The 129,951-nt window shown below is 37.3% G+C and overlaps 9 protein-coding genes, 2 long non-coding RNA genes and 1 pseudogene across 13 annotated transcripts; 6 read left to right on the top strand and 6 right to left on the bottom strand.

Annotated features, from left to right (window-relative positions):
- The first annotated feature begins 23,538 nt into the window (after positions 1 to 23,538).
- LOC126631612 (uncharacterized) lies at positions 23,539 to 26,082 on the top strand. The gene is made up of 4 exons (XR_007626409.1): positions 23,539 to 23,895; positions 24,173 to 24,260; positions 24,956 to 25,454; positions 25,622 to 26,082. It is a non-coding gene; the product is annotated as an uncharacterized LOC126631612 (long non-coding RNA).
- A 5,019-nt stretch (positions 26,083 to 31,101) lies between these two features.
- Positions 31,102 to 31,563, bottom strand: LOC126631325 (uncharacterized mitochondrial protein AtMg00240-like). The gene has a single exon (XM_050301490.1). The coding sequence runs from the start codon at positions 31,561 to 31,563 to the stop codon at positions 31,102 to 31,104; it is 462 nt and encodes a 153-aa protein (XP_050157447.1).
- A 14,241-nt stretch (positions 31,564 to 45,804) lies between these two features.
- On the top strand, positions 45,805 to 49,832 carry LOC126631606 (uncharacterized). 3 transcript variants are annotated; one of them, XM_050301727.1, is made up of 12 exons: positions 45,805 to 46,173; positions 46,424 to 46,503; positions 46,940 to 47,041; positions 47,149 to 47,265; positions 47,505 to 47,748; positions 47,836 to 47,996; positions 48,085 to 48,407; positions 48,520 to 48,619; positions 48,780 to 48,839; positions 48,944 to 49,027; positions 49,091 to 49,207; positions 49,303 to 49,832. In XM_050301727.1, exons 2-12 carry the CDS (start codon positions 46,444 to 46,446, stop codon positions 49,600 to 49,602), a joined length of 1,668 nt encoding a protein of 555 aa, XP_050157684.1. In that variant the 5' UTR covers positions 45,805 to 46,173; positions 46,424 to 46,443; the 3' UTR covers positions 49,603 to 49,832. The 3 variants fall into 3 exon arrangements, with proteins under 3 accessions (XP_050157684.1, XP_050157685.1, XP_050157683.1); XM_050301728.1 differs by having other exon boundaries at positions 47,842 to 47,996; XM_050301726.1 differs by having other exon boundaries at positions 45,808 to 46,173; positions 47,830 to 47,996.
- Positions 49,833 to 64,494: 14,662 nt separating this feature from the next.
- LOC126632469 (uncharacterized) lies at positions 64,495 to 65,890 on the top strand. The gene has a single exon (XM_050302895.1). It carries the CDS (start codon positions 64,569 to 64,571, stop codon positions 65,607 to 65,609), a length of 1,041 nt encoding a protein of 346 aa, XP_050158852.1. The 5' UTR covers positions 64,495 to 64,568; the 3' UTR covers positions 65,610 to 65,890.
- Positions 65,891 to 73,316: 7,426 nt separating this feature from the next.
- LOC126632467 (uncharacterized) lies at positions 73,317 to 78,071 on the bottom strand (annotated as a pseudogene).
- A 925-nt stretch (positions 78,072 to 78,996) lies between these two features.
- LOC126632468 (uncharacterized) lies at positions 78,997 to 84,593 on the bottom strand. The gene is made up of 18 exons (XM_050302894.1): positions 84,257 to 84,593; positions 83,979 to 84,166; positions 83,733 to 83,837; positions 83,560 to 83,631; positions 83,288 to 83,435; positions 82,966 to 83,048; positions 82,681 to 82,736; positions 82,005 to 82,141; positions 81,816 to 81,906; positions 81,644 to 81,709; positions 81,299 to 81,521; positions 80,847 to 80,948; positions 80,535 to 80,620; positions 80,324 to 80,446; positions 79,980 to 80,049; positions 79,797 to 79,888; positions 79,535 to 79,639; positions 78,997 to 79,444 (listed from the first exon to the last, which is right to left on the bottom strand). Exons 1-18 carry the CDS (start codon positions 84,433 to 84,435, stop codon positions 79,331 to 79,333), a joined length of 2,040 nt encoding a protein of 679 aa, XP_050158851.1. The 5' UTR covers positions 84,436 to 84,593; the 3' UTR covers positions 78,997 to 79,330.
- Positions 84,594 to 91,335: 6,742 nt separating this feature from the next.
- On the top strand, positions 91,336 to 92,522 carry LOC126631247 (protein MIZU-KUSSEI 1-like). The gene has a single exon (XM_050301420.1). It carries the CDS (start codon positions 91,705 to 91,707, stop codon positions 92,407 to 92,409), a length of 705 nt encoding a protein of 234 aa, XP_050157377.1. The 5' UTR covers positions 91,336 to 91,704; the 3' UTR covers positions 92,410 to 92,522.
- Positions 92,523 to 101,706: 9,184 nt separating this feature from the next.
- On the top strand, positions 101,707 to 102,859 carry LOC126633249 (transcription factor MYB73-like). The gene has a single exon (XM_050303819.1). The coding sequence runs from the start codon at positions 101,896 to 101,898 to the stop codon at positions 102,622 to 102,624; it is 729 nt and encodes a 242-aa protein (XP_050159776.1). The 5' UTR covers positions 101,707 to 101,895; the 3' UTR covers positions 102,625 to 102,859.
- Positions 102,860 to 105,126: 2,267 nt separating this feature from the next.
- LOC126633250 (early nodulin-55-2-like) lies at positions 105,127 to 106,146 on the bottom strand. The gene is made up of 2 exons (XM_050303820.1): positions 105,899 to 106,146; positions 105,127 to 105,632 (listed from the first exon to the last, which is right to left on the bottom strand). Exons 1-2 carry the CDS (start codon positions 106,071 to 106,073, stop codon positions 105,373 to 105,375), a joined length of 435 nt encoding a protein of 144 aa, XP_050159777.1. The 5' UTR covers positions 106,074 to 106,146; the 3' UTR covers positions 105,127 to 105,372.
- A 1,816-nt stretch (positions 106,147 to 107,962) lies between these two features.
- Positions 107,963 to 108,910, bottom strand: LOC126633251 (uncharacterized). The gene has a single exon (XM_050303821.1). It carries the CDS (start codon positions 108,535 to 108,537, stop codon positions 108,175 to 108,177), a length of 363 nt encoding a protein of 120 aa, XP_050159778.1. The 5' UTR covers positions 108,538 to 108,910; the 3' UTR covers positions 107,963 to 108,174.
- A 10,377-nt stretch (positions 108,911 to 119,287) lies between these two features.
- LOC126631326 (cell wall protein RBR3-like) lies at positions 119,288 to 120,229 on the top strand. The gene has a single exon (XM_050301491.1). It carries the CDS (start codon positions 119,288 to 119,290, stop codon positions 120,227 to 120,229), a length of 942 nt encoding a protein of 313 aa, XP_050157448.1.
- Positions 120,230 to 126,157: 5,928 nt separating this feature from the next.
- LOC126631270 (uncharacterized) lies at positions 126,158 to 127,001 on the bottom strand. The gene is made up of 2 exons (XR_007626349.1): positions 126,471 to 127,001; positions 126,158 to 126,252 (listed from the first exon to the last, which is right to left on the bottom strand). It is a non-coding gene; the product is annotated as an uncharacterized LOC126631270 (long non-coding RNA).
- Positions 127,002 to 129,951: the final 2,950 nt, after the last annotated feature.

A 129,951-nucleotide genomic window follows, 5' to 3' on the forward strand; every position in this document is an offset into this window, starting at 1 on the left:
CGGTACTACGCACCCTCTCACCTCCAAAATCACTCGCTAGTTAGATTCTTATTTGTTTGTGCTAAATGAGAACACAGTTGTTCATTCATTTTTAATTCATATTAATTAATGGGAATTGTTATTGGCACTCTAAAAATCTCATTTCACACTCCACACTTTCTATAATTAGAAAGAAAATAACACGAAGTGTATAATGAGATTTTTGGAGTGCTAATAATAGTTCCCTAATTAATATGCCACATCTAAAGATTCTAAGCTACGATTTTCGTGTCCAATTATTAAAATTTCCTAGAACAAGGGTACTTGTGCTTTGAATGCCGCAGATTCCAGTCCCTTGATTGGATAAGTTTGGATGTTTCTATTAATTAAAACTGACAATATAAGGATAAATTTTTACTGTGACTGTTACATGGTCATTTGGTCTATTATCTTATGTGTTGTAATATAGATGAGCGACAAGGTTTATATGTCATCGTTCTAAGATTATAATATTAATGTTGAGGCTAAAAAATGATACATGCAAGTCCAATCAAGTCTTAGAGCCCAATTGTTATACAAGCCTCAAGTCGAGCCCAAATACATGCAAAAGTGCAGAATCGAGAAGGAGTTATGTTCATAATTATGCCATGCTACGTTAATCAGGCCACACATTTGTGTAAATCAAGCCACGCTTGTGCAAACTCATGCATATTCGTCACACCAAGCTTTATCATGTTAATCATGATAAACATGCCCGGGTCATGATAAACATGCTCGGGTCATGATAAACATGCTCGGGGCTTGTCAAGTGAATTGTGGTTTGCATGGTTATGGAAGTTCATTGGGCAGTCAAGATTGTGGAAGATTTTGGGTTGTTTGGGAGCCTAAAAATCCAAGCCAATAACCCTTTTATTCCGCGTAGGTAAGTTTGAGAGAGAACCAACGTAGTTTCCTCATTTCCCTAGCAAGCTAACCAACTTAGCTTGGAATGAACCAAATCCTAAGCCTTAAAGTCACGTGAAAGCCCAGCAAGGCATGCATTTAATGAAGAAAGATGCGGACTTCCTTTCCTAGCTCACGCAGAAGATCAAAGCCTGAAAGCCAGAAGACGCGTTACTTATAATAACGCCTATGGAAGACTAACCCGGGAATGCCGCACCTTGGGAAGAATGAGTGATTCAGGTTTCACGAGGTAGTACCTTGCACCAAAACGAAAGTGGTAGAAGAACTAGGGAGAAAGGGGAGAAAAGGCCAAGCAACAATTAGAGATTCTGTAGGAACCCTAGAAAGGAATCATTTACCTACAAAAGAGGTATCATAAGCCATTAGAGAACATAACATAGGAAGGATAATTCAAACATTAGGGAGAGAAACACAGAACCATCTTTCTGCAACTTAGAGTTTTCCCCTAGACTTCCTTCAACCCTTTCAGTCAGGGAAAGCCCCTTTAGAACCCAGAAAGCTCAGATTATCCAACCTAGAACACCATGCAACCATGCCAACTTTTTTTCTCTCTCATGCCAAACTGATGAACCTTTAGCTTCCACATCATGCCTCACTTGAGGAAAACATTATTTGCTTAATCATTCTATCTTCGAGTCATTGATCCAACTGTGATATTTCCTAAGACGTGCTAATTCTTTCGAGATATTCTAGGACTTGGTATGAATCTGAACCAAGGCAGACAAGAGGAGGTTCTCAAAGCCCAAAGTCCATCTTGGCCTAAAAGTTCCCCAAGAATTAGTAAATATATCAAAATGTTATAATATGAGTATATTGATAATAGCTCATGACGGTGTGACAATCATATTGAAAAAGTTGTTTAATATACAACAGAAAAAAAAATTAAAAAATAATCAAAGAACAAAAAATAAATCAAAGAAGAACCAAATGACAAAAAATAAATAATGATATACAATGAAAAAAATAGTGTACGAAAATCATTACCTTCTATTCCACGTAGATACATATGTGAAGTTAACATATTGCTCGTCTCTTCACCCCTCTTCTAATTGTTTTTTAACTTTCAATATGATTCAATAATAAAAATATAGAACACAATCAACTTCATATTATGAAGTAAAAGTATGAAGCTAGCTTGTATTATTTTCTAAATGAAAGACACAAGAAACTGCCATGTATCCATAAAGCATATGAAACCTAGAACTCCGGAAAAGTAAAATTAATATCACTAGATTCGAAGTCTATTGTAGGCCTATTTTACTGAGGGATTATAAAGAGAGGGAGGCTGGCAGCAAGAGAGAGAAAAGGGAGAGAATTTAGTGAAAATGATTTCTCACCTCATTGTGTATTTATTTATAGTAGTGTGGAAGGGAAAATCCTTACCTGTCAAGTAATACAATACAACTAAGTAACCATCTAAAAGATACTATAGAATCCAAGGGTGACGCTACAAAGGCGCAAGGAGGGGCGGCCGCCCTCCCCTCCCAGAAAATCAAGCCCATGAGTGGTGGTTCAACCCCTCTAGTCTTGTCGGAAGTAATAAAGTACGGGTTACTGCTCTGGTTTCTTTGCTGCTGCACACAACAACTGTGAAGAGTTATAATTTTTTTTTGAAAAATTCCTAGACGGAACGACGTTGTTTTGCTTTATTGAGTTAAAAAAAATGATTGCAGGGGGGGGACCTTTGGTCCCCTGTTTCCTCTTCACACTCACACGGTCACAACCCATCCCTTTTAAGAGAGCAGCAAAATATGCCCCAAAAAACTCACAATTCACCATACCCTCTAGTTCTGAATGTTAAATTATATATTGGCAATGTATTTAATTTTGTATATATGAATATAAATTTTAGTCTGCAATCACTTAATATAGATTAATATGAAGCACATAATTCAATGTCTTACTTATATATAAATATTAGATAATTTTTTAATGAGTAATAAAATGAAGAACGTATATATTTGGAGTTTACCTTAAAAAAATAGCTCAATTACAATTTACACTCTTGACATTTGGAATGATTTTTAAAATGGGCCACAAAGTTTTAAAATTCTTATAATGCATCATAAAATATATTATAAAGTGTATTAATTTTTATCTTTGGCCTAATTGTACATTGATGACATTGTAAGCTTGAGGCCCGTATACTTGTAAACTATATTTGCACCGAATTGACAAAAAAAAACCTCTTTAATTTAATGGATAACTAAACCTTTTTAAAATTCGACTTCGACGAGGATTTAATTGAAACTGAAGGGTGATTGTTATCGAAAATGTGTTTTTTTGACGACTAGTAAGAAAAAAATATTTCCAATGGAAGAACTTGCGACGACCAATGACGAACTTTTTCCCTCCAGAATGTTTTCCTTTTCTAACACCATTTTATCCTTGCTAATAACGTTTCGTTATGCAATGAATAAGCATATTATCGAATGTTTTCATGACAAGAAACCTTGCCGGCAACAATATTTGCCTTTTCAAATTTCACCCCTCCCCTCAATAAGTCTTGGCTTCACCACTGACGGAATCCCATAAGGATTTACACTATCATATTCCTAACTAATTTTGGACTGCAACATTTGCCCTTGAGAACCTAGTTTGGGAATTCATGCATCATGGTGAATGTTTATAAAGAATAGATAAATTGGGGGTTCATGCATCGTGATGAATGTTTGTTTCATGGCTTATAAAATATGGATTCCCTGTTTTAGAAGAATCTGGATTTGATGCAAATGAAGAAAGCCTTTGAATGTTGGTTGTAGAAAGAACCTTCTCCAAAATCTGAATTTTCATCTCTGAATGCGTTGTATCACGTCTAACATAGACATTGAAATAAAGAGCAACTGAACTAATAGCAAGTCGGTTAATTCAATAAATTAATAAGTGAATCATAATAAGAATTATTAAAACATAATACTCCCCTAAATTGAAGAAGATCAAACTCTTTAGTGCACCGATAAGAGCATGCTGATAAGGTAGGCCTATTTTACTAATGGATTATAGAGAGAGGGAGGTCAGCGGCAAGAGAGAGAAGAGTGAGAATTTAGTAAATTCTGTGGTGATGATTTCTCATCCCATTGTGTCTTTATTTATGGTGGTAAGAAAGGGAGAATCCTTGCCTTTTAAGTAATACATTACATTTAGGAAACTATCTAAAAGATACTACAGAATCCCATCAGGATTTACATAATCACATTCCTAACTAATTTAAGACTGCAACTATTTGACCGACTGAATAGCTCCATGCGACGGCATCAGCACCGGAAAATGATGTGATAACATACAAACTGATGCAATGACACATGATCGGCAAGTGCAGCCATATGAGTACAAAAATTGAGCACCTTGGAAGCATCGAATTAATCAAGTCAATCGCATAGTAAATGCAATAACCGTATAAGATTATGGTGCCGATGCTTCCAAAAGAAGTGTCATTGCGATCTCAAGAAAATGACAGTTTTTTTCGTTCAGCCACCTTCTTTTTTGCTGGTGTTTGGGGACACATGGTCTCATGCAGGATGTCTTGCTCTAGAAAGTATTGAGACAATTTGGCATTGACATACTCACCTCCATTATCCAAGCAAAACACCTTAATAGGGAGTGAAAATTAATTCCAAAACCACTTGGTGGAAATTTTTGACAATCTTAGCAACATCAGACTTGTGTTTCATGGTATATAGCTATTAACGATCAAATTTGTAAGTTGTCAAACTTGAAATAATTAGCCCTTGGTGGGCTTGGACTCAAAACTGAAATGAAATAAACTCCACTCAAAACTGGGCTACATCCATTGTGTTGCTTGGATTATATTGATTTAAGAGGTTCCTACCCCTTTATATAGACCTTCAATAAACCCAGAAAGCTTTTTTCTTACATTTCTAGCATTTAATGCACCATTTCCATCAACCAACATGCTAACAAAGTTTTTAACCATCGGTCAATATTAGGTGGTGAAGTGGTGTTTGCTCAGTCGAGATTGCATGCCCCTTTAGGTCAATGTGTGACAAGCAACCTCCTCGACCTTAATTAATTAACCATGTCACTGCAAGCATCGGCCCGAACACCTTTATGTCTCATCCTAGACTCTTACTTTTGATTATTGATTGACACATGGCTTGATTAGTATTTGAGTAGGCATGCTCCTAAAACCTTGTGTCATAAAGTTGTCAGCCTTCCCATGTGTCCCTGGCAGTCGAAAGGTACTTTGCGTAGCCTACTCAGATTAAGTTGATTGGCAGTCGGCCTTAGCACTTGAACATATCCTCTTTTAACTCCATTGGACTTTGGGCTTCTTAATCTTCTATGGGCTTCACCTTTAATTAGGCCTTTTGTGGTCTTTTTCTTGGTCCGCATTATTTTGTGGGCCGAAAATGACTTTATATTAACAAGAGCCAAGTCATTCGAGTACAATATTCCATGAATAACACAAACCAATGAATTTCATGTTGAGTAGAAAGAGGGGAAGAACCCCACACATCAAAATGTATTAACTCAAACGGAATAGTTCTTTTAGTAAACCTTACTGGATAGGAAGCAAGATGCTTTTTACTCGAGTACAAACATTATACTTTAAATCAGTCCAAAACACCACTGAAAGGACAAAGCAATTTCCTCAAATACCCAAAAGATGCATGTCCAAGCTGCCGATGCCACAACATAATTTTCTTAGTTGGTCATTGTTGTAATACGAGCATGATTAACTTTGCCTGGTGTTACGTTGTCAACGTTGTACAACTCTCTTCTCTTAGTATCACGCCCAAAATTGCATGAATCTGAATATCCTCAAGGAGGAAAAACATATGAAACATTTATACAATACCATCCAACTGTTCAGTAACTTGACCAACAGATAAAAGATTGTTTGATAAAATCAGAATAAGTAGAGTGTTATGTATCGATAAAGATGGTATGAGAGAAATAGAACCAGCATCTGTTACTAGAATAACCTCTTCATTTGCAGTGACGAAAGTTCTCTTTTGCAGGACGAGTCAGGGACTGAAAGAGAGACTTGTCATACATCATGTGATTAGTAGCACCATAATCAATAATCCAACGGGAGTCACAATTTTCAAAGGTAATTAAGCCTTTTATTGACTTTTCTGAATCATCCCAATCATCCGAGAGAGATATTTGATTATTAAGGGGCAAGATTGACTCCTTATCAAGAGCCAACTTAGCCGCATTAGATCCATAATAGAACATATGAGACAAATATTCTTAGCAGTTGGAAGACCAATGAACAACCCAAGTAGGTGGAGCTCCGTGGTTTTCAGCAATCACCCCTTCACAATTGCATCTTCAATTCTCCTCTTTGAGAATCCGAGATCTGTTTTATCCGGCTGAGTTGATTCTCCAGTCAAATAGGCAAGCTTTCCCAACGCTGCTGCATGGTCTTCCATCATCTGAACCAAATTGAAAAATTGGTACAGAGAGTTTACCCAAACGGCAGCGTCGGCAGGATATTAACATCGGGTGAATCACTTGAGGTAGAGACTAGAATCATGGCCTCATGTTTCTGTTCTTCTCCTATAGTCGCATCGGGTTGATATATAGATTATGGTTTAGGATTTGGGTAGGATTGATTGTCTAAAACACAAGACAACCAACAAAAATCGGGTTTGGCAACCGAGAACAAATTACACGACAAGGATTAGGGCTGGCTAGTATTAAGGGTAAAAATGTAATACAGTTAGTAATATAGTTAGGTAGTTAGTATTTGGTTAAAGTGGTTAGGATTTTCTATATAAACAGTATGTGTAATCTTCATTTGATAAGTGAATACAAATCCTATTTCTCTCTCTAAACTCTCTCTCTCTAATATCTCTGTGTTCATCATTCTCTTCATCCGTTGTTCTTGATTTTCCTTTTAATTCTCAACCATTGCAATGTAGTTAACAGCTAGTATAGTAGCAAGATAAGGTTTCGGTTTGATGAGGATCTCAAAATACTGAAATCGTGCAAGAATTGGTGCAGGCAAATAGCAGTTGCTGGAGATAGGTTTTCTGTGGATTCAGACAGGCCGAAACCTACTTTGATGCCAAGATAAAATTGTACTATATTAGGGTTTGAATTGTTGTGTGTGTGTGTGTGTATATACACGAATTACATATTAGTTGACTAGGGTTACAAGGAATCCCTAACAACAAGGAAATCTCAACTAATAAAGAAATTACAATAATAATTATAATAAGGAAAAGAAAATTAGAATCCCCTGCACTTTTCTAATACTCTTTAGATTAAACATTGGTTCTATTTTGAAATTGGGAACTTTTATGAGAAGGGTTTGGACTAAGTTTATTTTAATAAAAAAAAATCATGTTATAACTTTATTTAATTAAAAACACTTAAAATTTAATGAAAAACCCTTAAATTTTAAGAAAAAGGACAAAAGAACTTAAATTTTAATGAAAAAAGCATAATTTTAATAAAAATGACAAAAAATTTGACGCGCGGACTCACGGTACATTGTTTATTAAACTTACTACACTATTTATGAAATTTAGGACACTATTTATGAAATTTAGGACACTATTTATGAAACTTACTAAATTGTTTATGAAAACTTACGACACTGTTTATGAAAAATTACTACAATGAGTGCCTCAAGAACCATGTAGCAGCCATAGGAGGGATTGCTACAGATGGCTGCAGCGAATTCATGCCCAATGGAGAAGAGGGCACCATCGAAGACTTCAAGGGCTCACCTTGTCCGTCAGAAAAAGTGACGCAGGGGCAAAGTAGCGAAAAAAGCAATAATAAAACATCAGAATATGCTTTGCTCTGCTCTACATATATCCCTTTCCCTTTGCTCACCTATGACTTATTACTATTAATTAACTTTTTTAAACTCATCTCCCAATCACTTTTAATCTCCCTTTGTTTTCATCCTTCGATTTCAATTCGATGTTTGAAAAATTTTGGACTGTAGTAATTAATCACCATGGAGCTCGTCCAGGACCTGTTTCTGACGACGTCGCTGGCTTTGATCCTCTCGTTCCTTGTCGCCATGGTGGTTGCTGGCCGGTAATCGGAGGCAGAGTTCAGGGAGCGTTGGGATGCCGGCAGTGAAAGAGTTGGTGTGGAGGAAGTGAGCTTCGAAGAGAGGAGGCTGAAGCACCAAACTTTTGTTATGTATTTTTTTATTTTTTATTTTCTTGTTCTTATCATTAAATAAAGTTAGTAGGTGGTTTTTGGTTAAAACTCAAAGTTTTAAAGCCCTTTTCATTAGTTTTCCTTTTGAAATTTGATTAGGACGCCTAAACAATAGCCATGTCAGCATTTTTATATTTATTTAGATTACATGTAATTATTGTGTTTTTTTTAATTTAAAATATTAATTATTAAATTCCATATATATCCTTTTAGGTTGATATATTTCTATACGTGGCCTTTTTTTTAGGAAGCAAGTTTCTTCTCCCACGTTAGAATTTTATGATCCTCATTTTTGAATTTTGAATGGACTTATCCATTTCAATTAGTGGTTGTTTTTGCTATTTTATATTGATATCATGTGAGATAATTAGACGTATTCTCTATTTTCGAAGGCTTGAAGCTGGTACGTTCAGATAATATATTTAAACGTACCGAATACGTGCCAAGAAGATATATAAAGTAACGTACCAAATATGTTTCTTTAAATAAATATAAACGTACCAAAATAATATATAAATGTACCAAATACATACAAAAAAGAAATATGAATGTACCAAATACGTACCAATAAGATATATAAAGTAACGTACCAAATATGTACCAAGGAGAAATATATGTTTAATCAAGAGGAAATATATGTACCAAATATGTTTTTTTTTAAATAACTATAAACGTACCAAATACATACAAAAAAGAAAACAAACATACCAAATATGTACCAAGAAGATATATTAAGTAACGTATCAAATATATACCAAGAAAAAATCAACGTTTCATGTGTAATTTGAAAGACTTTTTATTAAAATTGAATACTACAATATTTATCAACAAGATCTAAGGAGTTTTGAGATATTATCTAAGAAAATTGAAAGGTATATTAAATATAATGGCAAGTCACATTTATGTGTATTTTGAAAGACTTTTTATTGGAATTAAATTCTACAATATTTATCAACAAGATTTTAGGAGTTTTGATGTATTATTTAGGAATTAAAAGGTATATTTATATCATGGCAAGTTGGGTAATTTAAATTATAGAAAAGGCTACTTCTAATCCATGTGGCACCTAAATTGTAGGAAGATGTTTAATCAAAACTCTAAAAGGCATAAATGTTGAATCTCAAAATTTTAAAACCTAGGCATCTGTATCAAAACCCCCCCTAAGGAAATCTCTTACTCACAAGAAAATTTTGTGTGGGGCTCAACATGGAGAATTTATCTTATATAGCCAAAATTTACAATATGTTTATGCACAAAATCAGCGAGGACTTTGGTACAACAGAAAGTGTTAAGTTTGTGACCTTCACTAGATTGCTCGGGTCACTAGTGTGGATAAGTATGCAAGTGGATAGAGACAGGAAAACAAACACAAGATGTACGTGGTTCACCCAGATGGGCTACGTCCACGGAGTAGAGGAATTCTCATTAATTGTGAAGGGTTTACATAAGTACATAGGTTCAAGCTCTCCTTTAGTGAGTACTAGTGAATGATTTAGTACAAATAACATTAGGAAATATTGTGAGAGAATGATCTCTATTTATAGAAGAGAGTTTCTAGTTTCATTCTGACATTGACAAGTGTCGTGTTGTGATTGGCTTCTGATGTTGACACGTGTTACGTTATGATTGGTTTCTGATGTCGAAACGTGTCGTGCCGTGATTGACCTCCTGGTTTGAGGGAAACTCTTATGGGTCCTTGATGGTATAACGTTGACTGGTGCTCGGTAGTTTCGGGATTGGTCAAGTATGGTACAAACAGTGCTCCCCTAAGTTCCCGAGTGAGAGAAGCTCCTCGGTTGGGACTTGCAAGATCCAAGCTGCTGAGTAATCACGAAACTTCTAAGTACCAAAGTGTGGTATCGTTTTCACTTGCCTTATCTGTCTTATAGGTAGATGTGGCATCTTCTATGGAAGTACTCTTTCTCCATCCAGATGTGGTATCTTTAACCGGTGGAGATGCATAAGGTAATGTATCAATTTCACTTGAAGCTTACTTGTAGTTTCAGGCTTAGTCAAGCGCGATACAAACCATGTAGTATGAGTCCCCCAAGTCGCCGAGCTAGGAGATCTGCCGAAAGAGGTGACAGACAAGGTAAGCAATTAGAGCTCTAAGCAATCAGTCCCAGATCAGAAGTTTGATTTCGAGTTCCGGCTGATTGTTCACATTCTCCCTATCTTGATCAAGATAGTGTGAAGCTTTTAAGAATTTGTAGTTGTCCTCCATTGATGAAGCTTTGTTGAATTTCCCTTTTTTTTTTTTTTTTGGAAAACTAGAAATTTGTTGAATTTCCCAATTTCTTTTTTTTTTTTTTTTTTGTTGGGAAACTAGAAATTTGAAAATGTGGGAGAGACAACATATACAAATTTTGCTTCCACACTGTTGAGCAAGAGATTGTGATGCAAGCCACACCTTGTAGTAGTCGAAGGTTTGGATGAACCATATACATTGAATTTGCTTCGAACTGTCTTGATCAAGAGTGTGTGAAGCTTTTGAGGATTGTGATTGAACTCCTTTGATGAAGCTCTTGTTAGCACCATAAATTGGTTTTGCTTCACAATGTCTTAATCAAGAATGTGTGAAGCTTTTGAGAATTGTGGTTGCTCTCCATTAATGAAGCTCTTGTTGGCACCATAAATTGGGTTTGCTTCACACTGTCTTGATCAAGAATGTGTGAAGCTTTTGAGAATTGTGGTTAAACTCCATTGATGAAGCTCTTGTTGGCACTATGAATTAGTTTTGCTTCACACTGTCTTGATTAAGAGTGCATGAAGCTTTTGAGAATTGTGGTTAAACTCCATTGATGAAGCTCTTGTTGGCACCATGAATTGGTTTTGCTTCACACTGTCTTGATCAAGAGTGTGTGAAGCTTTAGAGAATTGTGGTTGCCTTCCATTGATGAAGCTCTTGTTGGCACCATAAATTGGTTTTGCTTCACACTGTCTTGATCAAGAGTGTGTGAAGCTTTTGAGAATTGTGATGTTTACATTGGTACAGAGGATAAATGTCTGAAGCAGATGCAAGAGGGCTGAATAGCTTGATCTTCGTATACCATGCACTGAAGTTGTTGTTGGCTTGCAATAAAACTTTGTTGGTGACTATAACTTTTGTTGGGCATAAGTGCTCCACTAGTTGAGTTGTTAAGCTTGAGGGTTTTTTATTATTTGTGAATGCTAGGAGTTCACATGTAAAAGTTGTACCACTCGTCTTCTGGTAGGCGGAATGAATGGTAAGTTGCTTTCATCACTTGGTTGGTGGTACAAATGTGAGTTCCTTTATCACCTTTCATCACATTTCATCACCTGGTTGGTGGCATGAATAAGAGTATGGGTTGTACATTTCATCACCTGGTTGGTGGCATGAAGATGAGTTCCTTCCTTTGTTGTTTCGCACCAGGTGTAAGAGGGGTGTCATTCTGTGTGTTGTGGCTTCCTTTACTCCCCATGTTGGAAAGGGATGCCTGGTCAAATGAGAGTGTACGAATGGTGGAAACCAGCTTAACAAAGCTGAAGAAAGTGGGAATAAGTGTCGTTTCCCATAGACGGCGCCAAATGTTGATGCACAAAATCAGCGAGGACTTTAGTACAACAGAAAATGTTAAGTTTATGACCTTCGCTAGATTGTTCCGGTCACTAGTGCAGATAAGTATGCAAATGGATAGAGAGAGGGAAGCAAACACAAGATGTACGTGGTTCACCCAGATTGGCTACGTCCACGGAGGAAAGGAGTTCTCATTAATTGTGAAGGGTTTACACAAGTACATAGGTTCAAGCTCTCATTTAGTGAGTACTTGTGGAGCCAAAAATATTCACAAGGCGACACGTGGATTTTTGGACAAAAATGACAAAAATACCCTTGCAGTACAACGAGGTTCCTACGCGCAAGCAGCGGGCAACCCTCTTTCAACCAAGACAGAAGTGCCCAAAATAGGTAACAATTCAAAGTCTATCTCATCAAATCCTTTCTACAAGGTAATTCCCAAACACATTCCTTTTAAAATTATGTTAATTGGCTAATTAATGGGTTTATTGCCTAATTAACCCATTAATTGTCAATTAAACCATCCATTATATCCAAATAACCACAAAATACATCCAATTCAACCCTAAAACACTACATGGCCGGCCATCCCCTTAGCTTTCTACCTTCCCTATCTTTTCCCACTTTATTACCCAAATAAAGCTAATCATTCAATTTGATAACCCCCCATTTATTTCTATCATATTTTATTAGCCAATAAAGTGGCTAATTAAACCACAAATTCACCAAAAAATGGACAAAGTGGCCGGCCACTTCCTTTGAAAAGTGGACCAACCTAGTCCTATAAATAGGGACCCATTTTCACCAAACACTCATTCCAAACCTCTTGCAAAAAATCCCAAATACTCTAAACACTATTTCTCTCTAAAATTCTAACTTTGGCATCGGAGGTTCTTCGGCCAAAGCCCCCCCCCCATTCATCGTGGGCGCGTGAGGCTTTTGGCCTTAACCTAAGGTGCTAGTTGTTTTGTAGGTGCAAAATCGTCCAAGATCGAGGAGGAGAAAATTTGCATCCACAGTACTAGTGAATGATTTAGTACAAATGACATTAGGAAATATTGTGAGAAAATGATCTCTATTTATAGAAGAGAGTTTCTAGTTTCATTCTGACATTGACACGTGTCATGTTGTGATTGGCTTCTGATGTTGACACGTGTCGCGATATGATTGGCTTCTGATGTCAACACGTGTCACGCTGTGATCGGCCTCCTGGTTGGAGGAAAACTCTTTTGGGTCATTGACGGTATAACGTTGACCGGTGCTTAGTAGTTTCGGGATTGGTCAAGTATGGTACAAACACAATATAATTTCATAAATATCAATTTTTATAAAAACTATCAAATATATCCAAAATTTCAATGGAATACACTTTAATACCCTCAAAGTTATTATCAAACCCTAAATCCAAACATTAATAGATAAAATTATGGCAATTCCACCTATTTATGAATGAACCTGAATTCATTTCCAAGAAAATTTGTTGTTTAACAATACCATCCACTCCTCATAGTCTAATCGCCACCTCCCAATCAATCATAAATGTTTTGTTTTGTTTATGATTTTGGTTTTGCAATAAAAATTGGAATTTGTCTGCTTACATGCAATTGTGATGGGCTTTTGACAAAAGGAAGAGCTCCTGATGATCAATGAACATATGGCAACATGTCGTCGTCGCTCCTAATTAGCCAGACCCTTTTCAACTTTGACAATATATTTCCTTTTGATTTGTTAGGTTTCCAAGGCATACCGAAAGTATAAGAACAAAAATTAATTATTATTTTAATTTTTTTTAATTAAACATTTCAAAACAATATGAAGGAGAAGGATAAGCAGAGGCCAAAATGGGAGAGGGTTGCGGCAGTGGGTGGTTCGGTGACAACAATCTTGTTGTGAGTTTGAATGAAAATGAATTCCAACGATTTTAGCTATTGTGTAATTTGATTTTAATTTGTAGGGTAGTTTGGTCTATTTAAGCATGTTTTATGCTATAATTGATAGTTTTTATAAAAATTGCCATTTATGAAATTAGGGGTTAAATATTGGTTATATATGAGAAATTCCCCTCAACGTGCCACCGGAAAATACCTAATGGCACTACGACTCAATCAAAATTTGACATGTCATATTAAATTTAACTACAATTTTCTATTTACATAAAAACTAAAAAATATTATTTCTAACATTAAAATAAATAAAACAAAAACACCCACCCAGACTTCCTCCACCGGAAAAGCCTGGGAAATAAACTTTTCATATGGGTTGATCAATTTCCTAAGGAAGGGATGGAATGTGAGTTATAATAAAACCATGATATCGAATATGTTATGAGGACTAATTGGACTTATATTAATAATGGACTTACACATATTTTAATCATGATAAAATACATAAGAGGGAAATTATTAGAACTAAAGATAATGGAATAAGAGTTGGTTACAAACTCTTAAAACTGCAAACACAATTGCTACCACGATAGGTGGAGCAGTTGTGATCCTACGTAAATAAAATTGCAGTATTGTCTCTCTTCTTGGACATTAGGTTTATATGCACCAGCCCTATCAAGAGTGAAAAACCATTTTGAGTCCTAGAGAAGAGAAGACCACTGCAAAGGTTTGGCCACAGTATGCTGGACGTTGGATCATAATCCAACGACTAATAGGTCTACATAGTTAATTCAATGATTGCTTGGAATATAAATAAGATTACGATTTAGTTAATAGCTATAGCTTGCACCCCAAGTAAAGTTAATATTTTCCAGATTTCCTTGTGGAATAAGGGCTCATATTTCTATTCTATTTGGAATGAGATTTGGTGTATCAATTATCTTTGGACTGCAAGGAATCCTAATGACATTATTATTGGAAGATTCATAAGGGTTAAGTCCATATAAATACAAGGCTAAGGTCCATGCTCACAACACACAGAAACTCATATGAACGTGTGATTAGTTCAAGTATAAAGGTGTGTCGAGTGTGCAAAAGACTTTGGTCAACTAACATATTATTCGGCAGGATTCCAATACAATTTCCCCCGAAAGAGAAGTCCATGGTTGAGCCTATTCTGTACGGTTCTGTCAAAGATGATTCATCTTTCCTACATGCTATGTTGACTTTGAGTACTCTATCAACTGAGTATAATTTATGGATTCTTTCATGTTAGTGTTTTTAGTTGTTTATAAAATATATAAAGTCTAACAGTTAGTATCAGAGCAGGTCATAATACAACTAAAGACCTACTCGGTAAACCCTAAAAATTGATGTCTTGAATCAATGACATGTTTTAAGTTTTGCTCAATTTCCATACTCATGCTTCACGGCAAAAAGAAATTGGTTTTCTATGTGAATTGTGTTTTAACCTAAATTTCATATTGAAATTTGAGATAGCTATATATCAAAACTTGTCCTTTGACTTGAAGGAATATTACAACCTATTAATTGATATTGCATCCTATTTCAATTTCATTGTCCTATTGGGTTTATACATGTTTATTAGCTTTATCAGAACTACCTTAATCAAGTCTCCTATGTGGTCGTGTGTATATAATTTGGGATGTTAAAATTAAAAATTTCTGAAAAAGGCATTAAGTATATATAATTGTCATGAACTAGAACTTCTTTCTTTTTTAATTTTGTTGACATAGAGAATTTCGGGAATGTAAATAGGCTTATATATACACACAAATCCTTTAACAAGAGGGATCCCCATTTTTAAAAAAAAAAATAGAGACACTCTCTTGACTGTTAGATTGGCTTTAATGAAATTGTGTGGCTTGTGATTTAATCTCAACCACACAATTTCATTAAAGCCAATCCAACGGTCAAGAGGGTGCTCCCCATTTTTTTTTTTTTTTTTGAAAAATGGAGATCCCTCTTGTTAAAGGATTCCTATATATATGTGTGCGTTTCGGTTTTGACTTTCAGTTCTTAGTTTGCATGTTGATAAAACTTCAACCAAACAAAGGTGTGAGTTGGTTTAGTCATGATAGTTCTATGTTTAAAGTTTTGAATGCTTTTCATATGAACCCCCTTAAATCCCATATTGGGATAGATAAAGCATGACATAGAATTTGTTTGGTCTTAAGGCTTCTTGACCAAATGTAACCTTCATTGGTATAAATTAATTTTTGGATTGAGATACACGTTTGATTAAATTTGCCTTAATTCAGTTCAAAAGTGGCATATTGTAGTGTATTCGGAGAAGATGGTATGTTTATTTCTTGTTAAAAGTTTTGGATTTCTTCGAGATTGGCTATGTGATTTAATGTTTGTTATGTGTTGTCTTCTCTTCCAAAATTAAATGGAGCATATGTTGTTGAACTCATGAAGGATAATCACAAATTGCCTAAGGTACACATTGAAATCTGCTGCTATATATATGTTGTTTATTTGCACATCTTTATGGTCCAAGATTTATTCATGATAAAGCTATATGTTGAAGTAGACTTCTTACACCAAAATTATGAAAATACATGAAGAATGATTTTTTGTGGTTTTATCAAGTTGACATAGATGCACAGAATTTTTCTGCTGGAATACGTATTTTGAAATTAACAAACGACAGAGCTGTTAACCACAAAAAATAACTTGAAATTTGCATATATTCTTCATATATATGTCTATTTTTAGACAGCAAAATTTCGTATTTTTTGGTTGTGTATTTTATTTATGGGGGTTTTATTAGTAACCCGCGCTCAAAGTCTAGTCTGGCAGTTTTCATTGTTTCAATTGAGTTTAGTAAACGAATGATCTACTGACCACAAAATGACTTGAAATTTTAATATGTTCTTCGTACATATGTCTATTTTTAGACTGAAAAATTTCGTGATTTTGGGTTATGTATTTTATTTATAGGGATTTTATTAGTAACCCATGCTCAGTTGAAAGTCTAGTCTGGCAGTTTTCATTGTTTCAATTAAGTTTAACAAACGAATGATTGAATGACCTTAGAATGACTTGAAATTTGGATATGTTGTTCATATATATGTCTACTTATAGACTGGAAAATTTTGTGCTTATTTGTGGTGTACTCTATTTATGATTTTATTAGTAACTTGTGCTCAGTTGAAAGTCCAAACTGGAGTTTTTATTGTTTTTTTATATGTTGAAAAATTTGAGCTATCTTTTAGCTCTAGAACAATTTCAAATTCTATTTTTTAAATTTTAATGTCTCTCGTATAGTCTATGTGATTTTGGGACAAATCAATTATACGTTAATTATGTAATTCCTCAAGCTGGAATCTTGGTTTTTGGTATAGTATACTACTTTATTGATATATTTTGGGAAATTCTATAGTAGTACAAATAACAACATATATTTTTTTTTACCTATATGCTTTTCAGAGTAACAAATGCAATGAGTGTTTTCCCAAGTGGGAGTATTGATAAACAAATAATTGGGCTTTATACTCATTGAATCTAAGTCACACATGCTAAGTTCTAAAGATCCGTGGGAGTTGTTCTTATGCTAATATACGTTTGTAAAGGTTTAGAGTATGAAACTTAGTTTTATTTTTTGCAAGTTTCTCCCTAGAATTTTAAAGTCGAGTATGTGGAAAAAACATGCATGCTATAATTGAAATTTTCTAGATTTTATTAGGATTGTCCATTTTTCAATCCTATAATTGTTCCACTGTTTATTTTTTAATTTGTATGCATGTATGATAGTATTCTCATATTTTAACACTCGTGCCATACATGATTAACTACTATTTGGTTAAGTTCTTGTAAAGACAGTTGCCTTTTATGTTGTTTGGTAAATACTATTTGGAAGTAATGATTGAAAGAATTGACATGAAGTTATACTTGCTAAATGAATTTGGCTTAACATATTTATTGTTGTACAACATGATTAAGTACAAAGTGCAAGAACGTGTTTTTTTGATGAATATGTCTATCTATTTATTGTATTTGCTTCTCACATTCAATATTAGTTATAATTGATTAGTGGGAGGAACAATTAAAATGTGTGGCTTATGTCATAAGCGATGTTAGTTAATTATGTTGATATGTGCTTCACTTGTTTGATTTATGAATGTGGGTTTCAATTTCAGTTCTTATATACATAGTTGAAATTGTGGCTGATTATGACTAGTCAAATAAGGATCCAAGTTGGCATTACACATTCATATAAGGTTGTCATGATTTACTAAGCTGTGAAGGTTTTATGCAGCTATTAGTTAGTTTAGTTTGTGATTCATGACAATAAGGAATCAGCAAAATTTACAAGTTGCATTAAGGTATGGATTTAATCTTTAGTTTATGTTGTGAATTCCATAAGTAGCAAATGTGTATTTTTAGTTGCGTTTTAACTTCTAAGTACTAGGAGGATTGTGTTTTTTACTTAGGTTTTGTAGTTCAGAACACATAAAGTAGCAGCGAATGTCTTAAACTGCAAAAGAGTTGTGTCATCAATTTTGTTAGACACAAAAGTAAGATGGCTCTGCAGTTTATGAGCTTTATAGGAAGCATAAGGCAATCATATAAAGATTGATAAGGAGGACCAATAAGTGAATGAATTGATGCTTTCAATTCAGGTTTTTGATTCACTTAACTACCAAACCTGTGACGTATGTTTGATGTGAATGGAAAGCTTATTTAAGTGATTATAAGAGCTCATGGATGCTACCAAGTTCATAGTCTCCGATAGTCCTAGATAAGTGAACTTGATTTGACAGAACATGTAGGAAGCTTATTAGTTTGACTAAATTCATTGGCCAGTAAAGTAATCTTGCTTATAAATCCATTAAAGATCTTTTCTGAATTAATTGTTTGACCTAGTGGGAGAATGTTGGACGTTGGATCATAATCCAACGACTAATAGGTCTGCATACTTAATTCAAAGATTGCTTGGAATATAAATAAGATTAGGATTTAGTTAATAGCTATAACTTGCACCCCAAGTAAAGTTAATATATTCCGGATTTCCTTGAAGAATAAGGGCTCCTAATTCTATCCTATTTGGAATGAGATTTGGTGTATCAATTATCATTGGACTCCAAGGAATCCTAATGACATTATTATGGGAAGATTCATTAGGGTTAAGTTCCTATAAATACAAGGCTAAGGTTCCCGCTCACAATACACAGAAACTCATATGAACACCTCATTAGTTCGAGTATAAAAGAGTGTTGAGTGTGCATAAGACTTTGGTTAACTAACATATTATTCGGCAAGATTCCAATACGATTTCCACTGAATGAGAAGTCCATGGTTGAGCCTATTCTGCACTGTTCTGTCAAAGATGGTTCGTCTTTCCTACATGCTATGATGACTTCGAGTACTTTATCAACTGAGTATAATTTATGGATTTTTTTTAGTTAGTGTTTTTAGTTGTTTATGAAATATATAAAGTCTAACACAACAACCTTACAATCTATTCATTAGAGTTTGCGTTTGTTGCCTGGATCTCATGGCTAATCCTGCAAGTAAGTCTTGCATCCTTTGCTTGTATATTAATACTACATGTTGACAACGATAAAATTTATAAATGTAGTCTAATGATCTGGTTGATCATGTTCTTTAAGAATCAAAATGCTAACATGTGGTATCAGAGCCATCAGAGCCGATCAATCTAGACATTAGACTCATTCAGTTGTCTACATGACTAACTAACTATGGTTTGGTTTTCCGCTGCTATAATGATATATTTCATTCTTATCCATCAACAATAAATGTTAATAGATTGGTTGTTCAATATGCATCTCATAGGGTACATTATGAGTTCGTATCAGATGAGGGAGAAATGGAATGGTTCATTATGTTCATCAGATACTACAATATAATTTAGCATCTTATATTGCAAAAATATTTCATTGTTAAGTGGATCATCAGAATAACTTGTAAGGACCACCAAAGTGGTTTAATTGCTCTCATGATTATGTAAGATTCAATAATGTACAACAATATGTGATTTATATGCTCTAACAAGTAGAAAATTTTCCAAATAAACTATTTACTAGGATTGGCCATAAGTTATTGTACAGTAAGTTATGAAACTAGCAATACACACACACACACATACATTCATTCTTGCCCAAAGGTATTGAACTTATATATATTCTAGTGTATATAATTAGCTATGCAACATTTGAGATTCATAATCATGATTATATGGACGGTTTCTTGCTCAAAAGTTTAACTGGTTCCATAGTTTTTGGGTGGCAAAGAATAATAAGTTCCTCTTCTTTGTCACAAAATCATGAGTCTCAAAATCAAATGATGTTTTGACTCCAAGTTTCAACATGCTCAATCTCATGAACATTGAGAAGTTGAATGGGAATAATTTTAAGACATGGAAGCAGCAAATTGAAATGCATCTTGGTATGTTGGAATTCAGCATTGCATTCACTCAGACTTAACCAACTGCTTTAACTGAGACAAGCACAACTAAAAAAAAAAAGGTCGTACCCAGTGCACAAGGCTCCCGCTTTACGCAGGGTCTGGGAGAGGTAAATGTCGGCTAGCCTTACCCCCATTTATGGAGAGGCTGCTCCCAAGTCTCGAACCCGAGACCTACCACTCATGGGCGAAGGCACTTGCCATCACACCAAGTGCGACCTCCTGAGACAAGCACAACTGCAGAGAAAAAATCATTTGCCAAATGGGAGAGGGCTCATATGTCTTTGTTGATCAAGCAAAATTCAATGAAGGAACACATCAGTGGTGGCATTCAAAAGTGTGACTTCGCACATCAGTACATGGCCAAGATTGAAGAAAACTACAAAAGGTCTGATAAGGCTGAGACTGGAGTGTATCTTTCAGATTTGATCAGTGCCAGATTTGATGGTACTGGGAGTGTTTGAGAGCATTTGCTTAAGCTTGTCAATCTGTCTAACAAGCTTAATGCAATGGATGTAGCTATTGCAGACCAATTCCTTGTTCATTTGGATTTGTATTCTCTGCCAAATGCATATGAACAGATCACAATGAGCTACAATACTCAGAAAGAGACATGGGATATCAATGAGTTGATTTCCATTTGCTGTCAAGAGGAAGAACGAATGAAGAAGAGTAAGGATGAGATGGTGAATCTGGTGCAAGCTGGGAAAGGAAAAGGCAAAATGTATGTGTCAAAAAGCCTGGAAATAATACGTTTGGCAAGACTGCAAGTAACCCAGGTTCTTCCTATTTTGGCACTAAGAAACATGCCTTCAATTGTGTGATACCTCCTAAGAAAGATGTTGCCTCCTCGAGTACTAGTCTTAGAGTTAACAAAGTCAATTTCAAAAAATGCTATTATTGTGGTTCAACTGAGCACTTGAGAAATGAGAGTGCTGGTTTTAAAGCTTGGCTTGTTAAGAAAGGTACTGATATTATAAATGTTTTTGTTAAGTAGAGTCAAACATGGTTTTTCTTCCTCAACATTCATGGTGGTTTAACACTGGTTGTTCTGTGCATATAACTAATTCACTGCAGGGATTTCAAAACCAGAAGGGCCAAAGTAAGGAGCATTACAATGTCTATGTTGGAAATAGAAATAAAGTTAATGTAGAATCTGTTGGTCAAGTCATGTTAAAGTTTTCTTCTAGTTATGTTTTAGTGTTGAACAATGTGCTTTATGTACCTTCTATGAGACGAAATTTACTTTCTGCAACTAAGTTTGTAAAAGATGGTTTTTCTTTCATTGGTGAATAAGAGTTGATTACAAACTCTTAAAACTGCAAACACAACTACTATAACGATAGGTGGAGCAGTTTTGATTCCACGTAAATAAAACTGCAGTATGGTCTCATTTATCAGACACTAGGTTTATATGCACCAGCCCTATCGAGAGTGAAATCATTCTGAGTCCTAGAGAAGAGAAGATCACTGCAAAGGTTTGGCCACAATCTGTTCATTAGAGTTTGCGTTTGTTGCCTGGATCTCACGGCTAATTCTGCAAGTAAGTCTTGCATCCTTTACTTGTATATTAATACTACATGTTGGCAATGATAAAATTTATAAATGTAGTATAATGATATGGTTGATCATGTTCTGTAAGACTCAAAATGCTGACAAGGGATACTTGTTACAGTTCATCACATTCCTCCAGTTTATGTGTTAAATCTCCCTTGTCTTCAAAGAACTGAAATCCCGTCACTTCATATTTTCTCTCAATTGATTAATTGGAATTGTATAGACTTTGGTCATGCAAAATATTACATATGATTGAACCCAGATTCATTTTCTTTTGTTTTTTTTTTCCAGTATGAACCATCTTCTGCAAACGCAAAATATTTCTCATTTCAAAGAATTGGGCTAACCATGATAGGAAAATCTTTGAGAATGAAAAATATAAAGTTTATTCCTTCAAGTTTAGTCAAACAATACCCACATAGGCGCCGACGAGGGAGGGGTGAATTCTCAGGTAGAGGAGTGCTCCGGTAGGGTAATTGAAGTCTATTCTTAATATTGCTAATCTTTATAATATATTTTCAGTTTTTATGTAATTATGAAATCTTTAAAAGGTAAACTATAATTACGAAATCATAATTAAATCTTATCACGTGTCAAATTTTGATTGATTCGTAGTGTCATTAGGCATTATCCAGTGACACATTAAGTCTCACACAAGTTTTTCTCCTAAATATCGACTTAAAACGTTTTACATTAATTAATTAAGAAAGAAGATAACTCATTAATTAAAATGCCACATATATGTAATCAATATCGTTGTTCCAAGCGTAGTCATTACTAACTCTGAATAGTCCTAGTTCTTCCATGGCTCCAGATCCAAAAAGTGAGCATCCTACTGGTCCTGTGACGTCGACAACGATATTACTTTACCCTATTTACATTTGAAATTACTTGTTGCAGAAGATAGAGGAGTAATTATCAAGATTTTGGAAACCGACCAATAGTTCATTACTAACCACACCGACATTGTTCAATATTTTACCACATGTGCAATCCAATGTATAAATTTTGGATTTTATCAAAAAACGTCTCAGTTCCAATTAAAAGTTGAACCATTCAATAAAATTATATGTCATTCAGTCATGTTTCTGACATGAGACTCATTATTCAATGATAATTTTACTGCTGTAAGTTTAGCAATATTTACCTCCATGTAATGACACCACTAGAGGATTGTTTGAAGAATTTTGTGGTGACTACAAAATAGTAGAACAATTCTCTCCCTGCTATAGAGTCTGTAAACATGAAATTCCTCTAGCGTATCAATATTCTAATGTGTTGGTGAACATTTACTCACCGAAATTTTGATGTTTACACAGTCTACAGCAACATAGCCTGCATTTTAAAAAAATTACTCCTTACTGTCCTGGCAAGTGACAAGGCATCAATCCTATCAGCTTCCATCAACCCTTCTTGTGATCTGCCATAACAGGAGACAAGTGGTCTGGTGCGACATCTAAGTGATCCCAAGATTTAGAATGAAGAGGATTTCCAGATTTGCGAGACTTTATCAATTTGTTGAGGTTCTTCATTTGGTAATTGGTGGCAATGGCATTGCATGACATTATGAGAAATGCCAATTGGTGGCAAGAGAGAAGCAACATGTAAGCAATGAAAGCTTCACTTTCACGTATTTGCTGCTAGGAGCAGGCTTAGGGGCGTTGATATATCAACATACCAAAAACTTCAATTTATAGACCTAATAAGCCAGGCAATACTGATACTGGGACGAGATTACTTAGGTGTTTAGTTGTTTACGTGTAATTAACTACGTAGTACGTACTAATCAATACAGCAGGTACATTGTTTGTCAACCCAAAAGATTGAGATTTGTAAAAAAATTTAGATTGGAGAAACCAATATCCCCATGGCGTAGAAAAGAGAAATTAATGTTTATAACAATATGTCAAACACAAACCTTTATTTTTGGCCGGGGGAGAGTTAACTTCTCGATCAATTTCCCGCAGAAAGAACACGAATAATTAGACAGAAAATATGGTAAGTGATGGAGTATAGAAGTATTGATGGTTAGGATTGTGCCACTTGTACTAAGATTGTTAGCTTAGTTAGACAGTTAGATAGTGTTGCTGAGAGTTGTATAAATACCATATCACATGTATTACTTGGTTGTCAAGAAATATAACAAGAAGATATTCAGTTTACAATTTTCGCTCTCTTTCTTTCTCTAAAGTCTAAGCTCTTTCTCTCTCTGTGTTCATCAAGATCTTCATTCTTCATTAGTTAACATGGTATCAATCGCCATAGTTGATGACGCATGATCTGTCGATCCTTGTTCTGCTTTCGCTCGTCAAGATTTGATCTTCATCTTCCTGAACCGTGCTCTCTCTCTGCAATTTAGCTCGTCTTCTTGTAAGCCCTCCTGAATCTAGGGTTTCGTCGATCGCGATCCTTGATCAATCTTTTTAGTATCTTCTCAATTAGTGCACACCAAGTGTTTGTGCCGAATTCTCGGTGAAATTTTACTTCAGAATCAAGCTTTGTGAATCAAATTCTGCTTTGCAATGGTGATTGCGTCGCAACTTTTGATTCTTCAATCTCTAATCATGACCCTGATTTCTTCAGTTTCCACTTCGGTTAGTGTGAAACTTGATGATTCCAATTACCTGAATTGCATTTTCAATTGCAGTTGCTGCTGGAAAGTAATGGTATCATGGGGTTTGTCGACGGTTCAACTCCATGTCCGGATCAACATACTACACAGTCTGGTGAATCTGGTATAAGTTCATCTGACTCTTCTTCTATTGAAAGTGATGCCCTTATTGTTTGGAAGATGCATGATCGTGCTATTATGCGTTAATTACTGCTACTCTCTCTCCTATTGTTGTGTCTTGTGCAATTGGGAGCACTAGCTCTAAATATTTGTGGATTACGTTGAAAGAACAGTTTTCTACAGTCTCTAGGACTAGTATTTTCCAAATGAAATCCAATTTACAAACTATACAGAAAGGGCCAGGGTCAGATACTGTTACTCAGTACTTACATCGAATTAAAGAAGCCAGAAATTATTTGTCTGCTGCACCTGTTTACAACACTGATGAAGATATTATCATTCTTGCTTTGAATGGTCTGCCACCTGAATACAATACTTTTAGGTGTGTCATCAGGGGTCGTGAAAGTGTTATTAGGATCAAGGAGTTTATATCATAATTACTTGCTGAGGAAGTAATTGTTGTTAATTCCTCGAATGTACCATTTCTTTCTGCTATGGTTGCTGGTAATGCACCCTCTGCATCAAAAGGATTTTGTTTCCAACAATCAACAGGTCATTCATCCTTTGTCTCTAAGGGTTATAAACATGCTTATGGTAATAAAAACAATGGGAAAGGAAAGTTTAATCAGGGTTCCAGGTCTTACAATTCAAGACCACATTTTCATACTTAAACTCATGTTCTTCCTACCACTAATTCAGGTGTACTTGGACAATCACCTGCTCAATACTATACCAATCCATTTGCACCTCCAATTCAAATCTATCAGTTATGCAATGTTGAAGGACACATTGCATCTTTCTGTGGTTCCAAACCTCCTGAGCATGCAAAATGTCTTATCTATGGCATGAATAACCACACTACATGGTATTGTTTCTACAATGATAAAGGTCCCAATTATGTTGGTCCTACCTCTCGGTCTACTCATGGACAAATGTTATCCCCTTATAGACAATCATATCCAATGTTAGGTTGTTCTATAGCATCTCCACAATATCAATCTCAACATCTATCCATGCAGGCTATACACACTACTATGACCAGTTTCTCTCCACCATCCAATTCTCAGCAATCTCCTCAAGTATGGTTTACTGACTCTGAAGCCACTAATCACATGACTGCAGATCTCTCCAATTTGTCTTTGGCATCACCTTACCCATCAAATGAGACTATTCAAAGTTCAAAGTGCAAATGGTGAAGGTTTGCAAGTGTCCCATATTGGTAGAAATGTTCTTAATACCACAGTGAAACCAGTCAACTTAAATTTTGTGCTATATGTTCCCATGTTAACTCAAAATTTGCTTTATATGCATAGAATTTGTTTGGACATTAATTGTTGGCTCATTTTCTATGCATTTTGTTTCTAGATCCAGGACAAGGTTACAGGGAAGACTCTCTTCAAAGGGCTGTGCAGTAATGGACTTTATCCCATCCCAATTGCTTCTTCCAATTCTGTCATAACCAAGGCTACATCATCAGCTCAGACCTATCTTGGTTAGCTTGTTCTTTCCTCCACTTGGCATAATAGATTAGGACATCCATCCAATAATATTGTGTCTCAGATGTTAAATAAAGCACACTTGTCATGTAAAACCACAAATGTTCCCATTATGTGTACAACTTACTTGGAGAGCAAGTTTTGTAAACTACCATTTTCTAAATAGTGTCAATAAGTCTATAAATCCCTTTGAGATTCTGCATAGTGACCTTTGGGGTTCTTTTCCATGTATTTCAGTAGATAGCTATAAGTACTATGTCACATTTATAGATGATTGTACAAGGTATTGCCAGATATTTCCATTGGTTAATAAATCTGATGTTTTTCCCACTTTTGTTGCCTTCTACAATTATGTTCTTAACTTCTTCTTTGCAATGATTAAAATACTACAGACTGATGGGGGAGGGAAATATATCAGTAAGAACTTTCAGTCTTTTCTTGCTGATAAAGGCATTTCACATCACAAATCTTGTCCACATACTCCTGAACAAAATGGTCTATCGGAGAGAAAGCATAGACACATTATAGAAACCACAGTTACTTTACTTCAAACAGTTAAATTACCATCCAAATTTTGGTCCTATGCTTGTCAAACTGCCACATATCTTATCAATAGGATGCCAACACCAGTACTGAACCACAAATCACCTTTTGAAGTCCTGTTTAAAGCTGTTCCAGTTATTTCTCACCTGAGAATATTTGGATGTACCTGTTATCCATTACTCAAGCCATACAATAGCACAAAGTTATAAGCTAAGACTACCAAATGTGTGTTTTTGGGCTATGCATCTCAATATAAGGGTTACATCTGTTTTTAAGTGTCTACACAAATGATTTACATTTTGAGACATGTTGTATTTGATGAACAAGAGTCCCCATATACAGACTTATTAATACACTTGAAATATAAACACATACAACCTGTTGTGTCATTTCCTTCTTGCCCTATACATGTGGTCACTTCAAATAACAATGTTGTTTTTCCAGTTTCATCTGTCATGCCTTCATCTAGTACTACTACATTACCTATACCATTGTCACCAATATCACATGCATCAAGTCCTATATCAATGCATTCTCCACCTCAGTCCATTACTAGCATATCAGCTTCATCTTCTATAGTCCATGTGGTACCTAAGATTGGTTCTTGTTCTCAAAATGGGTCTGATCATACCCATGGTTCTATTTCTTCTACATCAGAGAATGTTTTTACTCTTAATACCTTACAAGTTGTATTAAAGGTGCCTCCTCTTAATCTGCATCAAATGCAAACCAGAAGCAAGAGTGGAATAATTAAGAAAAAGGCACTATTGTCAACTTTACAACATTCTGGAGGAATTGATTTGTCTCTTGTAAAGCTTGTTACATATAAGTTCGCAATTAAGGTTCCAGTTTGGTTACATGCTATGAAAGAAGAAGTTGAAGTCTTACATAATCAAGGAATTTGGAGTTTAATACCATTGCCAACTAATAAGAACTTGGTGGGATGCAAATGGGTTTTCAAGATTAAGAAGCATTCTGATGGAACTATAGCTAGGCATAAGGCTAGGCTTGTAGCTAAAGGCTTAGCCAAGAACCAGACCTTGATTATGGAGAAACATTCAACTCTGTTGTCAAACCTACCACTGTGAGACTTGTTTTAGCTCTTGCTGCATAGTTTAATTGGTCACTAAGGCAACTTGATGTTAAAAATGCCTTTCTTCATGGCATTTTGCAGGAAGAGGTTTAAATGTCTCAGCCATCTGGGTTTGAAGATGCTACTCATCCATATTTGGTCTGCAAATTACATAAGTTTTTATATGGTCTGAAACAGGCACCTAGAGCCTGGAATGAAAGATTTACCACTTATCTACCAAAGTTGGGTTTTACAATACTTATTCTGATTCTTTTTTATTTGTGAAACAAGTTGGTTACAAGATTGTTGTGCTTTTATTATATGTGGACGATATTATCATCACTGGAAGTGCTACTCCTACTATTCAACGGGTTATTCATGATCTCCCTGCTAAGTTTGACATCAAGGACTTAGGTCCACTACATTATTTTCTGGGCATACAGATTCAAAAGACTGCAACTGATTTATTTTTGTCACAAGCCAAATATGTGCAAGATTTATTAAACAAAACTGAAATGGTTGAGTCTAAACCTTGTGATAGTCCCTGTTTACCTTACAATAGACTTGTGAAGGATGATGGTCAACTTTATGGGAACCGTGCACTCTATAGAAGTATTGTTTGAGCCTTGCAGTACTTAACCTTCACAAGACCTGACATTGCATTCTTTGTGCATCAGGTATGCCAGTTTATGTATAATCCCGTGACTGCTCATTTTACAGTTGTGAAGATGATACTTAGGTACTTGAAGGGTACTCAAAAGTATGGCATTGCATATACTAGAGGTGACTTGCAGTTAAAGGCCTTTAGTGATGCTGATTGGGCAGGTGACCTAAATGATAGAAGATCTGCCACTGGTTTAGTGGTGTTTTTGGAGTGTAATCCAATATGATGATCTTCAAAGAAGCAGCAAACTGTCTCTAAATCATCAACTGAGGTTGAGTACAGAGCTTTGTCCACAACCTCTGCTGAATTAGACTGGATTAAATAGCTTCTTAACTTTCTGCAAGTTTCATAACATGTTGCACCAGTTTTATTTTGTGAAAATCTCTTAGCTATTGCTCTTTCATTCAATCTTATTCAACACCAGGAGATTAAGCATATTGAAATAGATGTTCATTTTGTCAGGGAAAGAGTAGCCAAGAAACAGCTCTTTGTACAATTTGTTTCTTCTAAAGAACAATTTGCAGATATCCTAACTAAAGGATTAAGTGCTCCTTTATTTCACACTCATTGTAACAATCTCATGCTTGGTTTATCAAAGCATGAGTTTGAGGGGGGATGATATAGTATAGAAGTATTGATGGTTAGGATTGTGCCACTTTTATGAAGATTGTTAGCTTAGTTAGTTAGACAGTTAGATAGTGTTGCTGAGAGAGTTGTATAAGTACCATATCACATGTATTACTTGGTCGTTAAGAAATATAACAAGAAGATATTCAGTTTACAATTTTCCCTCCCTTTCTCTCTCTAAAGTCTAAGCTTTTTCCCTCTCTGTGTTCATCAAGAGCTTCATTCTTCATTAGTTAACAAGGACAATAGGATAAAGTTCAAAATCACAAAAAATTATTGGTCAACCAATGTACTTCACATATGCGACGAAACATTGTAAATGCTAATCCTCGAGTCTCATATGTTTGTCCTAAATGTGTGTACAACTATAGAGAAGTTTCATAAGTATGTTCTTCTTGTGCAGATTTTATCTCCTAATATTCTCCAACACATAAATCATCTCGATTCGTTATCTAATATGATTTTAGCAGCCTACATCTTTCTCATAAAACTTGGAACTCAAGAACTTTTGCTAAGGAGTCAAGGACATATGCTTGAGAGTGATTTTGTTGGTGTTTGAGAAGTTTAGAACTTGATTTGCTATAGGCTTGTTTGAGAGAGATTTTAGGGTTTTTTTTTTTTTTTTTGGGTAGAGATTGCCACAAAGAGTTTAAATGTCTTTTTTACTCTTTGGTAAAAATGAAAGGAGGTAAGGATACACGATGACTTTTAGGTAGGGTGAACAATTAAAAGGTTTTTTTTTCTTTTCCTTTAATGAAAATCACTTAAAAGTGGATTTTCTTACCCGATATTTTAATGGATCGTGTCGTGTAATACCTGTTAAAGTAAACGGGTAATATGAACCGACCTGAAATCGACCTGTTAATATTATCAGGTAATATGACTCGTCCTGTTACCCGTTAAATAAAATATATTTTAAATCAATAAATAATGAAAATGAAAAACATAATTTGACCCAAAGAAACATAATATTAAATTAGTATATGCATACCACATTATCACATAAACATTACTTCAAAATATTAAAAAATAAAAAAACATTTGTCTTTCAAGTATTACATACTCCAAAATAAGAGTGTAGTGAAAAACATTAGTACATTATTATAAAATATCAAATGTTCAAGGATATGCAAAATGAAGGGACTTGTGTTTCAAGGTTGAGGAACCTTGCACATTTATATACGTTTTCGCATTTTTTTTACTTGTACATTAATGATTATGAATTTTATTTATTTTGAACTCCCTTAAAAATATCATTCATGAGGGTTTGTATGGTTTTAAAACTTCAAACGACGATATATCAATACTCATAGCTTAGAGGATGCGCTCACGAGTTTTTGTATATTTTTTCACATTTTTCGCACTTGTAAATTAATTATTATAATTTTTTTAATGTGTTTGATATTTTTAAATTACTTGATACTTTTATTTTTAATGTGTTTTATAATTTTTTTAATCTCACTCTTTGTCTATTGTATACTATAAAAATAAATAAATAAATAAAACTTAAATTTTTTAATTTTATATTGATAATAATACAATGACACATATTTAATATCCAATATATACATAATCATTTTACAGTGATTTTTTTATTAGTTCAAAAAATTAAAATCATCAAAATAACTTTTTTCTTAACGTGTCAAAACAAGTTACCTGCGTGTCACTTTCGTGTAAATCTGTTAAGGACCAGTTATTAACGAGTTCTTATCGTGTGACCCGTTAACGACCCGATTAGTTATCGTGCTGACACGAAACCCGTTACCTTCATATCGTTTACGTGTCATGTTAACGAGTCGTGTAAGAAATTACCAGATCTAATCAACATGTTCCATCCAAATTTGATTTTGGTGCATGGCACTCTTAACAGAAGCAATTGAATTGCATAAATAAAGAAGAAAAACTCAGTAAGAAAACTTGAGAGAGAAAGTAGAAAGAAGATAGAGAGATTGTATTAATCGAAAGGATTCTTAGTACACACGATAGGCTAGAATCAGCCTTTTATACATCTTGTAGCCTAACTAACTTCCTTTTCTTGTAAGCTACATATAACCACCCTAACTAACTCTCAACTACATTATTGATGACATGGTAGATTACATGGCAGATTATGTGGCATTTCTAAGTCAATATAGGCCAACATCCCCATGCAATCTCAACTAGAGTAACCTAGTTTGAGATTGAAACAATGTTGAGAGAATATTGGACTATGCAAACCCTTAGTTAGAATATCAGTTGTCTGTTCATCAGTGGGAGATATTCAACTTTCAAATCACCTTGATGCACCCTCCCTCAGACAAAATGGTAATCTGTATCAAGATATTTTTTCCGTGAATGATAGACAGGATTTGCACTAAGTGCAATTGCTGACATATTATCACAATAGATTGTAGGTTGAACAGGTAGAACAACTCCCAAATTTTTAAAATTAGCTGAATCCATGCTACATCAGTTGCAGTATAAGCCAGTACCTTGTATTCTGCTTCTGTAGCGCTTCTAGAAACTGATGTTTGCTTCTTTGATTGCCAGGAGATCGGATTCCTCCAAGATAAACCACATATCCTGTCACAGACCTTCTCGTATTTAGATCACCAACCCAATCAGCATCTGAAAATGTTGTTAAATGCATGGCAAAATCAGTTGAATATGTAATTCCACACTCTATAGTACCTTGAAGATACCTAATGATCCGTTTGACAGAGATTAGATGTACATCTGTTGGAGCAGTTATGAATTGACAAACTGAATTCACAGCATAAGTTATGTCTGGGCGTGTGAAGGTAAGATACTGCAGTGGGCCAACCAAACTTCGATACAATGTAGAATCCTGCAATGGTTTACCTTCATTCAGTAGCATCTGACTATGTGGTTTGCATGGAGTATTTGCTGGTTTGCACGACTCCATTCCAGCTTTGTGAATCAAATCTTTAACATACTTCGATTAATTCACAAAGATATCCCTATTCTCTTTGTACTGAATTTGAAGACCCAAGAAATATGTAAGTCTACCCATATCCTTCAAGTCAAACACACCTGCCAAATCTTCAATAACTTGTTGGAATTTAGTGACATTTGATCCTGTTAAAATAATGTCATCCACATATAGTAACAAAACCACCACATCATTATCATCATTTTTCACAAAAAGACTAGTGTCAGATGCAGAATCAACAAACCCCAAAGCTGGTAAATAGCTCGTGACTTTGAATTCCAAGCTCGAGAAGCTTGTTTCAACCCATACAATGATTTGACCAATTTACAAACATAATTGGGTTTGGTTTGATCAATAAACCCTTGAGGCTGTTTCATGTACACCTCTTCTTGTAACTCACCATGCAGAAATGCATTTTTGATGTCTAACTGTCTCAATTCCCATTTGTGTATTGCTGCTAAGGACAAAATCATCCTCACAGTAGTGTGTCTTACTACTGGACTAAAAGTTTCTGAATAGTCCAGACTTTGTTCTTGTGAGAATCCCTGAGCCACAAGTTTTGCTTTATATCTAGCTATATTCCCATTAGAGTTTTTCTTAATCTTGTAACCCCATTTGTTTCCAATAACCATTCTATTTTGTGGAGGAGAAACCAATTCCCATGTACCTTGAGCTTTTAGTGCATTGAACTCTTCTTGCATTGCATTTTACCATTGAGAAATTCTAAAGGCTTTTCGAAATGTAGAGGGCTCATCCATATCCTTGATTGCAGCAATAAAAGAAAACCACCATTAAAGTCACACTCATCATCGATCTTTAATGTTTGTAACTCTGGAGATGAAGCAATGAATCCTGTGTATGATCTCCGTGGAATTGTACCTGACTTCAATCTTGTGACCATAGAATGAACCGATTGTTCAGTAGAATCAACCAAAGGATAAGAGATTGGTAGTAGTACCTCTAATTGTGATGGACTGTGGACAGGCAACAGTGACATTGTACTTTGATTTGAAGGTGATAGAGTAGAGGGAGAAAAGCTATTATTATGATTATTGAGATCATGTGAGTCTTGAGTAAATGAACTGAGATCCTGCAAACTGTCCCTTGATTTGTCTTCAACAATTTCAGGTTTTCCATATGAATCTTCATGAATATAAGGAGCTGTGTGATCTGCCTTTGTACCAGAAGAAGACAATTGAACAATAATTGGAGACATTTGTGCACCCTATGACTTGTTTGACTTAATTGAAGACAACTGTGTTATACCATACTTAGGGCCTCCATATTTAGATCTCGTATAAATACTCGGGTGACTCAAATGTAATTATGTAATAAAGGAAGGGGCAACTATGTAATAAGTGAGGAGCCCTTATTCTATAAAATGACCCATTACTCTCCTCATTAAGGGATGCCAATTCTTAGGCCATGGGGAGAAGCCTCACTCTCATATCAGCGAGGCTCTCTCCCTCACAATCCTCTCAAAGAAATACAATATCAGTGTGGACGTAGCCCAAACATTAGGGTGAACCATGATACATATTGTATTCTTTACTTTCTTGCAAATTCACGGTCGGATTTACGTTGTTCCAAGACCCCTCCGATTTTGTGCATCAACATTTGGCGCCATCTGTGGGAATCGACACAAAAAACTATGTCGGTTCTCTTTTATTTTTTCACCTTCGTCGTGAATCTGCAAAACCCACACAGAGACACAGACACAGAGCGCTATCTCTCTCCTCTCCCTCTCTCTCTCCTCTCGATCGAACAGCCCCCTAAAACGCATCTCTTTAAAACCCCATAACACATCCAATTTCTCGACATCTCAGATAGCCCATTTCTCTCTCTGACCTTTGCAAATTACAGTGACCCATTTTCTCTCTCCTTTCTCGAGGGGTCGTCGTCTCCTCTCTCCCCAAAAAAAGGATAAAATTTTGAAAGAAAAAGAACCCAGAAAAAAAGGCTTCCAATTTCAATCCGATTAAAACCCAAAACCCCAATTCACATTCAGGGAGCTGAGAATTTGAAAGATGTTGGAGATGGCGAACACAGACCTGGAAGGGATCGACGGAGTTCGAATGACATGGAACGTCTGGCCGCACACCAAGGTGGAGGCCAGCAAGTGCGTGATTCCACTGGCCGCCTACATCTCCCCGATCCGCTCCCACCCTGACATCCCCACGCTCACCGGTCTCAGTACAACCCGGCAGCTCCTCTCTCTAGTCTACTCTGCCGGCGTCCCAACTCCGCCCTCCACCGGCCTTCCATCTTTCCTCGGACAACTCGCTCCGACCGAATTGAGCTTCCTGACTGGACTGACATTTTGAAGACGGCCACATTCAAGGAGCTTGCAGCGTATGAGCCTGATTGGTACTACATCCGATCTGCATCCATGGCAAGGAAAATCTACTTGACGGGTGGTCTTGGTGTTGGTACCTTCCGCAAGATCTATGGACGGAATAAGAGGAACTGAAAGGAAACAGAGAAAGACCAATGCAACGTTTCCAACCAGTTGCTGAGCTACCTGGCAGTGAAAGAGATGGTGCAGTTCGACGGCCTATAGAAAAACCATAGATACACAGCAAAAACCAAATTGACTTAGCTGTCATCCAGAATAAGTCCCACATCCAAGAAAGAAAAAAACTGTTACAGAGGCTACCTACCATCCACCAGTGGAAACACTCACGAAGAAGGCTGTCAGGTACTTGATTGGAAAAGCATTAAAGGGAAGAAGATAAAAAGTGAGGGAGGACGAGAGATAATTGTTGTGGACTCGTGGGCCATGCATCAGAAAAAGGAAACAAAAGCAAAAGCAAAGCAGAAAAAGAAAAGAGCAAAACAGAAAGTGAAAAGAAAAAAGAAAAAGAAAGGCTGCATGTACGTATGTCTGCAGGTGAAAAGAAAAAGCATGCATTTATCCCTCAGACAACTCAACCACTCCCACAAAAGCAAAAGCAAAAGCAAAGCAGAAAGCAAAAGAAGATAAAAAGAAACAGACATAATTGCGATGGTGATGGCATTATGGGTATGACCCATTGAGCAGATGGTCGGATTTATTTTTTAATGATATAATTTATTTTTCAAATCTTTCGGAGACATCTATATAAACCCCAGCAGAGGGTTAAAAAATTAAAAATTAAAAAAATTAAAAAATTAAAAAATAACGGCAAGCCCAAAATAATGAGCTGCAATGTTATGTGGAGGGTGAAGGCCCATATGCCCAAAAGAGCTAGGCCTTATGGCTCCAAATTTATTCGACACTCTGCCGCTATTATCACCAACCAAGTGATCAAAAGTACACCCAGTACTTCCAAATTTATTCGGCACCCTGCCGCTATTATCACCAACCAGGTAATCAAAAGTACGTCCAGTACTCCAAAATTATACATGAGCATCACTCATGTCAATCATACATAAACATTCATGACCATCATTCATGTCAACATTCATGACCATCATTCATGTCAACATTCATGAGCATCACTCATGCCAACATTCATGAGTATCACTCATGTCAACATCCATGAGCATCACTTATGTCAATCAACATAAACATTCATGAGCATCACTCATGTCAATCTCGCTTCAAAAGCTTCATTTACAGAGCTCTAACTTCGAAAACTTCATTTACAGAGCTCTAGCTTCAAAGCTTCACCTACAAAGCTTCAGTGCAGGGTATACAAATACCGCCTCCGAACAACCGCCACTTTGGCCCAAACATGGATTCAATTTGAAGTCTCCAGCCAACAAACCCTATTGACTGAAGACTTGGGGGACTACATTATGTACCATATATTGGGCCTCATGAAAAATACTTGGGGGACTTAGCCCATTATTTATGTACTGAGGAGTGAGCCCTTATTCTATAAAAGGGACTCTCTCACTTTCATTAGAAAGCACCCATTATTTATGTATTGAGGAGCGAGCCCTTATTCTATAAAAGGGACTCCTTCACCTTCATTAGAGAGCATCGTCCCCAACTGAGCAACCGCCTCGCTGCGAGCATCACTCATAACTCATGTATTGAGGAGCGAACCCTTATTCTATAAAAGAGACTCCCTCACCATCATTAGAGAGCATCGCCGTCAGCTGAGCAACCACTTCGCCGTGAGCATCAACTCTAGCCCATCATTTATGTATTGAGGAGCGAGCCCTTATTCTATAAAAAAGACTCATTCACCTTTAACGCCACAAGCCGAGCTAACTAAGGCAACATAAGCCACAAACAGAGCAGCCTCGCAACATGTGCTACTTCGAGTTGAGCATCATTTCAGATTGGGCACCGCCTCATATCGAGTGTCAGTTCTAGACGACATCTAGTTACTTCGCCCCACACATGGACTGAATTTCAAGTCTCCAGCCAAAAGACTCTTTTGACTGAAGACTTGGGGGGCTACTGTTTGTACCATACTTAGGTCCTCCGCATTTAGATCTCGTATAAATACTCGGGGGACTCAAATGTAATTATGTAATAAAGGAATGGGAAAATATGTAATAAGTGAGGAACCCTTATTCTATAAAATGACCCCTCACTCTCCTCATCAGGGGAGGCCAATTCTTAGGCCATGGGGAGAAACCTCACTCTCACATCAGTGAGGCTCTCTCCCTCATAATCCTCTCAGAGAAATACAATATCAGTGTGGATATAGCCCAAACATTGGGGTGAACCACAATACATCTTGTGTTCTTTACTTTCTGCAGATTCACGGTCGGATTTATGTTGTTCCAAGACCCATCCGGTTTTGTGCATCAACAAATTACTTTTGACTTTTGAATAGAAATGTATTCTCATCATGAATGACATGTCTGGACAACACTAGCTTATTACTAGATATATCATAACACATTACTCCCTTGTATCGAGCAGCAAAACCTAGAAAAACACATTGTTTAGATCTAGGTTGCAGTTTGTTCTGATTATATGGCCTTAGGAATGGATAGACTGCAGAACCAAATATTTTCAAAGTATGCAGCATTGGTTCTTGATGAAACATTAACTATATGGAGACTGCATTCCCAAAATCTTACATGGCATTCTGTTTATCAGAAATGCGGCATGATTGCAAGCATAATTCCAAAACTGTAATGGAATCCCAACTTCAATGAGAAGTGTAATTGCAGTCTCTACTAGGTGTCTATGCTTCCTCTCAGTAAGACCATTTTGCTGAGGGGTATATGGACATGAAATGGAATGTACAATCCCTTTAGCTGCCAAGAATGACTAAAACTTATTAGTTTTATACTCAAAACCACCATTTGTTTGTAGGCACTTAATTGTAGTATTAAACTGAATTGTAACAAATGCAGAGAAATTGACGAAGACTTGGAAAATATCTGATTTATTGATAAGTAGGAAGATCCATACAAATCTACTAAATTCATCAATAAAACTCACATAGTACCTAAATCCTTCTAAAGACTTAGTTGGAGTAGGTGCCCATATATCAAAATGTACCTTTTCAAAAGTAGAACTAACCCTAGTGTCTCTTAGAGAGAAAGGTTGCCTACACATTTTCCCAGAAAAATAGGAAGAACAAACTGAAGGTGATGAATCCTCACTAGGTGACTATCCTGCATTTCTGAGCATAATAACAAGTACTTCTTTAGATAGGTGTCCAAGTCTCTTATGCCAAGTTGAAATTCTCACAGCCTTCCTAAGCAACGCCACAACTTTATTGAAACCAACACCAATTCTTCTTGAAAACACACTCACAGGAATCTCATATAGCTCTCCTTTACTCTTGCCTTAGTACAATATCTGTCATATTGCCTTGTCTTGTATAAAAAACACACTCTCATCACATGTGAACCAACAACCATTATCTTTACAAAGTTTCTTGACAGATAAAAGGTTAACAGTAAGTGTTGGAACATGTAGTATATTTTTTAGAAACAATGAATGATGTGGAGTTTTAAGTATTGTAGAACCAATGTGTTTAATAATCAAACCTTCCCCATTACCAATGGTGATTTTCTCATCACCATTGTATTGTACCGGTTTATTCAAATTTTCAAGATTAGGTGTCATATGGTGTGATGCACATGTATCCAACACCCATGCATCAGCAACATTAAACCCTTGAGCATTCTAACCAAATTCTGTTGCAGACATATAAGATGGAGCTTGACCAGAAAATGCAGTGAGAGAAGGAGGTGGAGGTGCACCTTGATAGGCATAATTGTTTATGTGCCTACACTCAAAAGCATTGTGCCCTTTCTTCCCACAAATTTGACATATAGTAATCTGAAATCCATTTGAATATGAACCTGTATCACTTGTATTCAGACAATTTGGAGCAGTATGCCCCCTTCGAGAGCATATTTGACATTCGACCACAGCACCAGATCTGAAACTAGTATTACCATTCCAAGAATTTCCATTCCAAGAGTTCCTTGAACCATTATAATTGTTTCCCCCTCTCTGTCGATTACCCTGATAAGGCCTTGAGTTATTGAATGAACCATATCCCCTATAACTATTCCTGTTATAATTATGTGAAGAACTATAACCATTTTTGTTATTGTAAGACCTATTATTTCCTTGATACCCTTGACCATCAACAACCCTTGAAACAATACTTGAACTCTCTCCTTGTGAGTAACCATCAGTTTGACTCCCATTTTTAGACTAACTCCCTTGAACATACATCGCAGCCATTCTACTTGTCAATGTGTTTATTCTTGCTTCTATGGTCAACTCAGCACCAATCAATTGTGCCCTGAAATCTTTCAATGGAATCAAAGTTTCCCTTGCTAGAATCACTATTTTAACTACATCAAACTCAGGTGGCAAACCAGACAATGCAACAATCACCAAATCATTATCTATCACTCTCTCCCTTGCAGCAATAAGCTGATCTCGAATTGCCTCAATTTGAGTAGATATTTGTCTATAGAATCACCACCCTATTGAATTGTATGAAATTCAGTCTTAAGTTGATTTATTCTAGCCCGGGACACTGAAGCATATCTGTCTTGTAAGTTTGTCCAGGCTTCATGAGAAGTTTTACAACCAATCACATATTCCACTGCATCATCGGAAAGAATGGCAATCAGCAAACTCAACAATGCCATATCTTTTTTAACCCAAGATTTATACGCCTCAGTAATTTCTTTAGTTACTCCAGCTTCAGTATAAATCACAAATTTTGGTGGACAAGGTGACTCACCAATAAAGAAATCCAAGAAATCATACCCTCTTAAAACTGACCGAAACTAATAATCCCACTTCACAAAGTTATCATCTTGCAACTTAACTATTAGCATTCCCAGTAAATTCTCAATTCTCACTGACCTATCAGACATGTTGATGGCTGAACACTTTCAAGGAAGAACAATATATTCTTAACTTGCACAAATTCTCATATACTACAACTCACTGTACTTCACAAAATTCAATAAAGCGACAACTTCAACTCAATATACTTGACAAATTCACCAACTTTCTGGTTTCAATCTTCTGCAATTGTCAACTTCAACGAGAACTATATACTTTGATATTGTCAAACATACTTGGCATCGGCCTTAACAATTTTACTTCATAAAACTCATAAACTTCAACAATTGACAACACTCTGAACAATTCTTGGCATCGGCCTTAATCATATACAAAAAAGAACCCAAATACAAACAACCAAGCAAACACCCAAAATCGCCATAATTCTTCACTGATGCAAAAAACACAAACACTTGGTGTGCAGAAGATAAAGGAGAGAAGTAATCAACCTGATACTTTGTTTAGCAACCCAAGAATCGAAGACAACCAATCAGCAAGTCTGCAAGAACTGCAACAAACCTCCAAGAACTTCAACGAACTCGTCAGCGGAAGATATAGCACCAAGAATCGTCCTGGCGATTGATACCATCTTAACAAAAGCAATTGAATTGCAGAAATAAAGAAGGAAAACACAGTAAGAAAACTTGAGAGAGAAAATAGAAAGAAGATAGAGATTGTATTAATCGAAAGGATTCTTAGTACACACGATAGGGTGGAATCAACCTTTTATACATCTTGTTGCCTAACTAACTTCCTTTTCTTGTAAGCTACATATAACTACCCTAACTAACTCTCAACTGCATTATTGATGACATGGCAGATTATGTGGCATTTCTAAGTCAATATAGGTCAACAGGCACAAAGCCGACGTTAATCCTTCAACACAATCTTGCTAACTTTGTGGCCCAATTCTACCCTAGACGTAATCAACAAGCCTGCCAAGAATTTGGATCACATGAGACTCAAATAGTATTTTTTTGGGAGCATCTACACCCAATAATTTCATCACTACACCCAAAACTCAAAAGAATCTTCGAAATATTAACAAACAAACAAACAAAACTTGGGAGGCTTGACTATACCCTCCATTGTGGAGAGCCATAAACAATTCATCTGAATTAATTGCTCAAATGTGAAACCAGTTCTTTTTAATTTACTTGATGGAAAATGACTGCATTTGGGGTTGGAATTTGGATGGGAGAACAAAATAGTTGATGGAAATTGTTTGTTGCGGAAGAAGTAGATATGTAATTAGAGAAATGGTCAACTGAGCAGGGACCAGCACTCCCTGGTTCGAGCTGGCAAACCCTAAAAATATATAAGTAGAAAAGGACGTGTCGTTGAAACTTCGAACAGCCTCTCTAGCTATCTCATTGTTTTACTCGCAGCTTTGTCTCATTTCCCGTCTTCATCGCCCTGAAATATCTTGGACTCTTCCTTTCTACTAGAACCACCACCAATGTTCTAATTAGTCTCTGAAAAGCAAAAAAAGCACCAAAAAGATATCCTATATTGTAGCTTTGGGTTTAAAGTTTTATTATCTCATCACAAAAGTATTCATTTTCGTTCATTATTAATTAGCCTCATCACACACTCACATGCATGCAACTAATTTTTTATTTGCTTTACGAGAAATCTTAACCTCTTTCGTAACATGAAAAGAGGTGCGGAAATATGAAAAATATCCCACGTTGAAAAGCTAAGAAACTAATTGGGAATTTATAAATCCATGCAACATGCAATGTACATCTGTTTTAAACAGAGATGGGGCTTCCTAATGTCCCCTCAACTATTAACAATACATGAACAAATAAAGAAATGATATCACCAACCTTCCATCATAATTAAATAATAAATACGACGTATTTATAAATATAGTGTGCATTTTTTAGTATGAAGTACACATTGAGATATTCTTTGTCTTGTTATTAGAAGACAAAGTTAAGTGTAGAGTAAAGGATGCAAAAATGGTCCAGCTAGCTGGCAAACTTTTGTCCTTGTAAGAACTATGAACAAATGCTGTGAATTGTTTTACCCTAGTGTAAAAAGCATACCAAATCTCTCCCTTTATTCTGGTTAAAAGCACAATAATATATCTATCTTGAGCTAGCTTTTTTATTCAATAATTCAATGATGCGGATTTGTATTATGTCACTTCGGCTGCTCTAACAGTGCCAAACATCAATTGACCTTAATTAAAATACAAACTACACAGAGAAAAGAGTAAAAATAGACTTTTAAACATGTAGCTTCTTATATGGTGGACCTAGAAAAAAGAGGAAAAATAGACTTTTAACCATGTAGCTTGTTTTCTTCTTCCCTTTTATCAGAACTACTAGTACTGCAAAAATACGTTTCCCGCTTCCTATTTTGGTCAGATGTGCACCTAAAAGGTCCCCAGAAACCCTAGAACAGATTCATCTCAGTAATTAAGCATGCAAGGATGGTAGGACCAGCTATTCATCAAGCCCACAGCCAGCTTTGGACCAACATTTTATGTTAATTTGTATGCCATGTATTTCCTAATTTCTCAACCATCATTTTCCAGAATGATTGTACTTTGCTCTTCATAATGAAATGCTTGTTCCCAGTAAGTATTCCAGAAAAGAAAAAAAAATTATTGATTAGTTTCATAACTTTTTATCACGTATAAATTTCGGAGATATTCATACATACGTCGGTTTAGGAGGGAGCTTACAGCTGGACTTGATCGGAAGTGTGCTGATGAGATCGTCACCCCCCCCCCCCTTGGAGGTGGATTGTAACCCTAGTGTTGTGCTTTATATGTTTATAGATGACATCTTCATAAGTACGACGGGTTTAATTGTGAAGTTGAAAGCTAACAAAACCATGTCGATATGACTCAAAACATACAATTAATACATATCTTTGTGAGGAACGAGCAATGACATGTTACAATTGGAGATTAACTGCAAATCCGACTTTGTTTGGTTGGCATTATGAAAGTGTTTTAGTTTAAGGTATTGGGGTTAGCCTAACGGTGAAAGTGGGTAGAGTGATGAGTAGGACTAGACTAGGTCGAGAGTTTGAAACCTCCAATTAATGAAATATAAAAAAAAGTGTGTTAGTTTTATTACAGCTACATGGTAATTATGGAAACAAATAAGAGAAAAAAAGGTCGTACCCAGTGCACAAGGCTCCCGCTTTACGCAGGGTCTGGGAGAGGAGAAAATAAATTAGATAAAACCTCTGAGATCTGGATAGGCCTCAATGATCAACTTTCAGTGCTCATCAAAGCCCCCACTCTGAAAAGCTTAAAAAATACCACAAAAAATGAGCACTTATAGAAAACATGGCTGAGTAGATGGCTTTGTGCAAGAAATGACTTGCGGGGGGTGGTCAGTGCCACTGAGTCGGTGGTGTATATAAAAGGCTCTCGGTTGAAGAAGGGACACCACTACCAATTAATCAAAGATTATGGACCATTTTGGAGCATGTTCTCCTATTATGGCAAATCCTTTTTCACGCAGATTAGAAATTTGATATGTTTAGTTTTCATAATAGTAGTAATTTTTCTGTTTTTAAAATTGGATTCTTTAAAATTGTAATTTATTTTGCCACAGAGAACGGTCGGTTGAAACAACACAATCTTAATTGTTGTATGATTAAGTTTCTATGTGTCTGATGCCCCCCAAAGGATTCTTAATTGTGGGGATTTATCAAATAGGTAGAATCTAATGCCCAAGAATTGTTATATTTAATTTCCGTAGTTTTTTATTTTGTTTATGGTTGGTCAAAGCAAAAAATCAATACTTATTATTGGAATAACGAGCATGGAACTAGAATATGAGGATCAAAACCGCAGCAAATCTGTTATATATACAATTTAAAATAAATTACAGGATGCTTAGCGACAACCAAGAGAAATATAATTGTTCAAAAAAAAGGTTAGTATGATAAATTTAAAAACAAGCTTTTTAATCAAACAATGTTTTTGTAATGTAATGATGTTCACGTGTCACGTCCTACTTTTATTGTGTTGTATACTATTTTATCATATGACCATCTGGGATCTTGTTCTCCAACAAACATGATGTTGTAACACCATTAAACGTGAATGTAGGGAGTCCAATAGTAAATAACGATAATAGGTGATTTTATGATGTCCGCTAATAATAGCTTACATCAATACTACAACAAGACGTTTGTTGTGTAACAATCAACGTTGGTTGTGTAATAAACATTTTATAACGTCATCGTTCTTATGTATCATTTGACAATAAACTTTAACAATTATAATATAAATTTATTAAAATAAAGGGTACCCGGACTTTTATAATTTCTAAGCCGGCTTTAATACTAGTTACTTCACATTGGCATCACGTTGAACAGCTTGATTCAATTATTTAGAGAGTAATGAATATGATGGCAGCCGAAAATGACATTTACATAATATTTCCCACCTTACGTACGTACATTTCTTGAATGATTATATAAAGGGAACTTTAACGAAAAGCATTCGGTACTGTTCATTTTAACGAAAAACCACATTTTTATACTAAAAAGTCAATCATGGTACTATTCACTTTACCCTTTATTTTGCCCTTATCATTAAAACTCAAAGTTTTCAAATCATTTTCATTAGTTTTCCTTTATATAAAAGAAGCTAAAGGACATAATCTCCTATTTTTTTAAAGGAACAATAATTTGCACGAAAGGTATAGCTGATCTGAGTTTTGTTTCGTTACGCTTCCGTTGGTCCTACAAGTAAAATGATGAAATTACCCTTCCAGGACAGCTTGCTTACTTGCTTAAGGTCATTTCACAATAATCGACTAAATTATGAGTTGATAAATTACTCGATAATGAACAACTAAACTAATTAATAATTGAGGGTTGATAATAAAAGCATTACTTAACTAAATTATTAGTTGATAAATTATTTGATTACTAGACAAAACTATTTGTTTAAAAGTGTTTTTATAAAAAATATTTTTGAATTCCAAAAATACTTGAAATATTTTTTACAAAATGCACCAATTCCAATTATGTGTTTTTTGTAAAAAATATTTCAAGTGATTTTTTAAATTCATTTATATTTTTACTAAAAATTAGTTTTAAAAATATTTTTAAAAAAAAACAATTTTAATCTTTTAAACGAATCTGAGCCATACCAAATTGTACTTGGTAGTCACTCTCACGTGGATGTAGTGCCGTGTCCATATCTTATAGTTTTTATTTTTTTTTCGTTATGTATTCTTTCAATTTTTGGACCATTTCCGGGGAATTTTCGTTTTCCTTTTCTAATTGGCCATCTGTTGGGATTGCTTTTGGAGTGAGGATACATGATTTTACCGATATACTCACATATTTGTAATTTCCACCGCCACCAACATCATGATAGCTTCCCTTCAGTGCACCAATTCCAATATTAATTCCAATGTGTGCTTGATCATCTCTTATCACAATCTTAAGTTCTTAAGCGTTATTATATGTTGCTGGAACTTTTTATAGGGGATGTAAAAGGCCATCTAGGTCGGATTTGCTTGTTTCATCTTTTTGGTTCTCTTGTTTATTTTGTTTGTTGAATGATAATAGAAATTGTTTATTTGTTAATTTATACTTGCCATCCATTAATTTTTTTTTCTTCAATTCTTCAACAATTCTTGCCAAAATCAAACTTGTTTTTCTTTCTCTCCATGAAACCCTCGTATCCTACTAACCCTCCCTCCGGATGCCGTATAATGTGACTAAAAAGTTATTAGACGAAAATGCCCTCACAAGTCAAATGTTTTAACAATAAAATGGATGGAAAGTAACGGTAGGTGGTGGATTCCAACAATTAATAAAGTTCAGGTGGTAAAAATACACAATTAAAAGTTCAGGTGGTATTTGCACACATGCTTTCAAGTTCATGTGGTATTTGTGCAAAATTTCCTTTATACTTTACAGATTAATTTTGCACAAAAATCAATTAAATCAAAATCATTTCATCGTTCAATTGATGCTGTCAAAATGTTAGTGTTAACTAAATAACTCATCTGTTTATTCTCAAGTGCAAAAACTATACTTGTTTGTGAGAAATTTACACCTAATTGTGACGGATACTATCGCTATAGTGTAATTCTATTATGATGTGTCCAGAGCCGTCCCGATACTAATTGAGGCCTAAGACGAAAATGAAACGATGCCTCTTAATTTAGCTCCTTAATGTGATTTATTCACAACAATATAAATTTGCGGTACATCAAATTAGATTTTATGAGAATGAGAAATACTTGTTTCTTCTTCTTTCTAATCAAAAGTAAGATGAATGATGAAACTTTTAAGATATATAACAAGGGTATGAAAAAAGTATAAGGCCTAATTTAAAGTGAGAACCAAGATGCATACCATGTTCATCTTGCCTCTGAGAGCCTCTAAGTGTGTCATCTCGTTGTAACGATATTTGTAAAAATCATATATATAGTTTCCAATAAAAAAAAACTTAAGTAAATCGGATCCAATCTATTAAATTTTGGAGGTCTGCACCTAAGAAATTAAATAACACAACATTAACTAAGCATGAATAAAGAATAGGTGACATATGGTAATTAACAAGAAGAAGTCTGAACTCTGAATCAAATCTTGAATGGTCAAGCAATCCAGGAGTGCTCATATATTAATTCTTTTTCCATGATTAAAACCCATTTAGCTAGTTGGCAAAACATGTGTATAGGGCAGCCTTTTCCTTCAAATAAACACACCCCACAATCTTTTATTTAATGCATCGACACATCATACTTGTCACTTGACCTCCGCATATAAATCCAATCTATCTTCCCCAGTAGTCAACCACATCATCTTGTTAAAATTATGAACACATAAATACAAACTTTTATAATTTTGGTAAATTATGTATCTTAGTGCATTTCCCATTAGGTTTTGATACTTATTGCACGAATCAGGGGCATTCTCGGAACTAGAGAAATATAGAGGGGAAAGAGAGAAGATGATGTGATTAAAAAGGCAGAAGAGTCGGTGCTACGTTGCAGGAGCTTAAAAGAGAGAGGTGCACGTTGGTTCATGATGACGCAAAGAAGTGCGAGAGCACCATTGTTGTAGTGCGCTTTGCTTCTAGTTTTTGTACGGTTCCACATTGCTCTTTGATGCTCTCTTCCCTTTAATCTTTCTGCGTATCCAAAACATCCCCGCTCAAAAACCCAAGAATTTGTGACATGGGTTTGTTAGTTTTGCACTTTTAACTTCACCATGAACGAGGAAGGCAGTAAGGATTGGATTGGAGACCGACTACCGTTTGGTGGCATTGAAGTTTTTGTTTAAAGATAATAACTTTTTCCTGTAAAAGGGTACGAATCTGGTCCCTATTTATAGCAATTCAACTCATTTTCTTCGAAAATTCTATGATACTCCAGAGTAGTCTATACTCGAGAGTGTTAAGCAGTTACGTACTGATCATTTTATCATTGACGAACAATCTAACAGTTAAAAACCTCGGAGTTTATGCTAGAAAATTCCCATTTTCTCAATTGAATTTTTTCCAACTTCAAAGTTTGTTTCTCTAATGATATTGGATTGGTTTGGTCACAATTTCTGCAGATACTAAAAGAAGCTGGAAGATGAACACCAGAGTGAGGACAAGGCTGCAGTCTATGAAGCCACCAGAGAAGAATAAAAAAGTAACTCATATACTTTGAACTCTGAGCTAAGCTACGTTATGCACTTTTTCACATTTTTTAAATCATAATTTTCGAAAAAGGTTTTCTTTTCTTTCACTGTGGGAGGAGCCTATGAAACATAGCCATGGAGCGCAGATTATGGCTTCAAATTTTGGAGCCTCCCAATATTATTTAAATTTCTGGCATCTTTGGATGGATTTCCGTGATGGTTCTTCCACTTGAATCTCAGCAGTTGTTTATCTCTCCTGGCTCACAAATTTTCTCAGGAAAATTATATCATTTTCTTTCCAATTCTCCGTTGACCCTTCTGATTCTGAGATTGGTAGTAAATTTAGCTTCTTTGATCCATTTCCAACATGGGTTTTATATTTTACAAGTTTTTTTCTCTGGCCACTTCAGTTTTTTGTATTGGAAGCTAATTGCTGTATATTTAAAGGACAAGGTAGAAATGCAAGGGAGTGAGATTAAGGAAACCAGAAAAGCAATCAGCAATGGAAGAGCTTCGAGCAGAGAGAGGAAATTGGCTTTGCAACAAGACGTATGAAATTCATATTTTTAGTACTTTCAATTTGTATGTTATGTGATTTTATAAGCTCTCTCTTTAATTAGTATTGATTGTTGAGTTGAACATTGTAATTTGTTTAGGTTGATAAGTTGAAGAAGAAGCTTAAACATGAAGAGAATGTACACAGAGCTTTGCAGAGGGCATTTACAAGACCCTTGGGAGCTCTGCCTCGTCTGCCTCCTTATCTGCCTCCTTATGTGAGTATTCACTATTTTTGTAGAAACGATATTCCAATCTAATCTAATTTATGGGGGATAGAGTTTGTTGTTCTGACCAACTGGCCAAACCACGTCTGCTTTTTTATTTTTTTAGATAATGTAGTTGCTTAGCGGAATATCTTGCACTAATGTATTGTCCATAGTTCAAGAAAGTAATTAGGACTAATGAACGTAAAGGAGTTTTAAAGTAATTTCAATTGTGATTTTTAATTTCATAGACGTTGGAGCTTCTAGCAGAAGTGGCTGTTTTGGAAGAGGAGGTGGTTCGGCTCGAAGAACAGGTAGTACATTTTAGGAAGGACTTGTATCAGGAAGCTGTATACATTTCAACCTCCAAGAGGAAAATGGAAACATCATCAGCTGATTCATCTGATTTGTACCCGATAAAGAATCCCAAATTTCAATCTCAAAGAGGAAACAATTCTACCAATTCCACTGAAGAGTATTGTCCATCCCCTTCTGGTAAGCCATACGTTCATCCTAATTGCTGAAAATCACATGCTAATTTCTAGGCCATGAGATTTTTAATGTTCTTAATTGCAGTTTCAGTTTCAGATGATAAGCAGGGAAAAGAGAACCAATCATATAATAATTCTACGAAGAGCAACGACAGAGCCTTGATCCATCAAACTCAGGTTAGGACTCCAGTGAAGAGACCTCCAATCGATCACAGAACAGCAGAAATGCGTCTAGAGCCTCAAAAACTTCAGGTACATACTAAATTTACCGAATTTCATTAAGTTACTGACACTCGTTTGCTGTGCAATGAACATTGTTTTACTTTTGTTGTACGTTCAGTTAGAAACTAAAAACGCGGACCAAGAAAGTGCACAAGCAAGACTTCCTAGTATCCCGGACAATGAGCTGTCAGGAGATGACAGTCCTAACAAAATTTCAGAAAGTATTGTCAAGTGCTTATCAAGCATTCTCACGAGAATTAGTTCAGTTAAGAATTTGGGTCCTGCAGAAAATGAAAGAACAGAAAATTGGGATCCTTATGGTATTTGTTTGGAATTTGGACAAAGAGATATCGGTCCATATAAGCAATTACACACAATTGAAGCTCGGAATATTAATCCAAACCGAAGAGCAAATGCTTTGTTCCTACTCCGCAGATTGAAGTAAGTTCTCTGATTTGTAATATGTTAGGTAGATTTGGTTTCCAACCTTCTTGCATGATATGGTGATTATTTTAGGACTACTTATAGTCATATATATTTGCTGAATTCGCAGACTACTTTTTCGGAAACTTGCTTCTGTAAATTTACAAAGCCTCAGTCATCAGGAGAAGCTTGCCTTCTGGATCAATATCTACAATTCCTGCATGATGAATGTATGTAAGAGCCATCAAAAGATATTCTTATTTAACACAGTTCAGAACAATCTTGTGGTGTTACTCACGCCTAAGTAATCAAGTCTTCCTTAATTTTTTGTTTCCTGTCTTGTTTATGTTAAGAAATTGTTTCATCTGCTGCAATTGTTCAATACTGCAGGCTTTCCTCGAGCATGGCATACCTGAGAGTCCCGAGATACTTGTAGCCCTAATGCAGAAGGTAAGAAATATGTCCTGTTTATGACAGCAAACCAGATTGTTAAATTACTTCTGCTTGTCAATAATTCATATATGGACCATATGGTTGTATTTCATGTGACTCAGGCAATAATAAATGTTGGAGGACACATCCTGAATGCAATAACTATTGAACATTTCATCTTGAGACTGCCGTACCACTCAAAACATGTAAGTAGCCTCAACTTGTATGTACATAGAAGATTTATAATTATTTTATTAACTCCTGAGCAGACCGTCTCCAAGGGTACAAAAACTGACGAGAAGACGGCAAGAAGTACTTTCGGATTGGAATTATCCGAACCATTGGTAACATTTGCACTATCATGTGGCAGCTGGTCTTCCCCTGCGGTAAGTTTTGGAAGAAATAAAATGATCTGTCTAATTACCATTTAATAATCGACGCTGTATGATATTACTAATATATGATCTCTGCCAAAATACAGGTGAAAGTGTACACTGCATCCCAAGTTGAGAATGAACTAGAAGTTGCAAAAATAGAGTACTTGCAAGCTGCAGTTGGAATTTCATCAAATAAGTTTGCAATTCCAAAGATTTTGGATTGGTATTTACCTGATTTTGCTAAGGATTTGGAGTCTTTGCTTGATTGGATCTCCCTTCAGCTCCCAAGTGAAATGGGAAAAGAAGCACTCAAGCTTCTTGAAAGAGGGAAAAATGAGCCTCTTTCACAATTAGTCCAAGTTACGCCCTATGAGTTTAATTTTAGGTACCTTCTATACAAATGATCCAAATATTTGGTTCTGCAAATTATTGTTCACATCATCCCCCGCCCCCCCCGGGGGGGTGGTGGTCGGGGTGGTGGGGTTTATGATTTTGTACATAGCTATAGACATATATGCAAATTACATGTATAATATCTGCTCTCTTTTAACTGTAAGTAATAATGAGCTAAATGAGTCGAGTTTCAAAGCACTATCTATGATTAGAAGCGGCTTTTAGCTTAAGTGGTTTAGAACATCTATGTTTGCACTCTGGTCATGTGTTCTACTCCTTATCTCTCGACACTAGGGTTTGTATCTCAAGTAGTTTAGCCCATTTACGTATCCACTCTAGTCGTGTTCTCTACTCTCCATTCCCTAATATTAGAATTTGTATCTTAAGCAGTTAAGAGCATTTACTGTTGCACTCTAATCCTCTATTCAGTTTCGCCTTCTCCGATATTGCTTATATTAAAAAGTACTAGTTATGATTTGATCATCTGCATAGATGGAGAATCTAAAGATTGGTCCATGCTAAAGAAAATTTCATTGGAAACAAGTTGAGTGAGTGGTCCTAAAATTTGTCATGTTCACGACATAGACCTATCCATCAGCCACATCGTAGCAACAAACAGACCACGCTTTTCAAGGTGGAGGGGTCACTACTTAGAGTAGTCTAAACCTGAATGGGATGTTTTACCAAAGGGAGAAATCAGAAAAAGAAAACCCTACAATCTGGTGTTTCATACATTCCACCACGCTTTTGTACCTACATGATCGTCGACACGCCTAGGATGAGTGAATCACTCATTTACTAATATCCATTGACTCGAAATCAGGCTCTGATACAAATTGTTAAGAGTTGATGGGTAAACGTCCATCAGCCACATCGAAGCAATGAACAGACCAGGCTTGTCAAGGTGGAGGGGTCACTACTTAGAGTCTAAACCTGAGTGGGACGCTTTACCAAAGGGAAAAATCAGAAAAAGAAAACCCTACAATCTGGTGTTTCACACATTCCGCCACGCTTTTGTACCTACGTGATCGTCACTCATTTACTAATGTTCATATTGACTCGAAATCAGACTCTGATACAAATTGTTCAGAGTTAATAGGTAAAACGTGCCCTACGAAACCGACTTAAAAATATCACACCACTCTTCCGTATCTATATCCTCGGCGTCCCACCTAGTGGCAACCATTTCCTTCTTTTAACACAGATTCACAATCCCCTAATTAATATCAATTTCTAAGATCCTAGAAGTAGAACGTGCCCCTACAACACCGACTTATAATCCCTTCCTCTAAAGCTCTTAAATCAGTGAAAAATATGTTATTTTTCGAATGCGGGACGTTGAGTAATTTTCAACATAAATTACCACAATTATCACCCTGTACTAAAGAACATACAGAATAGTTAGATTTTCTGTACCTGTTGACTTCAGGCTGCGATATATTCTGTCTTCTTCTTCCTGGTGAGATTAAAAGTTTCTACGCCCGTGATAAATCTGGATCGCCCCACAGCATTTTGTTGGCGTCTAGGGTTTTTACTCAAACAAATAGTACGGCTGGTTTGAGGCCCAAACTTAATTGTTGTAGTAGGCACCAATATCTTTTTGAAAGACATTTGGACTGTATCTTCCAACTGCTAGACAAGGCAACCGCGTTTAGGGTCCTTTTTTTTTTTTTTTTTGAGGTACTGTTGACCCTAGAAATTACAAAGCCTACGTGGCGCGCAGGCCGAATATATTCTAAGCTAACTACGTCCTTCGGTGATTGCGGGGCGTGCCAACTCGTCGGCCGAGGCTCGGCCGAGGAGTAAATTTGATGATGCTGCGTTGGGTCGCGCTACTGACTTCTGCGTCTTGCGATTGCGGCCGAGAAAGGAACGCGTCTCGGCCTCTTGGGTTCTCGAGCCTGAAGACAAGGCTGCTATTTCTTACAAAGTTCACGAACCGAATTCGGCTTACAATGTGCCGAATGTAATAACTGTAACACCTCACCTCGCCGAGAAGGCTAATGAGATGACCTCGACCAACAAGGATTCGAAAACCCTTCTCGACCGAGACTTGGATAGGTAATCGACCGTTCTCGCCGCAGTGCTGTTGATGCCAACGGAAGATACTGCGAGACCGACCGATTCTACGGTGACAGAGCTATCTATGCCGACTTAAGATACCACCGGTTGCTTCCACAGTGCTGTTGATGCCAACGGAAGATGTGTCAGCGAAAAAAGGAAAAGAAAAAGATCTCAAGTTGTGAGAGTTTGCGCAGGGCAATTTTGTATTGATTTTTGTGGGGCTATTTCTGTCGCAGAATAGCTTGTATTTATAGTATTTTGTACTTGCTTGGCACGAACTGCAACTCTGACTCCTTCAAAATTGATCCGTGTGAAATGCCAAAGCCTATCCTCCAGCTTTTGTGACTTTTCAAACCTAATAAAAGTTAGGCTTTATCATATCTCATAAAAAGCCTAGCCCACCTAAACTTCTTATCATCAAAACCCCATCTGACACCATCCATCACCATGTAAAAAGACCTAGTCTACCTAGGTTCCTTATCCCATCATTATCCAAGACCATGACTTTAAAATCATCAAATCCCCAAGTTTTTTCAATCTGCACGTTCATTGCTAAACATCCAAATTAATTTGAACTGTACCTCTTACTTTAGGATATAATTTGCATCCTATCCATCCCGTTTAAGAATATGTCAAGATAATTCAAATTAAAAGATAATTATGATAAAAACCATAATATTATCTTTTAACAAAAATATCTTCATTTTTCCATCCGACGGTTGAGAACTATGTTTACTCTACGGCCTCGATTACACGGGCCGATAGTGTAAATTTGGGTCCAAACATTGCCCCCCAGTTTCCTTGAACTTCGGCTCGTAAGCCGAATGGTTAAGGAAATTAGTCAGTTGTACCTGGCTTTCAACCGTTTGACATGGTATTCGGCTATCCACTCCATTCAAAAGAAAGTGGAGCTGAGAAACACCAAGCCACAACGATTCCAACTCCACCGAAGACGCTTATCACCGAAGCCACACCAAGCAACTCCTGCTAACTTTTCATTTGGGCCGAAGAATTTTTAAATTACTTTGACGGCCTGTTTTCTCAAAGTTTCATTCGGTCGAAAAACACAAGACCGAAGAATATATTTCATCGAGCTCGACAAACCGACTTCGGCCAAATAAAAATTCACCTCCTTAATATCCATAACCACCATGCTATGGGCAGGACGCCAATGCAAAGTCTTGCTGTCTAAATACCTCAACGCCAAACAAAATTCCTTGAGCCGAATATTAATTACGTAATCACCATTTAGACCGAGTCGTCATGTTATCCACGGTTCCTAGAAAAAACTCCACCGAATCACAACATCACCGAATGAAAGGGCCAACCCACGTGGAAGCCTACCACTTAAAATGGGTGGCTTTCATGAACCTGTCGTCATCTTTTTTGCATGCCATCTCTCTTTCTGCCTCATGTGATGGGATATTGTTGGCTATGCATATATATATATATATATATATATATATATATATAATGAAGTTCCTCAAAATGGTGAAGTATCGGCAGTTGTGGGATTCGATCAAATGCGGTCTATTTGAATGATCAGACCATCAATAATCAAGGATTGAGTAACCACCAAGATTCGGTCGAAAGTGAGATTCAGCCGAGCTATACGGCCAAGGACAATAAAATCGAGAAATCATTGTCGATATCAACCACCAATATAGACCACCCCATATCGACTCTTTTAAATGGCAACAAATTCAATTGGCAAGAAGGATGGCTCGATCAGGCAACAGAGCTCTTAGATTTGCTGTGGCATTCGAAAATCGAACCTGTCGTTTCTGCATATTGGCTGATGTTTCATCTCTGAGCAAAATGAACAATGGACTATCTTTTCTTTCTTCAGATGGTGCATCAAAAACCATGATCTCTGAGAAGCAAATCATGATTCCTCCCTTTTCCTTCTTTTCTACACGAAGTATCAAATTTCACCAAGCAACTCTTTTATGACTCGTCTCTTTGGCAGAAGCCACACGTAAATATAAGCTGCCGAGCTGAACTTTCAGATTGACTCCTTCGACTACTGCTTTCTCAAGTTTCTTGGTCGAGAAATACATGGCCGAGAAATGTCATCGATCTCGGCCTACACCCCACTGTCATCGAACTGATGTCGAATTTCCTACAGTCAACCGGCCATCATTATCATAGGCCATCCACTTTAAGGGCCATGAAAACCAAATGGGGTCGAAGTGGCTGAACCATATGGGGCCGAGAAAAATAAGCCGAATTCGAGAAGCATGGGGTCGAGGTTACACCATCATTCGGCTTTAAGACCTTCTATGAATACCACCTGGGGAAATGAAGAATTGGCATTCTGTGGCGTGCCAAAAATCACGACACTGCTTTTATCTTTTTATACGCAGCATGTGTCGAATAATCTTTCTCAGCGAGCAACCGCCGATTATACCAGATAAACTTATAAGTCCAAAATTGGCTCGGCTAAAACAACTTTTAAACCCAGGGCATCATCTTGATTCTCTCGGCCTCTCGGCCTAGACAGCCGATTTTTGTTACGAGGTCAGAATGCTTGTTGCCCCCTATTTTCTTATGCATCATCGGCTCAAACAACCAGATGAATACGAATATATAAAAAGAAAACTGCAATCTACTATATGGTAATAAAAGTGGTCGATCCATGAGATGGAGGAGGCCACCGATGTTTTATTCCAAGCCGAGATATTTTTACATCAAAAATTTTACTTTGAGATTTGCCAAAGCCGAATAAAAAAATTTGCCCAAATATTTTTGACTCGACCAAATATTTTGCATTTTCGGCCGCCGAATGTGTGGAACAATTATTATGCCCCCCAGGCATAATTTCGGCTTTTAATTCAAATAACTTAGCCGAACATGATTTCTCCATATCGGCTTTATTGCCAATAATCATATCAATTGGCGTAGTTTCTCGGGCTAGGCCAATATCTCGGCCTCGTTCGTCACTGGAGCATTCTTTTGACGAATCTTTTTCCAAGTCAATTTTTGTATATAGCTTAGGGACTTGAATTTTTTCTTCTAGGCCTACTATATTTTCAGTCTCTACCGAAACAACAAGTGGCCTAGGTTTTTCTTCGGCCATTTCGATAATTTTCTTAGGCCGAATGTTGGTTATGGTCGGAGCGAAAAATTGCCCCCTGGTCTTTTCAACCAACCATTCTTTAAATGGAATTGATTGGTAGTCGAAAATGTAAGGAAAATGTTCTCTTGATAGCCAGGCATTAAATCGAGCCCTGTCTTCGTTTATCCATTGCTCTTGTAGGGTAACAGGAGCTTTTATTTTCAACATGCAAGCGAATGACTTTTGCATCTCTCTATGGCCACGAAGAACTTTTTCTGCTTCCAAAGATTTTTTACATTCCTCATTATGTTTTTTCAATTCCTCCAGGAGCTCGTACAATCGGCTATGTTGAGCCAGATTGGAATCTTGATATATCATATGAACTTCGTAGTATTAGCACTGGGTCCCACCGAGCGTGCCAAAATGTTGACCCTAGAAATTACAAAGCCTACGTGGCGCGCAGGCCGAATATATTCTAAGCTAACTACGTCCTTCGGTGATTGCGGGGCGTGCCAACTCGTCGGCCGAGGCTCGACCGAGGAGTAAATTTGATGATGCTGCGTTGGGTCGCGCTACTGACTTCTGCGTCTTGCGATTGCGGCCGAGAAAGGAACGCGTCTCGGCCTCTTGGGTTCTCGAGCCTGAAGACAAGGCTGCTATTTCTTACAAAGTTCACGAACCGAATTCGGCTTACAATGTGCCGAATGTAATAACTGTAACACCTCACCTCGCCGAGAAGGCTAATGAGATGACCTCGACCAACAAGGATTCGAAAACCCTTCTCGACCGAGACTTGGATAGGTAATCGACCGTTCTCGCCGCAGTGCTGTTGATGCCAACGGAAGATACTGCGAGACCGACCGATTCTACGGTGACAGAGCTATCTATGCCGACTTAAGATACCACCGGTTGCTTCCACAGTGCTGTTGATGCCAACGGAAGATGTGTCAGCGAAAAAAGGAAAAGAAAAAGATCTCAAGTTGTGAGAGTTTGCGCAGGGCAATTTTGTATTGATTTTTGTGGGGCTATTTCTGTCGCAGAATAGCTTGTATTTATAGTATTTTGTACTTGCTTGGCACGAACTGCAACTCTGACTCCTTCAAAATTGATCCGTGTGAAATGCCAAAGCCTATCCTCCAGCTTTTGTGACTTTTCAAACCTAATAAAAGTTAGGCTTTATCATATCTCATAAAAAGCCTAGCCCACCTAAACTTCTTATCATCAAAACCCCATCTGACACCATCCATCACCATGTAAAAAGACCTAGTCTACCTAGGTTCCTTATCCCATCATTATCCAAGACCATGACTTTAAAATCATCAAATCCCCAAGTTTTTTCAATCTGCACGTTCATTGCTAAACATCCAAATTAATTTGAACTGTACCTCTTACTTTAGGATATAATTTGCATCCTATCCATCCCGTTTAAGAATATGTCAAGATAATTCAAATTAAAAGATAATTATGATAAAAACCATAATATTATCTTTTAACAAAAATATCTTCATTTTTCCATCCGACGGTTGAGAACTATGTTTACTCTACGGCCTCGATTACACGGGCCGATAGTGTAAATTTGGGTCCAAACAGGTACATATTTATCATTTATGGGTCCTTCATTCACAGAGTGAACATGATCAGGAACAGCTGTTGTGACTTGGAAGAAATTTGGAGCTGAATGGTTTTAGATTTCTTATTTATTCTTCTAGTTGATGAGTTAAACTCATAAATCACGGTTTGATGTGTGTAAATTTTTTTGTTTTTATGATTTTTTTTTTTATAAGAAACGATATAATGTATTTTGAAACAAAAAAATTGGAATGCTCAAGCAATACAATTTGAAGGAGCAAAAATGATTATTCAACCCAATAGCAAGAGACATCGCAACCAAGGGCAAAACAATTTTTGCCAATGCCAAATATGGGTAAACCTGCTCCAGTGACTAATCTCAAGGTTCTAGGTGAGAATTAGGGTCATTTCCGTCAATTGCAACATTTCATGGAATTTATCTTAAAAGTTTTAACTCATAATTTAGAGAAATTTTTCAGTGTGACCGTTAGCCCGGGGTGGTACACCACTTGTCACTATACAAATTGTGGGATATGTTTGCTAAAAAATTAATAACTTAAAACATAAAATTTCTCACCACTCCTATTAAAACACGTAATGTACCACTTATGTTCCCGTCACAATTAAAATTTTCTCCATAATTTGGAGCAACATTTTGTCTTGGTTGCGATGTCTGTTGACACTTAAAACAACTAGCCTATAGTGAGACAACAGAACATTGTAAAATCATACTGAGTTTTATGAATTGTTATTAAGAAGAAAAATCCTATTGTCCTAGCCCCAAGCCATCAAAAGATAAGTCCTACATTGTTATTAGAGTAAATTGTAGCTATGGTCTCTGAACTTTACTCAAATTGGAGCAATGGTCCTTCAACTAAAAATTCATTACCATTGGTCCTTCAACTCATTAAAACGTGCAGCTATGGTCCCTCAACTAAAAATACATTACCTTTGGTCCCTCAATTTTAATTCAACTGGAGAAATTGTCCCTTAACTTTATCCCAATTGTAGCTATGGTCCTTCAAACATAACTCGTTTTGACAAAAAAATTTACGTAGTTGACAAAAATGACCATAATTACACACTTTGATGAGTTGAGGGACCCTAATTAAATAAATGGTTATTCCAACATAACATATTTTGACAAAATTTTGAAGAAATTAATGAAAATGACTATAGCTACACATTTTGATAAGTTGAGGGACCAATGATAATGGATTTTTAGTTGAGGGACCATTGCTTCAATTCGAGTAAAGTTCAGGGACCTTTGCTACAATTTACTCTTGTTATTACATTGTAAAGTCACCACCAGATCCAAAACTAGCGCACCACAATGCCGCAAACAAATCAAATGGAAACTTGAAATGTAGGCTTAGGAGAAAAGAACTAGAAAGGGAAAAGAGAATTAAGGGGAAAGAGGTGGAAAGCGAGAGGGCTGCCGACTCAAAGCCAAGTCACGGGTAGCGGCAAGGGATTTCTTTTTATCCCTAGCTTTTCTTTCACTCTTACGCAACGCTAAACTTTGTTTTGCAACTTTTAATGAGTTATATATGCATATGTCTCAAATCGTAATTTGCAAAGGAAAAATAAACCTACATATAATATATAAGAAGTCAAAGCAATGTTCCTTATTAAAGATACATATTTAAATTGTAATTAATCCTTCTCGACTGAACAAATTGTAGAGCAAAAAATAATCAAGAAAAATATGGAGGCAACACGTAGATTCTAAGGTAAAAATGACAAAATTACTCTCGAGGCACACCAGGATTCCTACGCGCGAGTAGTGGGCAATTATTCCTCAACCAAGTCAAAAGTGTCCAAAATAGGTAATAATTCAAAACATATTTCATCCATCCTCATCAAATCCTCTCCACAAGGTAACTCCCAAATCATTCCTCTTTTATTATATTAATTAGCTAATCAATTAGGAAATTATTCTATTAATTAGCTAATTAATTGATTTATGGGTAAAAGACTGTTTACTACTCTCATGTTTCGTGGTTTTCAACATTTAGTACATCAAGTTTTTTTCGTCTCAGAGTCATACCTAAAGTGTAAATTTTGGGACAGTCTCATACATCTGTTAGTCAAACTGTTAAATCTTCTGTTAATTGATGACGTGGCGCCCACGTGGACAATGACTGGGCGCCACATGTCAATAAGGGGTCCACTTGGAATTAAAAATTCAAAAAAAATTTAAAATAATTAATTTTAAAAATATTATATATTTTTTTTTTTAGAAGTTGTCTTCTTCCTGAACCCCCCCCCCCAAATGACCCTCCCTCCCTTCTCCCTCCCTTCTCTCCTCTGCTCCCACCCAAGTCGCCGCTGCCACCCCATCCCCGGTTGACCATGCCCACCTCCTCCGGGTCTGCACCATTCAACAGAACTCGCCCGAGTCACATCTTCACTCGAACCTCAACTGTTTCGCCTTCCAACTCACCCATGAGTTCTTCCTTCAGATCTGCAACTCCTTCCTCCTTTCATGGCGGCCCGTCTTCCACCCAGATCTGCAACTCCTTCCTCCAGATTTGCAACTCATTCCCACCACCCCGATTTCTTTAACGCCATGAATGGGTTTGGATTTGGGTGTGATTTGGGGAATTTAAATATGGTGGTTGAGGATTTATGTGGGTCAAAGCTCGTCGTTGAGGCGAGATTTCTGGTTTTGAAGTTGAAGGAATCGATTCGGCCCGATGGATGTGCAACGAATAGAATGGAGGGAGAACGGAGGGAGAAGGGAAATGGGTCGGGGGTTTGAGGAAGAAACACCTTTATTTTTTTTTTTTTTTTGTAATTTTGTAATGTTTAACGTTTAATACCCGGGTGCTCGGGTGCTCGGGTGGAGAAGATGAAAGGGGTGGAGGGGATGAGGGGTGTCGGGTGGGGATGGAGAAGATGAAAGGGGTGGAGGGGATGAGGGGTGTCGGGTGGGGATGGAGAAGATGAAAGGGGTGGAGGGGATGAGGGGTGGAGGGCGGGGATGGGGGAAGGGGGTTCTGGGTTGGTTTTGGGCTTTTGTTTTTTTTAATATAATATTTTTAAAAGTAATTATTTTAATTTTTTTTTTGAATTTTTAATTCCAAGTGGACCCCTTATTACAGGTGGCGCCCAGTCATTGTCCACGTGGGCGCCACATCATCAGTTAACGGAATACTTAACACTTTGACTAACGGATGTATGAGACTGTCCCAAAATTTACACTTTAGGTATGACTCTGAGACGAAAAAAACTTGATGTACTAAATGTTGAAAACCACGAAACATGAGGGTAGTAAATAGTCTTTTACCCTTGATTTATTATTCAATTATTCCTAATTAGCAAAATATCATGAACCTCACTCAAAATACCAACCAAATGGCCGATCCTCCTCCTCCTAAAGGGGCCGGCCACACCCCTATAAATACTACCTCATTCTCTCCAAAACTCAATTCCAACTCTCTTGCAAAATTCTCTAAATTTTACAAACACTTTTCTCTCAAAATTCTAACTTTGGCATTAAAGGTTCTTTGGTCAAAGCCTCCCTTCATCATGGGCGCGTGAGGCTCTTGGCCTTGACCTAATGTGTTATTTGTTTTGTAAGTACAATTTTGTCCAAGAAGATGGCAAAATTTTACATCCACACATATAACTTGTTTATAAAGCCAAATCACACAATACCAAAAGTCATACATGTAAACTAACAATGGACTAGCCATAGGATGACAACAGCACCACCAACTGGTGATCACCAACTCAAGAGGCTTGGAGAAGACATAGTTTAGAACATGGGCTGGCTGAACCCTAGATTAGATTAATCCCAAATCCTAACCACAGTTTTTTAGGGTTGAAATTTTCATGATTGACATTAATGATAGGGAACTGAAAACGAAGACGAATCCAAGGATATTCAGCACGTTTCATGCGCCAAAATGATCTCCATGAAAAAAATCATGGGAGTTGCGAGAGAGGCTGTTGTTTAATATTAAAAATGCTTGCCAAATGGTTTTTTATTGAAATCCTATCAACTTCTTACTTATCTTCTCATTTCAACTTTCTCAACATATTGGTTTGGCACAAAATTTTTAGGCCTACTGGGAGAGCCCACTTGGCCCAACAACCTTTTATACATTTTTCCGGTAGTAATTTTAGGTACCATTGCATGTAACGTAGCTAGCTTAGTGGTTCTAGAACCATCAATGATTGGTGAACCTGCGGATCCATTTACAACTCCTTGGGAAATAAGCCTGAATGGTATTTCTTTCCAATATTTCAAATACTTCGTACAGTGCCAAATAAGTTATTAGGTGTTTTTTAATAGTTTCAAAACCTACAGGCTTAAATTCCCTCCATTTCGTTGTCCTCTAGCGACAACGGTCTTTTTGATTGATATCACTTTTACTTTTTGTGGCATAAGGGGTAAAAGAGTAGACTAAATCTCACAATGGTCAAGTCATAATAATTCATTTATAAGTAAAAATGAATATCACTAGAATGTAGTATTAAATGGCAGGGAAAAAATAGAGTTAAAATATTAATTTTAAGTGCAAGTGGAGTACACATGACATGAGAAGTAAGAAGGTTGAAATGACAAGGTAAGTTAGAAAAAAAAAATTCAGTGTGCTATTACACGACCCGTACACAAAGTGTCATAATACAAGGAGTTGAATTTTTTTTTTAAATATCCAACTATTTATATTATGACACTTATATACCAGGCCATGTTCTAAGCACAGTGAAAATTCTTTTTTAAGTGAGAAAATTACTAGGATTTCTCTCATTTGAAAAGGCAACTTGACCTAATCAATTAATATTAACCCAACTAATCATCTCTATTAGTTTATTTTATTTGTCTAATTTTGTGGATAATGCTCTCTTATTGAAGAGAGAGGCACCGGCCTTGCTCCACAACAAGCCAAAAGTCATTGCATCCACAGTTATCGGACTGAATAAATCAGAAGTAAACAACATGCATAATTAGACAAGAGTGTATTATGATAGAAAAAGAGTGTGATTATCATCTTTCTTTCTTCAGTATATAAATAGCTTCATTAAATCAAAGCCACTATTTGCAACAAGTGGTTAAGAGATAAGAGTGTTAATCCGTGTACTTGAGGTCATACGTTAAAATATCTTATTTTTCAATATCGTTTGTATAAAAATAATATTATAAAAGAACAACCAAGCCACGAGTTGTTAATGAGCAACCTGTAGACTACAAACACAGGCGTCATAGTTCTTGCTACATTTTTTATTTACTATTTTGTTCGAAGTTAGCTAGCTTCTTGTACATATATGAAACTTGAAAGGCAGGGGCATGTTTAATTTATGGGTTGTGTCAATTTGTGCTTGTCATGAGTCAAGAATTTTGTTTTAATTTGCATACACACGTACGAATACGATGCCTTGTTTTGAATTAAATATTTAGGGTATAGATGTGCAATCGTGCGTGTCATGCACATTTTGACATTACTCTTATCAGCCAACGATTCAACCCCGTGAGCTGTCTTCACTTCTAGATGGTCTTTTTCTTCTTAATCCCATGTGACATTTGTTTATGAAACTAAGACGGAATGTTTCAAATGTAAACGTAGAAGTGAAGAAGATTCAAGATTGTATAATCTTCTTTGCTACTCGCATGTTTCCATGAGCATGTAACTGTCCACGAAAAAATTCATATACTTAAATGGTTGAATCAATGTGAGATTATCAACAAATTTGAGATTGGTCATATAAATCATGATGTTCATGTCACTTGTACCAAACAAATTTACTTACGAGTATTTTAAGAAACACTGTACCATAGTATAGCTCCTCGTTTGAGGGCAACGCTTGCGAATTTGAGCTTCGCAAGATAGCATAAAAATATATATCTGAAATATAATTGTAGCGAGTGAACATTACTCTTTGAAAATTTGTCTACATATCTCTTTATCCCCAAACATCTACTTGCTTATACAATAAACAAATAGTGCAGAACATTTGTTTATACCATTCACAAATAAGCACAAAAATTCAACTAAATTAGATATTAGAGTTGGGTGATGCTAAGAAAATCATCTATTTAAACTATATTTTATAAATATATGACGTGGTTACTGATGATTGGATTATTAGTCAAGTATTGATTCATGTGCTTATTTTTTATTGATGACACATTACATGATTTACAAATTTTATCTAAAATAATTGGTCTACCTAACATTACTCATTAAAGTGGCGGCAAGGGCTTATCAATATGTACCAAAATAATATTTGTGATGGGCACAAAACGTGCACCCACAATTTGAAAGTATTATCATGCAACCTTAAGGCTAACTAGGCCGGCTGCATTGCCCAACCACTACTTTACATCTATTTCTAAGACCCTAACCCCGCCATGTGCTTTTGCATCTTTTGTTCCTCACCAAAGGCCACATGTATTTGCTGTACCAAGTAATAACGTGGATAGCATTGCGTGCAACCACCAGTGACACATCAATTGAAAAAAGAAATTGACATCTTTGTTTCGAGAACAACGCATATGGCACAATACATCGTTACTATGTGAAAAACATTTATAAATATCATTGTATCATGAAATAAAATGTCATGATAGCAATAGATTAGTGCTATAAAAGTCTCTTCTTTATTTACGAAATAAAAAGTTACTGAAGAAAATTATGGAGAGGAGCAAAAATTGTTGGAGGTGTGTAAGTGTATAAGGTGATAAGGTTTTCCCTACCAAATTTGTTTTTCTGCACAAAAAATCAACAAAAGGGGCTTATGTTATGTCACAGCTTGAGATTCAGCTAAATTCGTCAGCTGTACAACATTTTGTCACCATAAGATGTATTTGGGTCCCAAAAGCAAGATATATAGCTGCACCCAACAACATCAGTCTTATTAGATGTCACCCTTACATGGCTCAAGAAAATTGATGAGGCTTCAAATATTTCTAGAAGTGAGATTTAATCTAAGAGCGACTTTTGGCACGTTTATAAAGCCATCAAACAATATCTTGAACCAATTCAGCTAATCTTTCAGGTAGGTGAGGCGTCAAATCGAGAAAAAAAGTATATACTTTTTGACAAGGCGATACTATATGAATCGAGAAAAAATTGAACTTAAATACGAAAATACGTAACATTCTTTAATCAACTTAATTGAATTTACAAACGAAACATGAATTAGTTTAGAATACATCCGCTACGATGTGGTGACAATCATCATGCCAATTAATCTGCATAGTTAGCTTTATTTTTCCTTAAACTTTACTTCATCATCATCTCGAATGGGAAACCCAAAAGGATAAAATAAAATATACAAAAAAGCGAATTTTACATGTTTTATTATAGAGAGGAACTCTCTCAAAATTGAAACTTTCTATGAACTCTCTGTCACCTTATGTTTTTTATACGATATTTTATAATGTTGGTATGAAAATTAACGTTAAACTGTGAAGTGACAAAGAACTCATGCAAAGAATCCCACTTTTAAAATAGCCCTTATAACATTTCTCCTTACCATATTTCTCAAGCAACCCTAGTCATGTTCCCCATGATTATGACACATTATACTAACCTGCATTATATTTTGTTCATATCATTCGGTTGGGCTTTATAAACACATGCCAAACTTATAGCCATAATTAATCCCACATCTCAGGTGAAAGCAAAGCAATCGACTACGTTGACTGCATGGATTGTGGTCAAACCAAATAAACTTGGAGGCAAAGAAACACAGGTGAAACGTGAAATGGGTAATGCAGTTCATTGCGCCATGAGTTTTACTTTAATATAAATAGACCTCACCATCATGTAAAGAAAATTTATGAGTATCAAAAATGCAAGTCATTTGACGTATTGCATTACGTGTTACATATAATAAAATGAACAATAGAGTTTAACATCCGCATTTAATTTTAATTAATATGTTGTCATCTTGATGTTGCTACGTCTATACCCTCAATTAATTTCAAGGAAAATTTATTGTAATAAGAAAACACAAAAAACAAAAAGAAATGATGAGAGTTTTGGCATGTGATGTTTTAGTGTTTTATAGCACAAGTAATAATAGAAAATAAACCATGATTAGCCACAAAGTATTAAAAGGCGGCTCCAGATAAATCATTAATCTAATCCTTGTCTTAATGTGATGGTCATTGGTCAACAAACTCAACCTTCTATTGTAATTTCTATGTTCCTTCCTCTACTTGTACTCCATATATATGATTCACCTTTGTCTTTTCATTTTTCAGTCTCTCTCAAAAACCAAACTCTCCCAACACAAGAAGCAAAGCAAAATATAGATTGATCATTATCCATGGAGGTGATAATACCAAGTAGAGCAGCCATGGATTTCGACTTCAACAGCGCTCGATCCTCGCAGTCTGTGACTGAGCCTTCGACACCAAGGCGGTTTGGGGACTTCTACATGAGTGCACCAACAAGCCCAACTCGGATGTCCGAGTTTTATAGGGATTTTGAGGAGTTTTCCAACATGAGTAACTGGGAAGATGATGAGGCAGCATCTCAAGCAGCCACGCCAAAATCGCCTAAATCGCCTAAACGTGAGGATGACTTTGGATTCGTTGACTTTGCTTTTGATGTTGGTGAAGATGTACAAAGAACTTCTCTTTCAGCTGAAGAGCTTTTCGATGGCGGCATCATTAGACCCTTTAATAAGCCTCCACCCACTCCATCATTTTTCCGTCAGGTTCTGTCACCTAGACGGAAAAAGGGTAAAGAATATCCGAAGACCCAAATGGACAACACAACAAGAAGAAGCGAGAGAATAAGCGAACAACAACAAAGAGGTAGAGAGAGAACTCCAGCAGCCTTGTCATCCTCCCTTTCAGGCCGAAGAGCGACAAGATCGGTATCACCTTTGAGGGTCTCCGAGTACCAATGGGTAGAAGAAGAAAAACAAAACCAACAGCAGCAACGGAAGCAACAACAAAACAACAAGCAGTTAACTCCCAAAGCTATGTTTACATCCTGCACAGATTCTAAGGCTTCAAGAAAATGGAAACTAAAGGATTTTTTGTTGTTTCGAAGCGCCTCGGAGGGAAGAGCCACAGATAAAGATCCATTCACGAAGTACTTAACTTTGTTTAGGAAAAATGAAGACGTGAAGAACTCCAGCTTCAGGTCAATAGACAGCCCGGCCTCAGTTTCGATCTCGAGGAGAAGAGGGCCGCCAGTTTCAGCTCACGAGTTGCATTACACTGCGAACAAAGCAGTGTCTAATGATATGAAGAAGAAGACCTTCTTGCCTTACAAGCAGGGCATTTTGGGCAGATTGGCCTTCAATCCCGCGGTCAGTGCCCTTGCCAATGGCTTTGGGTCTCTTTCAAGAAAATGAATATCGATCCCCAATTGATGATTTGATTTGTTCTTGAGAAACCTTTTTTCTTCTCCTTTTTGTTGTAAAGTTGGTTATTTGTTGCTAATTAGCCGTGTAGAATATTCATACATGAGAGGAGAATGGTTGATGGTGGTGTGCAGTGAAAAATCACAAACATAAAGAAACATCTGCCCCATTACTGCGCATGTACACAATTCTTAATTTCTTTGTTTGATCTCAAAGTTTGTAATTGGAAAAATACATACATATACTGGAAAAAGCGTAGATTTAACAATTCATACATGAGACCTTTTGTCGTCATCTAAATTGGTATTATTAATTTGCACCATAACTAATGTTTCTGACCCCAGATCAGCCTTAATCCATATTTGAAGATTATCAAGTTCGAATGATTCGAACTTGGATTATTGGATTAGAAGTCTTGTTAATTATATCGGATCTGGTTCAAACCTGAATCAAAATCCGATCTATTGTCAGATCTAACCACAGAAGTAGGATTAACTGCTCTTAACCATTTTAACTACAAATCTAGCTTAGTGAAATCGAATGTGAACATTTTAACTTTTGAGAAAGCATAGACTTCATAATTGATTATCCTAATTCAACAATCTAGAAGTCAATACGTCATGGTATATATAGGATAATGGTCATGTTCTTGTATTCTTTAATGAATACAGAAACCGTTTTGATAGCATTTGAATAGTATTCCGAAATATCTGTACTGAGAACATTTTAATCGTTAAATCTTGATTTTTATATTTTTAATTTAAGATTTAACAAGTTCAAAATCAGGATTATCTATATATAGGCCCTTGAAACTTTAAAATCCCCAAAAACTTGTAGCTGTTGTGGCCTATATTTAATAGATAGGTGCAGCAAAGAGAAGAAGAGAGAATGGAGAATAGGTTTGAGGAATTGTGTGTTAATTCCCCAGTCCTTGTGCCTTTATTTATAGTAATTAGGAGGAGAGAAACTTGCTCTCCAAGTAATACAAAGTATATTAGGAAAGATCTTCTAGATCCCAAAGGATTCCTATTTTATCTCTACTTAGGATTTACACAATCACATATTGATAAGAACATATGTCACAACACTCCCCCTTGAGTGTGCAAATACTCAAGTAGATGGCGCATCAGATCTTCAGGCAAATGTAGAAGTAGTGGATGAAATCGTCTCGTTTAGTCGGCACAAGTAGCGAATGCGAGTCTCAAAAGACGGAAGAATGCAGGAGTGGTAAAACTCACAAAACCTTACTATGGCAAAACCCAAGGTGGGAGAAAAGCCCATAGGCTAAGGAGAAAAGTGAGAAGTTGCATTAAGTCAAAACTATACGTCTTCTGGACGCAAGTAGAAGAGCTCACAAGGGTATGATCAGCCCAAGATGGGTGCCTCGTTAAAACCTAGTTAGGTAGCAAAAACCCAGTGGGAAAAATGCTCCTAATCGTAGGGAAAAAGAGTACATTAAGATCAAGTAAGTATACTTCTAGATACTCCCCCTGAGTTTGACAAAACTTCCAAATGAAACTACAAACATTGCAAATGAGAAAGTTACGCATACCAATTCATTGGACAAGCTTCTGGAAGGTAGACTTTGGTAGTGACTTTGTGTAGATGTCTGTAAGGTTGTCTGGGATTGGACTGCTTGACTTCAATCTTCTGATGCTCATGCTGATGTAGACACAATATGCTTGGTGTTGACTTTGTTTGATGTATCATGATCTGGTCGATACATACAGCGTTGTATTCATGGATCATTGTTGGGACTCAACGATGGATGAAAATCGCAAGGATTTTGAATATGCTCAACAAGAATTCTCGACCATATCTCTCACGTGATGAGACATAGTGAGTCTTGGAGCGATTCAAAGGTTTCGCAACAAAAGGTCTATCTAGTTAACCTCCAAGGTATTGCGGTGTTCCTTAATGGTAAAGACATAACCATGCGGGAACGTACCTTGTGCGGTCAGACAAATGGTCTGATTCAGCGAATCCCACAAGGTAGGCATCATTCCGAAGATCAAGGGGGTGTGATCTATTCTGAGATGCATAGGGAATAAGCCCAAATCCGTAGTAACAGAAAAACATCTTTAACACCAAATTTGGTGGTGGCGTGTTAGGCGCAGTGCTGCTTTATGCCAAAAGATTATCAGCACATAAGATGTCTGATCTAGTGCATTTGAGCTAAGTACAACAAACGCCAATGGTATTTAGATATGGCTGCCTCACGTTCCAATATGGAACCTTATGCTCCATACCCTCCGTAAAGGTCTCATTTGCATCTAGCATACAGATGATCAGGATATACTCAGACGTAACACCTTCTGGGTCTAGTTTGAGTGGTGAACCAGAATACCATCAAAACTAGCTCGAAACTTCAGGTCGAGGTAATGTCAAGTTCTCCCAAGATCATTCATCTTATAGTCCGATATGCGAGTTAATTTTCTCAACTTTAGCAATTTCGGATTTTATACACGCAGGGGCATATATCCCTAACTGATCAAATATTCACTTAGACGGGTATACCACATCCGCCCGGATAGTTCTGCATCCGTAAAGTGAAGGCCGCTTGAGAATCAAGAGGATGTTCTTGTGGTCTAGAACTATTTGAATCAGTACATGTAAGTCCTTTGGAAACTCCATGTAGGTTCATATCACGATCCTAGAGATACTACAACCACGTTTGTAATGCTGCGATCAATCACATGGCGTATGAGAGAAACCTTGCGCCACAAGGCGTCATATTGCACTATTTCATTCATCTCATTCGTCATAGATTGATTCTTTTAGTTGACCAATCAGTTCTACGTTGATATTAATCAACGGAACGCGGTTCGTTATCGTCGCTTTTCATTTATGTCGGTACCATATAAATGAAACATCATTTATGATAATCTCATTCCAATTCCATATCTCATCCAAACTAGTATACTGGACCAAGAACTTCAGGTCTCGGGAGTAATCCGGATTTAATCTCATGAGATGAAAAGGTCTGAGACAGCGATCGAGGGGCGGATTCATTCGTGCCACGTTCCTCCTCTTTTGGGGAGGTGAATCCTCGAACCGAGTGATCTACCATGCTTCTGGCATAAGATAGATTGATTGGCTAGCCGTCAATGTACGAGGGTCGGCCATAATTGTGGCTTTCCTACTTTCAGGACAAAGGTCCGAAGTACATTTGGTACACATCTTTGCAGGCACATTTGCAGCTGGTATATGTGATCTCGTCACTTTTACTAGATCAGAGGAAGTGTCTGGTTAAACTCTGACGATCTAGATTGGGATCGATATGAGACATAGTGGGGACGTCCACGATAATTCGCGTCGTTCTTTAGGAACGGTGACGTTCTTATCTCCCCCTAATGACGGGAAGACTGTCTCATAAAAGTGACAATCCGCAAAACGAGCGGTAAAGAGATCGCCTGTCAAAGGTTATTTAGTAACGAATATTAGAAGGAGAATCATAACCGACATAGATTTCCATCCTTCCCTGAGGACCCCTTTGTTTTTGTGTACGTAAGGGCGGCGCAAAATGGCACATAGACCGCACAACCAAAGACGCGCAGATGCGATATGTCGGGTTCGTATCTGGTAACCAACTGACACGCGCTTTATAAGGTTGGGTCGTGACGGGCCTCAGGCAGACCAACATGGTTGCTTGCAATATTGCATGGCCCCAAGCAGAGGTCGGGAACTGTGGTACGTATGACCAGTCGACCACGCAATCATTTGAAGGCGTTTAATGAATACTTCTGCTGGGTCGTTCTGGGTATGAACATGGGACTGGATGTTCAACTTTCAAAAACCCAACCGACATGCAATATCCATCGAGATTTAAATTGTTCGATGTAAATGTCGATGTAAATTCTCCAACTTATCCAATCAAATAAATTTGATCAGATAATCAGGGTGGTGAGCCCTGAGCTTGTTAATCTGAGCTACCAGTGTGGAGAATGCAACTTGTGGACAACAACCACACGTGTGACAAACGTGTAGAAGCATCAACCAATACTATAGAATATTTAAATGGTCCGTAGGGTGGTTGAATCTATCCACAAATGTCCCATTTGAATCCTTTGTAAAAAGATGGAGGGTGCTAAGGTATAATACGTGTCCAGGTATGATTTCTTTACTTCTGGTAAAAGGATGCCCAAAACGGCGCATCACGAATCATCCTAGATATCCCAAATGTACATCCATAGCGAAAATTCCTTAGGAATCGCGGCTTCTGGCCGGCCACATAGTGGACTTGAATGGATGTAATCCATGCGTTAAGCGTTCCATCTTCTCTAGAATATGCATTTAACTATATTCGTAAGAAGTGCAAAATGGTAATATGCCAAGGAATTTTACTCCATTTTTCTACATTGGTTTCAATATGGTAATAATACTCTCGAATATCCTTAAAGCTCAAAAGGGCGTTCTTCCAAAACGAAGTGAGTATAAGGCTTCCCTTTATGGTAAAGTTAATACCATTGGACAATATAGGGCAGTGCCATGCCCCACAATCAGGTTGGATAAGCCTGAAAGGTTGTCAGGGGATGATTAGGTATGAAGTTAGCATAGAACCAGACAGCTAACTTCCCCACAAAACATACCTAAGCATGAGTTAATTGTAGTCACATGTGGTAATCTTCGTTAATTAACTCTTTTATTCAAGAATAATGGTGACATCCAAACACTAATCTTAAATCTGAGAACAAAATAAATTATTCACAAAATAAACCAAAAAAAACAATGGGGTTCGGCCAATAGGCCGTCCATGTCAAATTTCGCTCTTCCAAATGTATTAGGTGGAGCAAAATGAGTCTCACAAATGGACTACGATAATTGTACCTATTCATGGACGTAACAGTTTCAATCATGTTTTGCTTCAGGCAAAAATTCATCTTTGCATGATTTGAAACAATCCATAACGGATTTGAAGAGTCATGGAGTCCTCAGCAGGGAGGTACTTCCATTGGATATGCTTCAGGCATAATTCTTCGAATAAGGATCATGGCGGATGCTTATTCACGTCTTGTATCCACATAAAGTAGTTTACTATTCGAAACTTCCAAATCAGTGAAATCGAACTTGTTACGGTTCGACAATACGCTGAATGGAGGAAACAAGAATGTGATTGGTGTTTTAGGAAATAAAATTTCCATAAACAACAAATTTAGAACATTCAGGTTCTAAGACATGGTTTGGTTTAAACAGATTTAAGCATGGAGAACTTCGGGTCTCAACATGAGTGTTGCGCATTAAGAAACTTCAGGTTCATATGGCACTTTTCCGAAACTTGGGGTTCGGAAGTATGAATTTTAAGTTCATAATATCTGCAGACAAACACACACACACACACATATATATATATATATATATATATATATATATATATATATATGCAAGCAAATATACAACAAGTATGTGCAAAAATATAACTTTAGGTTCACAATTATAATTGAATTAATTTATTTGGACTTCGGGCCAAATTAAAATGTGGGTGAAAAATTTGAAAACCCATTGGGCCTAAAAATGATTAGGAAAATAAAATTCGGGGCCCATAAAAAAAACTAAGTCACGAGTGACTTGAAAAAAAATTGATCCATACTACCTAGGCCTAAAAATTGGGCTAGGGGTCTCGGGTGGGGCTGCAGGCCCACAGAAAAAGACTAGGCTGTTGTGGGCAGCCAAAAAAAATCCTTGCTTTTTGATCGCGCGGGCTGCTTCAGGCAAGCCCAAGAATTTTTATTTTTTATTTTTTTGTTATACGGGCCGTGGAAAACAGTTAGGCCAAAATAGGAGGTCCTAAAAAAATGTTTGGGTCACGACGCGTGAGCCCAAGGCGAAAGAGGAAAACCGAGAGAGGGTCCAACCCAAAAATATGGGTCACAAACCCAGTCTTATTGGGTGTGTACAGCCGGGGAAGAACACCAGTGTCGCTTCAGGCGACTGTCCTCTGAGGTTGTGGCACGGCGAAGCACGGGGAACCTTAGGAGTGAGTTCGAGGCATGGTGGTTCATCCAAGAACTAATCATAACGACGAAGGAGGGTCCTCGACATCGGGGAAGTGTGGAACCCAGGGATTCGATTCGGGAATCTTCGATTTTAGTATTGAATTTCAACGGAAATTCAAATAACATCGTTGTAGTCGACGATGAAACCCCAAACTATCACGACTGCAGGTCGTGAAATCTAGAAAAAAAATGGCAACGCCATGGTCTCGGCTTCCGGCGAGGGTATGTTTTCTGGGTTGGGGATGACGCAAACAGCATCGTGTTGGGTTCTCAGCATAGCAGAGCTATGCTCCAGTGCATCGCAGCCCTATGGCTTACAAAGCGGCGCGGCTTAAAGCCTGCAGCTCGCTGGTTAGGGTCTCAAAACCCTAATTTTTCAATTTTTTTTTTTTTCAATTCAATTATATGCATATATAATTCAATTGTATATATATTTCAATGAATCACGTATTTACTTTGATGTATATGCAAATAATAGTTTCAATGCATGTACATATGTAAGATTCAATTCATGAAAAATATCAAATTCACATAATTGTAGCAATTTTGGTTATGAGGCATACACAATTTATGTAGAATCTAAAATACGTTAAACGTAAAGTTGGGTCATGCATCATGGTGAATGTTCATGCGATCAGGGCTTCAAAAATATCGAGTTAAAAGCCGTTGTTTTAGAAGAACCTGATTGCGTGATGATATGAATGAACTGGTTTGATGCAGAAAAATTATTTCTTCAATTTCGGCTTTCATCTTCAAGCTTGTATCACGTTCAACATAAGAAGAAAAATAAATTGAATCAATAACAATATATGAATTCAATAAAATCAAGATTTAATCAATTAAAAATAATTGAAACGTAATACTCCCCTGATTGTAGACGAATAAATTCTCTTTAAATTCTTCTAAGCACAGCGTGAAGAGCGTGCTGATAACGTGTTGTGGCCTATATTTAATAGATAGGTGCAGCAAAGAGAAGAAGAGAGAATGGAGAATAGGTTTGAGGAATTGTGTGTTAATTCCCCAGTCCTTGTGCCTTTATTTATAGTAATTAGGAGGAGAGAAACTTGCTCTCCAAGTAATACAAAGTATATTAGGAAAGATCTTCTAGATCCCAAAGGATTCCTATTTTATCTCTACTTAGGATTTACACAATCACATATTGATAAGAACATATGTCACAACAGTAGCAAACTTATAAGTTATATAACCAATGACAAAACCCATTAAAATAGCCCAACTTTTGGTGCATGATTTGCAAACTCATCCACATGGAATTTGTCCTTAATTGGTAAAATGTCCTTAATTGTTAAAAAATAAAGTTAACAAATATTTATAGGTATTTAAAGGTTTCTTAAGGCCTTCACGATAATGTTCTATGATCTTTTAAATGCTTGAAATGAATGTTTAGAAAACATGAACGCAACTGGTAGCAAAGAGTTGTATTTTATTCCAACTAGATAGAGACCAACGAACTATTAGACTAATCTATTGTCCTACGTGATTTTAAAATTGTCGATAACGGGCGGTAGGCAAAACACATTGTCAACTTCTAGACGTGAGATTTCAATTCTAAGATGGGATGTCAAGGCTTTAAAAAAATCGTATAGATTTTCGCTCTACGGTTTTGGAACCGTATATACGTATAATTACTCCAAATGACTGTTTGCCTTAATCCAAGGTCAAAAACCTTGATCGTATATCCGAATAGATTAAAGCTCGTTTAAATTAATCATCTGTAACGGATCCAAAGGTTTTTTAAAAACTAGCAACTTTTTCTCAGCTAGATTGCACGGAAACCAAATAACGAAACAAAAATCTGCAGACGTAATACCTCATACATAAAGGGAGCATAGGCACCTCTTTTGATAAATGCTTAATTGTAGTTATCAATTCTGATTGGGGTAATCTCATCTGCAACCTTGAAGTGTCCGACTAAACGTGCAAAGAAGACCATTTGTTGTTCCAACGTGAACTTAATGTTCTCAGCCTGCATATAATATCGGATCAACAGGGATATAAATTTTGCAAGTACATAACACAGAAATTACCTTGCGGAAACCGTGTTGTTCTCCTTCATACTCCACAAGAGCAACAGGCAAACCCTTTTCCTTCAAAGCATAAATCTTACGAGCTTGTGCTGGCGGTACAGACTACAAAAATAAAATTGTATTTTCCAAACTCAATTTTTACCCTTTTATCTCATCTCCTCTATGTCAAAATTTTCATCCGTAGTTATTACACAGTGAAAGAGGGGATGAAAACGCATATGACGAAGAGTATAAAATGGCACGATCTCCCTACCTTGTCTTCCAATCCTTGAAATAAGATTATGGGGCAAGAGAACTTATCAACGAAGTTGATTGGCGACCTATCTGGCGACCTATCAAAGTAATCTTTTTCACTACCTGCAACCAATTATATTTGTTTCAGTGGCCAAATGGCATCAGTAACGTCAAAGCATCAAATGTGATCTTCTGACTTACCAACAAGATTATCGATATAGTGAGATTCAAACTTGTGAGTTTCTGCCCTCAACATTGCTAAGTCAGCTATCTGTTCATCACCCGATGTGACAAAAGAAACTCTCAGCTTTCAAGTTCTTAGACTATACCGTGTTACAGTAAAAGAGACAAAGAGATGAAAAGTAAACGATAGAGCTAAGAACTCACATCATACAACGAAGCTCCTGCATGGAAAGTGTCTCTAAAAGCAAGAGCAGCTAAGGCTGTATAACCACCTGCAGAGTCCCTAGTAAAACATAGCCGTTCGCCATCTACCTTCCCGGAGTCCACCTACATAACAAAACATATATAATTACCATGGGTTGACAGGTGTTCTACCAAATTCACCACCACCGTTACTAAGGGGAGGATGGATTAATACCAAATATCTAGCACAGCTGCAACAGTCATTTACATCCACAACTCCCCATTTTCCCATCCGCCCTTCGCAATATTTTCTTCCATAGCCTTAAAACCCTTAGCATAAGATATAATGAAATATATTTTGAAATGCAGTTTATTTTACTTGACAAACTAACGCATGTGATTAAAAAAATAAGAAAATAAAGATTGAAATGTTTAGTGTCACAAGAGGACTCATAAACTCAAAACCAATGAACTCTAGAACTATCAATGTGCAACAAAAAGATCCTATAGAAACCAAGTGCAAAATGTAAAACTATAATATACGGTTAAGAGCAAACCAGTGCTTCCACCATAGTTGACAGTAACAAATGCCCAACCACGACTAGTCCAGTACTGAATACTCATATTTAAGACTCTGCGTGATTCAAATGTAGGACCTCCTGCAGTAAACGAAAGAGGAACTATACTGTAACAAATATATTTACATACAAAAGGCAGTGCGTGAGGGTGCTTTATGTAAACAATGCTGGTGAGATATTTCTGAGGAGAAAGTATTATTTGATATCAATTATCCAATTTTCCCGGATCAAAGTTTCTGTTCATTGCAACAAATAGATAATATTGTCCTCTAATTTAGAAACAGAGGCTCACCTTCATCCACTTGGGAACTTGCAGAACAACATTTGTAAAAGATATGACACAATATAGGAAATATAGCTAGGAAAGTTTCAAACCACAGCATACCATGGGCTTGCAATACAAGTGGAGGCTTTTCGTCCCGAGTAGCTTTGTACTCCGGATTCGATGGTGTATAAAAGTACCCAAAGGCAAATTCGCCAGGAACTTCTGTTGAGAATTCTATGAATTTGGGTGAAATGAAGTAGGAATTGTATTTTTAACAATCAGGTGAAGACGACCAAATAATCTTGAATTCAACCGCTTCTGATTTGTCGTCGTCTAAGGTCACCTGTACCAAAAGAGAAAGGTTTAGTGATACAAAACACAAGTGGTCTAATATACAACAAAAGCCCTTTTCCAGATATGGTGCAACAGAAAGAAGTTTTTTTGGACGTCAAAGGTTGATGAACACCTTTGCTACAGACAATGGAAGAACTTCTGATGCTCCTTCTACGAATAGGCAATTGATCCCTAAAGTCTGCGTAGACAAACATGCAAATTTTAAAAACATCTAAGCCGGTCAAATGTTTAACAGCTTTGGCACAGAAACTGAACGAGCACAAGATTTTTAAAGCGTACAATATTATCTATGTCCGTGAAAGGAATGTGAAGCACAGTTATTGAGCTCTCAAAATCATCTAGAATTCCGAGATATAACCTCCCATTCTGCCTGCATGCAAACATCCAAAATTTCTTTACAGACTCTAGCTTTACCCATTACACAAAATAAACATGCCGCAACCGCACCTAAATTTCGTACCTATAGCTGCAAGGAATTAACATATTTTGCTCATGGCCCTGAGTAAATTCATAAGAATTCATTCGAAAATTCCACAATGGTCTGGAGAACTCAGCAAGCCAAGGATAAAGGCATATCACCTCATTATTAGACCCAACCTGTTGTGAAATAAAAATTGAATTAGGAAAACATACATGGATGAATCCCAAATAACTGCTGTTCAACCGGAAAAAAAAAATGTTCAGGTATCGTCAAATTTGAGTATATTGTCCTTATACTATTTGCAATGGATCAACCGCAAACAAAAATGTTAAAGTACGAAATTTACCCATTTATGCAGATTCCAATACCCATGTTCCCGGTCAGATATAAAAAATAGTTCCCCTGCACATAAAGCATAACACAAAGCATCTGACGGTTCAATATATTTCCTACCGTAGATTAATATCAACTACTGAACATGTACAACGTGAATCCCACGATATAGAATCAGCAGAAACAGAAACTTGAGGCATTCCATTGTGAAGAATAACAATCAAGATTCTTGATCCCGGCTACTAGAACTTCTCAATCATAAAAGAAGTTCCCCAAGGATGCACATTTAAAACCTTCCCCACCCCCCTCCCCCCCCCCCCCCCCCCCACCATAAAACAGATGCAACAGAAATTTCTACTCGATCAAGTTCAGCCTAATATATTTACTGAGCACGATAAGTAATTTAGCAAACAACTTTGAGTTTAAATTTGTTTCTCTACCAAGTACATCAAAAAATCACCTTTAGGTGACCACTTGGGTTCAGTGAGAGACTCGATAATTTTGGGGTCACAGCCAGCAACACAGACACGTTTATAGACTTCTCTGCATGAAAAAACCAAGAAGCTTAACCTGACTAACAAAAGGAACATAGCATAAATTAGAAGAGCAATGGCATCCCGAAGAGAGATTAGCTACATACCCTTTTTCAGAAATATAGCCAACCCAAAGTTGAGCTCTATTCCATGGCATGTTAGGATGAGGCCATTCAATCCATGCCATTCGTTCGCCTTTGGAGTCCAGACGCGGGAAGGCATAGAAATCATTTCCACTTACTAGTACTTTTGGTTCTGTATGTCACATAGATGCCCACATTATGAGTTCGTTTGTAGTGTTTACACAATGTACTATGCAATTGAAGTGAAGCAAGGACTTGGGTTTAGTTTTTGGCAAACTCTGAATTAATAATTACCCATAATATCCATGCCGGGAAGCTCTACTGCTACAATCGTAGTGATCGGTTCAGATGCACTTTGACGAGCATCTACAAAATAGGAGAGATTGGATTGACACTGCACATTCCTAACAGTAATAGAAAAAATAAAACAGAAGATGCTATGTGCTTGGCATGCCTTCCCGTAGAGTGACATAACGGTTGAATCGGGAATCAAAAACCCCGTCGGCATAGCTGACAACTGGTCCACCATAATCTGGAGTGAGTGGTATCGGTGCAGGAGAAGAATCTGCTAGTTCAAGCAAAAACAACAACAACAATAATACTATTAGATAGCAACCTAGCACCTTAATTTCAATTAAACATTAATTATACAAGTTATAAATATATATATATGTGTGTGTGTGTGTGTGTAAGGAGCTAACCAGTTGTGGACTGTTTGTAGAGGCGCTGGTCGTTATAATTGGAGAAAACGAGGGTATCTGTATCCCGTGAAACACTGAAGGCACCGCCAGTTTCGGAGCCCTGAGCCATCGTTTGCACGGCGTACTCCTTCGGCGTGATGTCAACCGGTTCATCCCCCGCCCCCTCCGGTTCCCTCACAACAACCTTTCGTCTATATATACACATAGTATTTGTGTACAGTAAACCAATCCAATGAATTTAGAATGAAAGACAGATAGATACATGGATGATTAGATATAGATACCCTGAGTCGCCAGGGCGTGACTCGAGCCATAAGAGGCGGCGGAGGGAATCGACGGCGGTTCCACCGAGTATCTTGGAGGCACCGGAGAAAACGCCGGGTGTGATGGGGGATTTCCAAGACCCATAGGGAGCTGTGATTTTCTCCACTTTCATATTTTCGAAACGATAAGTGGTCATAGTGTTGAAGTTCTACGTTTTAGATGGGACTGCTGATACGTTGAAGTTGAGAAGAAAGTGAGAAGAAAGTAGAAGAACCGACATGCAGAGATGAACGTATGAAGAGGATGAGGAAGGCTGATTAAGAAAACCATTTGACTCGTACAAGGAGGAACCGCCACCTCATCCCCTTTCTGACACTCGCCACCTCTCCCCTCAATGCCACGTTGTTCAGTCTTTCGTTGCTTTGCCAATAGGGTTACCACTTATACAGTACCGTTACATCGTCACGTACTAGAGACATGTGAACAAAAGTTCATACATACATTTGCACAGTGTCATCCGCGTGTCGTATAAGTTTTACTTCGAGAAGGGGAATTCAAACTCGTTACAAGAAATCGGTGAACAAAAGGTTTATACATATATTTGCTTTGCTACGGTAGCATCCCGTGTCATGTAATTAAGTTTTACTTTTGGAGAAGAATTTAAACTCGATACAAAAAATCGATCACATCGATCTAAATAACTGATGTAATCAACAAATATTTTATCCCATGACACGTAAAATTTATTGTTATGGTCCTTAAAAATAGCAACTTTAGTCAATAAATTTTAGACTAAAAAGTTCAACCGCTAAAAATATCGATGTATAAAATATCGTGAAATATACTAAAAAAATCATATATAGTCATATTTGTCCTTTCAAGACACATGCTGAAGCATGGGAACCTTAACTCCAGTGTCACCATCCTTAAAATATGTGATGCTTACGTTAATGGTCACAATTCTTGCACAGCATCTTATGATTCTCGAAATATTAATAATTCGAAACGGATAGAAATCAATAAATTAGAGATAGCACTCAATACGAGACAAGTGCCTTCGCCCATGAGCAGTAGGTCTCGGGTTCGAGACTTGAGAGCAGCCTCTCCATAAATGGGGGTAAGGCTAGCCGACATTCACCTCTTCCAGACCCTGCGTAAAGCGGGAGCCTTGTGCACTGGGTACGACGACTCAATACGAGACAATCTGCCTTGTAATCGACTATATATTTCTCCTCGTGTCTATTGAGAGAAAATACACATTGATATACAACCGAGGATACACAAGCGCATCAACACAAACTTCACATAGGGTTTAAAATACCACATTACGCATGTAGCCAGTAGCCATCCCATTTGCGCCAATATTTCAAGCTCCATCTCAAAGTTGTTATTTATCCACAGTTTTCCTTACTAAAACTAGCAAACTGTTTTCTACTCAGATGGCACAAAAGTATCCTCAGAAGAAGCAAACCTGTAAACCTATATGAAAACATAAGACTCGAAGCTTCCAGCTTGAGGCGCCTCCTTCGGGTTAAATGTTTAGTCGAAGTTATCAATTTTGATGGGATTAATCTCGTCCGCAACCTTGAAGTGTCCAACTAAACGTGCAAAGAAAACCATTTGCTGTTCCAGCGTGAACTTAATGTTCTCGGCCTGCATACAAGTAGCACGAGATCAATTTACTCTTTCGGATCATTTGAATTTGTTAATGCAGCATACAACAGAAAATAGTATAGAAAATACCTTGCGGAAGCCGTGCTGTTCTCCTTCATACTCCACATGAGCAACAGGCAAACCCTTTTCCTTCAAAGCGTGGTAAATTTTACGAGCTTGATCTGGGGGTACAACCTACAAAATAAATCGTAGTTTATAAAATCAAACTTGAAGATGATAACTAAAACCCAAATGTACCACATTTATCGATAAATTCATAGGTTCCTTTCTCATCAACATATTCTTGCTTTATTGTATGGTGACTGGTAAAGAAAAGGCAACATCTGCTTACCTTGTCTTCCAACCCTTGGAATAAGATTATCGGGCAAGAAAACTTATCGACAAAGTTGATGGGCGACCTATCATAGTAATCCTTTTCACTGCCTGCAACCGGTTAAAATTGGTTCAGTTTCAAGACAATATCAACAAAAACAAAAGAGCAACGTAAAGCACCAAATGTCATCTTTGGACCTACCAACGAGATTATCAAGATAATGAGATTCAAATTTATGAGTTTCTGCCCTCAACATGTTTAAGTCAGCTACCTGTTCGGGGACCAATACAAAGAAGAAGATATTCAGTTTTTAGTTCTTAGAGAATGTAGTGCAGTATAAAATGATATTTTGTAGTGACACGAGGAAGCGGGTGAAAAAAATAGGAAGAAGAAAGAAAACAAGAAGCCAAATCTGAAATAATCCAAAACAATAAGTTTTACATATTGCAATAATATAACCCCTTCCTGTTCTCTAGTTTTAAGAGAAAATGAGAAATTAGTTGAGAGGACAGAAATTAACAATGAGTATAGAGTTAGGTACTCACACCATACAAGGAAGATCCTGCCTTGAAGGTGTCTCTAAAAGCAAGCGTAGCTAAGGTTGTGTAGCCACCTGCAGAGCCCTCAGTAATACAAAGTCGTTCCCCATCTACATTTCCGGAATCCACCTATATAACAAAGTTTATATTACCAGGCTTGACTGTGATCCATCAAAATCAACATCACTATTTAGGAGAGGGGAGATAAAATGGATACCAGATATCTAGCACAGCTGCAACAATCATTCACATCCACAATTCCCCATCTGTTCAAGAGCCGTTCCCGATATTCCCTGCCATATCCTTTAAACCCAATGTGTTAGATATAGTAGAATATAATTTGAAAGTCAATTCGTTTTACAGCCAAACTAACACCATAGGTAGCCAAACATGTGAAAAATAAAAAGAAAAAAAAATAAAGTAATAGAATTTGAAATATTGAGTGTAATCTAAGAGTTATAAACTCAAGAAGAAGTGTGAAAAGATTCCCCTAAAGTGAAACAAGAAAAAGATAAGGTTAAGAACAAACCAGTGCTTCCACCATAGTTAACATCAACATATGCCCAACCACGACTCGTCCAGTACTGAATACTCAGATTTAAGATTCCATGGGATTCAGAGGTAGGCCCTCCTGTAGTAAATCAAAGAGAAACAATAATGTACCAAATTTTCCAGTAAAAAAAGATAATGTAACAAAATTTATTCACTAGAACAGTTAACCTATACATTCAAGAGAATGAATATATTTGACAACAAAAGGCACCTAACTAAAAGGCATTGCATATGCGCAATTGTAAAGCTACTAGTGCAGATGATGGTATCCTCTGCAAAAAATTACTATATATTCCCTGGTCACGTTGAACTTTTGGTTTACGCCCACAATTGTTTAAGAAGGTGCAGAACTATTTGCAAAAGAAACGCCCAAATAAGGGCCACTTAGGAATTATAATTATGAAAATTTTAAACCACATAGGCACATACCATGGCTTTCCAATAACAGTGGAGGCTTTTCACCCTTAGGAGCTTGGTAATTGGGATTTGATGGTGGGTAAAAGTATGCAAAGGCAGTTTGACCTGGAACTTCTGTTGGGAATTCAATGAATTCAGGTAGGCTAAAGTAGGACTCGTATTTTAAGCAATCAGGTGAAGAAGACCAAATAATCCTGAAGTCAACTGCTTTCATTTTATGGTTGTCTAAAGTCACCTGCGAGGGAGAATAAAAATGTTTCAAGACACAAAACCCAAGTGGTTCAATTTCTAAAACAATGGCATTTGCCTAGCAAAAGAAAAAAGGTTTTATGATGGGACATAAAAGATGGCAGACACCTTAGCAACAGCCGACGGATGAACTTCTGATGCTCCTTCCACGTACAGGCAATTGATCCCCAAGGTCTGCACAGACAAATATGAAATTTTTACAACGAAAAAACTATGATCAGGTCAGGAACTTAACAACTTCAGCACAAAAACTTGGTGAAAACAAGGTTTCTAGACGTACAATATTATCAATATCTGTAAAAGGAGTATTAAGCAGAGATAGTGATCCGTGCACATCATCCAGGATTCCAAGATATGACCTCCCCTTCTGCCTGCATGCAAACATCCATTATTAAGCAAGAATAGATAGCAATCATTGCAAATTACAAGTCCAAACAAGAAACTCAAAACAACCAGAAATAATTCTTACCTATAGCTGCAAGCAATTATGTTTTTACTTTCATGGCTCTGAATAAATTCATAAGAATTCATGCCAAAAACCCATAATGGTTTGGAAAACTCAGCATCCAAGGAATAAACTGATATGACCTCATTACTAGACTCAACCTGTTGATACAGAAAATGTGAATTACGAAAATATGTATCATATGAAAGCCAATTGATGCCAACTGACAAATAATTGTTGTCCGACTAAACAGCAGACTCCAGCAAACATAAAACTGAGCACACTCTTCTTTGACGCCAAAATACCGTTATCCAATTAAGCAACAACAACAACAACAAAGCCTTTTCCCACTAAGTGGGGTCGGCTATATGAATCCTAGAACGCCATTGCGCGCCACACAGCGCGCCACTTACGGGTGACGCCCTAGCTTTAGCGCGATTTTGTTCTGGATTCATTTTCATAAGGATTCGACGTGATCATGGAGTGCCGGCTGTCGACTACCTGACGCCCTCCCCCTCCTCCTTTATCCGGGCTTGGGACCGGCCATGTAAGACATAGGCGGAGTTACCGTTATCCAATTAAGCAGAAAATAAAAATCCATCTTCCAACTAGATGATACTTAACCATATTAGAAGGAGTACACTGTTCTTATCATTTGTAATAAATAAGCTAGACAGAAATGCTAAAGTACGGAACTTACCCATTTGTAAAGATTCCAGTACCCACTTTTTCTGTCAGTAATAAAAAATAGTTCCCCTGCATTCAAGTATACCCAATTAAAGCATGCAAGGGCATGAAGCAACTGAAAGTTCAACAGTTTTTGGCCTAGGTTAATAGAAATATTTGAACGTGTAATACAAAAATATCACTATGCGAACAAACTCAAGGAGTGAAAGAAATCGATATATTCTAAGAGAGTAGTCATAAAAATCTGATCCCTGTCAAAGCTACTTAAAAAATTTCCTCAACCACGTAAAAAAGGTACCTTTAGAGGACCACTTGGGTTCAATTGGGGACTCCTTCATGGAAGGATCAGAGCCAGCAACACAAATTCGTTTGTAGATTTCTCTGCGAGAAATAAACATAATTCCATATTGATCATATGTAATTATGGTAGCAATCCATAAATATATCTACATTATATGTAAATATAACTGAACTCAATCTGCATGAAGTGTGTGCCGACATATCATACTTTCCAAAGGTGATTAGTTCCTTCAGCGTGACCTAATTTATCTTGGAAAGATAATTTTTGGGAAGGGGATGATAATGAGCAGCAATGTTATCATGAAAGGAGATTCGCTTACCCCTTTTCAGAGATATACCCAACCCAAAGTTGAGACTGATCCCATGGCATGTTAGGATGGCACCATTCAATCCATGCCAGCCGTTCACCTTTGGGATCCAAACGCGGGAAGGCATAAAAATCCGTTCCACCCACTAGTACTTCTGGTTCTGTATGTCAAATGGAGTCCAAACTAGTTAAACAATGTCAAAGATACCGCAATATCTTTAACAGTTAACAAATACTATGGCACTGTAAACTGAAGCAAGACATGGGTTGTTGATAAACCCTTACCCCGAATGTCCTTCCCATCAATCCCTACTGAAACAATTGTTGTTATCGAATTAATGCTGCTTTCACGACGATCTACCAAAAATATGAGAAATTAGTTTGACACATAATCCCTCATATCTTATAAACAGAAAAGCAAATGAATATACTTCTAAGAATGCACTACAACCACATACCTTCCTGTACAGTGACAAAACGGTTAAAACGTGCATCAAACACCCCGTCAGCATAACTAATAACCGGCCCGCCATAATCCGGTGTGAGTGGTGTAGGAGTAGAATCTAATCGAGACCCATAAGACCACAACACCAATATTAATACAAGTTATCATATTTTCAAATTAAGCGTTAATTACCAACCTTTTTCCGAGAACTTGCAAGTACCAAGCATATAAAAGCTATGATATTGATAACGTCACATACCATTGGAACTTAGAGATTGCTTGTAGAGACGTTGATCCCTGTAATTGGAGAAAATGATTGTATCCCCTGAAACGCTGAATGCACCACCTCCGTACTCCTGCGCAACCGTCCGAACCGCATAGTCCTTCGGTGTAATATCAACTGGTTCGCCCTCCGGCCTCTCCGATTCTCTCACCAGAACGGCCCGTCTATACATACACCATGTAATTCCTCATCGGCTCATCCATACACATTCACGAAGAATTGGAAATAACAGATAGATATAGAGAGATGGATACCCTGATTCGGAGGGGCGGGACTCGAGCCAGATGAGTCGGCCAAAGGAATCGACGGCGGTGCCGCCGAGTCGCTTGGAGGCGCCGGAGACGACGTCGGCGGAGATTGGGGATTTCCAGGACCCGTACGGAGCTACGATTTTCTCCAATTGCTTGGCTTCCAATGAAGAAGAAGTAGTCATTTGGTGGCGGCGGTGGCTGTTCGTCTGGACTCTGGAGCTGAATCGTTGACGGATTCGATTGAAGGAAGACGAAGATAAGCGAGTGTGAGTGATGGTTTTCTGAATCACCCAATCCGCGTTTTTATATTTTAAAAATAACGGACCTGCTTCTCTGCCCTCCATCCTCATCGTCACTTCCTATTTTATTAATTAAATCACGTTAATATTTTATATTAATATTTTTTATAAAGATATTAAGATAAAAAATAATAATGATATAAAATATTGACGTAATTTAATCATGATCGAACAAATAGAAGGAAATGAAAGTGTATAGAACTGAAAGGCAGAGAAGCGGTCCAAAAATAACACCCTTTTTCAAACATTTACGGAAAAAAATAATAAAATATAAAACTGTTGGGAGAGTTTTGAAATGGGCGGGAAAACGCGGGCTTTTTGGAGGCGGAGTGGGTCAGGGTGATTCTGAGGCCTTATATGGGCCGTGTGATGGTCCAAGTTTAATGGCCTCATATATTGTTATCTTTCTAAGCCCAATCTAGACTTTCCAAGTTTCTATACCTCTGTTTTTTTTTGTTGCATTTTTTTCATCACTCTTAAGTCGTGGCAATATTCAACACTATATTATTACTGTTGAATAATTTTAAATTTAATATTTATTTATATTCACTACATATATCTTAAAATTTAAACTTTTATAACGGTGATAAATAGGATGGTGAGCATCACCATCGTGGCAAAGCCAATGTGGAGGCATTGGCTGCTACGGACCCCAATAACATATAAAATCTCCCTTTTGAAATTTTGTTTGACCCTGTACTAACTAAGACAAATGAAATAAGGAGACCCTTAATCAATATTTTTTAAATTGACACAAACCAAAATTGCGTCATTTTTGTTCTGTTTCACTTAGAAAAAAAAGTTTAGCATGATAATTCTCAAACAAGCTGAAGATTTATCAAGCACGCAAACGCCTTCTCCACCCAAACTTCATATCTCCTAATTCAAAGCTTATATGTTGTTCAAATTCGGTCAGTCAACCTTTATCGCACTTGGTTGTATCACGAAATCTCAATCATGTCTGTATGTTTCTCATCTTGGGCTTATTGAAATTTTTAGGATTTTGGTATTGATTGATTGATTTTAATGAATTTTTTGGAAAAAAATATTATAAATTGGCAATTACAAGTAAAAAAGTATGATTAAATTTTCAAAGCTTCTATTTTATGACCCCCTCATTGCAAATTTATGGCTCCGTCACTGCTACTTAAGTGTGGTGAGCAAACTGAAGCAGTATAAATCGTGAAAACGGGAACAAAAGAAATAATTAGGATGTGAGCATCTAGCTAAAAGCTAATTGGCAAGTGGATAGATCCAATGTGTTTTTAAACACTAGTGCAAGGATCTAATGTGTTTTTAACTAATTCAAGTGAATAACACGTAATTGGAGACGCAAAGGGTTTTTAGTCGTTAGGTGCACGTAGATAACATGCTCTGATATCATGTTGGTGTAGACATGCAAATTTTGGTGAAAATTAATGTTCACCAACGCATTAAACTTTGACATGCGAGGGCTTACGTGACATGTACCATTTGTCTCACAAATCATGAACCAAGACACAAATGAAAGTCTTGGTTCTTTCGTATGCAAAGCTTGGAGAGTCTATAAATACAAGGCTCCAAGACAAAGAAAGTGAGCCAGAAAATCATTCTCACACCCAAATGCTGAAGCTCTCAAACCCCCAACTTCCCAACCATTCAAACACTCCAGAAGATTCAAAAAATTCTCTACATTAACTACAAGAAAAATGGGCTAAGAACACAATTGATTTGTGCCCTTCTCATTTTCATTGAGCACAAATACATATTTGTGCATTTTAAATTCCATTGAACACCAAAATTTCTCAAATGTGCCCTCTAACAAAGAAACACATTAGTTTGTGTCTGGTATTTGTGCCTACTAAATTTTGAACACAATTGTGTCCAGCTTGCATGTAAGACAATAAGAGATGGAAATTTTTTTATTAATTTACAAACACACAATAAAGGCTTTTGTGCCCTCTAATATATTTAAATTAAAAATATATGTTTTTGTGTACTTTACATTTACTTTTTCCCTATTCACAATTTGTGTAAATATCTAGTTGCAATCAACTTGAATTATTAGGGGAGAATCTAATTAATCAATTATTTTACTAATTTTCTAATGGGTTTTTGTGTCCTGTAAAACCCACCCACATGAGTCTTCACCTTTCCCTGTGCATTGACTCATTTATTCACTCCATCACTCTTCGTCTCTCTCTTTCACCCATCCCTCTCTCTCATTAACTTTCTCAACTTCTTCATTTTTTTTCTCTGTCATCTCCCTCACCATCTCTGTGGTACTACTGTGGATGGCACATGGAGCAGAGGCACCTCCACTGGAAGGATGACTGCCTGAAAGGATGAATATACGTTTGAAATCATTGCCTTGTTTTTTTCTTTAATTTATAATGTTGATTTCGTGGTTGAGTTTTCAGCATGTGATTGATTTGTCAAGAGGAGAAACTATGAGCAATATTTTCATATTCTTATCTGGTGCTTTCAATTGTTTGATTCAGGTTGTAAGGTATTTCCATTTTGTTTATTTTTTTTTGTTTTTTAATGTAACTAATAGAGCACAATTACAAAAATTGTGCTAACATGAATTTGAATGTCATCTGACACAGGTGTTAGAATAGGGCACAAAAAAACCCTTATTTGTGCTCAACTCTTTGAGCACTGATGGCCATATTGTGCCCTCTAATCAAAGGGCACGCCTATAGAGGGCACATATATAGTTTAGTTGTTGCATTGTTAATATTGCTCTATGGGCACATATGTTGGTGCCCTTTGACCTTGTATGGCACAAATAACTTTTTGTGTGCATTGGCCATATTTTTTGTAGTGTCTTCGTCAAATCGGTGAAGAATCATCAAGCACCACTACATATGCCAGTTCTTCCATCGCCACAAGCCAAAACCTTGAGGCGTTCGTTCATCCGAGATCAAGTTATCACGACTCTTGAATTAAGAATACACACTTTACATTTTCGGAGATCAAATCAAAGGATCAAACCTTGTAAGCTTGCAACTCTAAACTCATTAATACAAATATTATTTTGTACACATGTTTTTGTTTGATTTGTCACAAAAATTTCGCGTTTACAGTTGGAAAGTAAGCATCCCAACTCAAAACTAACTAACAACAAATGAAAAGGGTTAAGGTCTATTTATACAAAAATCCAAGCCTTTTTAGTAAACAAGGGCCTAACTTAAGAACTTGTAGATCAATGATTGAGTGATGAGAGAGATTTTCACTTCCTTGTTTGGGCATGGATTGTCTTCCACATTGTCTAATCTCTAGCTAACATCCACATTAAGCAAAGCTTTTTCTTGACATCGTGTCACTTGAATTACCAAAAGAGATGACGATCCCATCACTAGCACAATAATAATTCTAACGGATGGTATTGATAGGTGGAGGAGTTTTCAAACAATGTTCTAATTAATCTATTCTAAATTTGCTTTATATGCCAAAGACATCATATTCAAATATCAATCATCCAAAAGTTCAGTTATCAAATCAAATGTGTTATATATAATTATATTTTCATACAGGCATTTATCTAAATGGATTGAGTGTGGATGCGTTGTTAGTCTGGTCTCAACCAGCCTGTCATTTTTTAGAGGGTAAGTTGTAACTTGTCTTAGACGACGCCAAATTTTATAAAAAAAAATTCTTCAAACTTTTGACATCATCTTTGACAAAGGCAGATTCTTAAAGATCTTTTTTTTTTTTTAAAGAAAGGATGGTGATTTTCATTAACAGTATCAGTTACAAGGGTTATATGGGTACAATCTCTAGTGACCAAATATTTGATCTAGAGGTAGTTCACACAAACAAACAATGATGATAGGTAGGTGCAAGAATTTATGTACAAGCGTGCACACACTAGAGGTAGCCAAATATTTGACCTAATTGGCTATCACAAGCGTGCACACACTAGCACAAGAATTCTTCTACAAATCTCCCACAAAGACAGTAGGTGCAACTGACTTATATCAAAGCACATGTATGTCACCGCCACACAAGTGAGACCACATCAAACCATCGCTAACAAGCGAGACCACATCAAAATCATCGCTCACAGGAGGAGCCACATCAGTCACTAGGCGAGACATTACCCGCTAGATGCGGTGCAAACAAACCTATGTTGACCTACGCTAATCTGAGAAACTAAATCTTTTGGTTGGCTCATCTCTAACGATTGGCTCATCTCAACCTACAACTTTACCACTCTAGTGAGATTTGCCACAAACTTGAGCCAAGCAAGGCAAAGCCCCCATACATCTTGTCACTGAAGGCATGCCACCATTGATCAGTCAAGGAGAGCCACAAAACCCTAAAAAAAAGTCATAAAAGGAGGATCCGAGTCACCAACAACCAATACCCAACCAAACTCATAGATCTTGCCTAAATCAAGGGGATAGGCCCTGTGAGGCAGTAAATCTCGAATTTTGCAAGGAGAGGGGAGTGCATCAAAGCCGCAAAAATTGGTTGCCCACAAAAGGATGGTGAAGAAGAGGTGTTACGCAGCACAAAAAACTAGAGAGATAGGGGGAAAAGGGAGGGTTGAGGAGGAATGGTGGGGGAAATGAGGGGATGAGAGGCGGGTAGTCAAGAGGCTAAGGAGGCGGGGAGTGGAAAGGCTAGGAAGCGGGGAGTGGAGAGGCTAACGTTGGCCCCAAGCCAAGGCAAAGGACGGGTGGCTAAGACTTACAGTACTAGGGTTTCTATTTGGAGAGGGAGATAAAGGATGCTGTGGTAAAGGGATTTTTTTACATTCTCGTTGGTTTTTTATCGATCCTTAAAGATCTTCAATAATCCTACAAGCTTGGATTTCAAATTTTCACTCTCGAGCTTAGCTAAAAGAGTAAATTGTAGAAATGGTCTTTCAACTTTAATCAAATTGGAGTAATAGTCCATCAACTAAAAATTCATTATCATTGGTCCCTCAACTCAACAAAACATGTAGCTATGACCCTTTTCGTCAACTCCGTCAGAATTCTGTCAAAATGAGTAATGTTAGAATGACCATTGCTACAATTGAGTTAAAGTTGAGGGATCATTGCTTCAATTGAGTTAAAGTTGAGGGATCATTGCTTCAATTGAGTTAAAGTTGAAGGATCATTTCTCCAGTTGAATTAAAGTTGAGGGACCATTGATACAATTTTTCTTACTTAATTTTCCACATTTGCCTCTTGATTTAGCCTCACGTGCATGGCACGTGACTCATTTTGATGGAAGTTCTAACGGAGTTGGCAAAAAGGACCATAGCTGCATGTTTTGATGAGTTAAGGGACCAATGGTAATAAATTTTTAGTTGAGGGACCACTGCTCCAATTGGTTAAAGTTGAAGGATCATTACTACAATTTACTCTAACTAAAAACTCGAGTTTAATCTGAAATCTAAGCAAGAAACTGACACACCAAGAATGACAAAAAAATTACACTATTACCGTGAAAAATTACACTAGTACACTATTAAAGTCCCAATCTCGAATCGATTCAATCTTATATTATTGGTTTTCTCCTCTATCGTAAGTGGTCAGATCATGGTTTAGTTGCAACTTTATGTTGCATCAATGAATAAAACTTTTTTGGTAAATTCATACGCATTTGCATATGGAACCCACCTTTGCTGCAGGTAACTTGGTCTTGCATTGTACCCAAACTCCAAATTATATGCTTTAAACTGACCACAGCTTTTCTATCCAACCATATGCTTGTGGTACATGATTGCTCAGTTAGTGGGTCGTTTCCCAAAAGCGAAATGGACATGGCCATGGTGTTAAATCCCAATTCTTTTGAATGAGTTATATGAGCACTCAATACCTAAGTTTCTAACTAGGTTTCACAGCTTTAGTTAATGCTCCCAATAAACCAAACTATCCAGCAGATGTGTTGTTAGGTGATTTGATGCTCCCATAGTTATGCTCCATGAACAGTAAGACGAACAAACACATAGTTGTATATAATCAATAACACCAAATCTTTTATATTTTACTAGTTATGGCTAAGCACAGATTCAAGACTAAATATAGCGAAGCATGGAGCCCCAGCATGGACACTAGTTCTCTCATGTTTTGACCCTCTTGTTAACCATGTAGTGGAGCTTCAAATTAATGATTTTGTTGCTACTAAAATTAGGGTTCAAATTAATGATTTCATTGCTACTAAAATTTAAGGTTCTTGCACTGTACCTGAAAATGTCATGGTGACGTTATCTTAAGCCACGATTCACTTGACAAATTTGCGCGATTGGTTAAACAATGGAATGAAACCAAAGTTTAATTCCAATTAATATGGATAAACAGGAGAAAAATATTTTGAGGGGGAAGATGAGCTGCACCTCAATAATTATATTGAGGCATTTAGGATTGGGGTTTGGAAAAGCATAAAGCTAGTGACATTGATGCCTTGTTTGATGATCAGAGATCCACATGCATAACCAACATTTCCACATTTCATTTCGAGTTTCTTTCCGCAAAATACTTTGTTACTTGTAAGCAATCATTCTTCGTAATCCAGTGATTTGCAAGTGAAAACGACTTATCACATGTAACGAGTGATCTGTCAAAAAAAAATGAATCATTACTTGCGATGAGTGATATATAAGAATAAATGACTCCTTGCACATAGCAAGTAGTGTTGTATGTAAAGAAATTTGACTCGTTACGCATAATGAATGATCTTCAAATGAAGAAAAATGACTCGTTACATGATAAGAGCCGAACAATGTTGGTTTTATTTTTCTTCATGCCCTGGCCCTTCCTCTACAATTTGTGTGGTCCGACCTCTCCTTATCTTATCACATTCAACCCCGTCCCCTTTTCATATCTAAACTTTGTCGTATCACTCTTTACTATTTAGTCCCATTAAGTTCCCCCTCCCATAACCAACTTGAAAAATTAAAAATTAAAATTGAAGGGTCTCCATTCCCTTTCCAAAGTTCAAAGATTCCAATCACATAAACTTAAACTAACCCCGAAACGACGCCGTCCAACAGAAAGTATCCACACACAAACATAACCAATTGACTGACCAAACTAAATTTTGAAGTTTTTTTTTTCTCCAACCTTCCACTCTCTATATATATTTCCAACTCGCGTACATTTTCAAACACTCATATCTAATATACCCCTTCTTGTATTGGTTGAATTGATTTCTGAACCACAAACCCTAGCCACAATGCCTTCTGTGCACTCTAGCCCTTTCTACCACTTAGAGAACTCAGCCATTTTAAACCTAATCCGGCACGGTCATATGCCGGGCCAAAAACGTTCGTCGAAATCTTCATCCGGAGGCCTTCTCAAGATGTTCAAGCTCTTCCCCATGTTGACATCAGGCTGCAAAATGGTTGCCTTGCTAGGCAGACCCCGAAAGCCGTTACTAAAGGATCATGCCACAACAGGTACAATTTTCGGGTATCGAAAAGGGAGGGTGAGCCTAGCAATACAAGAAGACCCTCATTGCATGCCACTCTTTGTGCTCGAGCTACCAATGCACAGTAGTGTGTTTCACAAGGAAATGGCATCGGATATAGTCCGAATCGCACTGGAGAGCGAGACGAAGACGCACAAGAAGAAGCTGACGGAGGAGTTTGTGTGGGCTGTGTATTGCAATGGAAGAAAGGTAGGGTATTCTATTAGGAGGAAGCAAATGTCGGAGGACGAGCTTCATGTTATGCAAACTTTGAGGGGTGTTTCGATGGGGGCAGGGGTTCTTCCATGCCCTTCTGATCAGAAGGAGTATGCAGGAGATGGGGAATTGACTTACATAAGGGCAAGGTTTGAGAGGGTGGTTGGATCAAAGGACTCTGAAGCTTTGTACATGATTAATCCCGATGGTGCTGCAGGGCCAGAATTAAGTATTTTCTTTGTAAGAGCTCATTAGCTTAGCAAAAAAATTATGTTCTATTTTCATTAATTAATATTGGTTATTTAATGTAACTTTGTGTCTATGTAAACTATGGTTCTCAAATTCATGAATTGATTGTTTTTAACTTCGATGATTGTAGTCAGTCCTGCTCTTCTAAGGTCGTCAAGTTTTGAGGACCCGTGCCAAATTAAGCAAAATCAACTTAGAATCTAGGAACCATTAGAAAACTCATTTTCTTGTTTTGCTTTCTTATGTTGTCATATATTGCCTTTTGATCTAAACTAATATAATCTTGTGGCTGTTATGCATTTGGTCATCACAGGTCCTCAAAATGAGGACCTTAGGAGAGCATGAGTCGTAGAGTAGTTGAGTTTCAAAAGTTTTTTTTTTCTTTTTTTGACAAAGTAATATTTTAAAACTTCTCTCTAATTGACGAAAAGGGTATTCAAACTCCAGTACAATAAAACCGACACACTGCGTAAACCAGTTGGCATAACTATCTGTAGTTCCAAAAATATCATTAGTTGCCTTCAAGGTATTGCCTTGATCATGATGATACATAGGAAAGATTCATTAACAGGCTGGAAATTGTTTGGACCACATTCAACTTTTAGGCAGTGTGGGCGCTTGTACCATTGAAATTAATGTTTTCAGACCCAACTCCCTTTCCGAAGTAAAATTAAGGGTTAACGATATTTTACACTATAAGATTGGAGGGTCATTTGCAATTGAGACACAAGGTTTGTCACATATTACACTACGTGGTTTTTAAAATACATCAATTTAACCATTTCATCAATTTCATTGTCTAATTAGGCATTAAGTAATGAAGTAACACGGACTAGGACAACATTTGAAACACACGTTGACCATCAACTTCACAGTTTAGTACTTTACACTTTTACTCTTTTAGTCCTTGTATGAAATTGACAGTCAACGTGTACCTCAAATGTAGGCTTAGTCTATGCCACGTCAATACTTAACGTCTAATTAAACGGTAAAATTGACAGAATGGTTAAATTGGTATGCGTAAATTGAAACTTCGTACTCATTTTGTAAATAAGCCCAAACCTTGTTGTGTAAAATGCAATTAACCCTAAAATTAAAAAAAAAAATGAAGAAAATGAAATTTTAATCCTGTATGTAACAACATTGATATCCAAATGTTACTTTGATATCTGATAGATATTGTTGATATGACGTTGATATTTGGTATCAAACGTCAATATAACACTATTAAAATAACATTGATATTTGGTATCAATACGTTAATATAACGTTGTTAAAATGACATTGATATTTGATTGCTTTATCGTCGTGTAGGTCGGTCATGTCGCTCAACCAGGTCATGTGCAGCCCATGCACACAATCCACATGCACAGGGAAGAAAACCACAGTATAACCTGAGGCCCCATAAACCCAAAAGTGAGCTGCACTCGATTCAATCAGTGCTCCAGTGTAACAAAAGTAATGGACAACAACAATGGGCTTCTGGCATTGTACGCAGCCGCCCGGCTTCATTTTGTCAAGAAAATGCTAGGATGCATGCGCGCGGATTGACTATAGATGGTTATTCATGCTTGTGCAGGATTAGTGACGCTTAGGATCAATTATTGTATTCGACAGACGGTTTAACTTTAAATGGACTATCCGACCTATCCATAAAAGAGTAGGAAGCATTAATTTGTTGATGAGAAACTAAGCCAATTCGAAGTTGTTGATGTCTATACCAATCGATCATATAAGAAAATTTTTAATTCATTTCTTTCCAATTAAGCTTCATTCCTATTAAATCTGGAAGTTCTTCACTAGCGTTGGGGTTTGTATCTGCACGAGACTAAGTAATACCTAAATGCAAAGGACCCTAATTTTTTATGAGTAAGTCAGACAATCTACTTAGTACCCAACTGCCAGACATAAGAATTTTCGACGTGATAGACAATCAGACATACATAGAAAGAGATAAATGTAGAGCGTACATTTATATTCTCGTAAATGTATTAAATTAAAGATTGTCAAGGATAGTTATCCAGAAAAACCTGACCCAAATGAATTTACATAGATTCCAAGCTACATCCCTTATTGGATAGGGGTTGGGGTAGGTTGGTAAGAAGAATATAGTTAATTAGATCTTCCCCACAGACTAGAGTGAGAAGTCTTGTGATGTATTTTAAAAATTGAATCCATCTGTCAACAGCTTGCATATTCAACAAATGTCCATTTCAGTTTCTGTGTGTAAAAGCGATTTGTTACATCTTTTGGAAGCCTACCAATGATTTTGTACGCAATACTTTCTATTTACGAGTCAGCGTAGGCTATCTCCCATTTTAGTTATTTGTATGTGTTTACTCGTATCTTTGTTTGTCTGGAAGAATGATCGAACGTCGTAGACAATGCGAATACGTACTTGCTGCCAGAGTTATGTTCGTACATCTATACACACGTATGTGAAGCATCAAGATGCCATTTACTAATTTTCAGGATTCACAAGTTTTTTTAAAGGAATCAATACATACAAAACGAATGAGTGCCGAATCATACAAAACAAATTAGTGCCAAACGAGAAGTAATAAAGGTAGGGCGCATCAATACGTGTGGGCATTGGTGGATCCATACAAGGACTCGGAGGGTTCCGGGACCCCTTGGAAGCCCAAAGAAACACTTGTGATCAACCTTCGGGACCCTCCAACAATTTGGGTAGGTTTAGTGGAGAGGCATGTTGCCTCCATGGATGTGCAGGTAGCAGTGCTTATAACAAAGAAAAAGAAGAGGTTTTTAATTTTTGTTTTAAAAGACCTAGCCAAAACGACAACATTTTTAAGGCAGGTCATTATAAAAAAATTTAAAACTAAAATATCTTTGTTTTCTCTACAGAGCCCGAGAATCTCGATCTTTTCCAGTATCCCCAAATTATATGTAATAACTCTCAGCCCCAATCATCGCAACCTTTCAACTTTAAACCCAAGTTACCCTATTCCTCACCACCATTTGTCGTTCCACCACCTTTAGCTGCCTAATTTTATTTCTTCCAAATTCACATTAGTTTTTTTTTATCCTAGACTCTAGTCCCAACTACCAATTAATAATATATATATATATGTTACATTAACAGATTTTATCTTTGTAGAGTCACTAATTGTGTTATGTTACTGAGCATAATTTGTTGGTTTTATTACCTTTAAGATTAATCTTGATTTATTCAATGAATCAAATTCAATAGAAAATAGTGATATGGAACTAAATTAGTCTAATATTTTTTTTTTTGAACTTTTATGTTGGGATCCTTTGATCTTGAAATCCTGAATCTATCACTGTATGTGCGTCTCATCCTTATTAAGAAAATTGTACATATATGTGATAAGATAATCATTTTACAAAAATAAAACAAAAAAAACAAAAAAAGGATAAAAAAATGGGGGGAATAAGAAAAACGAGGAGAACACCAAACAACCGTGGTTAACCAAATTGTTGACCGGCACGAGCAGGACAAGGCACCAGTTCTCACGCGGTATTGCCGTATTGGCTACCACCCTAACTGTAGGACCGACCCAACCAGTGAGAAAATGACTAGAACACGGGAGATACCACTTGTTTTTATATAAACAGTAGGAAATTTTACTTTTTAAGTTATTAATTTTTTAACACACATATCCTATCATTTGTATAATGATATGAAATGTATCATTCCGTGGACCGATCATATAAAAAAATTTCTCCCAACCGACAATTGGGTTGGAAGGGGACATCGCGGGACCCAGTGATAGTTACCAGACCAGGTATCCCAAATCTCCTCCCATCAGTGAAGTGAAAGTATCTGCCAACTAAAATACGAGTCCAAATTTGGGGCCTACCTCCAGCCTACAATCGACCGTACACAATCACCACTTTCTGTTTTATTCTCTTCATATTTTTTTACCCTAATTATGGAATTTATGGATGAGTAATGAGTATGGATTATCAAACTTTATCACTGGATTTTATTCACCAAATGATTGAATTATTTTAATTTCTTTTAAGTTTGGGCGTACATTTACGATGTTTAAGGGGTTTGTATTCAATTTTTTTTTTTTTGACAAACGTCTACACTAAAGAGAGGGGGTGGACTTAGTTTTACAATGTGTTATAAATAATGTGGTTCAAACTCATTTTTTACGAGAATCAAACATAAGACCTCTGCTTACAAATGAAGATGAATACTACTAAACTGTAGTATTAAGTGACAGGCGTTTGTGTTCAATTGATTAATAGTATTCATCCTAGCATTTGAAATCTAAATTTAATTCCCTCGTCTTACAATCATTTGAATGACAAAAGTTTGAATACGCAAAGTAAAAGATTCTCACATAGGTGAAAGAAAAAACTTTGCAAGAATTTATAAGAGGTTAGACTACTCTGCACCTTAACTTCTTCATGATATCAGAGCAAGGTTGACCACTTGAGAAGCCCAATGGCCAGATGTACTCCTCATCACCTAATTCGTGTTGTCAATGTGTTTGGTTTGAAAATTCATCACGCATGAGGGGCATATGAGGATGTAAATGTAAAAGAGTCACACATCATTTAAAAGAAAAACATTGCGAAGACTTATAAAAGGTTAGACTACTCTCTGAATTATCAATTAATTTTATGATAGAACTTCAATTTATTTATTATACATCTCTCTTACTTGTCTCTTGATCGTTCCTACACTCATCATTGATCGATCACACAATGAATTATAGTACATTTTTCTTATCTCAAACGCGACTGATTTTAACACACCTCTAATTTGAAACTAAAGAACACATTAAGGTTAGTGCCCTACAGCCCTTGGGCTTTTTATCTACTAAAGGACATTGGTACGCAGTTTTGTTGTATGTAAAATTCGAAACAAGTCGGTGACCGTGACCAGGGATTTGGTGCCAGCTGTGGTATCAACTTCCCAACTGCTGCTTGCCAAAAGTTTCACCCAAGGCCAAAATCCATAAATAATGCCACGTGGGCGGCTAGGATGCAATCATTACAACGATTGTGTTCAGATTGTGGGATCTCCCCTACTGAGCTTGTCCGCGCGTGCTTCTCAGGTCTCTCGCCACAAAATTCGAAAATTACTAAAAAAACTGATACTTGTACGGCGGTGGGGTGGCGTACGTACGTACGTAGCATTTTGTTTGTCACGTAAATGCATGCATGCACAATTCCGTTGATTGCGTTCTTAGAAAACAATTACAAGATATTATCTACTTGTTAGAGGCATTATTATCCTCATGATCACTTAGCTTACCCTTTCATCATTCCATTGTTGTAACTTCACATCTCTATCATGTTTGAGATGTATCTTCTCATAGAAATTAGAACTCTCACTAATGTGACAACTTGCAAGGCGTCCATTCAATTAGCTTTTTCCTTTAGGTAAAAAACATTTAATTTAAAGAGAAACCTCGGTATAACACTCAAGACCTCTAAAGTGATACAAAAGACCGTTCCTAACTTGTTGAGGAATACAATCATCCCAAATACACAAATTATTGCAATTGTGTCCAATAGAAGTAATATAATCAACAGCAAAGTTTGCTTCTCTATAGACGTGGTTCCACTTCACCGAGTCAATGAAGGAAGCCAGTCATGATTCTCCAATGTACTGCTTGCCAGAGACGACATCAATGACAATGTTTAAGTAGCCCTCAACTATGATCTTCCTGATTCAGTGCTGTTTGGTTAAATTCAATTTTTGTAATTTTTCTTTTTCTCTATAGATTTTATCGGCTACTATTTTATTAAGAAATTTTATCATTGTATTAGAAATTGAATCATTAAATCTAATTATAAACACTAAAACAAATTCGTCATTTAAAAGATTCAAACGTGTTTGTATCGTGAGATTATAAATCGATCGATCGACAATCACTTTCCACGTTTTGCACTGGACAACAAAACAATCGAAAATGTTTTGGGGTGTAAAGTGAGGGTGATGCTCGACGAGGATGAGTAGGGGGAAGTGAGCTTTATTAGACGAGAGCCTCAAAAGTCAAAGACGGGATTCAACTGGAATCACGTGAGATTCTTACAGCCTGGGAGTGGGGCCTTCCTACGTGGAAGACGTTGAAGTCATCCTTAATCTTAATTTTTGTAATTTACAAGTAGGCCCTCCCCTTTTATCGGGGTTTGCTTTTTAGGACAGGTTCGATCAGAAGCCGTTGATTTCAGTGACTCTATAGGCTCTAGGGGTTGACTGACGGGGACCTTTATCTACAGCTGTTAAATTGGTGGTAGGCTATAAAAAAATTAAAAAAAAAAATTAAAATCTGTGGCTAAAAAGTGGTCAAAAAAGTTCGTTGGGCCCCAGTCGCCGTTCTAAAACGTTTGTGTTGTGTATAACAGCTTTGCGTTTCCTGTCATGTGTTAAACGCTCCCTAATTTATAAGTACTCACGCTTCTTGTCCCATGTGAGAATGATTTTATTACTTTTTATTTTTATTTTTATTTTCGTTTTATTTTCTCATTCTTGCCCCTCTCTAATTACAATGGCTCAATTTCTCATTACCTCGCACGATAAATGATTCTAAGATCAGTCGTTAAATCGGCTTATGTGCGTATGCACGACTAATTTTTTCAAACGGTGTTGAAAAATGTCCAAAGTTATAGCAATCAATCACGTAACAAGTAAGACAAAATCGACTAATGTAAGGATAAACGACTTTTTTCAACTCTACTTGCACAATCTCATAATTCAACCACATGCGTATATACCTAACAATACTTATTTATTCCTGCTCAAAAAAAAAAAACAATACTTATGTATTTATTAAAGGAGATTTAAGTTAAATCTCTTAAATTAGTAGCCGGGTCAGAATTTTATAACAATGGAGTCACATTTTGACATAAAAAACTTCATTAGATCATTTTGTCGAGCTTCTGATGTATACATGCTGAATTATGTCGCATTCTATCGATTTTTGCTAAGGACTATCGAGTGACCTTTTTATCGAACATTTGTTGCACCATACGGTCGCACACAAGAAATAAGAGAAGAAAAACAAAGGAAAGAAAAGAGAAAATTTACAAGTCACTAAACATGGGGTTGCAGAAAAGAAGCAGTAGTTTATAATTAAGTATTTTTGAATCATTCTTTTAATTTACCGCAATTGTGTATATGGATCATATACAAATACAAAGATATATATACATTAGGGTTATGAAGATATTGGGGACATAAGAAGTCAATGACAGTGCGACACGTGTCGACATCAGAAGTCAATCATAGTGCGACACGTGTTAACATCAGAAGCCAATCACAACACGACACGTGTCAATGTCAGAGCAAAGCTATAAACTCTCTTCTATAAAAGGAGATCATTCTCCCATAATATTTCCTAATGTCATTTGTACTAAATCATTCACTAGTACTCACAAAATGAGAGCTTGAACCTATGTACTTATGTAAACCCTTCACAATTAATGAGAACTCCTCTACTCCGTGGACGTAGCCAATCTGGATGAACCACGTACATCTTGTATTTGCTTCCCTGTCTCTATCCATTTAAATACTTATCCACACTAGTGACCGGAGCAATCTAGCGAAAGTCAAAAACTTAACAGTTTCTGTTGTACCTAAGTCCTCACTAATTTTGTGCATCAACACCTCTCATAAACCAATTAAAGCAGTTGAATTCACATAATAAAATCGGTCTATATAGAATTTACATTAAGAATAGAGAAAATAATATTTAACAAATAATTGATTGAATCACATTATTGCTAGCCCATTATGAGGCTAAGCTCATTCCCTTCCCCTCACCCTTAGTGTAGATAATATTGTAAAAAAACAAAAACAATTATTTGACAATTAATTTAATCACAATATTATCCGCGTACGAAAGACTTTTTTTATAACCGGCATTACGCGCCTCTTAAGATGTTTTCGTGTTTAAAAATATAGAAAATAATATTTAATAAATAACTGATTGAATCACATTATTGCTAGCCCGTTGTGAGGCTAAGCCTACCCCCTTCCCCTTAGTGTAGATAATATCGTTTGTTAAAAAATAATAATATTCATTTGACAACTTATTTAATCTCATTATTATCTGTGTGCGAAATACTTTTTTTTATAACCGGCATTACATGTCTCTTAAGATGTTTTAAACGTGTTTAAAAATAGAGAAATTAAATCACATTATTGCTAGCCTATTGTGAGGCACTAATTAAAAAAAAAGTACCAAAACATTAATTATTAAAAAAGCATTGTTAAAATGATGAAAATACCCCTACCGTATTTGACACATTATTTTGGGATGCCTTTGAAGTTTTTGATCTTGAAAACATTTTTATCCAAATATTTTTGTCGAAGTTTGGTGACACAAAAATCATCATTCACGTTTTGTATTCTCTTTTATAGAGGAGGGTACATACGAGGTAACCTTCATGATTCATTACGAAGACAATACTACAAAAATAAGTCAAACATTTCACAATCACCCATCCCAATCAGACGTGGTTTATATTAAATTATTAATTCAGTTTTAGTTACATTTCTAATTTTTTTTAGTTTAAAATATAGAAAAACTAATAAAAAAAGTTTTAAAATTTTAAGTTTTAACGATAAGAGTAAAATAAATGGTAAAATAAATAGTAAAATGATTGACTTTTTAGTATAAAAATGTGATTCTTCATTAAAGTAAACAGTACCAAAAAATTTTCGTTAAAATTTCCTTAAAATATATACATATAGGATATATATCAGAAATTTAGAACACGAGCAGCTCTAAATCTAGATAATAACATGCATAAAACGCAAGTTAGTGTTAATTCTGGACACATATCATATTTTAGTTAGATTATTCAAACCGTTCAGCATTATTATATGACAAGACAAATCACATACGATAAATTTGTGAGGGATTGATTTGACCTCGCTGCCTAATTTACACAAAATTCACGTGTTGCATAAACTTGATTGATAATATCACGTTGAACAAGACACACAATTCGAAATTTTAAAATTTGATCTAACGTTTAAAATTATTATAATTTTTAAAAAGAATTTATGTTTGTAATTGTTTGATCAAATTTTAAAGTTTAAATTATGTGATTTTATAGACTTGGTGGAAAGAGATCCTTTCCCAAAACATGACAGCTCACATTGTCTCAATATATCGGGGGAAGCCCGAAATGGTAAATGAACAAAACCAGAGGCTCCAGAGAAGGAAAAAAAAATCCGGAAAAATAAATATACGATGACATAAAACAAGGGGTGCGCATGTACGCACTCGGTTTAAGTTAGCAAACCCGCCCACTTTACAAACGCCAGTTTCGTGGAAGTACCCTTCTCCTCCCCTCTCTATCTTCCATAAAAAATGCTCACAAGTGCATGCACCTCGCCCCTAAATATAACACCCAAAACACAACCTTTCTCTCATTCACTCCTCCTCCTCCTTTCTCTCTCTCTCTCTCTCTCTCTCTCTCTCTCTCTCTCTTGTACTCACTCCTCACTCGGCTCGAACAAACACCATCACTAATTCCATGGAAGCGATGAATATGTGCTCGTCATCTACTGAGTCTTCCGGCACTTCCTCGTCTGAGTCTTCCCTCCCGAGAAATCCCAACAAGCCCGAACGAATCAAGGGCCCGTGGAGCGCTGAGGAGGACCGTGTCCTGACCCAGCTCGTCGACCGCTACGGGCCTAGAAACTGGTCATTGATAAGCCGGTACATAAAAGGTCGATCTGGGAAGTCGTGCAGGCTCAGGTGGTGCAACCAGCTGAGCCCCAGCGTCCAGCATCGACCCTTCTCTCAGGCCGAGGACGAGACCATCTTGGCCGCACACGCTCGGTTCGGAAACAGGTGGGCCACCATTGCCCGCCTGCTTCCGGGTCGAACTGACAACGCGGTGAAAAATCACTGGAACTCGACGTTGAAGCGGAGGGTCAGGGTAGATCAACTAACGGAGGGTGGTAGTTTTGGGGGCGGCGGCGGCGGCAATGTGAGTAGTAATGAGGGGATGAGCACGAGTTCGGTTTCCGGATCTTTGGCCAATGGGTCGATGGAGTTTGACCCGTTGACGGAGTTGACTTTGGCACCGCCGGGGATTGGTAGCGGAAGCGGCGGGGCGATGGTGGGGGAGCAGCAGAGGAATAATGAGAGTGTGCCGTCGGGGTTTTGGGACGCGATGAGGGACGTGATCGCTAGGGAGGTTAGAGATTACGTGGCGACAACATTTTCAGAGCCTTCGGAGCTTCATAGATTAAATTAATCATGTTTTTAATTTTCTGATTATGTTTTTGTTAATATGTTGGCTTCGATTAATTCTCAGAGGCAAAAAAATGTGAGATTTTCGAATGAATATAATTTTAAAAAATATTTGAAATTATGAAATTGTAGTTCTGTTGAAAGTGGTGTTTCCAGCCTGTCACCAACGAACAAGTGGAAGCTGAATGGAAAAGACAAGAAAGTGGAGGATGTTAATATAAAATTTCTGTTCACTGACATATGATATTGTTGAGATGATTTAAAATACTGGCAAGTAGATTTTAGAATATCTCGTTTCGTCACATTTATCGAAAATCAACTTTGTGGCGAATGTGTTCGATTGTGTGGATCATTCTTCTTGTCTATGAAGCTTCGGTGGAATCTTCCTATTGAGGCGAGATCAACTTAATTTTTGAGATTTTCATAATTTTAGATGCCCGATGGATTTTTTTGTTGTAATTCAATTACTTTTTTTGTTTTCAAAGTGTTGATCAAATCGTTCGGACAATTTTACATGTTGTACATGTTCGTATGACAATTTTTCAGAACCTTGAGATTGTCTGTCGCAGGAACACGTACTAACATAAAAAACATTGTGTGAGCGGTGAATTAATCATGTAATATATGTTCGTATGCCAGTTTTGCCGTAACTAATTTGGTATGAGTGGGAATTTAGGTATAAATATGGACTAGACGTTTGCATAATATATTAACAATTTTGGTAGCTAATGAAATTCCAGCTGCTGAGAGAATATAATTAGTTTATAGCATGTTGTGTTCATCCATTGAATTGATACACGGAAGAAAAGTTAGGATAAGAATGTATTATTATGCAATACCAACGAACGCTAACGGCTAATCACCACGGAGTGGTTTAGTGGTTGGAGATGAATTTTAAACTTGTATTTTATATAGTACATCTTGGGTTTGATTATTGCCGAAGTCTTCTCTGCCGCGGAATGGTAGAATGTCATGGCGAAGCCACTAACTGATCTTTTATTTTATTAATTTTTTATTTTTTATAACATAACAATATCATCTACATTAAAGGGCTAAGCCTTACAATGAGCTAGTAATAATGTGGTTCCAATTCGCATTTGCCGAGAATTGAACCTAAGACCTCTCACTTACAAATGAAAAGAAATACCACTAGAATAATACTAAGTATAATACTAAGTGTGACCTGAATATTGATGGAAAAATGAGCATATTATTTGTTACATCTTAATTAACAAATAAATTGGGTAAAGATTTCCAAGAAATTGACTATATACATAAATGAGTCCATTTATTTATCTTCAATCATACATGAATGGAAAATATTATGGAAACTAGATTTTTTATCGGTAACGAGAATAAAGTATCGTCTTCTACTCTGGATACACTCCTAAAGAACTCTCTAGTTGGTGTGCACCAGAATTAAAAACGCGCAATTCTGGTTGCCCGGATCAGTTCCACAACTTGTGCAACCATTAAATCAATACAAATGACATGAGAACTGAGGATTTTTTTCTTCAAGAGTTGAGATTTGTACCATTCAGAATCAAACTGCAATATGTTTCATGTTTCCAAATAAAAACAAATTCAAACTCTTTGAAAAACGATTTAACACCCACCACCACTGACTTCTAATATATTTGAAAACTAAGTACGAAAGGACTTTTCACCATCTTTTCTTCCACTGGGGGAAAAGCTAACAAAGCATACGTACGATCGAATAGCGGCACCTTGTTTTGGCGCGGTTTGATGGGAAAGCAAACTGTCACTCGCATTGAAAAGTCGTGTTCCCCACTTCTGCTTCTACAGAAGCACTTTTGGATTTGTATAAGCAATTCATGAATGCATGGTCTGCATGTTTTAAATGTGTATGCCGAACCTCCATCGTAGAAAAGGCTTTCTTGAATGTGATGTGTGTCATATGAGTAAAAGAAACTGTTACAAAAATTCTGGACTGTTAAAAAGGCCCATAAGGCCAAAGGCATAACTACAATACGAGGTAGCCTGTACGAGACAAAGATGCAGGAGGCCCACCCATTATGAGAGAGAATGTCGGATGCGATTAGGGTTGTAAATCGATTAGAAACAATTCGAGTTAGTATTCGACTCAGTTCCTATTTGAATCGTCGAAGCTTAACTCATCATAGAAACAAGCCAAGTCTGGTTTGACTGGATTAAGAAGCAAGCCAGACTGGAACATTAGTATTTTATAACAATTATAGTATGGCGCCTCGCAATGTAAACGAGGCTAGGATCATGAGTCCCAACCATAACGAGAGAGTGCCGGATACAGACAGTTCAACTCTTACTTAGAAATCTCATATTGAGTAATGCTCGGAGGACCAGATATGTTAAATATGAACTAATCATTTAGACCAGAGTAAATGTAATCAATGATTCAGATTCACAGTCTGACAACATAAACATATGAAAGATTCAAATAGTCTAGCTAGCAAGAGAACATTTTCCTTGAGCTGAACTTTTCTTTTTCTGTTTTGTTTTACTGGAACGTAAGATAAATTTCAAACAAACCAAATCATCTTTATTGCGAACATGAAACTCAACAAAGAAAGACAAATTAATCAAGCAAATTTCCACCTACAAGTATCATTGGGGAAATTATTTATTTTTACTTAAAACCCTCCAGAATTATTGAACCACATAGTATCAATCTGGTGGATGTATGTGTATAATGTATTTGGTATGCCGTCTCTTCTTCCCGGACGTTTTATTTGTGTGTTTTCAAACTCTGGGTTTAATTATTCCAACGTGGTAGTGGGACGGCAAAGAACTTCATCAGCCCATCCTTGCAGTTCTTGCCATCTTTTTCACCACTGGCAAAGTAATATGGCCTCCACTGAGTCAGCTCCACCTTGAAACCGTCGCCACCTCCCTGCATCTGATTCGCCAGCAGCTTGGCTTCGCTGAAGTCGCAATTGATGTAGCTCCACAGGTTCGGCAGTTGGTATACGCTGTAGCCGGAGTTCGCATCGCTCGGTGGATCGTACTTGAACACTGCAAAAGTTAAACCAAGAGCATGCACATAAGCATAAATAGTTGAGGTACGTATGCATGCATGGAATAATATCGAGCTATGGAATGGACATCTGTATGTCCAACCAACCATCGGTATTGTCATTGATAATGCGTCAATATCATTGTCACAAACCAAACAAACTGCCATGTTAATATGTTATCGTGCAATATAAATATAAGCATGTCTATTGAAATTCAAGAAAGGATGTCATGCACAGAGAATTTTGATGTTAAAGGATACTAACCTAGTTGGTCATTTATGTAAAAGGGACTGTTTTGGAGAGCCCAGTCAGTGTAGTTGTAGCCGAAACGCCAGCCTTCAGACCCTCCAACGACGACGGTTCTGGCCTCAGTCACTGCCAACAGAGAGGCAGCAGCTAGGAGGAGGATGAACCCTTGTGCATTAGAACTCAAAGCCATTGTTGCTCCTCTAGGGTTGTCCTTGTAAAAAATCTATACGCTTGAATGTGTGAGAAGGTGATGAGAAAGCATGAGAGGGTTATGGGGTTTATATAGGAAATCAAAAGTGATCAGATTTGCCTGTTTCTCTTTGGTTGGTAAAAATTTGAGGCTTTTGATTCAATTAAATTCAACATTTTCACATTTCTCAGGTTCCAGAAGCTGAATTTCAAAACCCTTTTTCTCATTCGGTAATTACTGAATTGCCAACCTTCAGATTACAGCATGCCTTACTCATTAGTTGATTGTGTGACAACAGGACCAGAAAACTGGAGGGGTAAAAGAGTAAAACTGATTGGTTGACAAGTGCTTCTGGTCGTCGTAAATTTGGTAATTATCCATTCAGAGCAAGAATTTCATGTAAATGCAATTATTCGTGGCGCATTAACAGTTTAGAGGTCAGCTATGGCAGGAGGGTGAGTGTTGGACCGTGGGTTGGTTTAGAGACGAGGGTTCAAGCGTCAACAATTTAACCGTAAATATAGACGGATTCTCTTATCCAACCAGGTCTTAATCTCGATAGTATTATTGTCAAATAATCACCTGCCATGTATTTAGAAATTCCGTTACATTTCCGATGAACAATTTTCATGTGTTTAGTTGGTGATATGGGAGAAACTCTCGTCCAATAGCGACTCAAAATCGTGCATGATTTTAATCATCATCTAAGCTAGACAGAAATCATGAATTTGTGTGTTAGTCATCCATATACATCAAATAAATGAAACAGTTCATCTTGATGATGTTACTCGTTACCAAAAGATCGATTTGTGTTATATATAAATCACTAAACAATCTCCAATTCGATTCAAATTGTGCAGGTATGAAATCTTATTAATAATAAAAGAAACTCAACAATTATGGATATGACTTTTAGACGAATAAAATATATTAATCATAACTAGGTCAACAATAGGTGCACCCATGATAAAAATGAGTAGACAGACGTACCATCCATATATCATATCCTTAAGAATTAAACTGAAACTTCTCCCTCTCGGACCCTAACATAACGCATCAGGCGCAAGTACGAGTGGGTCGAGTGATAAAATCTTAACTATCCAGAAATTCTTCCTGCAAACCCTAACGATGACCAGTAAGTGTAAGTGTGAGTGACTGGTCGACTGGTTGTATTGCTCTTGTCAACCCGCTCACTCATGCCAACGCACCTGATGCGCACAATTGGGGTTCGCACAGGAGACCTGTCTCGTAAACTAATGCTGCATTTTCATAAGTGGTCAATGATCACAATAACTTCAGCAGCTAGCAGAGCAGCTGCCAAAACCTGTTGACTGATTTGGTGGGAAATGGCTAGAAATTAAAAAATCCCACATGCAGGAAAGGAATGATTTTGTTGCTTCTGCAAGCATATAATTCATCCAAGTCACATTCATGAATACTTGGGGTCCACACTTGCTTTAATTCTCATAGCTGGTGGTAGTTTACAACTTCCAGATGAGTAACGCTAAATCTCCAGAATTTCAAGTTGTGGTAAATTTGTTTGTTTGCTTTCAGTTTAGTTGCAGAAAAAAGTACTACCAGTTCTACAGGATTTGCCACTTCACGAAAAATTACTATTCTAAACTACAAAGAACGAGATTGAAGTAATGCGCATAGGATGGAGCAAATCCGCCGTACAATTACTTTTTCCGTTAAATGGTTTAATTTGATCGAAAGAAAAAATGGCAATTCCTTAAGGAAAAAACTTGAATCGTTACGCTAAATACAAATCACAGTTTGACACGTTGTAGTGGTCGTTACAAAAATGTTTGATTGGTAATGTATGCGGCTAGGCTGAACTTACTCGTTTTCCTTTTCAACTAAACAAAGTTAAAGAGGCAATTCAAAAATTCAAAAGAAAGTCTCCCAAATTCATTTCCATCCTCCCAGAATCAATGACACCAACATCACAAAATGTATGCCTTCCCTGCTCTAATAATGTACCCAGCAACAGAGAACAGAAGAACATCAAAAAATCAAAAATTAAAAATTAAAAATTAAAAAATACAAATAATAGGAAAGTTGTTACTTAATACCAAATCCAAAACCCAATAGCCAGAAATCAAACATTTACAGTTTGTGGGGGTTGAAGCTCAGATTCTTGCTGGGTTTGTGCTGGGTTTGCAGTTGGAGTGGAAGTAGCAGACATAATAGGCCTTGGAATCTGAGTGCTGATTCTTCCATCAATGCAGGATGAACATTTTGCTTCTGCCCAGCTCTCCAAATCGTAATGTCCGTACCCCAAAATACTCATCCCAGAGCAGAGCCTTCCAATCACAGCAGCAACCAAACCCAAAAGTGCAACCACCACAAGAACAGCAACAACTGCTCCAATGGAGCCATGAGGTGTGTGGGAACTGTTGGTGTTTTGCTGCAGCACAAAGTCTGGTGGAGATTGCTGGGTCTGATCAAATGGCCTTGACATTTTTCAGGCTGACCCAGATGAGGGAAATGCCGGGTTTTCTTCTCCTTTGTGCCTTGAAATGCTCCCCAAATGCTGCAAAAGTTTGAAGCTTTTTTGTGAGTTGCTCAAGAAATCAGAAAAGGTTTAGGGTTTTGTGGCCTATGGTGGGTAATGCATGGTTTCCTTTTTGGAATTTGGTTCTTGGGATGGTGGATTTATTCACTTGTTTGGAAGAAAAGGCCAGAAGTAGAGTTTATTCTCCTATAGAGAGAGAGTGTGGACTCACTGAAGAGAGAGAGAGAGAGATTGTAAACTTGTAAGATTCTGTTGAAGCATTTAGATATTGTGAACATTCTCATCAATTGATTTTTTATTTTACCCCTTTTGAGAGAAGAAATGTTCGGTAATGTTGTCTAATTAGAACAGTTTTCGTATCTAGTGAAATCAACGAAGGGTTAAGTAGCACCAAAATATCGGGGATCTTATGTTTGTGAGAGTTTCTCACGGGTGATGTGGTCCAGGTTCCCTAGTAAATACTGATGATTCTATGTTTGTGAGAGTTCTCATGGATGACAAGGCCCAAATTCTTTACGCAAATTCTCTAGCAGACATAAGGGAAACTTCGATAACAACTGTCTTATAGAGAGAGATGCGGTGAATCACACTTGTGTTTTATTTTTATTTTTTATACAATGATATATTACACTAAAGGGATGGAATAATATATTAGTTGTGAAATCATCATTTTTGATATTTAAACTTAAGATATCTCATTTAAGCCATCTCCAATCATAGAGGGCTAAATCTAGCCCTTGGCTATGTTTTATTCGCCTTCATATTTTGTTACTTTTGAGACTACTGCTTTCGTTGAGGCAAAACTTAGCTTGATTCTTAACTCCTACTTCCATCATATTTTATAAATTGATGTTCCAATATATTCATGTCATTTCTTTTATCCCAATTCCTTTTAGCCCGTTGATTAGAGATTGATTTTGTCAAATTTAGAGCTAAATATGGCCTGTAATATTTAGCTGAAGATAACTTTAGAAGTGAATAAAAATACGATTAGATTGTAGTACAATTGTGTTAACTAAGTAGCCCAACTATCCTCGGCAACAGGAGAATTACCACCAAGCAGCCGTATAAAAGACTCCAACCCTTTTTCCATCAATTTTGATAGTACTGAGATCTGCTGTTTTTGATATATTGTATATAATCGTGAATGTCCAAAGAAATAAGGAGTTTAAAAATAAAAATTAGGGGCACAAAGAATCAGTCATTTTTCAATTAGAGGAACCGAAGGGGGAAAAAAGGACAAAAGCAAAGTAAAAAGTAACCGGAAAAGTTGGAATCTTGGAAGCATAAAAACACTTTCCAAGAGAAGCACTTTTCGGAAAAACGTCATTGTGCTTTTTCAGCTCATTTTCTGTCACCGTATGAAGAAATTAGGAGGTAGATTGTCTGCCCTCTTGTTTGGGTGCTCTTTCTATCCCCTTTTATTTTGTGCGATCACGGTTAAGTCACGTTAATATTTTATATTAATTTTTTTATATAGATAATAAGACAAAAAATAATAAGAATATAAAATATTGACGTGGCTTAACAGTAACCGCACAAATAGAAGGGGATGGGAAGGGCACCCAAACAGGAGGGTAGTCTGCCTGCAAGAAATCATGCTAACAATCTTTAGAATTTCAAAGTTGAAAACCCTCTCAACATGGATATTATTATTGTGTCCTATTTTATCTGACAAGGGAAGGGAGCCGACGACATAGAGAGAGAAAATAGAGAAAGATGTGTTTGTAGGATAGTGTAGAGGAATGTGTGTTAATCCCCCTACATAGTGCCTTTATTTATAGTAATAAGAGAGAGAAGAAATTCTTCTCCTCCAAGTAATATAAGTCCATATAGGAAAGAATAACTAGAATCAAATCCAACATAGGATTTACACAATCACACCTAAATAAGAAGTTTATAACACTCCCCCTTGAGTGTGTAAATACTCAACTAGATTCAGCATCATGTATAGGTTGAGGAAGTCGACTTGTCGGCATTGATTTTGGGAACACGTTATTCTCAATAAGGTAGGAACTTTCATAAGGAAGTAAGTCTCACAAAAAACCCTATGGCTATGGTAAAAACCCAAGTAGGGACAAAACTCATAGTCTAAGGAAAAATGCATGAGAAATGCAAAGTTAAATGAAACATCTACGGGACGTCATCATGGATTTGATCAATCCAAGGTGGGTGCCCCGTTACAAACTAGTTAGGTAGCAAAAACCCAATGGAAAAAATACTCCTAATCGTAGGGAAAAAGAGTACATTAATGTAACGACCCGTCCCAAAAAATTATAGTTTTTATACTTTTAAAACGTGAATTTACAAAAATGTTAATCGAGGGAAACACGTTGACTTTCTTGACCACCTTGTTGTGTGACGTAAGATTCGTTTTCTTGGCGTATCCTCATAGTACTATCGTTACGAACACATGGGCACATACGAAACACAATTTGGAGTTATAACGAAAAAGTTATTAACGAACGAAGTTGATGATAAAATGGTCAATTAATTATTTTCTAGAAGGCTCCAGATTTTGGAGCAATATCTGATTGAGCCACGTGTGTGGCCCAGATTGAAAGAAAGGAGAAACGGATATATATGAGAGAAGATAAAATAGAGGAAGGAGGATGGGCACTGCCCAATCAGGAAATAAGAGAAGAGAGGGGACGGATGAGAAGAGAGAACAAGGAGGGAAAGGAGGGAGGAGAAAAGGAGGGGAACTACTAGCTGGGTTCCCCTTGACCCGCGTGATGACCCGATTTCCTTGAGGTTTCCTAATTGTTTTCCGTCCAAATTTCTGGCTTTCTTCCACCTCCCATCACACCAAACCTCACCACAACACCCCAACACCTAATTCTAACCACACCCGACGAATTTAGCCCTGATGGGGTAAGAAAACCCATTGACGGGTCCGGGTGGGTCTCGGCCTTGAATCACCATTTGTGAAACAATTTCTTTTGATCTCTACTACCATTAGACTCTCCTTGAACCCATGAACAAACACCAACCAACCTTGGAAGCGGTGAAGCACCGAAGAAGTCGAATTGGAGCCACCAATTTTTAGGGTTTCTGACAGGTTCTAGTGAAATTGGGGCTTCTCTCGGCCGAATTGGCCTTAATCACAAGTATGAAAGTTATTCCTCTCATTGATATCTTCATTCCTATAAAATTTGGGAAATTTTGGAGTTGTTCAATTTTCCAACAAGTCGGGCCGGCCGGCTGCCACGCGTGGCGACACGTGGGGAAAAAACCCGAGGTCTTTCCTTAGATTTTTTGACGTGCTGAATCTGAATCTGCCATCCATTTTCCCAAATTATAACATTTTAGTAGAGTTTTACTAAAAGGTCCTTAATTGTGTTTAGGCGCGTTGGCGGGAAGTGATCACATTCTCGATAGTTCGAGCGGCTTGTGAATGGACCCCTTCATAACTTATACATTTTTATAAAATATTGGCCTAGCATGCATTTCATATTTCGTGCATTTAATATGTTTTATATTATGTTTTCCGGATTTTTATAATTATGGTTTATATAGAATTCATGATTTAATTAAGTTGCTTTACGAAATATTATGATTTATTGAAATTGCGTCATGCATATGTCTTTGGATGAAGATCATGGTAGTGGCTTTCTCAGCTTCGCCAACCGGGTTGTCTGTCTCATCTTCAATGGCGGGACACAAATTCTTTGCAATGAGGTGGAGCTTCACATCATTGGACCTACTTGAGGTAGTTCTTTCCATAAACCTCCAAAGCGGTAAAGTCGAGTTTGTTCAAATTCGACATGTTCCTATCACAAAATAGATAAACAAGATGTGGTTAGTGTAATGGAGAAAAAATCAATCCATTCACATATGAGTAGAACATTCAGGTTTTAATAGACATGTATTGGTTTAAATTCGCATGAAAAAGCTTCGGATTTTCATAGGTAATGTTTTTAAGGAAAACTTCAGGTTTTCAAACAAGGCATGTTTCTAGAAACTTTAGGTTTCGAAATAATTATGAAATTTAGGTTCATATGTTTCTGTAGACAAACACAAATATATAACAAGAAAATATGCATATAGAACTTCAGGTCTATAATTATAATTTAATTAATTATTTGGACTTCGGGCCAAATTTAAAGTGTGGGTGAAAGATTGTAAACCCAAAATTATCTAAAAAAATGGACAATGAAGCTCGAGGCCAAAAACATGGGCCAAAGCCCATAGGTGGTCTAGGCCCAAAAATGGGCTAGGGGGGGTTAGGCATGAGCTAATCAGGTCCCTAAAATAATTTGGGCTGCATGCCCAATGCAGAAAATGGGCTGCAAGAAGGTTGGGCCCAATGTATAAACCCAAATAGGGCGCTGATCAGGTGCAGTGGGTACGAATACACCAGCGAAGCTGGGACTCGATGTCTCAGAGTGTAAGGGGTACACAACAACCGCGTAGGCTAGGTTCCACTGTAGCGGGGACACGAGGGACACCAAAAACATGGGCTGGTGTCGCGGGCTGAGTCCAACAGAGGCCCAATTGGGCTTTGTGATACGGGCTGAGGAAAGTATCAAAGCCCAAATGGTTGATACTTGCCAAGAAACAAGCCAAGCCTAAGTGGGCTTGGGTTTGCTTTGATCCAGACACCCCAACGTGAGTTGGGTGAATTTGTTGGAGAGGGAGACCGGCACCACCGCTTCAGGCTGTCATGTCGTGGTGCAAAAATCACAGTGAAAGCCGTGGGTTCAACGGCAACCCATAAAATCGAACGGAGAGTGAAAAACTCTCAACGTTGTAAAACCCTAGAAATTTTAGATTTTAATTTCAAAGGAAAAAAAACTGAATTTCGAGCAAGAACTTCGTCGGAGAGGACTTCAGGTTATAAGAGAAGTAGCTGAAGATGGCTGAGCATGGCTCCAGGCCATACTGGTCGATGGTTTCAAGATGGGCGACGCCGTCTGGGCGTCGGGTCTAGGTTTTGGGCTTGGAGCTATGGCTCTAGGTTGGGTTCTCTGCTCGTGGGAAAAACGTGGGTGGCCCATTGACATGGATGGGTTTCAACGAAACCCTAAATAAAATCCTTTATAATTTTTTTTTCAATATTAATTCAATGCATATTCATATAGTTTAATTTAATACATGAGCAGTTATAGGATGCAATTCATGGCAAATTCACATAATTCATCAATTATGGATATAATGCATACACAATTTATGTTGAATTTAAGATTTGAAAAATGTAAAGTTGGTTCATGCATTATGGTGAATGTTCATGCTATCAGGGTTGCAAAAATATCGAGATAAAAATCGTTGTTTTGGAAGAACCTGATTGCGTGATGATATTGATGAACATGTTTGATGTAGAAAGCTTCCACGTCAGATTCCTAAGCACAACGGTAAGAGCGTGTTGATAACGTGTTGTGGCTTATTTTATCTGACAAGGGAAGGGGGGCTGGCGACACAGAGAGAGAAAATAAAGAGAGATGTATTTGTAGGGTTGTGTAGAGGAATGTGTGTTATTCTCCCTACGCAGTGCCTTTATTTATAGTAATAAGAGAGAGAAGAAATCATTCTCCTCCAAGGAATACATGTCCATATAGGAAATAATAACTAGTATCAAATCTAACCTATGATTTACACAATCACACCTAAACAAGAAGTTTATAACAATTATTCATTTACAAACACACACACACACACACACACACACACACACATATATATATGTATGTATATTGGGTTCATATGACATTGTAATGTAAAGAAATGTTTGAAAGTGATGTTTACCAACTCGTGATTATATCAGGGCTTGTTTGGAAGTGTGTTTAAAAATACTGAAATTATTTTTTTAAATTTTAAAAAATTGATTTTGAGTTTCACAAGTACTTTAAGTACTTTTTGGACGAATCACTTATCTAAGGCTTCTTACAAGAGGCACTTAAAGTGTTTTTTATGATCCACTTGAATTTTTACTAATGATTGGTTTAAAAAACACTTTCACCAAAAATGTTTTCAATTATTTTAAAAGCACTCAAGGAAAAGGATGGTAGAAACCTATTTTACGTCACGTAAAGAAAAAACTCAAGGAAAAGGATGGTAGAAACCCTAAAATTTGGACTAGGATTCTCTCTCCCTCCTATTTCCATCATCTCCTCTCACATTCTTTATTTTATTTTATTTTTCTATAAAAAAATTAATATAAAATATTGACGTAGCTTAACCGTGACCATTCAAATAAGAGAAAATGAAATGAGAGGAAAAAAAAAAAAGGAAAAAAAATCCTACTTTCTAAAATTTAGACCCACTTGCATTTTCAAATTAATATACTCAAAGCCACAGATTCTCAGTCACGCATGAACATCTATATTATGGGATGGGGACTGATCATGACAAATACCAGAGCCAATTCTCAATCCCCATTGATCGTTTGAAGTCACAAGATCAACGGTCCATGATGTTCCTTGCGATATGAAATTCTGTCAGTTGATGTAATTCCAACATGACTCCCATGAAATAAGAATAACTCAAATGATGTCATGGGCTGCTAATCATGACACAATCTGGTCCAGCACCTACTTGATATTTTCCAAATGGAAGGTGTTACAACTATTTTTACTTTCCATACATCATTTGTTAATTTATGTCGCTTGATCTTGTTCAATTTATTACATCTGATAATTTAAAAATTAAGAGGAATGCTTGAGAAGTAAAAATTATTAGAAAACAATTCAGAAAATAAATAAAAATAACAGAAATACTAATGCTTTATTAATGAAAAATACTTGTAATACAAAATGAAATAAAGGAAATAATTACAGGAATTAAAATGATACTAACTTGATTGAATCATAGATAGAGGCTAGCGCAAAAGCTAAGTCCATCGAACAATATTTATGTCCCACTATTGTGTTTGTGGTTCTACGACGTCTGCTCGACCAGGATACAACTATTTAATTCTACAACTCACACTGGATTATAGAATTCTGGCGAATTGCTTTGTGTGTTTACTCTCTGGAATTTTTTTTGTATGGAAGAGAAAGAGGAAAATAATCACTCTGTTGGAAACTAACATTGCAAATATATAGGTTGATTCATAACTTTTCAAATACTTGGTGAACGTGTTTGAAAGTGCACAGCTCTTTCTAAAAAACCATGTCTCTTAATCAAAACAATTTTTAATTAATATGTTAATTAAAAACTTAACGCGAAATTAAAACTAATAAACTCTGATTCCCAAGGCCTAAAGCCCTTATCTGGATTAATTAATATTAATTATATTAAGCTATATTATACAAACGTAATCCACACAATTATAAGGCTTCAATCCATTACCAAATGCTAACTACTAGTATAAAAGAAAAAACACATATAAATGCCCTTGGGAAATCTATATTCCCCGATGTGAGACATGGAGTCTCAAAACTCCAAGTGTATGGATAGCATCAGCTTTTCCTAAAACCCGAAAATTGTGAGTGAGGAGTGGTTTAGGACTTAAACTACAATCCGAACCGGTTATGTTGATTGCGCCAAATCGTAACCGACCCAAATGATCGATTTAAATCAACTCGGTGTATTAAGATTTTCAGTTTGAACTGATCGGATTCTTAATTTCGTACACGAACGGGTCGCTCTTGATTTTGGGCTTGCCATTGGGCTTCGATTGTTTAATACTCCTTTTGATTTTGTTACTTGCCCAAGCTTATTTGTTGTGAGTTTGGTTTCTTTGGGCCTCAGATTTTCTTCAGCTGTGCTGATGTAAGCAGAGTAATGCCACTGCCTGAAGATTCAGTTCCTGTGTGCAGGATCATGCTACAGTTTTAAGTCATCATACATCAAACGGTTATTTTTCGTTAGATACTATTTATATTTAATTTTAAATTTTAAATTTAAAATGATTTCTAACTACACGATGTACGATGAACAGAATCGATTAATTGATCATCCGGATTCTCATAAAAAGGATATAGAGAGGATCCTATTCCCACCACCTCTATGATTTAACGAATCACATCACGCCTGTTTTTTTAAATTTTTATTTATTTTTAACAACGATGTCATAATCCAAACTAGGAGAGCTAATCGATACAACGAGTTAAAAAGAAAAATTTAGAAAAAGGTATTCTTTAAACTAATTTAAAACTGCTTTTATTGTCGGATTAAGATACCCTTTAAATATAATTGTAGTAAAGTTCAAACATAATCGACCTAGGATCGAGCTCATTAGTTATAGAATGAATAATTTATTTATAGGTGGAGAAAAATATTATTAAATTATATAAAATATCCCAATCAAAACCTTGATTTGTGTGGGTAGAATTTTGTTTTTGTTTTTATGTTTTAGTAGAACGATATCGTTAGTAAATTAGATAATTAGTTGTTAAGAGAAAGAGAATCAATCAGATGTATAGCAAAATTTTGAGTGGAGCAGATGGGTAGTTCCACAGTAAAATTATGCAAGTGCCCACTTGTTAATATCTACGCATATGATTACAACAAGACATGATAAAAGATGAAATATTATTCAGCTAGCCCAGGAAATGTGTTATTTTGTCAGTTTTTTGGCATGTATATTAGTTAGAGTGGGATACAACAGCACCATCCAAAATTTATTTTTCTTGGGTTTGTTGGTTCATGTCTCCTATTGGGACTGGCTAATTGCGTCCAAAACCAAGCAGTGAAGATGAGTGAACCCAACGGCGGAGGTACATCCCACCAGGCCCCGGCAAACGGAGGCGGAGGCAGAGCACTTGTGCCGCCTAGAGGAGGTGTTATCAACAAGATTGTGGCCGACTTCGTTAAAGATTTATGACTAACTAATTTATATTCTCATCACGTTGAAGCCCAACTAGTTATTGGAAATATCCCCAAGAAATCTCTCATTGGGTGGTGGAATTGTAGTTAGGCTTGGAACTTGTATGGATCTATTTGCAAGATCATATTTGGTGATGATCCTTGTTAGTGTCAGTAGTCTTCATGATCATGACTTGTTTGATATGGGGATTCTTGCAATTGGATTTTGTTTTTGGTAATTCAAGTCGCAATGACAATTTTCTTGATTGTATTCAATTTTTTTTTTGTGTGGATTTAGAACAGTTTGTTTTTCTTTTTCTTTTTTGTCAAAGTGTAGGGCGTCAAATTTCGCATTTGTTCTAATACTAGTATGAGAAAGTTCCCTTCACTGTAATTAGACACATTTGAGTCTTTGATTACAATGTATCGGTGGTATGATTTTCCAAAAAAAAGAGAGAAGAGATTTACATAAATGAGTTGAGTCGAGATGAATACCTAGGTGTTGAAACTCGGTTCTAATACGGATCGTAGAGTTTACTTAATTTTGACTCTTGAATAATACAAATTGCAAACAAGCTTTATGAGCCAAATATACCAAAAACTAAACCCTGAGATAATTCACCTAGCAAGCCTAGTGTTAATTTTTTTTTAACAAACAATGATATCTACACAAAAGGGGATGGAGGAGTGGACTAAGCCTTACAATGGGCTTGCCATACGTAGTTCAACTTTGTCTTTGACGATAATCAAACTTAAAACTTCTTATTTATAAATGAAAAAGAAGACTCCTATATCATAGTACTAAGTGGCTAAAAATAAAAACAGAGGTATTTAAGAATACCTCATTTGGAGCATAATTTGCTTGTTGTTTAGGGTTGTTGCTGTTTAGGTTTAGCAGTAGAGCACCAACCGTCGAACCCAAGACACTGATGTTGCATGCAAGCGCACTCAACCATCATGCTGGGAAGAGGGTCGGTAGCAAGCCTAGTGTTCCTTTTTTTTTTAAAAGCGTAAAGATAGAAGAAAAAATTGGGTTTAAATGGGCCGACCAATTGGACCCCGGACAAATTTGGCGTGCCTGTCGAAGTGTAACAAGAAATTAATTAGATGTTCTTCTTCCTGTCCCGTATGTTGCACGATAATTCAAAACGTTTTATTTTTCTTTAAAGACCACTTATGCAAAAATCAACTAAATTTGAATCCTTTTATTGATCAAAACAATTATTCAATAAAGGATAGGGAACGGTTATTAGCACTTCAAAAATTTTATTCTACACCCCTCACAAGTGTATTTTTTTTCTTCTAATTATAGAAAGTTTGGAGTGCTAATAATAATTCCCAAAAGATAATGCTAAGAAGACTAAATATGTAGACTAAATTTTATAAACTAAATAATATGAAAGTTGATGAATAAAATAGAAATTATATGACTTCGATGTTAAAATTGCAAAATGAGAAGGAAATCCAAGAAAGACAACTGAAAAGGTGGATAACATCCCCTTAAAATCATACATAAAAGTTGGCTGCAACATGCATTCAAGAAGCTGGAGAGGCATGATGAAGTAGCCACCATTTGTAATCATCCGAGTCAGCCCAACCGTTGCACAACGGAATTCATACCCGGCAACAAAATTCAAACATCTGAAGAGCAAAAGAAGAAAAAGCAAAAGCCACCTTTTTCCTCACTTCCCATAAATTAGAGAAATTTTTTATTGTGACCAGAACACGGGTGATACATCATGTGTTTTTATATAAGTGGTAGGAAATTTTATTTTTTAATTTTTTAATTTTTTAATACACATATCCTACTATTTGTATAGTGATATGTGGTGTATCATCTCGTGTTCTGGTCACATTAAAAAATCTCTCCACAAATTAATTAAAATACTACCACCACTATATAGATTGTGTAACCATTATGTTCCTACATTAATTCAAAATACAGGAAATGGGTTCCTGCATTAGCAAATGCTCACCCAAAAAGCACTTCCTACAAGAATTTAACAATGTCCAATACAAGTTGATAATTTCACAACCTCCTCCTAGGATCACCATCCCTCCAATTTCTGCTTCCAACAAAATCTCACTTTGTCCTCAATCTCCTAGCAACCCCACGTCCTCTGCCTCCTCCTTCACTTGCACCACAAGCACTTCCAACTCAAGCGCTTCCTCATTGAACTCAGCCTTGTCAAGTGCTTCTACGGCCTCCAGCTCGAAAATCGACCGGTCTTTCTCCAACGAGTTCTTGTGGTCGTGTTACAAGGAAAACCCACATGTCAATCGGATTAACTCGATCAAAGACGCAAGCTTTTCGAGGTTTTCCTCAACGGCATTGCCACAAAAGCCGGTTTTGGCCACAGGAGTGAACAAGAAGCTGAACAAGAAGCAGCCGCCGAGCCCAAAAAGGGGAAATGTGTCAGTTACACCACAGAAGAGAGTGAGATCAAGCTCACCTACTTCTCTAGGAAGGCAAAAGAGCTTCCGAAAAGAGCCAGAGAGGCCAATGATCTCTGCATATTCACATCCAAGTAGAACTTTGAGGTCACCCTCTCCAAGTAGAAGGTTCAACATGCCAATCCCCCCCAAAGAAAGCCATTTGAGGCCTAATAATGCATTGAATGTTAGGCCTGCTGGTTCAAATTGTTGCGCAACTAAATCCACATCCAGAGCTCGTATCGAGCCACACAACCCCAACATAAATTATAACAACTCGAGCCGGCTTCTTCGGCCGTGTTTGAAGAGCCGAGAAACAGAGATGAGAATTCACAGGATCACATCTAAAATTGATGAGGTTGCAGCTGGAGAAGCAGTAGCTGACTATATGGACTCACTTCCTGCTGAGGACATTGATAACCCTTTAATATCTCTTGATTGTTTTATTTTCGTGTAGATTAGTATTGTGTGTGTGTGTGTGGTCCTGTGAATTCATTCATTTTATGGTTTGGCAGTGTAGAAATGATCAACTGGATCATCAAACTAATCAATACTTCTGCTGTATATTTATTTATTTGGTTTGTTTTTTTGTTTTTATACAATTTACTTATAGCTTTCAAACTTTTTTGTATCCTCATTTAACTATTTGGTTTAAAGGTAATATGAGGAATGGTTGACGTGTTTTTTGGGAATTGAAAGAATTGCGTAGTATGTAGTAGAAAAATTTGATAGTGTATATAACATATTTGTGAGTCTTAATTTATGAATATTGATATATTTGGTAGCTTTTTATAGGAGAATAAACGATATTTAGAGTTTTTTTAGTGAAAAAAGTTGTTTATCTGAATTGGAGACCATATTAAAAATATGGGGAACAAACATATACTAAGTGTTTATTTAAGTATTCAATGTTTCTTACATTTTATTGAAAAACTAAAATGCAAAATAAAAGTTATAGATTTTTTTGTCTAAGTGAGTCGCAACATGAGGGTGCCTAGGCAGGTCCACGTGGTCTAGCGGGTTAGGCGGACGTCTAAGCAGGTTTGGACGTTTTTTTCTTAATTTTCAAAAGCCTAGTGATCAATCGAGATGATAGCCAACTGTTTAGCGCCTAGGCAAATTTTTTTAGAACAATGATTAGAATATGACAACATTGAATAGTATAAGAACTTGGAATCATGGATGAACGACAAAAAGAGGGAATATGCCAATATTAAATAGTATAAAATTTCTCATACCGTCAAAGTTTCTTAAAGATAAAAAGGTGCAGCCCAAGAAATGAGGACTGAACCGTGAGGGTGGGGCGAGAAGACTCGGATCGATGTGATACCAAGAAATAGGAGCACCATGCAGACGTTTGTGAACAAGGATATTGCTGATCTTCTCGCCAAAGGGTAGAGGAGTCACTTATCCAATTATATACAAACGCCATATAGCATTCCTCATAAATCTGTATCTAATTATTATTACTTAAGTCCAAACAGAAATTAATCATTTCTATATGACTAATTAGTAAAGATTTTATCGATTTACAGCTAAATAACCTTAAATTTTAATCAGTTAGTTATTGGTGCTCGTAACTCCGCCGTGTAAGTTTATCTTACATTGCCGGTCCCAAGCCCGGATAAAGGAGGAGGGGGAGGGCGTCAGGTAGTCGACAGCCGGCACTCCATGATCACGTCGAATCCTTATGAAAATGAATCCAGAACGAAATAGCGCTAAAGCTAGGGCGTCACCCGTAAGTGGCGCGCTGTGTGGCCTGAGCACACTGATAAGTGAGCAAGGGTCGCTGTATCTCCATCGGCACCCGGATACAGTGTTAAATGAGCAAGGGGGCTATAGAAACTTCTTTTCGAACGACTCCACTCAAAGTTGTTTGGGAGCATATGCTCCTATCAACTTTACACGGGACACACAAAAGAAGTACTTTGATCCTATTAGACGGGGAAGGGTGAAGAAGCTAGGACAGAAGGGTAGAGTTCAAGAGAGCAAAATGCGTTTAGGAACGTGGAATATAGGAACCTTGACGGGAAAATCTATGGAAGTAGTAGAAGTTATGGTGAGGAGAAGGATAAATATTATGTGCCTACAAGAAACTAAGTGGGTTGGTCGTAAGGCAAAGGATCTAGAAAACTCAGGGTTTAAACTATGGTATTCGGGCACAAATAGAACGAGAAACGGTGTTGGCATCATCGTGGACAAGACCTTGACACAAGATGTTGTAGATGTCAAGAGGGTAGGAGATAGAATCATGGTAATCAAGATTGTAATAGGACAAGAACTTATCAATGTGATTAATGCGTACGCACCTCAAGTAGGGTTGGATACGAGTTCGAAGGAGAAATTTTGGGAAGACCTTGGAGACTTGGTGCAAGGAATTGCTCAGACGGAGAAGTTATTTATAGGAGGAGATTTAAATGGACACGTGGGCAGGGAGACAGGCAACTATGGAGGTTTTCATGGTGGCCATGGTTTTGGGGAGAGAAACGAGGATGGGGAAGCTATCTTGGATTTTGCAATGACATATGATCTCTTCTTAGCCAACACCTTCTTTAAGAAGAGAGAAGAACATGTGATCACCTACAAGAGTGGGTCGTCAAAAACACAAATAGATTTTCTTCTAATGAGGAAAGGGGATCGTATAACTTGTAAGGATTGCAAAGTTATACCAGGAGAGAGCGTGACTAATCAACATCGCTTGTTGGTGATGGATGTACATATCAAAAGAGTGAGAAAAAAGAACAAGACTTGGAAGTGCCCAAGGACTAGATGGTGGAATCTAAAAGAAGAAAAACAAGCCAATTTCAAAGAGAAAGTAATCACCCAGTGTGTGTGGGATAGAGAGGGGGAAGCTAACCAAATGTGGGATTCCATGGCTAGTTGTATCCGAAAAGTAGCAAAAGAGGTATTAGGAGAGTCCAAGGGCTTTGCCCCACACCAAAAGGAATCTTGGTGGTGGAATGAGGAGGTACAAGCAAAGGTGAAGGCTAAGAAGGAATGTTGTAAAGCCTTATACAAGGATAAGACCGATGAAAATGGTGAAAGGTATAGAAAAGCGAAGCAAGAGGCGAAGAAAGCTGTGAGAGAAGCTAAGTTAGCGGCTTATGACGATATGTATAAGCGACTAGATACCAAAGAAGGAGAGTTGGATATCTATAAACTAGCTAGAGCAAGGGAAAAGAAGACAAAGGACCTAAACCAAGTGAGGTGCATCAAGGATGAGGATGGAAAGGTTCTTGCTACAGAGAACGCGGTTAAAGACAGATGGAAAGGTTATTTTCATAATCTTTTCAATGAAGGACATGAAATGAGTGCTTCTTTAGGGGAGTTGAGTAACTCAGAAGAGTGTAGAAACTACTCTTTTTATCGTAGAATCCGGAAGGAAGAAGTGGGTGTAGCTTTGAAGAAGATGAAGCATAGAAAAGCAGTAGGCCCAGACGATATACCAATCGAAGTGTGGAAAGTTTTGGGAGAGACAGGTATAACATGGCTCACTGACCTTTTCAATAGGATTTTGAAAACGAAGAAGATGCCGAATGAGTGGCGAATGAGCACTTTGGTGCCTATCTACAAGAATAAGGGCGATGTACAAAATTGCATGAACTATAGGGGAATTAAGCTAATGAGTCATACAATGAAGCTCTGGGAGAGAGTCATTGAGCATAGATTGAGGCAAGAGACACGGGTTTCGGACAACCAATTCGGGTTCATGCCAGGGCGCTCAACCATGGAGGCAATCTATCTCTTACGAAGATTGATGGAAAGATATAGAGATGGGAAAAAGGATTTACACATGGTCTTTATAGATTTGGAAAAAGCGTATGATAGGGTCCCAAGAGACATTCTTTGGAGGATTTTAGAGAAGAAAGGAGTACGAGTAGCATATATCCAAGCTATACAGGATATGTATGAAGGAGCAAAGACTGCCGTAAGAACTCATGAAGGACAAACCGAAAGCTTTCCCATAACTGTAGGATTACATCAAGGCTCATCCTTAAGTCCTTACCTTTTTGCGTTGGTAATGGATGAGTTAACAGGACATATTCAAGGTGATATTCCTTGGTGTATGCTTTTCGCAGACGATATAGTGTTGATAGATGAAACTCAGGAAGGCGTAAATGCAAAGCTTAACCTTTGGAGAGAAGTGTTGGAATCTAAAGGTTTTCGCCTAAGCCGATCAAAGACAGAATATATGGAGTGCAAGTTCAGTGCAAATGGAGGCCAAAACGAGTTAGGGGTGAGGATCGGAGATCAAGAAATACCAAAGAGCGACCGTTTTCGTTACCTAGGATCTATCTTGCAAGAGAACGGAGAATTAGATGGAGATCTCAACCATAGAATACAAGTTGGATGGATGAAGTGGAAGAGTGCATCCGACGTGTTGTGTGACCGCCGTATGCCACTGAAGCTCAAGGGAAAATTTTATAGGACGGCAATAAGGCCGGCGATGCTGTATGGCACAGAATGTTGGGCGGTGAAGCATCAACACGTACACAAAATGGGTGTAGCGGAGATGAGGATGCTTCGTTGGATGTGTGGGCACACGAGAAAGGATAAGATTAGGAATGAGGATATCCGGGGTAAAGTAGGAGTAGCCGAAATTGAAGGAAAGATGAGAGAAAATCGGTTACGGTGGTTTGGACATGTGCAAAGAAGGCATACTGACGCTCCGATTAGAAGATGCGACTATGGGACAGCGGTTCAGGGCCGAAGGGGCAGAGGAAGACCTAGGAAAACTTTGGAAGAGACCCTAAGAAAAGACTTAGAGTACTTGGATCTAATGGAGGACATGACACAGGACAGAACACAATGGCGTTCTAAGATTCATATAGCCGATCCCACTCAGTGACTTGGATTTTCCAAGTCTCCAACCGAGAAGTTTTCCTCACTCGGGAAATTAAGGGAACACTACCTCAACCTATATGCTCCACTCACAAAGCTTCAACATACAAGCTTCAACAAAAGAAAATTCAAAGAACTTAGCGAAGAAGGCTTTGGTGTATTTAACACAATACGTTGAAATGAAGGAAAGCTTATTTATTGATATCCTCGATAAGTTACAAATATGTACATATACTTGAGTCAAAATAAACAAACAAGAGGGAGCCTTCACAAAGGTTGCTTAGGAGAAGTCTAAGCAGTCGGTAGAGCCCCAGAAAGAGAAGGCACCGGAGGGGGATCATTCGGAGCCTCAGTATTGGACAAAACCCTAGAAGGAGGAGGCATCAGAGATTGATCATTTGGAGCTTCATTACGCGGTACAGCCCCAGAAGACGAAGGCAATAAATGCCTTTGGAACAAACCCACAAATCTCTGATGATCAAGTAAAACCTGACCATCAGATTCCTTCATCTGGTCAAGCTTCCTCTTCATGTTTGTAGCATAGTCATGTGCGAGCCGGTGCAACTGTTTATTCTCATGCTTGAGCCCTCTAATCTCCTGTTTGAGACTCATCACTTCAGCCGCCAATGATTCAACTTGGCGGGTTCGAGCAAATAGGCGTTGGGCCATATTAGACACAGAACCTGCACACTGAACACTGAGAGCCAGAGAATCCTTAACAGACAACTCATCAGACCGTTTGGAAAGTAGTCTGTTATCTTTGGGAGTGAGAAGGTTCCTGGCCACTACCGCAGCGGTCATATCATTCTTCATCACGGAATCCCCAACGGTAAGAGGACCAGTAGGGGAGACGAAGGATGGGCGCCATATGTTGTCTGGAGAAGGCGGGGCTGCCTCTTCAACAAGGTTCAAGTCAAAACGACGGTCGGAGGGGCCAGACATTTTCAAAGGTGTTGAAGAGAGAAGAGGTCGGACAAATCAAGATCTTAGAAGTGCAAGAATGGAGCTTCTACTGGTGGATATTCAAGTGTGCTTTGAAACTTAATGTCAGCCCCTATAAAAATCTGCACTCGACGAAGCTTCAGAAATCGAAGAGGCGCCTGCTCAGAAATCGAAGAGGCGTTTGCTTTCTCAAAAGCTGGGCTACTCAGAGATTCTAAAAAACTGGGCTGCTCAAAGACCACAAAGGCCGATCTCAGAAATCGAAGAGGCTTGCTTTCTCAAAAGCTGGGCTGCTCAGAGACCATGAGGGCCGATTTCAGAAATCGAAGAGGCACCTACTTTTCCAGCCTTGTCAGCACCTGTCAGCTTTGCGGAAATTATGGGCATTCTGTCGAAGATTTCTGGCGAAGTAGAAAGCACATGAATCGTACTGTTCAATCACCCACTTCCCACACGCAACAGTAGCTCATGGGTACCACAGATAACTTTGCCAAAGTTCTCTGACAAAGTTGAGACACGTGAAACTTGCAGCTCCCACTACATCGCTCTGACCAAGAAGGGTAAAAGAATTGCAAAGAAACAACACTAACAAAGTTTAGACACATAAATTTTGAAGGTCTAGCTACCATATTATTACCCACAAGGGTAAAGGAACAGTACCACTGCTGGATAATTGGAAAGTCCCGGTGTGTCAACCTTTGTGCTTCGTGGCAAGGTAGACTAGCAAACATGCCCAACCTTTACTCACATTCGAGAAAACACTCCTAACAAGATTGCTTGCTCCAAAATCGAAGAGGCACCGCCCTCCGAATCTCGAGAGTCAGACTCCCAACATGATTACTTTCTCAAAAATCGAAGAGAGGGTAAAGGAACAGTACCACTGCTGGATAATTGGAAAGTCCCTGTGTGTCAACCTCTGTGCTTCGTGGCAAGGTAGACTAGCAAACATGCCCAACCTTTACTCTCATTCGAGAAAACACTCCCAACAAGATTGCTTGCTCCAAAATCGAAGAGGCACCGCCCTCCGAATCTCGAGAGCCAGACTCCCAACATGATTACTTTCTCAAAAATCGAAGAGACACCGCTCTCCGAATCTCGAGAGCCAGACCCCCAGCAGGATTGCTTTCTCAAAAATCGAAGAGGCATCGTTCTCCGAATCTCGAGAGCTAGACCCCGACAGGTCTGTAATCTTCACACGCAACATCAGCTTTCCAGATACCACAAACCACTTTTTCAAAGTGCTCTGACAGAGTTAAAACATGTGAAGCTGGCAGCTCCCACTACCGTGCTATAACCAAGCAGGGTAAAGGAATAGCATTATTACTTGATGTTAGGGAGACTCCTATATATGTCGACTTCCATCCCTAACGGACAGGCAGACCTGCAAAAATGCTTAACCCTTTCTCTTATCTGAGAGGGCACTCCCAACAAAGCCTTTCGAAATATTCAGCTTTTTTTGCCCCCGATAATACCTCTGTAAACAAGCTATACTAGAGCAAGAATATCTCATATCATCAGGGTTAAAAGCAAGAGTATCCCATATCATGCTTTTTCCCTGTCTTTTCCTTTGGCCTTGTTCTTACCTGCAAGACAAGGAGAAAGAGAGCAATCAGTCAGCATTTGGAATCAAGCTTCCAGCCAGGAACTGACTGCCTGGAACCCCTTACCTGATTACTTACCTGGCATTGCTCTCGAGTACTCATCTTCAACATCTTATGCTTCCAGGGAAGATACCGCATCTGCCTGAGGAACATATAGGGCAAGTGAGAAGGATACAAAGAAGCATGTGGAGACAAGCGTAACAGCACACGTGCCGATACATTCACTACTCTATCAAAAGCAAAAGTATCCCATATCAGCAGGGTCGAACGTACTCTAGATTTGATGGACTTGTTTTGACCCTCAAATTCTTCAGTCGGCCTTATACTCTGGAGGAAACCAGAAAACCCTCCAGCCCAGTTCAAGAATAAGCCTGTGGAAAGTTACTTCTTCAAAAGCAAAAGTATCCCATATCATCTCTCCTCATTTTTCTTCTCTTTATCCTTCATGCTGCCTGCAAGATAGGGAGAATGTGAACAATCAGCCGGAGCTCTGATTGCTTACCTTGTCTGTCACCTCTTTCAGCAGATCCCCCAGCTCGGCGACTTGGGGGACTCCTACTACATGGTTTGTATCTCGCTTGACCAAGCATGAAACTACAAGTAAGCTTCAAGTGAAATTGATACATTACCTTGTGCATCTCCACCAGTTACAGATACCACCCCTGGATGGAGGAAGAGTACTTCCAGAGAAGATGCCACATCTACCTATGAGACAGATAAGGCAAGTCAAGACGATACCACACTCCGGTACTTAGAAGTTTCGTGGCTACGAGATCATTCTCCCACAATTTTTCCTAATGTCATTTGTACTAAATCATTCACTTGTACTCACTAAAGGAGAGCTTGAACCTATGTACTTGTGTAAACCCTTCACAATTAATGAGAACTCCTCTATTCCGTGGACGTAGCCAATCTGGGTGAACCACGTACATCTTGTGTTTGCTTTCCTATCTCTATCCATTTATATACTTATCCACACTAATGACCGGAGCAATCTAGCGAAGATCACAAAAAGTGACCATTTTCTTTACCTAGGATCTATCTTGCAAGAGAACGGAGAATTAGATGGAGATCTCAACCATAGAATACAAGCTGGATGGATGAAGTGTAAGAGTGCATCCGGCGTGTTGTGTGACCGTCGTAGGCCACTGAAGCTCAAGGGAAAATTTTATAGGACGGCAATAAGGCCAGCGATGTTGTATGGCACAGAATGTTGGGCGGTGAAGCATCAACGTACACAAAATGGGTGTAGCGGAGATGAGGATGCTTCGTGGGATGTATGGGCACACGAGAAAGGATAAGATTGGGAATTAGGATATCCGAGGTAAAGTAGGAGTAGCCAAAATTGAAGGAAAGATGAGAGAAAATCGGTCCCGGTGGTTTGGACATGTGCAAAGAAGGCCTACTGACGCTCCGGTTCGAAAATGTGACTACGGGACAGAGGTTCGGGGCCGAAGGAGTAGAGGAAGACCTAGGAAAACTTTGGAAGAGACCCTAAGAAAAGACTTGAGTACTTGGATCTAACGGAGGACATGATACAAATGAGCGCAATGGCGTTCTAGGATTCATATAGCCGACCCCACTTAGTGGGAAAAGGCTTTGTTGTTGTTGTTGTAGTTATTGGTGCTCGTTTAAGAGTAACCCTGGTGTTATATAAAATTTTGATTTTAATCAGTCGTTTATAAGTTAAGTCTGTAAAACTTGGCAAATAATATGTTTGCCAGAATGAATATTGTATTGATATCAGAGAGAAAGATTTATACAAAAGTCTTCCTATAAACTAGCATCTAACTGCTATACAAGAAAGGGAAGAAATAATACAAATCAATTTACATATTACACACCTATTTGTCAAATATAATCCCTCAATCATCGGGATTTAGATTGCTTTCTAACACTCCCCCTCAAGTTGGAGAGTGAATGTCGAAAACTCCCAACTTGTGTATCATAACCAAGACGCCATATATGCCCAAAGGCTTCGTAAACACATCCTGAATCCTAGTACTAACTGAAATATCCTGAATTTTGTCTCGAATGAAATGACAATCTATTTCAATATGTTGCGTTCTCTCATGGAAGACTGGATTGGCAATGTAAAGCCGCCTGGTTGTTGCAGTGAAGTAATGCAGATTCAGGATGTGGCAATTGTAAATCACGTAATAAGCTTTGCAACCATGTAAGCTCACAACATCTTCCCGTCATTGCTCTATATTTAGCTTTCACTGAGGAAAGAGAGACAGTCTTTTGCATCTTCGTTCTCCATGAAATTAAAGAGTTTCCAAGGAACACACAATACCCAGTAGTAGACCTCCGAGTAATCGGGCAGCCAGCCCAATCTGAGTCGCAGAATGCACTCAACTTCAGGTTGCTTTCGGGTGAAAATAGAAGTCTTTGTCCAGGTGCATTTTTGAGGTATTTGAGTACACGTAATGCTGTCTGCATGTGTGGTTTACGAGGCTGTGATATTAGGGCTTGTGATAGTGAGGTGGATTAGACGACCAACCAATTGTCTATATTGAGATGGATCCTTGAGTATTCCTCCACAGTCAGCGAGCTTGGTTCCTTGCTCCATTGGAAATGAGACCGGACGAGCACCTAATATAGATTACATAAATTAGCAATAAATGATAAATGCTAAAAAGAAGTGGGCTCGACATCCCGACTAATATTAGCAATAAATGATAATGCTTGATTGAGTAACGATTGTAAGAAACAAAATTACAAAGAGGGTAACGAGTACCTGGTGAAAGACCGAGCAACGACGAAGACAAAGGGTCTGGTGGCAGAGTCCTTG

The sequence above is a fragment of the Malus sylvestris genome, chromosome 8 (assembly GCF_916048215.2).
Source record: "Malus sylvestris chromosome 8, drMalSylv7.2, whole genome shotgun sequence".
NCBI classification, from domain to species: Eukaryota; Viridiplantae; Streptophyta; class Magnoliopsida; order Rosales; family Rosaceae; genus Malus; species Malus sylvestris.

What these genes read in the sequence shown, in the direction of transcription:
- LOC126631325 (XM_050301490.1), bottom strand. Translation starts at nt 31,563, where the DNA reads ATGGAGTCGTGCAAACCAGCAAATACTCCATGCAAACCACATAGTCAG.
- LOC126631606 (XM_050301726.1), top strand. Translation starts at nt 46,444, where the DNA reads ATGAACACCAGAGTGAGGACAAGGCTGCAGTCTATGAAGCCACCAGAG. An exon ending in TGCCGTACCACTCAAAACAT is followed by an intron (nt 49,028 to 49,090) that starts GTAAGTAGCCTC and finishes ACTCCTGAGCAG; the next exon opens with ACCGTCTCCAAGGGTACAAA. An exon ending in GCAGCTGGTCTTCCCCTGCG is followed by an intron (nt 49,208 to 49,302) that starts GTAAGTTTTGGA and finishes GCCAAAATACAG; the next exon opens with GTGAAAGTGTACACTGCATC.
- LOC126632469 (XM_050302895.1), top strand. Translation starts at nt 64,569, where the DNA reads ATGGAGGTGATAATACCAAGTAGAGCAGCCATGGATTTCGACTTCAAC.
- LOC126632468 (XM_050302894.1), bottom strand. Translation starts at nt 84,435, where the DNA reads ATGACTACTTCTTCTTCATTGGAAGCCAAGCAATTGGAGAAAATCGTA. An exon ending in ACCCAAGTGGTCCTCTAAAG is followed by an intron (nt 82,737 to 82,965) that starts GTACCTTTTTTA and finishes ACTTGAATGCAG; the next exon opens with GGGAACTATTTTTTATTACT. An exon ending in ACTGTTATTGGAAAGCCATG is followed by an intron (nt 80,949 to 81,298) that starts GTATGTGCCTAT and finishes GATTTACTACAG; the next exon opens with GAGGGCCTACCTCTGAATCC.
- LOC126631247 (XM_050301420.1), top strand. Translation starts at nt 91,705, where the DNA reads ATGCCTTCTGTGCACTCTAGCCCTTTCTACCACTTAGAGAACTCAGCC.
- LOC126633249 (XM_050303819.1), top strand. Translation starts at nt 101,896, where the DNA reads ATGGAAGCGATGAATATGTGCTCGTCATCTACTGAGTCTTCCGGCACT.
- LOC126633250 (XM_050303820.1), bottom strand. Translation starts at nt 106,073, where the DNA reads ATGGCTTTGAGTTCTAATGCACAAGGGTTCATCCTCCTCCTAGCTGCT. An exon ending in TTACATAAATGACCAACTAG is followed by an intron (nt 105,633 to 105,898) that starts GTTAGTATCCTT and finishes TAACTTTTGCAG; the next exon opens with TGTTCAAGTACGATCCACCG.
- LOC126633251 (XM_050303821.1), bottom strand. Translation starts at nt 108,537, where the DNA reads ATGTCAAGGCCATTTGATCAGACCCAGCAATCTCCACCAGACTTTGTG.
- LOC126631326 (XM_050301491.1), top strand. Translation starts at nt 119,288, where the DNA reads ATGGGTTCCTGCATTAGCAAATGCTCACCCAAAAAGCACTTCCTACAA.